A 144179-nucleotide genomic window follows, 5' to 3' on the forward strand; every position below is an offset into this window, starting at 1 on the left:
TCTTTGCATGCTTCCGACTCGCTAATTCGAATGATGACGGAAGGGTAGCCTCTTCCGTTCCCCTTACGCAGGTGAGAACAGCCGATCCACTCTGCGGGACACCGACCAATGGGAGCACGCCATTTCGGCGCGCATGAGCACTGGGTCCACGCCGTGGCGGCTCGGGTATAAACCCAGTCGAGGGCGTCCTTGAGCCTCAATCGCGTCCTGCAGTCCGCTGTCTTCCCACAAGACGAAAGACGTTGTATACTGATTCCACTCGTTCGTGAGACGGAAACTCTGACACACGAAGATGAGGGAGATAGTACACATCCAGGCGGGCCAATGTGGAAACCAAATCGGCGCCAAGGTGAGTGCGAAACTGCAGTAGTACAGCGGCGCTGTCTCCTTGGTTCATCCTAATACATGCCACGTTCTTCTGCAGATAGCGTAGAGAACAGCCATCCGCTACGGACTTCATGTTGTTGCATTCAACCATACAAAACGCCGCTCCCTCTTAGCGTGTCTCGATGGCGAATGAGACCATTCCTCTACTTTAGCTTTGTTACGTCCTCCTCCAGACCCCCCGCCCCCCATCCCATCAATGTCGTCTTCTTCATTCCTTCAGCAACTTGTGAAATCTAACAACGGGATCGTACGAACTTCCGCTCACCGATCTGCTTCATAGTGACAGCCTGTGTAGGGCGCGACTTGAATATATGTATATAGCAAGAAGCAACTCCCAATTGTTTTCGAGAATATCGAGTTTGAACATTTTACGCTTGCTTACGTACTTCGTACGGTCGCTGGCAACTAAGGATTTTGCGGCAAAGGGAGTAAGCACTTCGCCGGCCACTGTGGTCGAGCGGTTCTAGGCGCTTCAGACCGGAACCGCGCTTCTGCTATGGTCGCATGTTCGAATCCTGCCTCGGGGATGGATGTGTGTGATGTCCTTAGATTAGTTAGGTTTAAGTAGTTCTAAGTCTAAGGGACTGATGACGTCAGATGTTAAGTCCCATAGTGGTTCGAGCCATTTGAACTATTTTTTTTTTAATTTTATTTATCTATCTATTTATTTATTTATTTTTTGTGTAAGCACTTAGTTTCGTAAGCGCGAGTTCCGTTGATCGAATCTCGCTTCGGTACTCCTCGTAATTCTGACAACAGATATCCGTCGTCCGCAGCAAAATTGTGTGATGACGGAGAACTACGTAAGAGAGTAACCCAAGAGTGTATTACAACAGACACGTTGAAAAATCAATGCACATGCAGAGATTCGACGTTCATTACAAGTGATGTACGTCAAAATAATTATTCATTTACATGTTTCTGTGGTCAATATCGTCCTCATTCGTACAGTGCTCCATATGTTACACATTGTACTTCCTACACATGTTTATGGAAATGGAAATGAGCGTGCCGGCCGGTGTGGCCGAGCGGTTCTAGGCGCTTCAGTCCGGAACCGCGCGACCATGCCTCGGGCATGGATGTGTGTGATGTCCTTAGGTTAGTTAGGTTTAAGTAGTTCCACGTTCTAGGGGACTGATGAACTCAGTTGTTAAGTCCCATAGTGCTCAGTGCCATTTGGACCATTTTGAAATGAGCGTTTGCGTCATTGGCCGGGAGGCCCCTTGCGGGGCAGATGCGGCCACCTTGGTGCAGGTCTTATTACATTCGACGCCACATTGGTCGACATGCGCGCTGGATGGGTATGAAATGATGATGAAGACAACACAACACCCAGTTCCTGAGCGGAGAAAATTCCCCGACCCAGTCAGGAATCGATACTCGGGCCCGGAGGACGGCTATCCGTCACGCTGACCACTCAGCTATCGGGGTGGATACACATGTTGATGAAACAATGTAAATAAAATGGCTATACTGATTTGATTGAAAGGTATTATGTATCCTTTTTTTTCAGGCTCACTGTGAAATTTTTTTTCTCTTTTTTTTCGGGATAAAGATTATGGAAACAATAAATGAGTCATTGAATAATGAAATTGTGCGCAGTGGTAATAAGTAGGTGGGAAGAGAAAAACAAAAAACTGCAGGCAGGGGTGATTGACTATGCAACTCGCACTCCTGAAACTAAACCCTTAACAAGCTCGTTTGCGAGCTTCTTGAGTACTAACGACGATGCAAAATATACAGGGTGTTACAAAAAGGTACGGCCAAACTTTCAGGAAACATTCCTCACACACAAAGAAAGAAAATATGTTATGTGGACATGTGACCGGAAACACTTACTTTCCATGTTAGAGCTCATTTTGTTACTTCTCTTCAAATCACATTTATCATGGAATGAATCCCTCCGCTAGTGAGGATACATGCATCAACCCTCTGTCGCATAGAATCCCTGATGCGCTGATGCAGCCCTGGAGAATGGCGTATTGTATCACAGCCGTCCACAATACGAACACGAAGAGTCTCAACATTTGGTACCGGGGTTGCGTAGACAAGAGCTTTCAAATGCCCCCATAAATGAAAGTCAAGAGGGTTGAGGTCAGGAGAGCGTGGATGCCATGGAATTGGTCCGCCTCTACCAATCCATCGGTCACCGAATCTGTTGTTGAGAAGCGTACGAACACTTCGACTGAAATGTGCAGGAGCTCCATCGTGCATGAACCACATGTTGTGTCGTACTTGGAATGGCACATGTTCTAGCAGCACAAGTAGAGTACCCCGTATGAAATCATGGCGGTGAATCGAGGAAGTACAGTACATACTGACAAAACTAAAATGAGCTCTAACATGGAAATTAAGCGTTTCCGGACACATATCCACATATCTTTTCTTTATTTGTGTGTGAGGAATGTTTCCTGAAAGTTTGGCCGTACCTTTTTGTAACACCCTGTATATACAAATTAGCATAAAATTTTGAAACTCGATTTTCTCGTAAAATATTGCGAGTTGCGCCTGCCTATTTACTTGTATTGTAGCCGTGCTCTACACAAGCTGTGAATATGAAACAAATCGGTGACGGGTCCCTTGGTTAGCACGCTTCTCACCTACCTGTACCTCCTACTCCCACCGCCCTCCATGCGAAGCCATTGAAAAGCACTTTTCAGTGGCGCAAAGCATTGGCTTAAATGGGTGCCTTTTGACGCGCAGCGCCACAGCGCTTCAGTGGCGAACTATTGACGCCGGTGAGGGAATATTGCTTTCAAAAGCAGCCTTCACACGCCGCCACTTGGAGGCGCTGTTGATCAGCCAAGCAGCGTGTCGCCGCATATGAACAACCGGCACGTGACGTCAGCGCAGCAGTAGAAGTAGCAGTAGCAGTAGCGGCACCATCAAAGCTGCTCATAGCAACAGCTGCTGAAGTAGTCAGTGGCGGCGTTCCGTGCCGCGCCATTTGAAGGCTCTGGCGCTGCAGAGAAGCACTTCAAATGGTTCAAATGCCTCTAAGCACTTTGGGACTTATGTCTGAGGTCAGCAGTCCCCTGGAACTTAACAAGCGGAGGCCACGACGTTTGGAACGCTGATTTAATGCAAACTTCGTACACTCGTAGTACTCCACGATGACAACAAAATGTGTAAGCAGTAGCGCGTACTTCTCAAGCGTTACTGAGAAAATCGCAAGGTAATATCGGTCGTCAAATATATACCTGTGCGTGGCCATTTTTACCATGAAGCGCCGGCAGCAGAGTGGATGTTCGGTCAGAGGGTTAGCTGCCCTCTGTAATAAAAAAACTGAGTTAGTGGATCAACGACGAACTAAAACGGGTGTCTTGCGGCGTCTGCCCCGAAAAGATACCACGAACGAAAACGAACAAAATGAGACCAAAAAAAAGTGGTTAGCGTTAAAGCCCCGTTATCGCAGGGTCGCTGGATAGAGTCCCGCTCATCAGTTTTTTTTTATTTCTAACACAGTAATTTTCTTTACATTTATATTACAACTGATGTAATGGGAAAAACACCTGTAATCGGATTAACTTTTATTAAATTTACCATGTCATTTGGCAGTCTACAAACTTTTATTATCACAAATAATATAATATTCATAACTACTGACTAATAAACGGCCAAACGCATAAAGTGATACTGAAAATAACTGCTTGTCCGTGATTTGAGAAATCCCTTATACCTGGTAGGAGCCTGAAACTAATTATTACCTCCAAGTTTTGACCGGCACAGACGGCTTTCGAAAAATGTACAATTAATCGTCGCTTTCGACATTACGAGAACAATTTGCGGGATGGTATTTTTCGTAAAAGCATGAGAAACAAAGTTAAACGGCACCAGCTGCATTGAATAAATGCTATGTTTCCGCACACGCAAGGTTTTCCGTGTAAAAACAAACCTCGTTAACATTTTCAAAAACCTCTCTTTCAGCCGATAATTTGGGAGCAAACCATGCATAACGCAGCATTTCCATAAATATCGGCACTGATCATTGGTCATGCAGTATCGAGTGTATTTTAACAGCGTCTTCACGAGAAGCAATTTCTCGTTCTCTTTCGATTAAATACGAACAATTTTGATGACACAGACAAGCATACATATTCAGTATCACTTTATGCGTTTGATCGTTTACCAGTCAGTAGTTATGAATATTATATTGTTTGTGATGATAAAAAATTGTAGACTGCCAAATAACGTTGTAAATTTAACAAACCTTCATCCGATTACACGTATTTTCCCATTACATCAATTGCAATATAATTAGTAAAGAAAATGACTGTTAGATAAAAAGAAAAAACTGACGAGCGGGACTCGATCCAGCGACCCAGCGATTACGGGGCTTCAACGCTAACCACTTTTTTTACCACTTTTTTTTATTCCACAAAAACAGTAACAAAAATTGCTACAATGAAATGACATAAATAAGGTGACAAATAATTGCAGCCATAAATTACAGCATTCAAAGAATGAATCTTTAGCAGTAGCACAATTTAGCACCTTCACTGTGACCTTCAACTGGTGGCAGTTCAGCATGCACATTTTCTTCTTCTGCAGCCTGGGGTTCCTCATCATCATTTCCCAGACCCAAATTAATCATTCAGTAAATCCTTTATGTGTGTTCCTTCCAGGGTAAATTCCGTGGACAAAAGAGCGGTCCCGAACAGCAACACCGCAAAATCATTCTTCACTGCCTTGATATTTTTGTCAGTTCCAGTCTTCTAAACGCATCCATAGGGAGTTCAAGATCTCACTCGGCTGCCGGCGCTTCATGTTAAAAATGGCCACGCACAGGTATATATTTGACAACCGAAATTATCTTACGATTTTCTCAATAACGCTTAAGAAGTACCCGCTACTGTTTACACATTTTGTTGTCCTAATGTAGTACTACGAGTGTACGAAGTTCGTAGTAAATCCGCGTTCCAAACATCGTGGCCTCCCCTTGTTAGAACTACTGTAAGTAGGCTGTTTAGGTTTTTATATTGGTAACGCCACGTAGCGCTCTGTATGAAAATCACTGGCTGTGCTGTGTGCAGTCTGTGGCTGGTTGGCGTTGTTGTAATATTCGCTATTGTAGTGTTGGGTAGTTGGATGTGAACAGCGCATAGCGTTGCGCAGTTGGAGGTGAGCCGCCAGCAGTGGTGGATGTGGGGGAAGAGATGGCGCACTTTTGAGAGCGGATGATATGGGCGTGTGTCCATCAGAGACAGTAAATTCGTAAGACTGCATGTCATGAACTTTTGAACACTGTTAAGGTAAATACATTGTTTGTTGTCTATCAAAATATTTCATTTGCTAAGTATGCCTATCAGTAGTTAGTGCCTTCAGTAGTTAGAATCTTTTATTTAGCTGGCAGTATTGGCGCTCGCTGTATTGCAGTAGTTCGAGTAACGAAGATTTTTGTGAGGTAAGTGATTCATGAAAGGTATAGGTTATTGTTAGTCACGGCCATTCTTTTGTAGGGATTATTGAAAGTCAGATTGCGTTGTGCTGAAAATATTCTGTGTCACTCTATTGATGATCTGAATAAGTAAAGAGAGAAATGTCTGAGTACGTTCAGTTTTGCTCAGCTGTTTGAAAATCAAATAACGTAAGGGGTTTATCAGCACAATCATTCATGAATTTTTCTAAGGGGAGGTTTCACTACTTAAACCTAACTAACCTAAGGACATCACACACATCCATGCCCAAGGCAGGATTCGGACCTGCGACCGCAGCGGCAGCACGGTTCCGGACTGAAGGAGAAGCACTTCTCGGTGTCGTCGTATGAAGGGGCCCTAATAGGCTTTACTTCTGATTGCACAGAGGAATAGGGACACGACAGTATAACTTGGAGCAGGGATGTCCATTCCTAGGCCCGCAGACCGCGGGCGGCCCAGATCAAGTATCAGTGCGGCCCCAGAAGCTGGCATCCATCACACGAACGTTTTTCTTTTTTTTTCTCTTCTTTTTTTTAAAAAAAGAAAAGAAATGCCATAAAATTCCGTTTGTGTAAGGTACGGTAAATTGATTATTTTCAGTCTGAAATTCCCGTCATACGACGCTGTTCTTTGTTCTTAACATTGCCGCTTACGCTATACTGAACCCTCAGTCTCGTTCTTATAATCGGCCAATTCGTCAGACGCGTTGATCTGTTATCTTACGGCTACTTCAGTTGCAACTACGAAACCAGAGATGTAGGGACGTATAAGGTACCTAATTTGTGGAAATACAAGGCAGTTCTCTGTTACTTCTGCAGTAGAAGTTAGAAATTTTCATGTGGATTGCAATTACTGCCAATGTTTGCTCTCTGATAGTACTGTAATTCTGTCAGTATCGTAATTCAAATGTCACAATTATTCCACGATTTGTAATTACTTTTACCACGCGTGCGAAATAAAAAAAAAACAGCGACAAACTTTAGGGGCAGGTTCCTTATACCAAAAAAAGAAGGTAAGTCTGGTAAACAATGGCTCTAAAACGCATACCAGTACCTCAAGAGATATGAGGTCGGTACTATGAAACAAATCTTCTCTACTGCAAGCTCTTAGCTTTTCATATTTTGGGAGCAGGTAGTACTGACCAAAACAAGAAAAAATGTCCAGTAAACAGGCTCTTTAAGATGCATACCTTATGCGCTATGAGTACTTGTTCAGCAGAAGAGACATGTTTTACACTAGCGAAGATGAACGAGAGCCCATGTTAATTGGACATTTTTTCTTATTTCTGTATAAGGAACCTGTCCCTAAAGTTATTCGGCGTTTTTGAGGACGCCATGCATATAAAATTACTAATCAAATTTCAGGAATATAATATCAAATTAATTCCAGCTTGTTTTTTAGAATAAAGCATCGTAAACAGTTAATAATTACCTACATGTGTTAATTATACATTCTCATCGGACACAACCCTTTTTTGCCTCAACATGTATTGTTAGTGCTAGGTGCATTATGTGCGACCTGAAATACTCGTTTTCTTCCGATGTGGTCCAGGTAAGTTAAAAGGTTGGACACCCCTACGTGGAGTGTACATTGTACATACAACGCCATTTTATTCCCGGATAGCTATTACTGGAATAGCGTTCCCATCCATTTAAGTTGGGATAACGGTAGAGCACAATGGATATTCTCGCATATGTAATTTCCATATTTATTAGTCACCGTCTGCAGAAATAGCGTCTTCAACATGGGCGACAAGCGTTCCAGGTCGCAAATCTACTAGCCTGAATTATACTCTGAAGCTAGTAGATGCTAAAATGAGTTTAAGAGCGTAGCACAAAACGCGAAAACTGCTGAGGTCTCATGCAGTGAAAATGTTAATGCAAAATATGTATTTAAATAAGCTTGTAAGATACCTGTATGTATAAAACAGCGATCTGTCTTACAATTAGTTAAAAGGTAGATTTATTGTTTGACCAATAAGAGACCTTTCTAATAAACTATGGAAAAAGTAAGCAACAACTGTTGTTGTTTAAATGTACACAGATATACAGTCTCTTTCAAATAATATCGTCTTTCGAAAAATTTCGAAAGGTTGTGGAACCAAACATGACAAAACTGTAAGTAGTATCTTTAGACAATAGGTAGTTGGGGTTAGAAAGGCGTTGTTTCTCTCGTTCATTTCTTTTTCTTAATGCAGGGCTTCCCAACGTGTGGTCCGCGGACCCCTTAGGGGTCCGCCGGCTCTTTCTAAGGGGTCCGCGGCCATCCTTCACCAAATCGTGTAAAATAATGAGTAAAATTATTGAATAAAAATGTGAAAATCAAATTCATCACTATTTTTTTTTTCGTGTGAAAAACATGTGTAATTTTACTTCAGGTCGTATTCCCAAGCAGACTTTGCGGTTCCTAAGTGAGAGCGCATTCACAGTTTAGTGTCGGAGAATGTGGCTTCTCTGATCGACTGTTTCGCAACAATATGGAGGTCATTTGTGCGATGGCTCACGGCGGTAGATGCGCTGAAACCTTTTACGCATGCGCCGAGGGAGCTTTGTCGACCAATCACAGCGCTCACTGGCATCTATGCTTGCTTTGTCAATGCTTTTCATAAGTCGATTTTTGACCTTCAAGTTGTTTTCATTCTAAACCAAAGACTATTGATACTTTGGGGGGGGGGGGGGGGGGGGGGAGGGGGTCATTGGGCACATGGAGCTAGCATTAAGAAACTTTCAGTTCCCATGGGTTTAAAGTTACTGTGCTCTTGACTGACTAGGGGTCCACCATGGATTTTCAACTGAAAAAGGGTCCACCAGCTGAAAAGGTTGGGAAGCCCTGTCTTAATGTATGAAGTCCCATCATGTGTGGGCACAAACTCCACACATATAAAATGGTAAGAGTTTCAGGTGTGCTAGAACTTATAGGAGGTAAGGCTTGACTTGTTTATTACTCGCTTTTTGTTTATATATTCATAGCTTATTGGTCATCCATTTCTCAGAATTATCAATGCACATCCGATCATTATAATGTTTACTACTTTTTCTATATATTCACTTATGTAAATGTTTTTCTTGATAACTGTGTTTATTTCCCAAAACTTGTGAATAGAGTTTAAGACATGTTAGGAAACGACCAACCAGCCAAAGTTGTAAATTTCACTTTACTTATTCACTCAATGACTCGTTTCGGTCCACGACCCATCGTAACAGATATTCAAAATGGTATTTTCGAAAACGCAAAAACCATGACAAAAATGAGCAAAGAAGCAGTTACGCCGTGTAATGACCTACAATTATTTCAGTACGCTGGAAGTTCGTCAACGATCAACCAGTTGTAAGAGTAAGAAACCACTGGATTATTTGATGATGTGTTTGGTACACTCCCTATTTTAATATGAGCATAGTAGGTCGCAATCCTCAGTCGTCATACCATTACAAGCAACATCATAACTGTCATGAATGGTGCTCTAGTCAAAGACCAACACATTAAGCATATTCCCCCCCACGTATTCGAAATAATGCACCGTCGTTGAACTGTGTTATTGCATTTTTCTTCTGTACAATCTAGATTTTACGGCTTTTACACCATTATCGAGAGCAGTGTTAAAAGTTCTTAAACCGTTAACACGTCATATCTGGTAAAGTCAACCAAAGTATGTAAACAAGATTAGCAAATGCCTTTATGATGTGGCTATTAAGGTGATGGATGTTTCTATGCCGCAAACAATTTAAGGCACCCAACAATGTTCTCGCCAAATCAGTACTAACGCAAAATTAAGCAGTTTGAATCTGTGGCGGAGACTTGATTTTTGTTTCGAATTAGATCAAAATATTCTGTGTCTCATTTACATTCTAATTTATTTTAAATTGTTAACTGGTTGCGGATTTGCAGTCCCGAAACTGCTCATCGTCTGATTGACTTTTATAAAGTTAATACTAGTAACAAAATGCTCTTGAAGGGCTGTTCGTTCATTTCTGCAAACATGTTAATATTTACGAGACAGCTGATTTACGAAGACAATCATGCATCAGATTTATTACACAGTTACATAAAATCTCAGAGAAAACACATGCGGGAGGACCGCAGTGAAAATTCTGTTGTAGATTTCTCTTGAATCTCTCCAAAGGAAAGCCGGTGTAACTGTTTACACAAAGTCAACACCAGACCCACACTCTTTTTTCGTGCGGTCGCAACGATACTTAAATCTAACAGGTACGAAATCTATGGGACTTAAAGGGCAAGTACGTTGTACAAATATGAAATATTTTCATACTTGTTCGTTCATTTCTGCAAACATGTTAATATTTACGAGACAGCTGATTTACGAAGACAATCATGCATCAGATTTATTACACAGTTACATAAAATCTCAGAGAAAACACATGCGGGAGGACCGCAGTGAAAATTCTGTTGTAGATTTCTCTTGAATCTCTCCAAAGGAAAGCCGGTGTAACTGTTTACACAAAGTCAACACCAGACCCACACTCTTTTTTCGTGCGGTCGCAACGATACTTAAATCTAACAGGTACGAAATCTATGGGACTTAAAGGGCAAGTACGTTGTACAAATATGAAATATTTTCATACTTATAGATCAGCTACAATCGATATTCAACAATAATTTAACAACTCGGAAAGAATGTAATCAGTCTGCCCATTCCTGGGGCTCCACTGTTTCCGATTCAGCTGGTGAATTTTTCGGTCAAACCTATCCCGAAACATAAATATAACTTGGAAATATTTTCATAGAAATTGCGAGGACAGAATTTGTTACCTGTTTAGTGGTAAATGTAGACGTCTTTGTAAGTAGGCTGTTTAGGTTTTTATATTGGTAACGCCACGTAACGCTCTGTACGAAAATCACTGGCTGTGCTGTGTGCAGTCTGTGGCTGATTGGCATTGTTGTAATATTCGCTACTGTAGTGCTAGGCAGTTGGATGTGAACAGCGCGTAGCGTTGCGCAGTTGGAGGTGAACCGCGAGCAGTGATGGATGTGGGGAGAGAGATAGCAGAGTTTTGAGAGCGGATGATCTGGACGTGTGTCCATCAGAGACAGTAAATTTGTAAGACTGGATGTCATGAATTGATATATATATATAGGGTGAGTCACCTAACATTACCGCTTGATATATTTCGTAAACCACATCAAATACTGACGAATCGATTCCACAGACCGAACGTGAGGAGAGAGGCTTGTGTAATTGGTTAATACAAACCATAAAAAATGCACGAAAGTATGTTTTTTTTAACACAAACCTACGTTTTTTAAATGGAACCCCGTTAGGTTTGTCAGCACATCTGAACATATAAACAAATACGTAATCAGTGCCGTCTTTTGCATTGTAAAATGTTAATTACATCCGGAGATATTATAACCTAAAGTTGAATTACGTAGGGATCCAGAGGGAACGGTGATGGACCTTAGGTACAGAAGAGACTAGAACAGCACATTACGTCCACATGCTAACACCTTATTATTGGTCTTTTTCACTGAAGCACATGTACATTACCATGAGGGGTGAGGTACACGTTCGACGGGTGTTTCATAGGACGTGGAGGACGCATAAATTGGCCAGCCCGTTCTCCTTATCTTACAGCTCTGGACTTCTTTCTGTGGGGTACGTTAAAGGAGAATGTGTACCGTGATGTGTCTACAACCCTAGAGGATATGAAACAACGTATTGTGGCAGCCTGCGCCGACATTACACCAGATGTACTGCGGCGTGTACGACATTCATTACGCCAGAGATTGCAATTGTGTGCAGTAAATGATGGCCACCACATTGAACATCTATTGGCCTGACATGTCGGGACACACTCTATTCCACTCCGTAACTGAAAACGGAAACCACGTGTGTACGTGTACCTCACCCCTCATGGTAATGTACATGTGCGTCAGTGAAAAAGACCAATAAAAAGGTGTTAGCATGTAGACGTAATGTGCTGTTCCAGTCTCTTCTGTACCTAAAGTCCATCACCGTTCCCTTTGGATCCCTACGTAATTCGGTGCTCTCCGATACACACGATCGAACAGCGGAGGAGTGGTACTCAAGCGTCAACTTTAGGTTCAATATCTCCGGATGCAATTAACATTTTACAATGCAACAAACGGCACTAATTACGTATTTGTTTATATGTTCAGTTGTGCTAACAAAACTAACGGGGTTCCATTTAAAAAAACGTAGGTTTGTGTTAAAAAACATACTTCCGTGCATTTTTTTATGGTTTGTATTAACCAATTACACTAGCCTCTCTCCTCACGTTCGGCCTGTGGAATCGATTCGTCAGTATTTGATGTGGTTTACGAAATATATCCAGCGGTAACGTTAGGTGACTCACCCTGTGTATATACACACACACACATATATATATATATATATATATATATATATATATATATATATATATACGTAATGACTTTTGAACACTATTAAGGTAAATACATTGTTTGTTCTTTATCAAAATCTTTAATTTGCTAACTATGCCTATCAGTAGTTAGTGACTTAAGTAGTTAGAATCTTCTGGCAGTATTGGCGCTCGCTGTATTGCAGTAGTTTGAGTAACGAAGATTTTTGTGAGGTAAGTGATTCATGAAAGGTGTAGGTTATTGTTAGTCAGGGCCATTCTTTTGTTGGGATTATTAAAAGTCTGATTGCATTGCGCTAAAAATATTGTCTGTCAGTTTAGTGTTGATCAGAATAAGTAAAGAGAGTAATGTCTGAGTACGTTCAGTTTTGCTCAGCTGTTTGAAAAGCAAGTAATGGAAGAGGTTTATCAGTACAGTCATTCATAAATTTTTCTAAGGGGACGTGTTTCATCTTGTAATACGATCTTCGATTTTGGGTTATGTGGGTTATGTTTTTCGTGAAACTTCCTGGCAGATTAAAACTGTGTGCCGGACCGAGACTCGAACTCGGGACCTTTACCTTTCGCGGACAGGTGCTCCACCTTCTGAGCTACCCAAGCACGACTCACGCCCCGTCCTCACAGCTTTACTTCTGCCAGTACCACGCCTCCTACCTTCCAAACTTTACAGAAGCTCTCCTGCGAACTTTGCAGAACTAGCACCCCTGAAAGAATGGAGATGGGGATGGGGGATGTTTCCAGAATGAGATTTTCACTCTGCAGCGGAGTGTGCGCTGATACGAAACTTCCTGGCAGATTAAAACTGTGTGCGAGGTACTGGCAGAAGTAAGTGAGGACGGGGCGTGAGTCGTGCTTGGGTAGCTCAGTGGTAGAGCACTTACCCGCGAAAGGCAAACGTGTCGAGTTCGAGTCTCGGTCCTGCGATATATCAAGCTTAGTATTCGTGTTAGTTTCTAGGATATATGGCTCCGTGTTGTACTAGATGAGACACAAACTGCAAGTATTATTGGTTTCCCCACTTCAGTTAATCGTTACCTCTAACATCAAACGTCACTTCCAATTCATTCCGTCTTTGGGTTATCGGAAAATGATGTCTCCCATCGTATGTGTACATTACTTGTTGCTCTGTGTGCGGATATGGAGTACTCTTTCCCCTCAGTAACAACTCCTGTTTGGCTGAGGAGCTTCACTTTACTCGCACACAGCTTTCGAGAGTGCTAATTAAGTAAGGTCCTCTAGCAAGCCAACCGGTAATTCTGAAATATAATATTAATAAATTAACTGTTGAATGAGAGGGTCGTCACTAGCTGAATTTAATGTCAAGGACTGATCAGTAAAGTTGCGCACCTATTATGGCATTATGACGGTGGTTCTACAGTGAGATACAATAAAAACTTCGTGACTCATGAACAAAATGTATATTTATTACTTCGAGACTACAGAAAACGTAGCAAAGTGCTCTGCTAACAAGCGGTTCTAGGTGCTTCAGTCTGAAACCGCGCGACCGCTACGGTCGCAGGTTCGAATCCTGCATCGGGTATGGATGTGTGTGATGTCCTTTGGTTACTTAGGTTAAAGTACTTCTAAGTTCTAGGGGACTGGTGACCTCAGATGTTAAGTCCCATAGTACTTAGATCCATTTGAGCTCTGCTAAAATTATCCAAATAAGTTCATATTGACTCCTGTAACGAAATATATAGTGGCAAAAACATCGAATGAGTGTTAGGTTCGTGCATAAATTCGTATTGATTTTGTTTCGTATGTTGGTATTCCAGTTTCTCTAGGTTTATTTACAGATTGCCACTTTTTTATTTGTACTTCTGTTGCTATTTGAGTTTACATATTGTCATATTGCCATTTGGAGATAGTGAGTGTAGTTGTGAATGCTAGAAAATGGAGTGGCAAGTGGAGAAATCGGAACATTTCCGACCCATTCTTCGGTTTGAGGGGTGGCAGCAGATTATTCGGCCAGAAACGTTTGCGCCATGTATCAGGATAATGGACAGAACACGTCAAGAAAATGTTTTCCTCGTTTTAAGGAGGATCGTTTTGATATTAAATCGTTTTGCCATTAAAGACTCTCCACGTTCAGGAAGACCTTTGGGGTTTGATGGAGATCGTTTAAACACTTTCATCCACAATGATCTACGTCACTGTACTCGAGGGCTTGAAAATGTGATGAGCTGTGATCACTGCACCATGGTGCGACATTTGCATGCAGTGGGGAAGGTTCAAAACTCGGGTGTATGAGTACCGCACGGTGTAAGACAAAATAACAAAAATCAGCAGGTGGCCGTATGTGCATCTCTGCTTACTCGCCATCAGTTGGCTTCTGAACAACACCGACCATTTCTATCAAGTGTCGTAGTGTCTTTATGCTAAGATAAGGAAGAGACAGGAATTGCTGAGCCCAAACAAAGCGGCGATCCCCGTTGTAAGACCTGCACTCGTCCACAAAAGATAATGCTAAAAATTTGGTGGAACAGTGACGGTGTGGTTTTCCCCGAGGTGTAACCATAACTGCTGACATTCACAACTGAGACGTCTTGCAGATGCAGTCCAAGAACAACGACCAGGAAGACTGCGTGACATAATGCTCTCCAAGCATTAATCCCAGTTTGGGGGTCTGCTGTTATGGTTAAAATTACGTGGCATGTTAATTTTAAGGGGTGGCCAGATGCCCTCCCTGTCGCACCCCGTACCTTCAGGGACGGAAGCAGTGTACCCCAGCTGTCTGCACCTCGTGTAAGCCATGGGATAGTGCGAACGTTTTCAAATATCTGCGAGTAGTGCAACTGAGGCGGAACGTGGGGATCAGCCCGGTATTCACCTAGCGGGATGTGGAAAACCGCCTAAAAACAACCTCCAGGTTGGCCGGCACACCGGCCCTCGTCGTTAGTCCGCCGGGCGGATTCGAACCAGGGCCGGCGAGCCAATCCCAGTCCAGGAAGCAACGCGTTAGCGCTCTCGGCTACCCTGGCGGATCGCTTGAAGAAATGCTACTCCACGACAAGGCCCGCCCACAATCTGCTAGTCTGACAAAAATCAGTGTAGAGTGGTTCGGCTCTGAAGTTATTCAGCACCCACCTTATTCACCTGAGCTTACACAGATTTTGAGCTCTTCCGCACTTAATCAAACAACCTTCAAGGAACTTCTTTCCGGGTGAAAATGCGCTGCGAACATAGTACGACGAGTTCTTCGCCTCAAAACCAGATGCGTTCTACAATCGCGGAATCGTTGGCAGACTGTTGTAAACAGTGAATGACAATATGTTAATGCTGACTAAAGTCACTGTTATGAGCATCTGTTATGCTTACTAAACTAATGGAAAACCGCTACGAAGTTATGCTCGAGCACAATAATTTACATGCTATCAAAGACCATTAGGATACGTAAGTATTGGCTTTGTAATATTTTTCATGGAGGAACGGTAGCACACATGGATGAGTAACTACGACAAGTAATGGTAGTTACTCATCCTTGTGTGGTACCGCAGTTTCATGAAACATATTACGTAGCTGAGACGCAGCAATCATCTGTCAAGCTGCAGTCAAGGGTGAAGTACTTGTCGCATTGGTTTTGGTAGCCTTATTGCTCTAAACTGCTAGATTTGGGAATGAGGAAACAGCTAATCGCCATATTCCCCGCCATAAGCCAGGGCTCTTCCTCTTGTTACAAAACAATAACATTTTATTATTTTTAGCTCGAGAACTCTATAGCTGTCTTTGTTTTGCATTTTCGTACTACAGTAAATAACTTTCTGTGCTAATTATTTGTTATTTTAGGACTTGCAATTTCATGCCATGTTCCAGTAACATGGTTGCCCTCTCTCTCTCTTTGGAAACCCCCATCCCCTCAACTGTGGTGGGCGGGAGAAATTACTTGCCAGTCCCGCAACGGCTTTCTACAGAAAAACATTTCTGGAATGCGCTTCCTGGGGTGGGCCGGAAATTGTTCCCGCCTTGCTGATCCTATAGCTGTTTATGTATACCGCAAGCACATGCCGTGATCTCATTATCTCGCGAAACCCGTTCTTCACGAAGAATTATCAGTGTATCACTCTAGCGAAGTGTGCACTTAGACTCTTACTGTGTACTTAACACTAATAAGAAACCACAAGCAGACCACAATCAGCATTTACAAGTACGTCTCAACATGAAGTTCGAATGAGCTACTCCAGTACCAAATAAGATGCTAGAGATGACTACCAACTTTAGGGTACAACGACATAATTCGCTGACACCTTAAACAAGACGAAAGTTCTCTTAGTACACTCCGTTAGGTAATACAAGGGCTACGACAGCTGGCAGCACTGTCGCTATTGTTGGAGTCACAAACAATGGCGGTCGCTTTTAGGCTTGTTCTGAGCACATACGTCACGCATTCTCCGAAAGCCAACGGGCGTCATGTAACATTGTGAGCACTCTGCTGTTAATGCCGTAACTAATACGAACATTAAACGTGATCGTAGCGAGTTATTTAGTGAATCTCTATTCTATTTGTTGTGAGCTGTCATCTCTGATAGTGGTTGTATGTGACAAATTCTACAGAAGCAGGCGAGAGACATAATTTGCAGCATATACGCTTTCTTCGAGCGAAGCACTCGCATGCGCTTACCGCAACTGTCGTTTGGAATCGTCAGTAATGCAATACGCGTTTATGCATCGACGCGTGCGAACCGTCATCGCCGGCCGGGGTGGCCGAGCGGTTGTAGGCACTTCAGTCTACGGTCGCAGGTTCGAATCCTGCCTCGGGCATGGTTGTGTGTGATGTCCTTAGGTTAATTAGGTTTAAGTAGTTCCAAGTTCTAAGGGATGGTTGTGTGCATGGTTCTAGGCGCTTCAGTTTGGAACCGCGTGACCGCTACGGTCGCAGGTTCGAATCCTGCCTCGGGCATGGTTGTGTGTAATGTCCTTAGGTTAGTTAGGTTTAAGTAGTTCCAAGTTCTAAGGGATGGTTGTGTGCATGGTTCTAGGCGCTTCAGTTTGGAACCGCGTGACCGCTACGGTCGCAGGTTCGAATCCTGCCTCGGGCATGGTTGTGTGTGATGTCCTTAGGTTAGTTAGGTTTAAGTAGTTCTAAGTTGTAGGGGCCTGATGACCTCAGATGTTAAGTCCCATAGTGCTCAGAGCCATTTGAACCATTTGAACCGCCATCGTTCGTGGATGATACTATAGTATTCGCTGTGGAAACGCAGTGGGCCACCGAGTGGCGTGGCGGGGAGTGTGGTCACAGACCTTCCCCTCCCAGTCTTCTGCCCCGCAATAGCCAGGTCTACGAAGTCTAATTATACCGCATTATTCATTGCAGCATTTATCCTGGCAGCGTTCTACTGAATTTCCCGATTAAATAGTTCAAATGGCTCTGAGCACTATGGGACTCAACATCTGAGGTCAGCAGGCCCCTAGAACTTAGAACTACTTAAACCTAACTAACCTAAGGACATCACACACAACCATGCCCGAGGCAGGATTCGAACCTGCGACCGTAGCGGTCGCGCGGTTCCAAACTGAAGCGCCTAAAACCGCACGGCCACACCGGCCGGCTCTCGATTAAATGTTTCCTCTCATGTACTAGCACTGTTCACCTCTTTACACAAACGCACACCAAAGATTTTCAACACTGACAACGTACAGGAAAATGTACAAATATTACATGTACAATAACGGATAAAGACGTTAATTTTATTTTTCGTACTGGAGAACACATCACACAGGCTTAACTTTCTTCACTGCACCTGTCCTCATCGTCTGATAAAGAAATTACAATATTTTGTACGGAATATTATCTTACGCCTTCTTCTATGTTCGACCTTGTAATCTCTTTCCATACGTGGTTCACGATGTTCTTCCAATTTTCTGGCGTTGTTCATTTCCAGTCTCTCCGTGCCTCACACCGTGAAGATTGTATTTCGCTACGCGAAATCTGCTATTATTTTACCCTAGACAAGTTCGATTGATTTGTGATGGCACTAGTACGGTGGAAGACGTGTAACTATGTGGCCGTGGTTGTCTGCTAACGTATCAATTACATAGTGCACCTTCTGTGGCATATATTACTTCACTGATTCCACAAGTTACGCTTCTCACATGTTCTGTTCAAAGCCTCCTTTATTATTTTTCAATCAAGTATCAGTTTTTCTTCCCTTGCAGTAGCCGTTGGTGCTCTATTTAATTGTACAGAATGGTACGACGCGTTTTCCATTACAAAAACACTACGAGAAATAGCATTTGGTAGCAAACGAGTAGCTAATTAGTCTTTAAATGTATCTGCATTCATTTCCTCGTGGTAATCGATTTCTCTTCTCTGAACCAGCATGAACACTAGTTAGTCGCCTTCCCTTACCAGATGGTACACTCATAGTTTCGTGGCGCATGTCGTCTGTCCACGTGACGGATCGTGCATGACGCACATTGAGCCATGTTTCGTCAATACATATTACATTCAACGGATTCACTCCTAGCAACTCAAGCAGGAGACGACATCTTCATGCCACAATGCCTCCGCGTTCCATTAGTGCCTTTCTTCCTGAGAATTTTCTACACCGGAAACCATTTTTTTAAACATTGAAGTGACTTGTCGTTTTGCCTGTGAACAGACCACTGTCCGATAGTGACGCCATCAGCTCTGTAGGTGTCGGGTATTCCTTTCTGCTGTAGTATGCGTATATATGTTGCCTGGTAGCACTATCGTCGAAATAGTCTGTTCCAGTTACACGACACGATCTCGTCCATGAGTTTGCAGGTGTCACAATAACAGAGCTTTCAGCTGAATTGGCATCCTCTTAGTAATTTATGACCCTCTCCACTGTCGCTGTACAGATGTTCAAATGGTTCAAATGACTCTGAGCACTACGGGACTTAACATCTGTGGTCGCCAGGCCCATAGAACTTAGAACTATTTAAACCTAACTAACCTAAGGACATCACCCACATCCATGCCCGAGGCAGGATTCGAACCTGCGAACGTAGAGGTCGCGCGGTTCCAGACTGAAGCGCCTAGAACCGCTCGGCCACAACGGCCGGCACAGATCTTCAATGTTTCTGCCACCCTGTCAGTCATTGTACTCACTAGGGTTAGAGTCTCACCATTGCCCCTTTCACTTTCAAAGTAAACATGTAATGTTATGTAAATTGGTGTTTTTGAGATTTCAGCGTAGTTCGTATTCCATAAGCCTCTTCTCTCCACTACAGGAAGCCATTTTCCACACACACTGTAAGAAACTCACAGAATTAGTGGACTGCACACGTTCTCACGCAAATTTGGGTGAAGCACGCGGAACCGCTGACTGAAAGCAGGGGTCGCCTAGCAGTAAGGCAACACCGGGCTGCCGGCCGGAGTGGCCGAGCGCTTCAGTGTGGAATCCTGCCTCGGGCATGGATGTGTGTGTTGTCCTTAGGTTAGTTAGGTTTAAGTAGTTCTAAGTTCTAGGGGACTGATGACCTCAGATGTTGAGTCCCATACTGCTCAGAACCATTTGAACCAAACACCGGGCCGTTGGCGCGGTAACGTAAACAAAATCTCATGATTCGCGTCTTCGACGAGCAAAGCAAGAGCGCCAAGGCCACTTCAAATGGCATAGTTCTTCTCTCGCTGGACGGAGTACAGCATACATAGGCAGTTATCTTCTCGAAAATAAAACAGGTATCTTTATGTAGTGTTACGCTCCTGCTGTTCAATCTGTTCATCGAAGAAGCAAATATGGAAATAAAATAAAAATACAGTAGTGGAATTAAAATTCAAAGTGAAAGGACAACAGTGTTTCGATTCGATGATGATATGGCTATCCTCGGTGAACGTGAAGAATAATTACATGATCTGCTTAATGGAATGAAAAGTCTAATAAGTACAGTGTATGGATTGAAATAATTCGAAGAAAGATGAACGTAATGAGAAGTAGCAGAAATGAGAGCAGCGAGAAACTTAACATTAGGATTGGCATTCATGGCCAAGAGAAGGCTATTAGTACCAAACATTGGCCTTAATTTGAGGAAGAAATTTTCTGGAATGTATTTTTGGGGCACAGCATTGTGTGGTAGTGAAACTTGAACTGTGGGAAAACCGGAACAGGAGAGAGTCGAAGCATTTGAGATGTGGTGTTACAGACGAGTGTTGAAAATCAGATGGACTGGTAAGATAAGGCATGAGAAGGCTCTGCGCAGAATCGGAAAGAAAAAGAATATGTGGAAAAGACTCACAAAGAGAAGGGACAGGATGATAGGACATCTTTTAAGACATCAGGGAATGACTTCCATGGTACTAGAGGGAGCTGTAGAGGATAAAAACTGTAGAAGAACACAGAGATTGGAATACATCCAGCAAATAACTGATGACGTAGGTAGCAAGTGCTACTCTGAGATGAAGAGGTTGGCACAGGAGAGGATTTCGCGGCGGGCCACGTCAAACCAGTTAGAAGACCGATGACTCAAACAAAAAAAAAAAAAAAAAAGAAAAAAACAAAAAAAATTATCTCACCCTGAAGAATTGCCCAAAATGTTTGTCAACAGGTATCTTGTCATTGCCACCATAAATGTTCCCTAAATGGTATCCACATTCAGTCTTCAAAACCAGCTCTACTATTACCAGTGTGTAGATATACCCATTGCTCCTAGGAAAAGTCTCTTACAAGTCCAAAGCCATTGCCACTAAATATCTAATGCATTTCGAAATTATTTTGTAGATTGGGGGTGTAGCAGACATTGTCCAGACTTTAGTTCTTTGACATGCCATACTGGAGCAAACGGTTCAAATGGCTCTGAGCACTATAGGACTTAACATCTGATGTCTTCAGTCCCCTAGAATATAGAACTACTTAAACCTAACTAACCTAAGCACACCACACACATCCATGCCCGAAACAGGATTGGAACCTGCGACCGTAGCAGTTGCGCGGTTCCGGACTGAAGCGCCTAGAACCGCTCGGCGACCACAGCCGGCCATACTGGAGCACAAATACGTCCTTGTTCACCGCACCATATTTTAAAATGACAATTTTACTGCAAGTGTACCAAGCATTTATTTGCTCCAAAATGAGCTTATCTGATCTGAGCATAACAGGTAAGTTTGTTTACAGTTACATTATGCACGCATATCTTCCATCGCCCTTGCCCATGATTATGCCTGTGAAATAGGATTTCATTACACATCAAATACAGTTGTCTTAGGCAGTTACAGCCTCCAACTTTGGATCGGTCGAATATGTTTTGCCCCACAGAATCTTGTCTCTTCCTCCACGAGGTTGTCAGATGAGATTCCACAAGAAATTTTCGTAGGGAACACGCCATCTATGTACAGTAGCCTTACTTTATACCCATAGTACTGTAAGTGCAGTACCCCTTCTTCCACAACCAGTAGCTTTGATAGGGAATCCACAATCACATTCTCCGTGTCTTGATGATGGTGAACTGAAACAGCGAGCTTCTGGAAGGTCATTACCCATCACATTAGGTGTCCATGAGTGCGTTTGGCTTTCATCAAGAATTCAGCGCCTTATGATCATTCTGTAACTGTAGGTGTGCGACCTAGAAAGAAAAACTGGAACTTTTGAAACTCCGGACTTCAAGATCAGGTGGAGAATAATTCCTCCAGCTCTTATTGAGCATCTGAATCTCGAATGCTGTTATCTTGTGTTCCCATCCATTTGCGTATTTTTCTACGTCATACAGTAGAGCAACGTTTCCGCAACAGAAACGGTCAGTCGCAAGATCAAATGGTGGAGTAAGATTAGGATGAGCTAAAAGTCTTGCATTTACCAACTATTCCCTGAACCTGTCTACCTCATATTCGCATTGCTTCCATCATTCCCGAGATATATTCTTCCTTGTAACCGCTAAAATCAGTGGCGCCCTGGATGATTCCTCCTATAGAATTCTACCAATTTATAATATTAGGTGCCAAGATCATTTGATATGAAATAGTTCATTTCATGACCAGTTTCGACAGCAACTAGCTGCAATCGTCAGATTCTCAGATCTGCCACAAATACAATCACGCATCAGTCTTGTCATCATACTGGGAAGTGGGATACGATATGTCTTAGTGAAGGAAGGTAGCTTGGGTTCCACTTTAAACTCTTATTCTAACTGTGTAATTTCATCCAGATGTAGCATAAACACATGGTAGTAGTGGTACAGCTACTGGCTTTACTATTTTCTTTTCGCCTGGAGTGGTATCTCCATTAGTTCCACGATATCTGCTTCCGTTTCCTGGCCTGATTCATTTATGAGACTGCTATGAATCACTGCCTCTTCTGCTACCAATTCTGCTCTTGCATTTTCTATTATCGAGTACTGTTTTTCGTATGTTGCACACACGTTTAGTACTTCGGAATTCATTGCACAGTCGGACAACACCCTCTCTCCCTCTCTTTTAGTGCCAGTTTCACCTGTTTCCCATCAGATATAGCCTTGCATAGCTGCTTCTCTACATCTATTTGCAGTTCTGCACTTCTTAGCCTGTCTCACCGCAGTAGAATTGGTATGCGTACCTGCGGAAAAACAATCATGTTGTGTCTAAACACGCTGTTTCCCATCGTAAACTCCAGCCAGAAGTTAACGTCGAAGGTTTACTTCTCTTTCCGAATGGAATGTTTTTCCAATTAAAGTTTTCCGTTTCAAATATATCAGAAACTGAATGTGAAAACTATTTCATTTATAAAAAGTAATCCGGACACTTTTGCGCATCTGTTTATTTATTTCTTTTGCTGTCCATCTAATATTTGTCTGCAACTATCCTAAATTGTGCAATTCGACCTATATACTAACAATAGTATTTGCTTCAGCTAAGACTTCCTGGCTAAGAAGTCATGGTCGATTTACAAACCTATTTGTCGCTTCTTGCTGGTTTTTCTCAGAGAACGTCTTCCCAAACAGGGGATGGGACATTAATAAATAGTTTTATACATGACCACAGCTCATCTTCCCAGTAGTTTTAACTGACGTAACTTGAGAAATTTTATTTCGATTGATTTCTGATATCGCTCTTACATTTTTTAATTCATTTCGTTTCTCGATGCCTGTTTGCTCAAGGGGCAAACATGTTCTCAGAAACACGGAGGTTGTTCTGATATTTACCACTAATATTATTCATCCTTCATTTTCATAGTTCAGGGATCTGCAAGCTTCTTGTAAGGCTATTCATAAAAGTTCCAGTGATAGTGACCACTTTGTCAGGTTCCTTTCTCAGTTTTGAATCTCGCTCTATGCTGATTCCGTCACGTGAAATCTGCTGTATTGACGTACATATTGTTCAGTACAGTAACGTACGCTGAATAAGTAAATTGTTTGTAGAGGACGGTCAGTATGTATTTTCTTCATTATTCCTGTGCAGGAATTTTTAGCATATTGCAGCCCCGTCAGCAACTGTGATTGACTAATATTTTGAAGAATCACCCTCAGTTGTGCAAATTTTCTGATCTTTACCAGGATTCGGCTAAATTAATCTAGCCTTCTTCAGAAGCATAAAATTACTATAACATGCCAGAGTAAGGCACAGTCAACATTAAAATTAAAACCTATAGTACCGTGGTACCATGTCGAATTCTTCAAAATATTAAAATATTAATTTGGAAAGAGTTGTAGTAATGGTCTAATAGAACTTCCTGACATTGAAACTGTGTGCTAGTGCGTGAATCGAACCCGGGACCTTACCCTTTGCATGCGACGCTCATACCGACTGCTCCGTCCAGCCACGACTCTGGATCCCTCCTCAAAGCTTTGTTATCACACTACGTCTGTTTTCCTTTCGAAATTTCACATTTCACCCGCGTACCTTACTTCTCTAACACTCCTGAAAGACGTTACATTCCTGAGAAATAGCTTAGTGATAGGTCACGATGAAACAATCGGGAAACCATCCCCTAGGCTGTGGCTAAGCCGTTTCCCCGCAACGTATTTCTTTTCAGGAGTGCTAGTCCCACAAGGACTGCAGAACAGATTTTGTTAAGTTTGGAAATAGAGCTATGAGGACGAGTCGTGAGTTGCTCCGTAATAACCTGGTCGGTAAGAGCGTTACACTCGATAAGCGATTTTCAAGATTCAAGTTCCGATCCGGCAAACTGTTTGAGCTGCCAGGAATTTCTCATAACAGTGTATACTCCGCTGCAGAGTGAAAGATTAATTCTAAATGTCCAATGCTTTGCAAGGATGATCCCTTCGCGTTCAGTTAGTTACTTTTGCAGACACAGTGTGGTGGGGCGCTTGACTCTAGCTTCGTTGTCATTATGTATTGTCCACCATGCAGCAGGGCTTGTGTGTTACTCGGGTAGGTAACATTACAATAGCAGCCCACAAGTTATCTGGCGTCTGCATTTCATTTGTTCACATTTCCAGCTGTCCGAAAACTCTTAGTTCATAGTGTGAGGTAACGAGGAAGTACCTCCTGAAACCACGTAACTCATTTGTCACGAAAAAGTCAGTGTATTCAAATTTTCCTTACATAATACGCACAAAGCCTAATACTTCAGCAAAACTGTTCCCTGCCGTTAGCACCGTACCACAGTTCGGAGTCAATATGCTATTCACAGCTCTACAAACTCTGTGTCTGCTCGACATAAGCTCGCCTTAAAAGCGGAGAGCTCAATGCCTCACTCGCCACGCGGATTTCAATACTAGTGGGTTACAAAAGCTCGCGAAACCGGAACGGACGAGGCAAATGCTTGTCTAATGTTCACACAAAAGTTAATTTCTATACAATGCGAATGAAGTACGATTCGCATTCAAGTTTGGAGCTATCGTTACACACACACAGGCTCGTATTTAGGACTCATGGCGCACCTGAAAAAAAAAAAAAAAAATCTGCTGCTAACCCCCAAAACCCTTCCGCCAGACTTGAAATACAGATAATATTATAGTTTGTCAAGTATGTGGGTACGTTTTTTGTCTGTGCAATACTTAACTATGAGTTTGCAAACCTAAAACAGTGCTTTTATGAGTATTACAAATGCAGAAACTTAATATAGCGTCGTACAAGGAATTTAAATGTAAATTCTATAATCCAGCTTTCATTACAATTACTCAGAAATAATACAGACAACTTACATTACACTTAGGAAGGTATCTGGGACAAAACAGGTATTATTTAACTAATGATGGGTTTTTTTCCTTGCCCTGTCACTTGCAAACAAGTTTACAATTTCTTCACAGTCCAGTTTCACTGTCATGTCTGATTCAATAGCAAGGACATCAAGGTAGCTAAGACGATCCTGTTTTATGATGCCCTTGAATAATTATTTGTACGTCTTACAGCAGAAAATTATCTTACTCTTGAGCAAGCCGAAGCGGGAGTACTCAAGTATATTTGTGAAGCTGTGTTCTCTAACTTGCTACCTTTAAGCATCTGTCACGGTTTTGGAAGAAAGTATGACTTTTTCATTCTTTTCGACAGGCTTGTAGCTTTCGAAATCTAAACATTCAGCTACATATGCTGAGTGTTCAAGATCTTGGCATGGAAACTGATCAGAACTACTGATATATATCACTTCTTCACTGTGAGCCGGAGATCCAAATTTTAGGAACTTGTTTCATGCCAATGGTTTTGCGCAGTTTTCCGCAAATATTGCCACCCCGTAAAAACTTCAGATCTGGAGCAGTTGCCCAGTTTGCTCCCACCCGTCCCCACCCCTACTTACGGTCATGCACACACGAATACATTTCGAGTCTCCGACAGACTGATATTTGCACCGTGACCGACTGCAATACACTGTGCGGACATCGAGCGAACCACTCGGAGCCGGCCGGTGTGGCCGAGCGGTTCTAGGCACTACAGTCTGGAACCGCGAGACCGCTACGGTCGCAGGCTCGAATCCTGCCTCGGGAATAGATGTGTGTGATGTCCTTTGGTTAGTTAGGTTTAAGTAGTTCTAAGTTCTAGGGGACTGATGACCTCAGAAGATAAGTCCCATAGTGCTCAGAGCCATTTTTGAACCACTCGGTTTTAGATGGTCAGTGCATCTAACTACATACTTGGAATGCACCCTCCTTGCCAAATTACATTTTAAGTGTGGTGCCACCGCCAGACACCACACTTGCTAGGTGGTAGCCTTTAAATCGGCCGCGGTCCGGTAGTATACGTAGGACCCGCATGTCGCCACTATCAGTGATTGCAGACCGAGCGCCGCCACACGGCAGGTCTAGAGAGACTTCCTAGCACTCGCCCAGTTGTACAACCGACTTTGCTAGCGATGGTTCACTGACAAAATACGCTCTCATTTGCCGAGACGATAGTTAGCATAGCCTTCAGCTACGTCATTTGCTACGACCTAGCAAGGCGCCGTTACCAGTTACTATTGACACTGAGTCATGTAGTCAAGAGCGACGCTCATCATTAATGGATTAAAGTTAAGTATTCCACCAGCTACGTCCGTTTTTCTAAATTCTAATTTCCTTGTCCTGTTCCAGACCTCACGCCAGCCTGGGTGAGCTAAAACGCGTGCCTTTCGGCTTCCTCTTGTAACCCGGTGTTGGCTCTCCTGCCAACCGACAACATTAAGTATCTATCGCACTCGGTACTGTATCTACTTTCTATTTTTCCTGCAATAGATAAATGATTGAGGAACATCCTGTTTAAATTTCGATTCTCTATTCCAGTAAATGTAGCTTGCACGATTTTTAAGTAGAATATTTCGGGTAGACATTCTCCTCTCAAGTGCGCTTTCTGTCATCGCTGTACCCTTTATTAGCACTTTGATTTCTTTGGAACTTTGTACATCTCTATCACTTCAAAGCCAGAATATTGTGCTGTAGTACCTAGAACTTAATGCTGAAGAGTGGATAATCTGTTACACTCTACTAAATTCTGTATTTTTAATTCATAGCTTCTTTGATAATATTAAAAATGACGGTATAAAAACTTCCACTCACTGTTTTTGTGGTATACACATTGAAAGGAGGCTACACTGAGCCACAGCGCCAGAGATTGCGCCAAAGAGTATTATTCAGCCGCCTCCACTGGCTGTTCTTGTCGAGAAGTTGTGGTGGAGAGTGCTTATCGAGATGTGGCAGTAGTGAGTCGGTGTTGTGATGTTGTAGTAGGGAGTGCTTGTTCCATGTTTTATGCAGTTGTTTGATGGGCTAGACAGCAGATGTTGTTCGAATGGAGATATTGTAATGATTAGAGTGCTTTTCGTCAATATATATGAAGGTAAAAAAATTCCCTTTTATTTTTATTATTTCAATGTTTTAAATAATGCGTCATTACAGGTTCAGTCAACAAAGCATCTGGCTTGTGTTCTTGTATTAGAGTGTAATTCTGGTTTTCTTGCGCAATTATAGTATTTATATTTTTTAATTACTTCAGTATAAATGATATTTAAAATTTCTTGTCTTATTGAAGAAGAACCGTGCCAGATGTGTACGTTGAATCACACTTCCACACACAGAACAGTTACACTTGTGCTTTGGTTTTGTACGTTTTATAGTTGCTGGGGACTTAATTAATTAATTGTGTTAACGGAAATTTTCTTTCATTCTTTGTTGTTGTTCTATGCAGTCAGATTGCGTACTAAAACTAGTCAGGGCCAACCGTTTACGACACTTCGTAATTGGACATACAACTACTAAAAATTAAAAGTATTTGAATTTCATTCCATATTTATATAATTAAGCCCCCATGCAATATCTAGTATAATTATTTCAAGTCTGTAGATTCAAATTTGAGTGGATGTGACATTTCGAAAAAACCTTGATCATTTGCGAAGTATTTAATTCCACAGAAAAATGTACGCAACCGTTTTACACAGGATGTTCGAAAATTCCATTACAGACTTCAACGACTTGTAGATGGGAGTGAGTACACAATATTTTGAACAGAAAACCATGTCCGGAAAGGTACCGTTTCAGTTTTACGACGGTTTACATTCAGAGGTGTAACTCATCCACTTCTGGTTGAGAAAATGAATTAGGTGTTACGTAGTGAAATTGTTACGCAACATTTCGAAAGGTAACATAACGAAACATCTATTTATCACACAAGCACATTTGTTTGTAATAACAATTGAAAATTACATGTTACATTATTCCAGAACAAAAAAGAACCCAACATACTGTACGTATAGAATAGTACTGGTGCATTACAACATCAGGCGATCGCCTTATGTCTTACACGTCGTCCTGTCTACCCTACTGCGTACCGGAACAAGCTGCTGCGAGACTTTCCTCTTTCTCTGAGCAGACGTGGAAGCGTTACACATCTGAATTGAAGCCGTCTTGGAACGGAAACGGTACGTTTCCGGACGTGGGTGCCTATTCAGAATATTGTCACGTAGAAGAAGGTGTAATTAGATGAATGACGAACACTAACTTCACTTAACGAAGGTTTATTCAGCACTTGCACATACAAGAGGGAGGAACGAGCTGCCTCCAGCCAGAAAAACATACAGCATATATACGGCTACAAAACACTCCTATCCAATGATTCTTGACATTCGTAGATATTTCTAGTATGTACTCGAACCGAATATAGAAATTAAAATTGTACAGTCCATATGAGTTTTGAACTCACGACACTCCATGCAACAGTGTACCATCGCAACCACTACATCACAGTGCTATTCAGCGCCATCTGCGACAGTATTATATACTCACTCCCTTCTACAAACCATAGAAGTTTGTAACAGAACTTTCCGAACACATTGTACGAAACTTCATATGCTATTAAAATGTCACCTTAGCATTTTCAAACTCATCGGACGTGAAACTCGTGTAAAAAATCGATTTTTCTGGAAACTAGTTGCCTGAAGATGCTCAAACATGATATTAATTACGAGGTTCTGAACCATTTTGGTAAACTAAATCAACTGACGTCAGAGTAGGAATTTTCTTCGGGAGGCTGTTGCACAAAAATATGGCTACGCGCAGATACCAGTCCGCGTACTCGTCTCAAAAGAGTACAGCAAAGGAAGGGTTGTGATTGAAACATCCTGGCCGAGCCGGCCGAAGTGGCCGAGCGGTTAAAGGCGCTATAGTCTGGAACCGCACGACCGCGACGGTCGCAGGTTCGAATCCTGCCTCGGGCATGGATGTGTGTGATGTCCTTAGGTTAGTTAGGTTTAAGTAGTTCTAAGTTCTAGGGGACTTATGACCACAGCAGTTGAGTCCCATAGTGCTCAGAGCCATTTGAACCATCTGAACCATCCTGGCCGATTACAACTGTGTGCCGGACCGAAACTCGAACTCGGGACCTTTGCCTATCGCGGGCAAGTGCTCTACCATCCGCGCTACCCAAGCACGAGTCACGCCCCGTCCTCGCAGCTTTACTTCTGCGAGTACCTCGTCTCCTACCTTCCAAACTTTGCAGAAGCTCTCCTGCGAACCTTGTAGAACTTGCACTCCTGAAAGAAAGGATATTGCGGAAACGTGGCTTAGCCACAGCCTGGGGGATGTTTCCAGAATGAGATTTTCACTCTGCAGCGGAGTGTGCGCTGATATGAAACTTCCTGGCAGATTAAAACTGTGGGCCGGACCGAGACTCCAACTCGAGACATTTGCCTTCCGCAGGCAAGAGCTCTACCACCAAGTTCGAGTCTCGGTCCGGCACACAGTTTTAATCTGCCAGGAAGTTTCATATCAGCGCACACTCCGCTGCAGAGTGAAAATCTCATCGAGGTTTGTGATTGTCCCGCTCTCGCACCTGCCGACAGCTGTCCATCGTGCTAGCTTCCCCCGTGGCAGGTGTTTTAAAGAGAAACTTGTCTCGCTGTTTCAGTTCTGGGAAATCATCTCCGACGAGCACGGCATCGATGCGACGGGCGCCTACCACGGCGACTCTGACCTGCAACTGGACCGGATAAACGTGTACTACAACGACGCGTCGGGCGGCAAGTACGTGCCGCGCGCCATCCTGGTGGACCTGGAGCCGGGCACCATGGACTCTGTGCGCTCCGGACCGTTCGGCCAGATCTTCCGGCCGGACAACTTCGTGTTCGGCCAGAGTGGCGCCGGCAACAACTGGGCTAAGGGCCACTACACTGAGGGCGCAGAACTCGTGGACTCGGTGCTGGACGTCGTGCGCAAGGAGGCCGAGAGCTGCGACTGCCTCCAGGGGTGAGTACTCCGTGGCGGCGCCTCTTCCAAATCTGGTGACATCGAGGCCGTACCGAGATCTCGCACTTTGGGGATCGGGGTGATAACGACTCACGATATTTTCGCGGTGAATGACGAAATACACTATGCAACAAAATGAAAAGCCGATTTTCTTGCCGGCAGTTGGTGCCGAGCGGTTCTAGGCGCATCAGTCTGAAGCCGCGCGACCGCTACGGTCGCAGGTTCGAATCCTGCCTCGGGCATGGTGGTGTGTGATGTCCTTAGGTTAGTTAGGTTTAAGTTGTTCTAAGTTCTAGGGGACTGATGACCGCAGATGTTAAGTCCCGTAGTGTTCAGAGCCATTTGCACCGATTTTCTTCTTTTTTTCTAAATCTTGCCATTTTCTGCCATTGTGATGCAGAACGAAATATGGTTGGGAGGTGCTTACAAACTACCTCGGTAGTACTTGGATACTGATGAGAAAACCAGCGGCTGTATCCGAACCCAAGTCGTTTATTCTCTGTAAAACATGCTACCAGTTTCGACACCAAATGGTGTCATCTTCAGGCCCCTGCACATGGAAACACACACAACATCACATTTTTTATTGTGTAATTTTACGATGTGATTTGTCCCGTTTTGGTTATGAACTATGGTTTACGTTGTCTGTGCTCTCACACTCTTTAGTCCTGTTATGTATGTTTCCATATGCAGGGGCCTGAAGACGATACCACTTGGTGTCGAAACTGGTACCATGTCTTACAAAGAATAAACGACGTTGGATTGAAATACAACCGCAGGTTTTGTTATCATTATCGTGTCCGGCTGCAGTCCTTTTCTTGATGGATTTCCAGAGCATCTCTGTAGTGGTGCAAGGGTGTGACACCCAGCGACGTCACCCACACGCTCGGCGACTGTTCAAAAAGCAAGGTGTCGACACACGTAAAAAATATGCCAGTACTCTGAAGTTCATGTACGGTGTAAGGTGGGTTAGTGTTCTCACATTGGCACCAACAATTCTGCCCAACGCCACCATCTACGTATCACGATGTGGAACGGTCTTCTAATGACTCGCATCTCACCCATTTCTTGACACTGTAATATAGCAGGATTTTGTGTTACCATAGGTGCAGTAAAGTATGAATCTGTGAGCGCCTCTGGTACGGTAGCTGTAGGAGATCCGTTCGTTTTTTTAGAAAGCAGCTTACGCACCTATGTCAGTCGCCACCTGTAGCACTGACAGACTGCCAGTAACATTTACCAATATTTACAGTCCCTATAAATCTAAGTGAACTACATTACTTATTCTCCGATTTTGTTCAAACTTTATACACTGCTATTTCTTACTGCTGAAATGATACCGTCGAAATTTCATTGCCTTATTTATCATAGTTTAGAAGATAGAAAATTTTATCTAAAATCACAAAAAAACCATTCTGGTATTTCAAAACTGATCTAGTAACGGTTAATATATTAACTTTCAACACCATATGGAGCTATTACGAAAAATTCAGCTCCTGAAAATCAATAAATTCGAATATTTCATTTTATAACATTTGCAGTTTTTATTTGATGGAATAGTGGAACCTTTTAAAATTTATATTCAGTTATACATTTTTACATGAGTCCGTGGGTGTAATTGAGAAACTGAATTAGGGACATATGAAAACTCGAAATTTTTTGTTTTGTAAAGGTCTATGTGAAATCCAAGTAGTGGGAAAAATTTCTGGGAAGAACCACGAGTCATATGACATATGTCTGAGTGAGCATGCTTTTCTAACAGGCAGCCAAAAAAGAAGCTAGTAACGTAATAAGTTTGTTATTTAATTTGGGAATTATTCGGTTTATAATTAAATCTAGTGTAATAAATTGAAGTTTTGCTTACGTAAGATTGCTTTCTAAATTGCGACTGGATAAGAGAGGATTTTGCCGCGAGAATAATCTAGAAATAATGTTCTGATTGGTCATTCAGATCAACAGCAAATCAGAACTGACAGCTTCCGGCACGAAGAGAGGGATGCCATCTGTACGAAGACATGGCATAGGGAAGTCGCTTTCGAACCGTTGTACTGTACGCATCATGTTAGATCGCTTTTGGCAAATAATGTGTAAAATGGAGAATTAGAGACGTAAATTCGGTTCGGTCATCGCAAACAGAAAGCGAATTGAGTAGGAAGCATTTTAGTGAATGTTTGTTAACATTATGTGCTTCCGTGTGAAAGATACCCGAGTGTGAAATATTCTAGTGAACTAAGAAAATTCGTGATGGCGGGTTGCGCATTCGTGACGGAATAGTATGACGGGCACTTCTGTAAGGAAAGGCTACTGAATCTACCGATTGTTTAACTCGCGTATAGTTGTGGTTCAGTGACTATATAGATCGTAATATTCAGGTCGAACTTTCTGGTTGCTTTCGTGTGGCTATGTGTAGCACATCTTTATAACTGTGAACGCGCAGAGAAAATATTAGTGCAAACGTAAATACAGATGTGATAGCCATTTCCTGATTCTTAGTGGCAATAAATAGCGAACAGAACTTTAAACACCTCGCTACAAGAAGGTAGAACCCGGACCCTCGATGTTTACCATGAACTCATTTTTAACTAGAGTTCTGAGGCCTCTCTTTGGTAGGTATTAGGTGGTGATTTCTTTAACGTTGCTTTGCACCAGCTGGCTGGTACCTGCTACGACAGAGTGAAGGGAAAACGAGCACAGAAGAAGCTTGTCGAGGTAAGTGGATTGAAGAGTGTGAACGTGATAAGAATGCGAAGTCTCGAAACCCACCTTGTCGCAACGCCTTTGGCACGCAGGTCAGATTCTAGATGCACACAATCGAAATCAGGCGGCGTTCTTACGGGTGCTCCAGGAAAACTTTTCGGATGGTGCGAGAACTCCTCAGGAGGTGTAACAAAGGACAAGAACTAAACAACCTCTTGTTTTCACACATTTCGCGGTAGGAAACGTTAGTTAGCAATGTGATATGCAACCGGACGACGTAGTTGACGACCTTTGAGACTACTGACACCCCTCCGAGGATTCAACCCTTCAAACCTTCTGAGTCGTGCGTGGTTCGTGTTCCCGTCATCATGTATTTTACACCCTGTTTTTAACGTACTTCCACCTCACTACGTTAGTTTAAATTACTACTGGCACTGAGTTGCTGCCTCGCCTGACCGTGACCAGCGCTAGCAGCGCGCATCGATATAGCCCCTCTCCTAGTATGTTTGCTCGACTGCTATTACATCCCGGTCGTTGTCTGTTGTAGTCAGTTTGTATTGCGAGTTCGGGTCTGCCAGTCAGTTGGAACGCGTCTGGAGCGCAGTCCGGACTTGCCAGCAGGGGAGTTGCAATGCGGCACTACTGCAGTCGGACTGGAGCAGTGAGGTCTGCGTCGACATGGCTCACCCGACTATTGCCGCCATGCATCACTTGAGCCGGGCCACAGTCTTGGTGGATCGTCGGTCGGTCGTCCTACCGGACGATGCGTTTTGGCTTTCCGATCGTTCATGAGTCGGCTGTGTGTGTGTGTATCGACTCCCGATTTGCCTTCGTGCGTGCTTAGTTACTGTTTGGTATCGTTCAGGCCTGTGTGCAAGTGCTTTTCAGGTTGTGTGTGTAGTTGGCGTTATTTCCACTGACGACTATTTTAAATGTTGTCGGCATTCTGCGAGGAGTCGGTCGGTTGCTGCGGACCAGGGAAGTTATAACCGCGCGGTGCATTCGACTGGGTCCGCTGGCGGTCCCTGCGCAGTGTCGGAGCGTGTGTGGAGCTATCCGATCGCCGCTACGAGCTTCGTGGTTCACGGACCCAGGACGTCAAAGTTGAGTAGTGGTTTCAAGTACCCAAGTTGTGTGGTTCGTTTCGGTGGTTTGCTGTTGGGGGAGGTTTTCCTGTGAGCAACACCGAGTGTTTGGATTGCTGAAATTCAGCCGGCATGCGGTGAAATTAACTATATTGGTTGACTACAATTCAAGTGCACCAGCGGAATTTTCTGCCTTCTGGCCGTTAGTGTTCTGGCTACCTGCCCTGGCCACCAACGTAATTTCAGGCAGTGTCCTTTCCTTACCTGTTGTCGCCGTCCAACACGGTGTGTAATTTTGACAGCTTAATAATGTGGATAATCACGCCTGTAAAATTTTGTGTTTGAATTCTCATGTACCGATTGGTGGCAAGCAACTCGTTTGTCGGTCTGTCCGTGGCTGTCCCTTGGCTGGGTTCTGACGGATCAAATGTAGTTGGACTCACCACCTGTCTCACCTAAGTGAACGAGGGCAGACCGACCCGCTGGAGGCTTCTGAGTGCTGTTGTCTTTGCTGTCTTTCTCATCGGTGTTCAATTGTCTGTTTATAATCTATCATAGTCAATGATAAAGGAAAAATTCTTGGTTTTACTGTGTTTTATGTAATTAAGTTTGAATTCCGACAAGTGGATATTTGCTGAAAGGTTATTTCCGTTGTGTTGTCTTTTCTTTTAATCCAGTTTCGGCTACTTAAAATTTAAGGCTTATGGTTATATTTTTTTTTAATTTTGGAAAATTATTTGTGGGCTTTCAGCCTTGGAACCTTACTCTTAAAATTACCTTTAGAGCTTAAAATTTCGGCTTGGAACCTTATTCTTCAAATTACCTTTAGAGCTTAAAATCGCGGCTTGGAACCTTATTCTTCAAATTACCATTCGAGCTTAAACATTGCAGCCTCCCGCCTTTGAAAGGTTATGGTAATTTATTTTAAAATCTTGAAAATTTTATTGTGGGCTTTCAGCGGATTGTATTGCATCTTGTTTATGTTTGTCTATCCACCCGTGCCTTGAGGTTTTCAGCCTAGCTGTACCGTATATATTTTAATTATTTTATTTGCAATTTTAACTGCATTTTATCTTGTTGCCTTTTAAGATTTCTTGTGCGGAGGCCTTCAGCCGTGAAAGAATTGCATTTTTTTTAAACTCGTAGTTGTAAGGGTTGGGCTATGGCCGGTTGCTTGTAAATGTGTTATTAAATTACAATAAATTATAATTTTAAGGTGAAACTGACCCCAACCTTATTTGGCCCTTTCCACAATCCTAATCACCTGTTCTGCCCAGCGTGTTTACCGGGCGTCTCACCTTCTCTAAGGACGTCATGGGGTTCAACCGCATTGAACGTGAGTTCACAGTGTGAAGCACCTAGGACCATTCAAAACCGTTTGACGAAATCTGAACGTGATTCGAAGCAGAAAAGGGTGGGTTTCTTCTTTTCTTTTCACCTAGGCTTTTTCGCGTTCGGCTTTCATATGTGCAAGCTGTCATGTGCCAATAACACGCACGTGAATAAAGCGGCAATCGGTCCCTCAGTCTGGAAAAGCCCTCCATGGCACCTGTGCACCTTTCCTGGATATTTTATTAAATATCTCTGAACAGAGACGCCAGTGCAACGATCACTACATGCCGCGCTGGCCGGTTAGGTAGCGCTCTCGAAACTAGCACCTACTGGCCGCATGCGATATCTGAGGGATTCCTGCTCCCGATCATGTTCAAATTTCGGTGGATGGTTTTGAACCGTCCCTTGTGGTTCCATCTCGGATACCACACCAAAAATTGCGTTCACGCTACACTCCAGTGAGGTTAGTAGTGTCAAAAGTTGTCCTGTGTCAAATGGCACTGCAAACTGTCACTTTCGACCACGAAATATGTGACATGAACGCCCCTAGGAAAGAGGTGGCTTCATTCACGTCCCGTATGACACCCCCTGAATCGTTTTCTTATCGATCTGTTACGTCCTAAATGTTTCCCTAGGTCACCCGTAGGAAAAGCGTGAAATTTGAACGCTGGGCGTCGCAGTTCTTACCTCTGTTGCAGAGGCGTCAAGGCAAGGGATGAGGTGTGGGTCATAAAGTCAGACATTTTCTAACAGTGGTAGGAGATAATGCCACTAACAATATACTAGAAATCCTGTTTGGTGAAGAATGAGTGTCGGAATGTAGATGCATTTGGTCACGTTGTATGTTTTTCATAAATAACTAAAACACTGTAGTTCCAGTGAAAACAGCGAGAGAAGATGAAAATGTAGCACGTGGTTTATGAAGGCCCACATAGATCATTTTCGGTTGCACAAAACGACAAAAAATGGTTCAAATGGCTCTGAGCACTATGGGACTTAACAGCGGAGGTCATCAGTCCCCTAGAACTTAGAACTACTTAAACCTAACTAACCTAAGGACACCACACACATCCATGCCCGAGGCAGGATTCGAACCTGCGACCGTAGCGCTCGCGCAGTTCCAGACTGAAGCGCCTAGAACCGCTCGGCCACCGCGGCTGGCTGCACAAAACGACGTCGGTGACGGCAGCTGAATCATCCTGTGTGTACAGTATGAAGGGGGAAAGGTTTCAGCAAAAATCTAGAAAAATTCTTAATCGATTAACTTCAAATATGTGTGTATGTGTGTGTTGTACATAAAGGGGAAATGGTGACTGCCAAATTCTCGAGAAGTTCTTCACCGATGTAGTTAAAATTACACTCTAATACATATACAGACAGCCATAGGCTACACTTTTTTTAAAAATATCAGTGCATAGGTTTCCAGTGGGAAATGACGGCGTTTCACGTGCTTTCCCGCAGTCAGTTTTAGCCACAATAGCGGCGCATTTAAACATCAGACAAATAATTCTCATACACAAATCCCAATTTACTCCACAACTTTGCCTAATATTAGTTTCTTTGCTTCTCTTGTAAAACTTTTGTTTGTGGACTAATAGTGTTTTGAAGAGTTACTCCTCAATTGTTTATTTCATACGCATGCTTTCTTTTTATATATAATTTTAAACATAAGACGTGTACACAACTATGTTTTTTTTCCTGCTGTCGGTTTCAATGGAAAACAGTAAAGATGTATTTATGACTAACCAGCATACGATTAGAACACTACTATGGGACCTGAATTGTACGAAATTTGTAATTTTACCCATTAGCAGACTGAAACTATGCGAATTAATGTCTCTTATCTCTCAAATGCAGCGGCACGGGAGGTCTGAGGTACACCGTATAAGATTTATAGATTCTTCTAGCTACTTCAATTCTCAATAAGGGATAAGCTGGCGATAACAACAAAAAAGCTCATGACAGAGAAAGAGGAGGAGACGGACAGTGGCAGTAGGGTGCGGGGAATGTATGTAGAGAGGGGAAGGAAGAAGATGGACAAAAAGAAGGAAGAGGAAGATGTAGACAGACACAGGGAGAAGATGGACAGAGAAAAGGGGTTCGAGGTGATAGACAGTGAGAGCTGAAGGATGAGGAGATGCACAAAGACAGGGGGGAAGGGGAGATGGACAGAAAGGAGGAAAAAGATATTATGACGTATATCCAATTTCCATACATATTCAGCAATTGCAAACATTGCCGGGTTCGCTAGTAGAGTTTATAGTAGCCATGGCAAAATTCATAACAGATGTTCTTTACAAAACTGTACGGCATATTGTACACGCTGATGGGAACTAGAAGTACCGTATAAGTTCTGAGAGATCAACATCTACTTGCTCGTGAAAATACATACATGGGAAAACACAGCAAGTAATACTGAGAATTCAGTACAAACCAGTTTTTCGGTACATCCTACGTGTGTTGTTTTCTTCCAAATTGTCAAATGATGTCGAATACATGTGTTTTTCTCTGTCAGCACGCCTCACGTTTTCAGTGTCGAAACAATTCTCATTAGACTTTTATCTTTCTACGTTCTTATTTAAGCGCAATGAAAACTTTTTCTTTGTTCAGGCAATGTAAAACCTGAATATTTTCGCTTTCATAGAGTCTTCCTTAGTGGGAGAACGCGCAGGAAAAATTAAAAGTCCTCATAAAAACGTCACAGTGTTTCACGAAAACAAAACAAGCAATAAAACAAAGTTTGACACTGTACAAAAGGAAAAAAATACCGACACTATAACATGCGGGGGCGAGCGAGAGCGGGTGAACTTCCGATTGTGGCAAATATTCCTCCCTGGGAATCTTTGACATTCCGGTTCGTTCGGACAACGGTCTCTGTGTGTGCCATATGAAGTGTATTGTGGAACGTTTTGATATTCATTTCAGTGACGCAGTAGTAATTACTTTGCGGATATCCGCACCTATATTTGTCTTTTTCTTTTACAAAGCAAGGACTATTGCGGAAATTCAAAGGCCAGTATCACTGCTGAAAAATATGTTTTCACCTACTTATATCACATCGACAGATGTACATCGTTGTGTGAATTAGTACCACATGTCGCCTTTATTTGTACTGGAAAAGCTGCAAAGAATGTTACAACAAAGTGCAGAGATACTCGCAAATTGTCGATGCTTTATGCAGCGACTGGAGAAACGACTCTCAAAATAAATGTAACAAGTTGTACGTAAATAGACGCAATGCTTCATTACTGGTCGCATACACGATTGGCTATAAATCGTCGAGAACAGTAACAAACATAAGTCATTTAGGAGTATACTTCTGAAGCTATCCAAAGTGGAATGAGCACAGTAAATTAGATGTATGAAAAGTAGATAGCTGACAGATTTACATCAAGACTCCTCAGGAAATGTAGTTTCCTTACGAAAGACGAAGCTCACGCTCAAGCTGAACATCAGGGGAGACTGGAATTAAAATTCGAAAAGATTAGGTTCCAGGAAAAGCCAGTGAAACATATAAGTCTTTCCCGCATACATCCCAGTCCGCCTCCGTGACTGCCATTCTGAGGACCAGGGTTCGACTTTCGGTACTGTCAGAAATTTCTTTTCGGTGGGAGGACTGCACTAAGCGTCGTGATGCCATTTAAGTAGTGATGTCATAAAAATTAGTGACATCAGGTCTGCTACCCCGACGACGACCGGGAAAGCGATTTTCTTACACCCACCGGTCCATACCGCATCCAATAGATGCTATTGATAGCGGATGACACGGTGGTCGATTGATCGCGATTGTTCCATTTGTTTCCAGGACGACTCTGCTTTCCTTCACGTATAAATCTCGCCCAAATGACCGCAACGGGAAGACCGGAGTTATAACAGTTCACATGGGGACTTAGCGGCGGTCATTCCTCTCACGCACTATCGTAAATGTATCAGGAAAGGAGCAAAGAGTTGTGGATGACGTATCCCCCGCCTGACGCAGTAAATTAGCTTTCCAAGGAGATGTATTTGATTATGATAGGCCTATACTTTTTCATTTTATGGAAAGTAAATGACACGGCCTGTCAAAACAACTTACACATTTCTTATCAAAATACGCCTTAATCGAAAGTAAACAAACTCGATATTCGCTAGACGAAGAATGAGATGAGCTGAACTTTCATGTGATTGACATTTAGGTATAACGATCGGTTATTTTCCAGAACAGCTCCAAAGCCAAGCACACGAACTTTTAGCAGATGAAGATAATTAATAGCAGTTGCGGTATTACCTTCAGAGCGCCAGCAAGCTGAAAGTGCTTCGGGGGTTCAATAAATTTCAATATTCACAAATTCGGATAAAAAAAATGGGGGATCAGAACAGCGTATCGCTAATATACTCAGACGGCTAATTATGGGTGAAGTTATGCTGAATCTTATGCCACTTGGAATAAAGGAAATCCACGCTGTCTTCTTCGGGCCAGTACTGTATCGCACATGCATCATAGCTCTAAGTTAGTTGTGATCTTCATAGAAAGATTGGATTGATTAGTTATTTAAAAAAAATACGTGTCATTTTTTGCAAAAAAGGAAAACGTAAAGCCTAGCATCTGGCCTTTTCAAATTAATACAAACTGTTTTAATACACCGCACGACAAATAAACTGAAGTACCCAGAAGACGTGGTAAGACGCCAATGTAACTTCGTACACGTGCATCAGAGTAAGAAGATGAAACACCTACAGCTGTCCTTAGGGTGCCTTTTATTTGTATGGTTACCAGCTTCGGTGCTTCATTGCAACATTATTCAGGCTTTACCTGATTCAAAAGGGAATAATACCATGCATCAGTGGCCAACATAACCAGTTTACGCAGACTGCCTGTAACTGTGATGTTGGCTACTGATATAACGCATATACGGACGGTGTTAATCACTTTAGCATCAGCTAAGGCCTGAAGGTGGTACACTGAAACGGCGAAACTGGTAGGCATACAATAAATGGCATCATAAGGATGGCTGTAGGTGTTTCATCTACATGATACTCGCAAACCACCTAATGGTGAGTGGCGGAGGGTACTTTCGATACCACTATCTTATCCCTCCAACCCTGTTCCACTCGTGAATAGTGCGTGGGAAGAATGACTGTCGGTAAGCCTCTGTGTTGGCTCTAATTTCTCCAGTTTTTTTTTCCTCGTGGTCAGGTAATATATGAAGTAATGTGTTGTTCGACTCCTCCTGAAAAGTGCTATCCCGAGATTTCAGTAGTGAATGTCTCCGTGATACACAACTCCTCTCTTGTAACGTCTGCCAGTGGAGTTAGTTTATCATCTCCGTAACACTCTCTCGCCAGCTAAACGATCTCGTGACGAAACGGGCCGCTCTTCGTTGGATCCTCTCTATCTCCTCTATCAGTCCTACCTGATAGAAATCCCAGATAGATGAACAGTACTCAAGAATCGGGCGAACAAGCTCCTTATAAGCCACTTATTTCGTGAGTGAGTTACATTTCCTTAAGATTATTCCGATGAATCTAAGTCGGGTGTATGCTTTTCCCATTATCTATTTTATGTGGTCATTCCAGTTACGATCGCTCTGCATAGTTACGCCTAGATATTTTAGGGCAGACGCTGTCTCCAGGTGTTCGTCACCGATAGTGTAGCTGTACAGTAGCGGGTTTCTTTTCCTATGTATGCGCAATACGTTACATTTATTTACGTTCAGAGTCAAATGCCAGAGCCTGCACCATTCATCAATTCTCTGCAGGTCGTACTGCAAAATCTTACTATCTTCTGGCGTTGCTACTTTGGTATAGACCACTGCATCATCTGAGAATTGCCTTAAAGAGCTTTCGACGCTTTCTACTAGATCGTCGATACACAGGGTGGTCCATTGATAGTGACCGGACCAAATATCTCACGAAATAAGCTTCAAACGAAAAAGCTCCAAAGAAAGAAATTCGTCTAGCTTGAAGGGGGAAACCAGATGGCGCTACGGTTGGCTCGCTAGATGGCGATGCCATAGGTCAAACGGATATCAACTGCCTGCGTTTTTTTTAAATACGAACCCCCATTTTTTATTACATATTCGTGTAGTACGTAAAGAAATATGAATGTATGCTACATCAACATCGATTGCACCCGTACCATATTTCTACGCACCAAGACTTGCATGGCGACGACTTTGAACGTCGTGTACAGTTCTGCCACTGGACACAAGAGGAATTACGGGACGATGACAAATTTCTTGCACGCGTTCTATTTAGCGACGAAGCGTCATTCAGCAACAGCGGTAACGTAAACCGGCATAATATGCACTATTGGGCAACGGAAAATCCACGATGGCTGCGACAAGTGGAACATCAGCGACCTTGGTGGGTTAATGTATGGTGCGGCATTATGGGAGGAAGGATAATTGGCCCCCATTTTATCGATGGCAATCTAAATGGTGCAATGTATGCTGATTTCCTACGTAATGTTCTACCGATGTTACTACAAGATGTTTCACTGCATGACAGAATGACGATGTACTGCCAACATGATGGATGTCCGGCACATAGCTCCTCTGGTACTTCGGATATGACCTTTTTATCTGTCGATTTAGGTCCGTTAAGAGCGATGTGTTGAGTTCTATCTGCAAGAAAGCCTTGAATCCAATCGCAAGTCTGCTCCGATACTCCGTAAGCTCATTTTTTTTCATTAAACGGCAGTGCGGGGCGGTGTCACATGTCTTACTGAAATCAAGGAACACGGCATCAGCCTGAGCGCCGTTGTCCACTGCGCTGTGGATCTCATGGAGGAACAGAGCGAGCTGTGTTTCGCAGGATCTCTGTTTGCGGAATTCATGTTGAATTTTATATACGAGATGTTCGTTTTCCAAAAACATCACAGTTCTTGAGCATAAAACATGTTCCATAGTTGTACAACAGATCGACGTCGACGATATAGTTCCATAATTGTGTGGATCTGTATTGCGGCCTTTCTTAAAAACCGGAATAACCTGTGCTTTTTTCCAGTCGTTAAGTACCTCTCGTTGCTCAAGCGATATCCGATGAATTACTGCTACAAGGGGAGGAAGTTCTTTGGCGTAATGTTTATAGAATATAGTAGTTATCTGATCTGGTCCTGACGCCTTTCCACTACCAAGCGATGGTAGCTGTTTTTCAGTTCCGCGATAGGTTATCTCAATATCTGCCATTTCGACGTTCGTACGACCGTTGAAAGGAGGGAAAGTGTTACGATCTTCCGCTGTGAAACAAATTCGGAAGACCGAATTCAGTATTTCGGCCTTCTCTCTGTTCTTCCGTTTCGGTGCCGGTGTGGTCGCTGAGACAATGAATAGAGGATTTTGACCCACTTACTGATTTTACATACGACCAAAATCTCTTTAGGTTTTTACTCAGGTCAGTAAAAATCATTGAACCCTTCTCTCATTGCGCTGCTTACGCTCATTTTCACTTCGTTCAACTTTTGTTTCTTACGTAAGTGAATGACTAAGGTCCCCCTGACCTCCGACCACAAGAATGGACATACAAAACCGTGCATTAGTGTTTTTTGTTTATAACGTTACCAGGTGTGGTAGTTTTCAGGTGTGGTAGATTATATGAAGAGCGTAAACATCGTCGGGAGTTAAGTGATCACTGGAGGGACAAAAAATGCTCAAATGTGTTGAATTCATAAGGGACCAAACTGCTGATGTCGTCGGTCCCAAGACTTACACACTCCTTAAACTAACTTATGCTAAGAACAACTCACATACACCCATGCCCGACGGAGGACTCGAACCTCCGGGGGGAGGAGCCGCGCAATCCGTGACATGGCGCCTCAAACCGCACGGCCACTCCGCGCGGCTACTGGAAGGACAGGGAGGTGTCGCGTGTTCGTGTGAGACAGCGTTATCAGAATCTAACACAGTTTGCGAGGGGCCTCACTGGTGTCACCATTTGGCCACCTTAAAATAATAGTAACATCTCGTTTCCTTCTCTTTCACTTGCGAACTCAGAATATTGCCATGTCTTTTTTATGAATGGCGATTTGAAGTTGTTCCAGTAAGTCGAGCCATCTCCCGTTCTTTTCCTGCGCAAGATTTTTACGTCTCCTTCTATTCCCCTATTTCGTTTACATGGATCGCAACAGCTGTTCTTCCTGTTGTGAGCTTGGGGTTGATCTGCTATTCTGTTATTCTGCGCAACGGATTAATCTGAGATGTACCCTTTACCCTACGGCTTCTGCAAGATGCTATTTCCACCCCCACACTACTACAGAAGTCGGACAGGCGCTCCTAACATTCTAAAGAGAAATGCCTGAAAAACTTTCAGTAATAAATATCTCCTGGTTTCGTCCGCTGTAAGAAAATGACACAAAAATTCACAAAATTTCTTACGTAACTAGTGGGGTACTTGGGTAGTTAGTGTAAGAAAAACATGAAACTAACGAAAATTATTACTTATTTTGCAAAAATTTTGAGAAATCACAATGGCACTTTTAGTTGTGAATTGAACAAGTTATATCCTGGCTCTTTTCGAAATGTAAAGATACCTCTCTAGGATAGGATTCGCTAACGAAATTTCTAGACAAAGTTTAAGATTGTTATTGACTTGGCAGAATGGCTGAGAGGCGCACCTACTCAACTTGAATAATTATCCAATTATCCTTTAGAATGTTGCTAGGTACGGTCAAGGCTGTCGCATGTGAAATGCAGTGAAGTGTACTGTTGTGGAGGAAATATGGGGCTCGCAATAGCTGTAGCGCACAATACCGTAAGCTATCATGACTGCTGTCTGCGGCGCTCGCTGTTGACAAATAAGATCTCGTTGTATCTGGATTGACCTTCGCCAATCAAACTCTCCCTACGCCTTGATGAAGTCAAGGATTCCTATTCGCCCCTAGTCTAACTATTGGCGTGATACACCGGTCAGATAACCAGTCCACCGCGATGGCACTCAAAAATTCCCTCGCAGGCGTTTAACTATAACTCTGTCCGTTCACACCACAGAATAAGCGTGTCGGCCAACACAGTGAACAACGCTTAATCGCAAGGACTCAATATAGAGTCGCACGTGAAGGGGTATATCTTTCAGTCTCTTCCATTACTCCTTCAGCTCAAGGCGCCAGAAATGTCGTCTGCCAATCAACACTGCTCTTCTAAAACGGGAGAATGACGTTTCTTTTAAGGCGACCAATCCGGAAATCTGTAGTATTGGCGCCTGGCGTTTGCTGTCTCCCTGTGAAAATCTCTGAAACTGTGTGCTATGTGTAAAGAATGCGTAGGTTGGACGCTCCCACACAATGTAGCGGAATTTGCTTTTAAGCCGAACATGGGGTCGATCCCCCTTTCACTCGAGCACATGCTGTCTGTTCCACGGGTGGCTGAGGTTCACTCGTCGTCTGAAGGGACCGGCCTCCCGGTGTGTGGTCTGCCTCTCTCGAACTAAAAGCTCCTGTGACCGTCGTGTCTGAAATGTATGTGTGTACGCCATCCTCGAATATTTCAACCCCGGCGCGCACTTGTTATTTGCATATCGTTACCATGAATTCATACAACACTGACATTATCTTATCGAGTTCGGGTTCAAATGAAGCGTCTTGATGTGCGGAATATGATTGTGAGGGCGGAATATGTAAGCAATGAAGATCAGGAGACCACGACGTCTTTCACTGTCTGTTTGTTACACTCTGCATCACAGGATGGGGACTGAATTTTATAATATATATATATATATATATATATATATATATATATATATATATATATATATATATAGTCCTGGAAATTGAAATAAGAACACCGTGAATTCATTGTCCCAGGAAGGGGAAACTTCATTGACACATTCCTGGGGTCAGATATATCACATGATCACACTGACAGAACCACAGGCACATAGACACAGGCAACAGAGCATGCACAATGTCGGCACTAGTACAGTGTATATCCACCTTTCGCAGCAATGCAGGCTGCTATTCTCCCATGGAGACGATCGTAGAGATGCTGGATGTAGTCCTGTGGAACGGCTTGCCATGCCATTTCCACCTGGCGCCTCAGTTGGACCAGCGTTCGTGCTGGACGTGCAGACCGCGTGAGACGACGCTTCATCCAGTCCCAAACATGCTCAATGGGGGACAGATCCGGAGATCTTGCTGGCCAGGGTAGTTGACTTACACCTTCTAGGGCACGTTGGGTGGCACGGGATACATGCGGACGTGCATTGTCCTGTTGGAACAGCAAGTTCCCTTGCCGGTCTAGGAATGGTAGAACGATGGGTTCGATGATGGTTTGGATGTACCGTGCACTATTCAGTGTCCCCTCGACGATCACCAGTGGTGTACGGCCAGTGTAGGAGATCGCTCCCCACACCATGATGCCGGGTGTTGGCCCTGTGTGCCTCGGTCGTATGCAGTCCTGATTGTGGCGCTCACCTGCACGGCGCCAAACACGCATACGACCATCATTGGCACCAAGGCAGAAGCGACTCTCATCGTTGAAGACGACACGTCTCCATTCGTCCCTCCATTCACGCCTGTCGCGACACCACTGGAGGCGGGCTGCACGATGTTGGGGCGTGAGCGGAAGATGGCCTAACGGTGTGCGGGACCGTAGCCCAGCTTCATGGAGACGGTTGCGAATGGTCCTCGCCGATACCCCAGGAGCAACAGTGTCCCTAATTTGCTGGTAAGTGGCGGTGCGGTCCCCTACGGCACTGCGTAGGATCCTACGGTCTTGGCGTGCATCCGTGCGTCGCTGCGGTCCGGTCCCAGGTCGACGGGCACGTGCACCTTCCGCCGACCACTGGCGACAACATCGATGTACTGTGGAGACCTCACGCCCCACGTGTTGAGCAATTCGGCGGTACGTCCACCCGGTCTCCCGCATGCCCACTATACGCCCTCGCTCAAAGTCCGTCAACTGCACATACGGTTCACGTCCACGCTGTCGCGGCATGCTACCAGTGTTAAAGACTGCGATGGAGCTCCGTATGTCACGGCAAACTGGCTGACACTGACGGCGGCGGTGCACAAATGCTGCGCAGCTAGCGCCATTCGACGGCCAACACCGCGGTTCCTGGTGTGTCCGCTGTGCCGTGCGTGTGATCATTGCTTGTACAGCCCTCTCGCAGTGTCCGGAGCAAGTATGGTGGGTCTGACACACCGGTGTCAATGTGTTCTTTTTTCCATTTCCAGGAGTGTATATATATATATATATATATATATATATATATATATATATATATATATATATATATGGTGCTCGGCATCATGCGTTGTACATCATTTGTAACCGTTGTCGACAGTTATCTTCTGAATGATGTTTAGTTCCGCCTCTTTATCCTTCCCGCCCATTGACACATTGTCTGCTGTTTGTACAAAGCTATGGAAAGTAGCTTTTTTATAAACCTATGGATGGCGCAAATCACTCGAAATCAAAGCCTCATTTCTCGCCGGTTTCCTGTGAACGATAAATGTGTGCTTATATCCCTTCTTAGTAGTGGTCAAATTGAGGAACTGCAAACTGCTGTCAGTTTCTTACTCCACTGGAAACTCCATTTTTCTACGGGCGTCGTTCAAGTTGTTTACTATTTGTTCTGTTAGGATGGAGCATAAGTTCGCCGCCTTTTTATGTAAGTTTAACAAACACAACAAAGACGTCATTAATAACATATTCTCCTTCACTATTTACAACAGTATGTCGACGCTGGGGTGCCTTTCAGATTCCGCTAGTAGATATCACGAGGTTCTCAGGCAAAGAACTCGTAGAGGCATGTTCGGAGCGCATATTAATCCAGAAAGGAAGCTCCTTGAAGGTAGTTCGATAGTAAGGGGAAAAGGCGAGGATCTGAGAGCGCAATGTCAGTTGAATAACGTGGATGCGGAATGACTTCCGAATCCAACTCCTCTACAGTTTTTTTTTTCTGTCCGTCTAGCAGAATGCGGGCGTACATTATCGTATAGTAACATCACTTCACGCAGTCTTCCTGGTCGTTGTTCTCGGATTGCTACTGCAAGACGTCTCAGTTGTTGACAACAAATGTCAGCAGTCATGGCTACATCTCGGGGAAGCGATTCGTAGCACACTACACCGTCGCTTTTCCACCAAATGCATGGTATTATCTTTCGTGGATGCGCGCTTATCTTAGCACGCGAGTTGCTATTTGTATGGGCTCAGTCATTTCTTTCTTTTTCGTTATGTTAGCATAAGGACACCATCTCTCGTGACCAGTAACGATACAGGATAGGAATGGTCGGTGTAGTTCACGAGCCAATTGATGACGAGCATTCCGTTGACTTTAATGATTCTTGCTCTGAGCATGCAGTACCCATACACCCTACTTTTGAACGTCACACATTGCATGCAAGTGTCGCACGATGGTGGAATGATGACCGTTCATCACATTTATCAGTTCTTGAGTATAATGACGTGGATCCTTGTGGATTAATGCGTTTAAAAGATCTTCATCAGAGCCTGAATGTCTTCCTGAAAGTGGAGAGTCACTCATGTCAAAACGATCCTGCTTACGACGAGAAAACCATTTTCTTGCCGTGCTCTGTCGAGTGGCATTATCCGCATACACCACGCAGATGTTTTTTTTTTGTGTGTTGTTTCAGGGCGCAAAACATCTAAGGTCATAAGCGCTCAGTAAAGAACCAGAGAATGCTGGGACCGAGAGGGGAAAAACCGTTACGCGGTCCAATACAAAAGAAAAGAAAAAAACAAATCTAAAATATCAAGACGTTACGGAAGAGCAACTAAAAGACGTCTACAAGAAACCGGAATCACCAGGTAGAAATGAAATCTCTTTTGCGATATTACTGCTTTTTAAAAAACTTAAAACACGAGCCACAGCTCGCACATCATCTGCTAAAATGTCCTGCAAGGCGGGCGGCATCCCGCCCTTGAGACGTAAGTGGCCAAAATAGAGGCAGAGGATCAGGAAATGTCTGACTGTTAATGGCTGGCTACAGAAAGGACAGCTGGGTGCAGGTTTGGCACTCGACAAGTGGCGGTGACTAAAGCGGCAGTGCCCTATTCGCAAGCGAGCTAACATTACTTCCTCACGGCGAGACGGCTGGGAGGAAGTCGACCAGGCTGTTGCGAGAGGTTTGACTTCTCTGAGTTTGTTCCCATGAAGCGAGCACTAATCGTCATGCCAAAGTAACGTGATACGCTGATAGAGAAAAGTACAAGTATCTTGTGAGGGAACAGAGTAAGAGGCGGGCCGACCGAGATGGACGGTAGCCATGGTTGCAGTATCAGCAGCGTCATTCCCAAGCAAACCAACATGGCCTCCGCTGCCGTCACCTCTCTATTGAAATCAAACCGAAGAATATGTCAGTAATGTTCTGATTTCTCCACTCTGCATTCCATTTTCTAGTCTCCACAGCTCTAATCACCATTTCCAAACGAAAATGTGTAAAGTCAAATAGCAACAGGTAACTACAAATAAAAAATAATAATGCATAAATAAACGTATAGCAACAAACAAAACAAACACGCTACGAACTTATGCAACGGCCTAATATATCTTCCTCGGCAACAAGCAACAAAGTATCGCCTTTGTAACGGTTATTACAAACAGTTGTACCCATAATAGCTTGGTCAGTCATTAAAACTTTATCTTCTAGGTCTCTGATAAAAATGTCAAGTAAGGTCCCTGACCTGCTGGGCCCCAAGGCCAAACATCTGATTTGAATATAAAACTTATGATTAAACGTGAAATGATTAAAACTTATAATCAGCTGTAAGAGAACAATAAATTCTATGGTCTCTTGCCCTGAAATTTTCTGGTATTTAAGGGAATTTCTACAGGCACCGCGCGCCGCGAAATTTGAATCCCCGCTCCCGCTAGACATCATGGACGTCAAAGACCCCTGGAGGTCTCTGCACCATCGCGCCGTAAGCTGTGGCGGAGCGCGCCTCCTGGCCCGCATTTAGAGTGAGGGCGCCACAGTGGAACACGTGGTTGCAGCAGCCAATAGCGGCGTCCCCAATAGCCTACTTAAGCGCCTGCCTCTCTCTCAGCCTGTCCACTTTCACCTTCACCCTCTCCGTCGTCTACATCATCGCCATCGCCATCGCCATCGCCTTCGCCCTCACCATCTCGGGCGCCGACTCCAGCACCAGGACCTCCCCTTCCATGCCACCTTCTAGTTGCTCCTGTCTCCCACATCTCCTCCGCGCCGCCAAACGCCCCAGTGACACCCCTGCGCCCTCTGCACCTAAAAAGGCTCCACCTCGTTCCCCTTCCCCTGCCCAGGATGCCATGGATGTCTCCCCGCCTGTCCCTGCCCCCTCCTCTCCCGTCCTGATACCACACTTCTTGAGGCCCGGAACCTCACCCTCTTCATTCGCCAGCATTTTCCCCATGCTCTCATCCCCCTCCTCACTCCTCGCCCTGACCCAGTCCTCATCTCCTCCACCAGCCCTACCCTTCACACCGATATCCTTACCCACATCCCCGTCACCCGCTTTGGCCCTAATGCCTCCTCACCCCCGCCCCTTCCCCACCTCCCTCCCGCCAACCCCAACCCCTGCATCACCCGCCAACCCTCACCGCCATGATCACTCAGCTTAGTCCGACGATCACGGTGGAGGTGGTGTTCGCGGAGCTCAAGGCGCATCCCTATCTGGACGTGCGTGCAGTTTGCCGCATTCACAATTCTGCCGGCCCCACCCGCCTTATGAGGGTTTTTTCCGAACACGCCCCCTCCATAGACCATCTCCTGAAGGAGGGTGCCCTCCTCTTTAACCAACGTTACAAGGTCGCCCCCTCCCGTTTTCCTCCTCAATCCCTCCGCTGCCAGAGGTGTCTGCGGTACAACGCACACCCGCAAGGCCCCCACCTGCCTGCAATGTAAGCAAGCACACTACCTCCGGCAGTGCCCCAACCTCCTGTCCCCTCCCTCCTGTAACACCTGTAACCTCTCTCATCCTACGTACTCCCAAAAACGTAAGGCCCAACCCCCTCCTACCACTCCTGAACTCACCGTCCCTGTCCACCCTCTGGACGCCCCCACCCCTCCTGGCAATTCCCTTCGCCCACCCCCCCTACCGCTGAGGACATCATCAGATTCCTTACCATCATACTCCAAAATGTCCACCCTTTCCAGCGCCCCCACACCCTCCAGCAGATATCCCTCGCCGCCTGTTCCGTCTTCCACCTTAAAATGTATGCCACCTACTCACATGCCTTCCTCCTAAATGAAACCTTCCTCCAACCCCACCACACCATCCACACTTCGCCCTACCTCCTTCACTGAACTGATAATCCCATCCCGATTGCGCGTGGCGGAGTTGCCATTGGTCACCACTGCCAGATCCCGGTTTGGCTCCAACCTCTACTTCCTGACCCCACCGAACACCTGATCTTTAGTCTCTTCTTCCCCGGCCTTACCATCACCTGCGCCACCATCTATGTCCGCCCTAACGCTCGTATTCCTTTCGACTTCCTCTCCCACATTCACCTTACCTTCTCCTCCTACATGATCGCCGCCGACCGCAACATCCATAGTCGTTCTGCCGCCCAGTTACGGCAGTGGCATCGGTTCCTCTCCTCCCCCTTCCAGGCGACCTCGTCTCCATTCCCCAGCACTCCCGTCCTGAATCCAACTCCACTCCTGATGTCGTCCTCTCCTCCCCTAACCTCCTTGGCTGCATAATGGTGGATGTCATGGACCCCATTGGTAGCGACCATGTCCCCGTCCTCCTCACCATTTCAGACGGTCATCACCTCTGACCCGACCCTCGTAATGACCCTCCCCCAAAGTACGTCCATGATTACTCTTGTGCTGACTGGAATGCCTATCGGGATACCCTCTCCACCCATGTCGATAGCCATCCCTTCATCTATCACCACCCTGATGATATTACCCATGCTGCTTCCTTTCTCTAACAGACCTTACCTTAGGCCATGGAGGCCCACATCCCTACTGTCGCCATCCACCCCCACCGTCCTTCCTTACCCCCACAGGCCATCCTCCTCCTCTGTGAATCCCGCCGTCTCTACCATGCCTTTCTCCACACGCGTGACCCGGACACACTACGACGCCACCGGCAACTCCAGCGACACATCCGAAACTTGCTCGCAGCTAAGAAACGCCATGACTGGCGACAGACATGCACCCTTTTAAATGCTACCCTTCCTATAAACTCGTCCATGTTCTGGTCAGCCTTCTGTCACCTTACCGGAACTAAACCGTCCCCGTACTATCCTCTTCTCCATGATGATCACCCCTTCCCTGACACCCTTAGTAAGGCCAATCACTTTGGCTCCTACCTCTCCAATGTCTTTTCCATCCCCGACGATCCCCAGTTCGATTACTCCCTCTTCCCGGATGTCCGCGATCAAACTGACACCTCTGTCCCTCCCCTCGCACCTGGTTTCCAGTACTTGGACAACACTGCACACACAGAACTCAATGCCCCTACTACTACACAGGATCTCATTGCTACACTCCGCTCAAAACGCAGCACCACCTCTGGTCATGATCGTGTCACCTACCGCCACCTTCGTGAAGCTCCTGTCTCTTTCCTCTCCACCCTGGCCAGGCTCTACAATGTAGTCCTGTCCACCGGCTACTACCCCGACCGCCAGTCCTGATGTTCCCTAAACCCGATAAACCGCCGTCCGCCATCTCCTCCTACCGTCCCATCAGCCTTACCTCGGTCTTCAGCAAGGTCCTGGAATCCAACCCTACCCACTGCATCCACCAACATCTCCACCAGCACAGCCTCCTTCCCGTTACCCAGTGTGGCTTTCAGCCGTCCTTCTCTTCTGATGACCTTCTCCTTCACCTCCCTCATCTCCTTTCCAAACAGCTTAATTCCCCTCGCTCTGCTATCTTCCTCTCCCTGGACCTCGAACGTGCCTATGACTGCGTATGGCATTTCGGTCTCCTCTTCAAGCTCCAAAGCTCAGCCCTTCCCATTAAGTACGTCCGTCTGGTCGGTTCCTTTCTCTCCCAACGTCCTTCCTACGTCACCATCCATAACACGGATTCCTGCACCTTTTTTCCCTCTGTCGGTGTGCCCCAAGGCTCCGTCCTCTCCCCCTTCTGTACCTGTATACGGTGGACATGCCGCCGCCGGCACCCCCCGTCCACCTTCTCCAGTTTGCCGATGAGACCGCCTTCCTTGCCCTTTCCCCCACCCTGCAGTGTTCCCAACACCTTCTCCAATCCCATCTTGACCGGTTCACCGCTAGGTGCAACCAGTGGTTGCTTAAGGTCAATCCCTCCAAAATCCAGATGATCATTGTAGGCAAAACCACCCCTTCCTTCCGCCTCCTCGATTTCTATCTAACCATCTATGGCCGTCCTATCGCCCTCACCCCCACCTTTAATTACCTTGGCGTCGCCCTCGACCGTCGCCTCTCCTGGACCCCCCCTATCTCCAGACAATCCAAACCAAGGCACACTCCCGACTCCATCTCCTCAAGCTCCTTTCCGGCCATACGTGGGGTCTGGACCGCTCCACCGTACTCCACCATACTCCACACCTATAAATCGCTCATCCGCCCTGTCCTCTGTTATGCCCATCCTGCCTGGATCTCTGTTCCCCCTCGCTTTTACAAATCCCTTCAGATCTTTGAACGCCCTGATCTCCACCTCGCCTATCGTATCTGTCACCCCTCCCCTACGCAGATCCTGTACGACCTCATTCCGTTCCCCCACCTCCTCCTTCTCCTCGAATGGATACGGATCCTCTGCACCTCCTGTAAACTCGATCCTCCTCACCCACTTGTCTCACCCATCCTCTCCCACCCCCGCCCACTGCCGCACCTGCATTCCCACGTCCCACCTACTCTCCATCTCTCTAGCCTCCTTACCCTCTCCCAAGGTGGCTTCTGCCAGCTCCCCCTCCATGATGATGCCCTCCTTCCCTCCATCTTCCCCTCCTATCAACTTTGATCCTCCCCTCCCACTTCCCGTCTTTTTTTCCTTTGGGCACCCTCCCTCCCTTCTCTCTCATTTTCCCTCCATCCCCCCTTCCTCCACATCTCTTCCCCTTGGCTTCCCCTACCCCCCTCCACCCTTCCTTCCTCCCCCTATCCTCCTGCCCTTGGCATCTCTGCTCTCCCGTCTCCCTCTCCCACCCCCCTCCTCCTCTCTTGGCAGGTCCCCGGACTCGTACACACTCAGTGGACATTCGCGCGCTGCAGATCATCGCCATCAGTGTCTCATGTGTGTGCCTTTGTGTTTGTGTTTAGTGTTCTTTCGCCGTCACGCCACCACTGTTCACCTGTGCCATTGCCGTCGTCCGTGTTTTGTGCGCCGTGTCAACAGGCTTTAGTGGTTTTTCTTGTCCGTGTGAACGGCTTCGTGTATATTGCTTTCTGTGTCGACGGTTTTTGCCTGCTATTTGTATTGTATTATCTGTACTTCCTTTATGTCATATATTGTACCACTCGCGGCTGAAGAGCAGTGTACTATGCTGCTGACAGCCCACCTTTGTACAAGGTGTTTAAAATAACAAATAAGGAAAAAAATTTAAGCTCAGCCTGCGCACTCCACCTCGCCTTCCGTATACGTCTCCCATCCCCCACGCAGATCCTCTATGACTTCATTCCATTACCGCATCTGCTCCTGTTCCTCGAACATATCCACATACTCTACACCTCCCGCCACCTTGATCCCCCTCACCCCCTGGTTGCTCCTCTCCTATCCCGTCCCTGCCCCCTGCCATGCCTTCACTGTTATGTCCCCCCTACCCCCCACCTCTACACCCTTCATCTCCTTTCCCAAGGAGATTTCCATCAACTCCCCCTCCTGGATGATGCCCTCTCTCCCTCCATCTATCCCTCCTATCAACTCTGATCCCCACCCCCCTCCTTTCCTCCATCCTTTCTTTGGGCTCCCTCTTCTCCCCCTTCCATCCTGTTTTCTCCCCACCAAACCTCTCCCTACCTCCCTTCTCCCCCCCCCTGAGTCCTTTTGTATTCCCCTCCTCTGCGTTACCCACTCCCTGTCGCCTATGCCCAGCACCCCCCAACCCTCTTATGGGTCCTCATTCTCCATCGGCTCCTTTCCCGCCCCCCCCCCCCCCCCGCCTTCGCTTTTCCTCTCCTTCCCCCCTTTTTTATCTTTCCATCACCTGTCCAGTTTCCCCCCACCTGCTCTCGGCTGTGGTACGTCACATTTGCCAACTTTTTAGTGCAGTGATTCAGTGACTCTTCAGTGTCATCTTTCTCGTGTTGCGAACGGAAACCATACTGTCGCTAGGTGCGAATTTTATATCTTTTGCGCACAGAAACCAGACTGTCCCCGTGTTTTTTAATTGTCTGTCTATTGTTTTACCTGTCTGCTTCGTATGTATTTTATCATCCCTCTGTTCTTTGTTTTAAGTTTCACGATATTTTTTTCGCCATGTTACTCTTTAAGTCTCCGATTTTATCGTCTGTTTTTATTATTTTTTCTCTTCAACTTTTTAACAAAGTCTGTAGGCTGAAGAACGGCATACTAAGCTGCTGCCAGCCCGCCCGCTTCGGGGGGAATTGAAATTCAATAAAGAAAAAAAAAAAAAGCTCAGCCTGCCAGTCTAACCTTGCGTACGTCTCAGGACACGTTGCCTCGCTTTAGACAGCGCATTTATTTTCGTCTTTTGTTTACGAGTGAACGTGGTTGTCTAGTCAGGTTTTCTTGACTCTGTTGTTTCGTTCTTGTTGTTGTCGTAAGGTCCTTCGTTGGTCGTGTCCGTCCTCTGCCGTTGTGTTGTTGTTCGCGGGCCGCTCCGCGGGTCCCGCCGCGTTTCCCGTCACTGCAACCCCACGACTGTTCCGGTCGCCGTTACAACAGCTTTCTTTACTGGAACAATGAAGTGCAGATTCTTAACATCCAGTGAAACCAAACTGGAGGAGATGCTGCCCATTATTACTGCTAAAACATTACTAACCTTACCTCATATCCTTGAAATGGACCTGTGTTACATCTGTTGTGGTGGTCACACTGCCTGCAGGTTCCAGCTGACGCACTCCCTGGGCGGCGGCACCGGCTCCGGGATGGGCACGCTGCTAATCTCCAAGATCCGCGAGGAGTACCCTGACCGCATCATGAACACCTATTCAGTGGTGCCATCACCCAAGGTGTCTGACACCGTGGTCGAGCCCTACAATGCCACGCTCTCCGTGCACCAGCTGGTCGAGAACACCGACGAGACCTTCTGCATCGACAACGAGGCTCTCTACGACATCTGCTTCCGTACGCTGAAGCTCGCTACACCCACGTACGGCGACCTCAATCACCTCGTGTCGCTCACCATGTCCGGCGTGACCACCTGCCTCAGGTACGTGCGATGCCGTTTCTCTCGCGCTCCTAGCGATATTGGCGCCTCTCCAAACAAGTGAAAGGTGTTTAGATAGCAGTTACTGAGAGGCTGTGGCCGGGTTCGTCACATCTTTGGGTAACCGGGAAGGTAAGCCAATAAAAGCTCTGTGGTACAGTATAACCAAAATCCTGTCTTCAAATAACTTTTGTTTCAATAGATAGTCTACCTTCTCAATACGTTAACAGAATAAAAATCCGCTTCAGTTTACTGTAATGTCTTATTTACTACACGACAGGTTTCGAATCCTAAAGCTTCATCTTCAGGTGGCAACGAATAATTATAGTAACAAAAAAAGGTTCGCGGTCGAGCCAGTCAGTCATGCATAGTATAACCAATAACCGTGCCTCCCGCCTCAGTTACGTGTCTTGGGGTCGAGATTCTATGGAGGCACCTGAATATGCAGCTTTAGGCTTAGAAACCGGTCGTGAAATAAATAGTAAATTATGGTGACCTGATGCGTATTTTTATTCTATAATATGCCCAGTGACTTTGTAGCTGTCGTCTTCTTATTTTTCGTCACAATCCCCTTGAAATAGCCGACCATCACGATCACTCAACGCACACTTTCGTGAACGTTATGACTTAGCGGATGATGTTTTCCACTTTACCGTATAAATCTTCTACATCTTGCCTCTTGAAACACCATACATTTTGGCTACCTTCGTTACGGTAACATCCACCACACGACCACCAAAGATTTGCAAACGTATGAATTCACTAAGCTCCGATATAATGCACTCACAACTACACAGATCACTTTTCTAATGACGAATGATACTTGCAACATATTGAGGACATTTCACAGGTGCTGTTTATGGTCAAATAAAACAGCGCCACCTGCGGAGTTGGCTATAATTTGCATTTATGTTCAAGCCTGTGTTTCTTGCGGAGTCTCAATATTTTTGCATTATGATGATGAAATAATGGATTCATCAAACGTGTACTTATTAGTCTGCAGTATTCTTTGCATCCCATTTGATTATCACACTTCTCCAATTTCCCATGCACTTTGAATGTCACCGAGTCGCTTCGCTGATGCGATGATGTACTCGAGCCACCAGCTTTCGCTTCCATACTCCAGAACCTCTGCCAACGTCACGAGTAGGAGTGTTTATATTTTTAAAAATATCCGGAATCCGATATATCGATATTTAAAAAGTTTACACGATCAGCATGCGATATATCAAAAGAAACTATCGGTACATAATTAAGGAACATATTGACCTACCCACCTACAAAAGTATCGAGATCCCAAAAAACAAAATTTTTCATTGAAATACTTAAGCAATTTAAACAAATAAATACATCCTTCAAACGTTGAATATTGAAAGGTGCTGCACATTTTAAATATAAGGCTTTAGATTCGTACATTTAAGTATTGATTTGTTATGAGATATTCTGCACATGAACAAGGTAGCTGCCTGCTTATGCCCCTTATTGTTAGCAAAGTGGTTATCCCAAAGCGCGAACGTGTATCGTTTAAGAGGTGTCCGATGGGTGCGTCGTTCGGTTTCGTCACATATCGGATTTGTCTGGAACAGTTCGTGCCTACTTCCCAGTTTTTACATTGCTGCAAACGCCAGCCACCTAGCAGTTGAAGTGTCAAACTTGCGTGGTGAAGTTAAACGTTGCGATTTTTGTTGATAGTACAAATCTTGCCATTTAAATTATGGTCACCTTTTCGAGTAACTATTTGTGAAGATTTCCGATGTCCAGAAGTAGCACACTAGTGGCGTTAAAAATCGTTTCTTAATGCAAATGGTGCGAATTTTTGTCCACATCGGAAATGTTGTTATTCCATTCACACTGCCAGCCCCCCCCCCCCCCCCCAAAGTGCAATCGGACTTCTTCTTTGTGCCACCTGCCACCTATACTTGCTTCACGCAGTCAAAGAGAAACACTGGACGTGATAGGAGCTCAAAAAGTAGGAAGATCCATTCACACAGGCAAAGTAAAATTATGTTCTAATACAATATATATATAAAGGAAGTCGTGTTAGTTACACCATTTATACCTCAAGAACGGCTGGACCGATTTGGCTGAAAATTGGTGGAGAGGTAGCTTAGAACCAGGAGACGGACATAGGATACTCTTCATCCCGTTCGAACGCTATAACATATAAAACGTGGTATAACAAAACCGCATCTGGCATGGAATAACAAAACGCAAATGATAGCTAAACGTCTACGATTAAGTATCAGTATATACCATTAATTAAAAATTTTAAGAAATAATTTGTATTTACTTTGAATCATCATTTACAATGCCGCGATCAAGACGATCGAATATCGGTAATGGTCGATTACCTGTCGAAGAATCGAGCGGATTGATTTCACTTCCTCATAATTTCTGTAACTTTGTCTCATCGAAAGACGAATTTATCAACAAGGTATCCCCAAACACCATCACTAACTACAAGAGTAATGAATGGTTGAGTGAGCGAGCAATTTTAGCGGCTAAGAATAAAGATGAAGACGACCTAAACTACATAATTTAGAATGCGATCATTGGTAAAATGCATTCATTCAAATCTATTGACTGTGTAACAAATGAAGATGAAGCCACCAACTATCCAACTGAATTTTTAAACTCCTTGGATGTGCCTGGCTTACCACCGCAAAATGTACGCTTAAAAGTTGGCTCAGTAGCAATCATGCTTCGAAACATAAACCAACCAAAACTGTGCAACGATACTCGTTTGGTGGTAAGTAAATTGATGAACAATGTTATTTACGCGACGATACTCAAAGGAAAATTCGAAGGTGAGGAAGTTCTCATTCCGAGGATCACGGTTATCCCAACCGATATGCCGTTTGAGTTTAAAAAGACTTCAATTACCGATCCGTTTTGCATTCGCCATGACCATTAACAAATCACAAGGACAATCCTTGAAATTTTGTGGTTTAAATCTGGAATATCCATGTTTTTGACATGGTCAGTTATATGTGGCATGTTCACGGGTCGGAAGACCATCTACGTTGTTTGTTCTTGCGCCTGATAATAAAACAAAAAATGTCGTGTGTCATAAGGTACTTAATTGAAGAGTGGAAGCTATGCACCAAAAAAACATAAAGAATAAAGTGATCATTAAAATAGTTAATTTTTTATTTGTATTTCCTAAAAAAATAGAACTTAACATCCAAAATCTGATAATTTATTGGCTTTAAGGCGGAACAGAGTTCGCCGGGTCAGCTAGTATAATATAAAATAAAAATGTCGTCAGCCGATATTGCCATTTCGATATCGATATATCTGGGAGAAAATGTAGCCGATATACAGGGTGTTACAAAAAGGTACGGCCAAACTTTCAGGAAACATTCCTCACATACAAATAAAGAAAATATGTTATGTGGACATGGGTCCGGAAACGCTTAATTTCCATGTTAGAGCTCATTTTAGTTTCGTCAGTATGTACTGTACTTCCTCGATTCACCGCCATGAGTTCATACGGGATACTCTACCTGTGCTGCTAGAACATGTGCCTTTACAAGTACGACACAACATGTGGTTCATACACGATGGAGCTCCTGCACATTTCGGTCGAAGTGTTCGTACGCTTCTCAACAACAGATTCGGTGTCCGATGGATTGGTAGAGGCGGACCAATTCCATGGCCTCCACGCTCTCCTGACCTCAACCCTCTTGACTTTCATTTATGGGGGCATTTTAAAGCTCTTGTCTAAGCAACCCCGGTACCAAATGTAGAGACTCTTCGTGCTCGTATTGTGGACGGCTGTGGTACAATACGCCATTCTCCAGGGCTGCATCAGCGCATCAGGGATTCCATGCGACGGAGGGTTGATGCATGTATCCTCGCTAACGGAGGACATTTTGAAAATTTCCTGTAACAAAGTGTTTGAAGTCACGCTGGTACGTTCTGTTGCTGTGTTTCCATTCCATGATTAATGTGATTTGAAGAGAAGTAGTAAAATGAGCTCTAAAATGGAGAGTAAGCGTTTACGGGCACATGTCCACATAACATATTTTCTTTCTTTGTGTGTGAGGAATGTTTCTTGAAATTTTGGCCGTACCTTTTTGTAGCACCCTGTATATAAATACTTTCTGGAAAGAATATAGATATATTTTATCAACGGTCCTAGTCACGAGTAACGAGCGATATCTACGCTAGTGCTGCCCAACCTGTAGTGGGTCGAGCCCACGGTGACGGTCCGCCTGTTGCCGCAGGTTCCCCGGGCAGCTCAATGCGGACCTGCGCAAGCTGGCGGTGAACATGGTGCCGTTCCCGCGGCTGCACTTCTTCATGCCGGGCTTCGCGCCGCTGACGTCACGCGGCTCGCAGCAGTACCGCGCGCTCAGCGTGCCCGAGCTGACGCAGCAGATGTTCGACGCCAAGAACATGATGGCCGCCTGCGATCCCAGGCACGGCCGCTACCTCACCGTCGCCGCCGTCTTCCGCGGCCGCATGTCCATGAAGGAGGTCGACGAGCAGATGCTCAACATCCAGAACAAGAACAGCAGCTACTACGTCGAGTGGATTCCCAACAACGTGAAGACCGCCGTCTGCGACATCCCACCCCGCGGACTCGAGATGTCCGCCACCTTCATCGGTAACTCCACCGCCATCCAGGAGCTATTCAAGCGGATCTCTGAGCAGTTCACCGCTATGTTCCGCAGGAAGGCTTTCCTCCACTGGTACGTAATTCTCAGTCACGCTGTTCCCAAATAAATATGAATGAAATAAAGAACATGTAGTGTCTAGAACATTTTCCTTGTTCTTACAGCTTAGTGAAAAATTATGGGACAATGCCATTTCGATATTGATATATCGGGGGGAAAATATAGCCGATATGTATAAATACTTTCTGAAAAGAATTTAGATGTTTCGATATTTTATCAACGGCCCTAGTCACGAGTAACTAACGATATTTTTGCAAGTGCTGATATTAGTAGCCCATTACAAACAGTATTGTAAGGTGCTTAAAAATGTTATTAGGAAGGCAAAGAGTATGTGGTATGCAAATAGAATAGCTAATTCACAGGATAAAATTAAAACGATATGGTCAGTTGTGAAGGAAGTGTCTGGTCAGCAGCACAAGGTCGACGATATAAAGTCAATTCGCAGTAAAAATATTTCTGTTACTGATAAATCAGGTATATGTACAGTATTTAACAACCATTTTCTGAACATTGCTGGTGAATTAAATAAAAATTTAGTTTCTACAGGAGATCATATAACTTTATTGGCGAATGCCTTTCCGAGATTGATGTCTGAAATACTCCTCTGTGATACAGACAAGAGGGAGATTGAGACAATAATCAAATCACTGAAGACTAAGGACTCTCATGGTTATGATGGAGTGTCTAGTAGAGTATTAAAGTACTGTGCTGCAGATGTTAGCCCTGTATTTAGCTATATTTGTAATTTTTCCTATAGGAATGGTCAGTTTCCTGAAAGATTTAAGTACTCAGTAGTAAAGCCGCTTTATAAAAAGGGAGAAAGGTATAATGTAAATAATTTTAGACCTATTTCTTTTCCATCAGTGTTTGCTAAAGTTATCGGAAAGGCTGTGTATGTAAGGATAATTGGTCATTTTATATCAAACGATTTGCTATCAAATGTACAGTACGGCTTTAGAAGTCGTTTAACAACTGAAAATGCTATATTCTCTTTTCTGTGTGAGGTACTAGATGGGCTAAACAAAGAGTTTCGAAGGTTTCGCGTATTTTTTATTTAACTAATGCATATGATTGTGTTGATCACAAAATTTTGCTCCAGAAGTTGGATCATTACAGAATATGGAGAGTAGCTCACAATTGGTTCACCTCTTTAGCAACAGGCAGCAAAAGGTCATTATTCACAGTGTTGATAACGGCTGTGATGTGGAATCTGAGTGGGGTACTGTCAAGGGGGAGGGGGGGGGTGCCCCAGGGATCAGTGTTGGGGCCACTCCTGTTCATTATTTATATAAATGATATGATCTCTAGTATTACGGGTAACTCTAAAATATTTCTGATTGCTAGCTTGGTAGTAAAGTATGTTGTGTGCAACATTGGCTCGGTTTCAAATAGTGCAGTACATCATCTCAGTTCATGGCTTATAGAAAATAAACTAACATTAAATCACAGTAAGACTCAGTTTTTACAGTTTCTAACACACAATTCAACAAAACCTGACGTTTTAATTTCACAGAACGGGCATATGATTAGTGAAACTGGACAGTTCAAATTTCTAGGTGTTCAGATAGATAGTAAGCTGTCGTGGAAAGCCCACGTTCAGGATCTTGTTCAAAGACTTAATACTGCCACTTTTACTATTCGAACGGTATCAGAAGTGAGTGATACTTTAGTCAACTGTGCTTATTTTCATTCGCTTATGTCGTATGGTATTATATTTTGGGGTAACTCTTCCCATTCTATAAGGATATTTTTGTCTCAGAAACGGGCCGTTCGGGCAGTAAGTGGTGTGAGTTCACGAACCTCTTGTCGACCTCTGTTCATGAGTCTGGGTAATTTGACATTAGCCTCTCAATATGTATATTCCTTATTGTCGTTTCTTGTTACCTACATTAGTTTATTCCCAAGAATAACCAGCTTTCACTCGGTTAATACTCAACAGAAATCAAACCTGCATTTGGATCGGACTTCCTTAACTCTTCTGCAGAAAGGTGTACAGTATACTGCTGCATCCATTTTCAATAAGCTGCCACTCTAATTCAAAAATCTTTGCAGTAATACACGCGCTTTCAAATCGAAACTGAAGAGTTTCCTCATGGGTCACTCTTTCTATTCTGTCAAAGAGTTCCTTTAAAAATTATGCTGATTCTTACTGTACTGCTGATAGCATTTACTTAAACTTATGGACTGACTTTTTTCAGGTTCATGAACATTTATTTTTATCTGTTATTGCTTTTATGTTGTAATTTCATGTACTGACACGTTCCATGACCTTGGAGATTTGCTCCTCAATTTGGTCCTATGGAACTTGATGTGTAAATAAATAAATAAAATAAATAAATGTCAGAAAGTTTCCGAAATATACACGGCGGTGTGGAAAGTCGTGGGGAGCGATACAGATGACAGTATTATTGCGTATACAAGAATAAAAGAGCAGTGGACTGGCAGACCTGACATTTGTGCTCAGGTCATTCATTTGAAAGGGTTTCCGACGAAGTAAAGAAGAAAGTGCATTGGCGGAGCCGTTATTTGTACTCAGGTGAGTCATGGGGAGAGATTTCCGACGTGATCATGGCTGCACAACAAGAATTGACAGACTTTGAATGCGGAATGGTAGTTGGAGCTAGACACGTTAAACATTCCATTTCTGAAATTGTTAGGGAATTCAATATTTCGAGAGCCACAATGTCAAGAGTGTGTCGAGAATACCAAATTCCGGGGGTTACTTCTCATCACCTACAACGTAGTGGCCGACGGTCGCCACTTAACAACCGACAGCAGCGTTTGCGAAGATTTGTCAGTGCTAAAGACAAGCAACATTGCTTGAAATCAGTGGGACGTACGACGGTACGGCAGCGCGCCGAAATTTGGCTTTAATGGCCAAATTGCGATTGCTTTTGCTAACAGCACGGCTTCCCTTGGAGCGGCTCTCCTAGGTTCGTGACCAAATCGGCTGAACCCTAGACGACTAAAAAACCGTGACGTGGTCAGATCAGTCCAAGCTTAAGTTGGTATGAGCCGATGGTAGGCTTGTGATATGGAGCTGTTCCACAACGCCATGGATCCAAGCTGGCACTTACGGTGGCTCCATAATGTTGTGGCTGTGTTTAGATGGAACGGACTGGGTCCTCTGGTCCAACCGATTCCATCACTGACTGGAAATGGCTATTTTCGGCTACGCGGAGACCTTTTGCAGCCAATCATGGACTTCATCTTCCCAAATAATGATGGCATTTTTATTTCACCGGACCACAGTTGTTCGCGATTGGTCTAAAGAACATTCTGGACAATTCGAGCCAGTCCATTGGCCAACAAGATCCCCTGAGGTGAATCCCATCGAACATTTATAAGACATAATCGAGGGGTCAGTTCGGAAACAAAATCCTACACTGCTACATTTTCGCAATTATAGACGGCTATAGAAGCAGCATGGCTCGGTATTTCCGCTGGGGACTTCCAATGGCCTGTTGAGTCCATACTACCTGAGGTTCTGCACTACGTTGGGCAAAAGCAGGTCCAACACGATATTAGGAGGTATCCCATGGCTTTTGTCACCCCAGCGTAATAGACCGGTGAGCAGAATTTAAGGACAGAGGTAACTTTCGCATGAGGTGACACAGCCAAGTAACATAGCGCGATAAAACTTTAATTATACATAGGAAAAACTGCTATATTATATGCGCACATAGGGAAGCAGTAGCGAATCACAACAGCGTTGTGTCACAGTGTTCGACAGTGTTCCTGAGTGCAGTATGTGTTCTTACCTCTTCTCGTATGAGAGCACGTCAAGCATTGTAGAATACTCTGCTCAACATAGCAGAATGGTTGTCAGGCAAAAGACAAAGACAAGATATAGATGTCATTCCACTGCCATCCCGCAACATCGTGGAACACTCATAGCGCTGGGATAACTTCGGAATTCACAATTTTAATCATGCCTTTACTATCCGATTACCGCTACTTGCTAGTTCACGTATAGGCGCGTGCACTTAAGGTCAACGAAGGCCAACGAACGACAGAGATTGCAGTCGGCAAAACGTTGGTCGCCCATGCATTGGCGTTCGGCTTCTCATCAACACCAAACGAAGGGGCTGGGCAAAGGGATTCAGCCCTATAGAATCGCGGTTGGCTCTGATAAGTTGCCAACGAATCTCCCGATTCTTTATTGTTGTAAAGTAGCATTTTGATTACAATTTCACCGGCCGACATTATGAGAGAAGATGCAGATTTAGCAGTCGTCGCATTTTGGTGCAAGAAACTGATCATCAGAAACAGAAGAATAAGAAATAACGCTGGTGAATGACTTCTCTTTTTAAAACTAAGGAGCAGTGTGCTGGGATAAAATTAATGTCTACCTCAAAGTTGAATTGGAATGTGGACTATATCATATTTTTTTCCTCCTGAGGGTTATTTGTTTTCAATTGCTACTGAAATGTGTTTCTCCTAAAGTTTCCACAGATACATCTCTTTTAGGAGAGCAGTAGCTGTAGCAGGAAGTTAATAGTCACGTCCAGTTTTGTTTGTTTCTCTTTGTTGATCAAGCGAAAAGATGTCAACAAAGGCTCCATTTTCTCTTGCACATCGTGAACATTTCTTTCTAACAGCTCACTTATTTCTCTCCATACTTCTGATGTTTTCAGTTTGTTTCTATAACTGCAGTTCATAGGGGCCCATAAACAATACCGTTCACGATTGAACTACCAGCTTTCTCATATTCCATTCCATACTCCGGTATTTTTAAACAAAATAAATACACGTTCTTAGCGAGAGGAGGCACTGCGTGCAGGGGAAACAGCGACTGTTTAAATGAGGACTCTCACGACAGCAATAAGTCGCACTGAGCAATCAATCAATCAGTCGTGTGACTAGGGTCTCCCGTAGGGTAGACCGATTGCCGGGTGCAAGTCTTTCGACATGCGCGTCGATGGGGATGAAATGATGATTAGGATAACACAACACCCAGTCCCTGAGCGGAGAAAATCTCCGACCCAGCCGGGAATCGATACCGGGCCCTTAGGATTGACATTCTGTCGCGCTGACCACTCAGCTACCGGGGGCGGACAATAAGTCGCACTAAGTATGTTCCATTGACTGGTTTCGCTCTTTAATTTAACATTCAACTACTGCACTATACACTGCAAATTCCAGAGTTTCTGATGACGATGTTGTTATATAGCGAAACCAGTTAATAAAACACACCAAGTGCTAATTATGATTGTCCTGAAAAACGTAAAAACACACCCGTTCTAGAGACACAACATATGGTATTCAACCAAAGAACATTCGACACGTCTTCCACACTGGATGAGGGATCCCAAAGCCAACCAACCGCCAGCGCTTTCGCATCGTTGACTCCTATTTGCCACTCGTACACACTTAGCGAATCTCGGCTAACGAAGCGGATGGCTACCGTTCGTTGATCTTCGTTGGCTTCGTGTGTACTCGCCTAATGTCACTAGTCGCTGTAGTGTTGCCACATAGGCTGCCGCTCTGTTTAAGGTGACTCGCAAACATTGCTGATCACGTCACATGTGATGAAATGTTGTTGACCCTTGTGAGCAAACTCAAAACAGAAAAATGTCGGTTTCACCACTAAAAGCGGACTGTAATTTGTCATTTCATTGGTTACCTGAAACTATCCTCGCACTGCCACCATGAGCTTACGCAATACCAACCGATAAGCAGTTCTGGTTAGCAGTTTCTTACAGTAGAATTGCGCTATACCAAAACTACAGTTCGATAGTTTTAGAACACTACATAAATAACATAGTAAATGGTATGATTACCGGTAGTATTGGTAGCACTGGCAGAGAAAAAAAGGTAAATGAATGTGTGTGAGAGAAAATGAGAGTCGACGATTTCTCTTTGCTTTCTGTTGGTTTGATTGTTTATTTTGCACATAATTATAACTGCAATACACTCACTGTTAGTCCACTGTGTATTTTTTATTCTTACAGAATATAAATTACATTGTGTAGGTAATAAAATAACAATAAAACTTCCGCACTTTCATATAACCAAAGTAATTACTTTTGACGCAAGTACAGTTTATATTAATTTTAAAAATCAACAGCCTCAGTTGCACAGATTACCTAGATTTACCGAGGTTTCAGTTGCGATAACCCAATCTTCTCCAGAATAAAAGTAAGTACCGTTTGTCCATAGTGGACATCCTCACGCTAAAACAACAAATCAATAAATTATCGTCAGGATGTAAAAACTTATCTGAAACTGCCTGGGCCCCACTTCGCGACCGCGATGCGGTAGCCACGAAAGCTGTACTGGAACTGACCGTAGCGTCGTGAGGTCCGCCTAGGCGGATACAATACCTTGCGCCTGCGCATAAGCTGTGTGAAGGGTACTTGCTGGGACGAGACGCGAACCTAACTCCTGACCATGAATTTGCTAGTAAAGTGAAATAAAAGAAAGGTATAGTGAAGAAAAGGGTGTATATGTTATCCTGTGCAGAACGTACTTAGATCGACTGTCTTAACCTTTATGAAGTATTTGTTGGTCATGATATGAGGACTACATCGCGTGCTTACAACGTGTGGCCTGTCTACGAAAATTTTGTGCTTAAGCACGAAGTTTAATTACCTTAAGGAACTTAGGTGTGGGAAGGATAATATAAAGCCAACATCTTCATTATTATGACTAGGTCTAAAAATTATTTTAGATGTAAATGTTAAACATTTGCTTAGCTATGGTTACAACGCATGAACATCCTATTGACTTAGCACACAAATGGTCGAGAATGAACATATGAACAAGTCAACAACTAATGAGTAACATCCGGCAATACGGGCCATATAATATAGATGGACATTATTCAAGGTTAGTATATTTGACCTGAAATGGTCAAAATAAACTAATGCAAGTGCCTGATTGAGCTTCATGACGAAGTTACGGTTATGAGTTACAGAAAATACTAAAGTAGGGGATAATGTGGCGGCAATGGGGTACTCAATTTTCTTCATATATATATATATATATATATATATATATATATATATATATATATATATATATATATATATGTTGTTATTTTGTAAATAGTAAAAGGTTATTCATCACGATTGAGCCGGCTATTGTGTCCGACCGGTTCTAGGCGCTTCAGTCTGGAACCGCGCGACCGCTACGGTCTCAGGTTCGAATCTTGCTTCGGACATGGATATGTGCGATGTGCTTAGGTTAGTTAGGTTAAGTAGTTCTAAGTTCTAGGGGTCTGAAGACCTCATATGTTAAGTCCCATAGTGCTATGAGTCATCATGATTGAAGGCAAGAGTTTCTTGTTATTATTGATAAATGCGGAAGTTGTTCATGAATAACACAAATAAGTTTCATATCAGCTTGACGGATTCATAAAGCCATGTTGGATATTTTTTTGCTTTTTCTTATTTTACCTTTTTTGAGCAAATTGCGTTCTCTACCACTAAATGATAAATCTATAGTGCTTTCTTTAATCTTATAACAACATTCGTCTGTTTCACTTTACAAATCAATCATTTGCTAATAAAAGCTGAATGAAACGTTGACTATCTCAGTTTTGCTATAAATACAGTTTATTCTTAAGTAACAAACGAGGATAACTTCTAGGACCAAAATATTCGGTTGGTTACCCGGGCCTTTGTACATCCTCAATCAGTTTCTAGACTGTTCACCACTTCCGGTTTTTAGAGGAAACTAGTAAGACAATGATCAAATACGTAAACAAAGCAATCGTTATGAGGTAACGCCCAACAAGTATGCAACACACCTAACATACAGATAACACAGACACGACCTTAAGCGACCAAAGCCACTAGAAAAACTGTCGTACGCTTCGCTTACTTATGGTAGTCTACGGTAGTCTACGATAATTTTACATGTGTAGGTACTACTAAGTCTGTGGTCCAGGTATGCCGGGACGGTAAATCAGCGTGTTTGGCCAGAGGGCTCTGTAATAAAATACTGAGTTAATGGATCAACATCGAACTGAAACGAGTATCTTTCGACGTCCGCCCCGAGCAGATACAACGAACTAAAACGAATAAAATCAGATTTTTTTTTTTAAAAAAAAGTGTTGCGTCTTTGATTAACAATCAAAATGCCCCCGGTCCCGGGTTCGAATGCAGCCACTGTTTAAATTTTGATTAATAATCAGCATTGGCTGTCGATGACTTCCGGCACAAGGAGAAATCCTCATCCTGCCAACGGCCTTGTCAAAGAGGGCGCAGGAGCGCGATACTGCACCTGAATCAGTCTGATATCCGCAGCGCTGAAACGAGGACGTTCTGTTTACGTCCCATTCGCGCGGTCGCGAGTGCCCGTAGTTGTTTACTACTTCGTCGCCACTAGTTTAGAGTCCATCACTACTGACATAACATGGCACATTCATAGAGACAAACCGCCATCAAGATCAGTTTTCAACCCGATCATGCACGGCCGCAAGCTTGTTAAATGGTACGTTTTCTACGTGACGACTTTAAAATTGATCCGCAGGTCATCATTGGTATCCATCTAACACGAGCAGTGTTGTCTACTTCAAGTTAGTAAGTGGCGAGGTGTGCAACAGAATCGTACACGCACATGCGAACGATCTCAAATTTAAACATTCTTACGGCCCTATTGGGGCAGTCTCTATCGATCAAACGGGGCTTGGCCTCCGTACGACACGAGTCTTCCAACTCCCGTTCGAAGTACCACCGGACGTAGTCACCGCGGCTTTCCAGCCCGTGGTCAGCAACATGGCCGGAAAATAGACCACCTTTACAACGTACTCGGTTCTCAACCAGGTTTGACAGATCAAAATTGAACTGACAAAACATGTACCATCCTAACTTGTCATCGGCGGACGTAAGGCGATTATTGTGTATGGCGGACAGCCACGCACTTGCTCCGGTTGTAGCCAAGAAGGACACGTCAGGTCGGATTGTCTCCGACTATGGCTTGCTCAAATCCAGACAGGTGAATCTATGACTCCTTCTAAGGTGAAGACCGTTCCTCTCAATTATGCAGGTTTTGCACGGGCGGCCACCCTTTCCAATACTGACCACATTCATCCGACAGCCGCCCCCGATAGCGAGGCCACGATGGATTCTGCAGTACCGGATCCAGCCACTACAACGGCGCCCCCTCCTGAGAACTATCACCTACCGACCATGCAAGAAAGCACGAATGACCCACGTGTTGTGCCGACAGCGGATTTTCTTCCAGACACTGAAGAGATCCACCCACATTCGGATACAGAAACACATGTCCGTAAAAAGCATTCCCCCCGGAAACATAAGAGACGGCGACGTGCCCCATCCGACGAGTGCTTGCAGCGAACGTCTGACATGGACTGTGGACAATCCGGCGACGGTACCGGCGGTGCTGATGCGGCAATAACACCCCATCCAAAAGATCGCCTTAGTGACAGTTTCAGTCCCTCCGACCCCACAGAAGAGCAGGATCACATGCAGACTGCCGCTGCCGATTGCCAGCCAGTAGCGCCGAAGGAGTTTGCGACAACAAGTGTGGAGAAGCCGCCCATGGAAATTAAACGTCGCTCACCTGTCGTATCCGGATAGCCGCCAAGTCGTTGAGGATACTTAGTATTCGTGTGAAAATCGCCTCCGTGTACATCCCATGACGATCCCCTGGTGGTCAGACTGCGCCAAACCGGCAATGAGGCGAACTTTGGTAACCTACGGTCGCGAGCACGCTGCTTGACGTAGACATACACTCGATTTTTACTTCAGAGCACTGCGAGACTACGATGCTATGACGCCGTCTCCGGAACGACAAACTGCGGTCCGCCGTACTAAGGCTCAGATCATCACTAATAGGAGACGCCATCTAGACGGGGTTGGTCATCCGCTAGAGGACGCAGGATAGGATAGCGAGCGGACGCCCGTCTATGTTCCACGTACGACGCCAAAGAGCGCTGATACGCTTCATCGACACGGAGGACGGCCATCGCCTCACCACGCAACAAGACATAAGGATAGCGTGCTACGATCATTATTCCCAGCTCTGTTTAGCTGAGACTCCTGATCCAACAGCACTGGAGGACGTATGTCAGACGATATACGGGACTGTCACCCCGGCGATGGAAGCGGCCTTGTTGGAAGACATTAAGAAAGAAGAAGTGATCGACGCCATTAGAAAAGGAGCTGCAAACAAGTCTCCGGTTGCTGATGGCCTACCCTTGGAATTTTACCGGACTTTTCAATATCTATTAGCCACCCGATGGACGGAATTCTGTCGCTAACTACTATCCTCAGAAGTACTGCTTCCTGGGGCCCTTGTAGAAGGGATCATTATTCTGATTCACAAACCATCGGGTGGCTCATGGATGCATGACAACCGCCCGCTGACGATATTGAACTGCGACTTTAATATTTTTTCTCGACTGTTGGCGGCACGGATACACCAGACATTACAACACGTCATCTCACCTGATGAAACGTCATTAACAGGCGACAATAATAATCAAACAGCACTCAGTGAATATCGTAACTTTATCCCACTAGCGATGGCATGTCGTCTGAAGGGTGCGCTGGCGGCAATCGCTTTCAGTCAAACTTTCGATCGCGTGGACCACGACTATTTGGAAGCGGTCCTCCAACATATGCGATACCCACAGCCATTTGTCACTGTCGTCATGCGACTACTCCGTGGTGCAACATCCAAGGTGATCGCCAACAGCCGACCTACGCAGCCCCTCACCATTTCTCGATCGATACGCCAAGGCTGCCCTCTGTCCACTTTAGTTTACGCTGTGGCCATGGAATGACTCCTATGCGGCCTGCGCCAACGACTAACGTGTATGACGTTACGAGGCCACACTTTCCGATGTAAGGCATACGCTGACGACCTTGTCATTGTCATCCGCAACGGTGGTGACACAACCAGCGCACTGAACTGGATAGCTACAAATAGCATGGCCACTGGTAGTCGTATCAACGTCGCAAAATCAGTGGCGATGAACATGGGGGCCGGACTGCCTGAGGACAGCGTCACCCCCTTACAGCTCAGCGATGCTTTGAAATGCCTCGGTATTGATATACGACGAACCGCTGCTCACAACTTCTAGAAATGTTCGGACTAGGATAGCCAACAACCGCCAACGAGCACTGGACATCATCCGACTGAGGACACTTTAGACTTTTGGAACTATTTGCAGGGACGACGTTGCAAGGTCCTCCGTAAACTAAAGTATCGACAGTATTTTTCCAATTACTTGTGGACTGCGTTCCACGACCCTCCACGCAGCTGGATCATCACGGGTAAGAGAAGCTAAAATTACAAGACGATGATAGAACACTACACGGTACAACGTTGGCAGCTACCTTGGTCATTGTGAGAAGTCATACCAGGATGATAAAGCCGATGGGGAGTTCCGTCGTGACCTCTCGCACTGTGTAGCAGTATTTGCCCAATTTCCCCTTTTACCCCAAGTGCGAAAGGTTCTTCGCAGTTTTTGTTTACCATCCGGTGCAGGATGTAGTACCGGTTAATGGCTTATTGAATGGCTTCCTTCGCCTCATACTTTGTTCTCTTTCTTTTTGCCCCTTGCTGCAAATATGTTTTCAGGTATGTGCCTCCCCAAGTCGGCGCAACGAGTGTACTTATTCGTTTTGGTTCCTTACTGTTTAAAAAATAAAAGAAATAAATAAAAATAAAACCATTACAACCCTTGTATTGCATCCCCAGAAATGGGAGGGAGGTAGCATTAAAAAAACTGGCGTCGAATAAAAAGACTTCAACCAGGCGGCCGAATTCGCCAGAAGGGGGATCCTCGCCACAAATGCCATATGCACATTTCATTAGTCTACAGGAGATAATTATAGGAAAAAAACACGTATTTTATAACTATTACTAAAGACTTTAATCGACGAAATCTTATTAAATGACATTTAATTACAAAAAAGGGGGAAGAATCAGCAGTGATCAACGGCATGAGGATGTAGAAGGCAATGGAAACCACTGCATTAAAGACAAGTAACGTTTATTCAAAGAACATGTGGCCTGTAATTGATAAAGTGTCATGATGATCTCTCCATTGGCAAAAGATTACTGAATAGTCCCCCATTCGTATCTCCGGGTGTAAACTGCCAAGGGGGAGGTTACCATGAGAAACAGATTGAATAATCAACGAAAGGATAACGTTCTTCGAGTCGGGACTTGCACTGTCAGAAGCTTGAACGTGGTAGGGAAACTAGAAAATCTGAAAAGGGAATTGCAAAGACTCAATCTAGATATAGTAGTGGTCAGTGAAGTGAAATGGAAAGAAGACAACGATTTGTGGTCAGATGACTATAGGGTAATATCAACGGCAGCAGAAAATGGTATAACGGGAGTAGGATTCGTTATGAATAGGAAGGTAGGGCAGAGAGTGCGTTACCAACACCGTCAACTATAGTTCAGGTATACATGCCGACGTCTCAAGCTGAAGATGAAGAAATAGAGAAAGCATTTGAGGATATTGAAAGGGTAATACAGTACGTAAGAGGAGATGAAAATCTAATAAGCATGGGGGACTTCAATGCAGTGGTAGGGCAAGGAGTAGAAGAAAATGTTACAGGAGAATACGGGTTTGGGAGAAGGAAGACTAACTGAATTCTGTAATAAATTTCAGCTAGCAATAGCAAATACTCTGGTCAAGAATCAAAAGAGGCGGAGGTATGCTTGAAAAGGCTGGGTGATGCGGAAAGGTTTCAGTTCGATTACATCATGCTCAGACAGAGATTCCGAAAACAGATACTGGATTGTGAGGCGTACTCAGGAGCTGATATAGACTCAGACCACAATATAATAGTCATGAAGAGCAGGCTTAATTTCAAGAGATAAGTCAGGAAGAATCAATACACAAAGAAATGGGATACGGAAGTACTAAGGAATGACAAGATACGTTTGAAATCCTGTAAGACTACAGATACAGCAATAAATAATAGTCCAGTAGGCAGTACAGCTGAAGAGGAATGGACATCTTTAAAAACGGCCATCACAAAAGTTGGAAGAAAAACATAGGTACAAAGAAGATAACTATGAAGATATCATGGGTAACAGAAGAAGTACTTCAAGTGATCGATGGAAGGAGGAAGTGCGGGAAACTCAGGAATGCTGTAATACAAGTCGCTGAGGAATGAAATAAATAGGAAGTGCGAGGAAGCTAAGACGAAATGGTTACATGAAAAATGTGAAGAAATCGAAAAGGAAATGATTGTCGGAAGGACTGTCTCAGCATACAGGAAAGACAAAACAACCATCGGTGACATTAAAAGAAAGGTGCAACGGGTATTCCACTGTTAAATGCAGAGGAGAGAACATATAGATGGAAAGAAAACACTGAAAGCCTTTACGACGGGGAAGATTGTCTGATGTGATAGAAGAAGAAACAGGAGTCGATTTAGAAGAGATAGGGGATCCAGTATTAGAATCAGAATTTAAAGGAGCTTTGCGCGACTTAAGATCAAATAAGGCAGAAGGGGTAGATAACATTCCATCATAATTTCTAAAACCATTGGGGGAAGTGGCAACAAAACCAATATTCACGTCGGTGTGTAGAATGTCTGGGTCTGGCGACATACCATCTGACTTTCGGAAAAGCATCATCCACACAATTCTGAAGACTGCAAGAGCTGACAAGTGCCCGAGAACTATCGCACAATCAGCTTAACAGTTCATGCATCCAAGTTGCTGAAAGGAATAATATACAGAATAATGGAAAAGAAGATTTAGGATATGTTAGATGACGGCCAGTTTGGCTTTTGGAAAGGTTAGAGGCACGAGAGAGGCAATTCTGACTTTGCGGTTAATAATGAAAGAAAGACTAAAGAAAAATCAAGATACGTTCATAGAATTTGTCGCCTGGAAAACGTTTGACATTGTAAAATGGTGCAAGATGTTCGAAATTCTGCGAAAAATGGGGGTAATATACAATATGTACAAGAGCCAAGAGGGAATAATAAGAGTGGACGACCAAGAACGAAGTGCTCGGATTAAAAAGTTTGTAAGACAGGGATGTAGTCTTTCGCCCGTACTGTTCAGACTGTACATCGAGGAAGCAGTGATTGAAATAAAAGAGAGGTTCAGGAGTGGAATTAAAATTCAAGGTGATAGGGCATCAATGATACGATTCGCTGATGACATTGCTATTCGGAATGAAAGTGAAGAAGAATATAATGATGTGCTGAATGTAATGAGCAACCTAATGAATATAGATTGAGAGTAAACCGATAACATACGAAGGTAAAGAGAAGTAGCAGAAATGAGAATAGCGAGAAACTTAACAACAGGATTGATGGTCACGAAGTAGGTGAAGTTAAGGAATTTTGGTACAGAGGCAGCAAACTAACCAATGACGGGTGGAGCAAGAAGGACAGCAAATGCAGACTAGCAATGGCGAAAAGGGTATTCCTGGCCAAGAGACGTTTACTTGTATCAAACATTGGCCTTAATTTGAGGAAGAAATTTCTGAGAATGTACGTCTGGTGTACAGCATTGTATGGTAGTGAAAAGTGGACTTTGGGAAAACCGGAATAGAAGAGAATCCAAGCATTTTAGATATGGCGCTACAGACGTATGTTAAAAATTAGATGGACTGATAAGTTAAGGAATGAGGAGGTTCTGCGCAGAAAGGAATATGTTGAAAACATTAATAAGGAGGAGGGACAGGCTTATTGGACATCTGTTGAGACTCCAGGGAATGACTTCCATGGCACTAGAGGGAGCAGTAGATGGCAAAAACTGTAGAGGAAGACAGAGATTGGAATAGATTCAGCAAATAATTGAGGATATAGGATGCAAGTGTTACTCTGAGATGAAGAGGTTGGCACAGGAGACGAATTCGTGGCGGGCCGCATCAAACCAGAAGAGTGATGATCCAAAAAGAAAGTGACAGTTATAGATGAAACAGGGAGATTCGAAACTAAGAAAGAATGATAGAAACACAAAAATAACAGCAAATACAGCTGTCAGTACGAATATGAAAATGATGTGACAAAGATTGAGAAAAAAAATTTAATTTAAACCAATAAATTCAATAAAGTTGATAGATATTTGGAAATAAAAATGGATCATCATCTGTCGAGATTTGAAGCTAGCCCGCATCTCGTGGTCGTGCGGTAGCGTTCTCGCTTCCCACGCCCGGGTTCCCGGGTTCGATTCCCGGCGGGGTCAGGGATTTTCTCTGCCTCGTGATGGCTGGGTGTTGTGTGCTGTCCTTAGGTTAGTTAGGGTTAAGTAGTTCTAAGTTCTAGGGGACTGATGACCATAGATGTTAAGTTCCATAGTGCTCCGAGCCATTTGAAGCTATCACCTTCGCGTCCACACTATAAGTTACCCACTACTCTATAGCACCGCATAAAATAGAAGTTTGGTATTTATTCGTCTACAGATTTAGTCTCAACGATGATCTGCTGCTTTTAGGAAGTTCGGTCTCATGCAATGTCTTATGGACTTTGTCTATTGTAGGTCTATCAAAACTGAATATGTGACGCAGAATCGCGTCTTGTGCTAAATGGTACAGCAGTATTTGGCTTGTGACGTGTATCAGTCGTTCGTGTTTCGTTACCATAATGTATGTGTTGTTTTAGTGTGATTATCATGTCTGATGAAATGTGAAACATAAAGGTCAGATAGAGAATATAGTATCGAAAGACGTCAAGAAAGAAGGGCAGACAGGGAATTGCAAGTGAACTGACAATTTCTTGTGTCAATTAGGCAGTGGCAACAGTTCGGAGTGCCGCTGAATGCTCTGATAGAAGAGAACCAACTGAATAATATGTGCCATGCGTGGTAATGCTTTCTCCTTTTGCAGTGGTCATTCACCCGTAAAGAACTTTTGTTGACCTCTCTTGTTCACGTTCTCCCTGTAACATTCCATAACTCATTGTGCAACTATTTATTCACCGTCTGACCTGAAGCAACGAAATCTTTTGTGAACAATTTGGACGTGTATCGTCATGCTGAGTTTCCTGTCGTTTGTACGCCACTCATGTGGGCATTTTCTCTTCTTTCCTCACTGAAAGGTCTGACTTAATGCTACTCGTGATTGATCTAGCTATCTTGGATTACTTGGAAAAGCACTCTTCCAATGTGGTGATTGCTGCTTCGTTTCAGGGTCATAGCCATAAACCAAGTGAGACTATGTAGTGCTGGATTTGGATTCAGTGGGGTTCGGGATGGATCGTGAGCAAACGTGGGCTTCATTTTAAATAACCTTTACTGGCAACAACATATTATAACTTTAAATCTTAAGCGTCCTTAGCAGAAATCCTTGACAGTCTCTCTCTCTCTCTCTCTCTCTCTCTCTCTCTCTCTATATATATATATATATATATATATATATATATATATATATAAAGAGTTCTGCCTAAGAATAATTCTTAAAATCGATACAGCACAATATAATAGCAATTCCACTGTTGAATGCAGAGGAGGGAGCGGATAGGTAGAAAGAATACATTGAAAGCCTCTATGATGGGGAAGATTTGTCTGCTGTGATAGAAAAAGAAACAGGAGTCGATTTGGAAGAGATAGGGGATCCAGTATTAGAATCAAAATTTAAAGGAACTTTGGACGACTTAAGATAAAATAAGGCAGAAGGGATAGATAACATTCCATCATAATTTCTAATATAATTGGGGGAAGTGGCCACAAAACGAATATTCACGTTGGTGTGTAGCATGTATGATTATGGCGACATACCATCTGACTTTCGGAAAAGCATAATCCACATAATTGTGAAGACTGCAAGAGCTGACAAGTGCGAAGGTTATCGCACAATCATCTTAACAGCTCATGCTTCCAAGTTGTTTACAAGAATAATATACAGAAGAATGGACAAGAGAATGCACTAGATGACGATCAGTTTGGCTTTATGAACAGTAAAGACAAAGGAGAGGCAATTCTGACGTTGCAGTTAATAATGAAAGAAAGACTAAACAAAAATCAAGATCCCTCCATAGGATTTGTCGACCTGGAAAAAGCTTTTGAAAATGTAAACTGGTGCAAGATGTTCGAAGTTCAGAAAAAAGAAGGGGTAAGCTATAGGGAGATAGGTCATATAGAATTTGTACGACAGCCAAGAGGGAATAATAAGATTGAATGACCAAGAACGAAGTGCTCGGATTAAAAAGGGTGTATGACAAGAATGTAGCCTTTAGTCCTTACTATTCCATCTGTACATCGAGGAAGTAATGAGTGAAACCAAATAAAGGATCAGGAGTGAAATTTAAATTCAAGGTGAAAGGATATCAGTGATACGATTCGCTGATGACATTGCTATCCAGAGTGAAAGTGAAGAAGAATTACATGATCTGCTGAACGGAACGAACAGTCTAATGAGTACGGAGTGTGGATTGAGAGTAAATCGATGAAAGACGAAGTTAATGAGAAGTAGCAGAAATGAGAAAAGCGAGAAACTTAATATTAGGATTGATGGTCACGAAATAGATGAAGTTAAGGAATTCTGCTCCATAAGCAGCAAAATAAACATTGACGGAGGAGCAAGAAGGACATCAAAAGCACATTAGCAATGGCAATGGCGAAGAGAAGTCTACTAATATCGAATATCGGTCTTGATTTGAGGAAGAAATTTCTGAGGATGTAAGTCTGGAGTACAGCATTGTATGGTAGTGAAACATAGACTGTGGGAAAACCTGAACAGAAGAGAATCGAAGCATTTTAGATGTGATGCTACAGATGAATGTTGAAAATCAGGTGGACTGATAAGGTAAGGAATGAGGAGGTTCTGCGCAGAACTGGAGGGGAAACTAGTATGTGGAAAACACTGATAAGAAGAAGGAATAGGATGATTGGACATCTGTTAAGACTTCAGGGAATGACTTCCATGGTACCAGAGGGAACTGTAGAGGACAAAAACTGTAGAGGAAGACAGAGGTTGGAATATATCCACCAAATAACTGTGGACGTAGGTTGCAAGTGTTAATCTGAGATGAAGAGGTTAGCACAGGAGAGGAATTCATGGCGGGCCGCATCAAACCAGTCAGAAGACTCACGACAAAAAGAAAGGATGCTTATTCGAAGCAGATACAATATCCTTAAACAATAATCTTACTGGGTCCTGTGACATACAAATGGGACACCACCGAAGAACAGATACCACACTATCAGGCCGAGCTGTTTTATAAGCGGACTCCCTGAAAGATCCCCCGAGAGGTGGGAGACACTCTACCACCATCAGTCTCCACCACCTATCCTACTAATAATTTGGACAACGCTACTATACAGCTGCTTGCAATGACAGACTCAAGCCTGCTACATGAACACAATAACACAATCCAGTAAAACTTCATCTATATTTATACTCCGCAAGCTGTGTTACGAGGTATGGCGGAAGGTACTTCGTGTACTACTGTCACTACCTCCATTTTCTGTCCCAGTCGCGTGTGGTTCATGGGAAGAACGACTGATTGCAAGCGTCCATGTTCGAATCTCCCTAATTTTATTTTCATGGTCTTTTCGAGAGGTATGCGTAGGACAGAACAATATATTGGTTGACTTTTCTAAAAACGTAGGCTCTCAGTGTAGTAGACCATACTGTGATGCACAAGGCCTCTTGTCAAGCGTCTTCCACTGGCTGAGTCTCTGTGCCGCTTTCCTGATTACTAAATGAACCTGTAACGAAACGCAGTCCTCCTCCATCTCGTAAGGTTCCCGCTGGCGAGCAATATTAGAGTACTGGTCGCACGAGTGGGTAATTTGGCCTTATTTTGAAAGCCAAAATCTGCCTGTGAAACCACCCTCTCAGACTATAGTAAACATCCGTGACCATCTCCTCCTGCCGCTCTGTCCTTCCCCCTGTACATCTGGAACTCCTCTCTCTGTTCGTCTGTCCCTTCCCCCTCTTTTCACCTCTCCTTCACCCTATCCATTCCCTCCTTCCCTCTTTCTTTGTCCTTCTCCTCCATCACTCTGTTAATCTCCTCCTTCCCCTTCTCCATCTCTTCCTTCTCACCCAACTGTTCACTCCGCTCCCCGCTGTCTCCCCTTATCTCTCTCTATTCATCTCCTCTCCCCTCTCTATGAGCAACTTTTCTCTTCCACATCTCTGTTCATTTCCTCCTCCTCCACTCTCTATCTCCTCCACCCGTTACCTATGTCCATCTCCTCCTTGCCCCTCCTTGTCTGTCCAACTCCTTCACCCTTCTTTGCTCTTCAAGTTATCACCTTCTCCCAAAAGGAAGTTACTGGTTTTTACCTCCGTAATATGTCTTTCCAAATAGTAAGTAATATGTGCACCAAATTTGCTTGAAATCGATCCAGGAATATAGGATGTGCTTTTTTACATGTGGCTTTGCCTGCATACGCACATGGCACGTATATTTCACACTTTTTTGAGTTATCGATGTTCTGACTAGTTTGATGCGGCCTGCCAAGAGTTCTCTACTGTGACAACCTTCTCGTTCAGAGTACCGCTTGTAACTTAAGTCCTCAATTATTTGCTGGATGTATTCCAGTCTCTGTCATCCTTTACAATTTTTACCCTTTACAGATCCCTCTAATACCATGGTAGTTATTCAGTGATGTCTTAGCAGCCTGCCTCTTTTTCTTGTCAGTTTTTTTCACAAATTCCTTTCCTCGCCGATCCTGCGGATTACCTACTAATTTCTTACCTTATCAATCCACCTGATTTTTAACACTCTTCTGCAGCACTACATCTCGAACGCACTGATTCTCTTCTGTCCCGGTTTTCTCACAGTCCACGTTTTACTGCTACGCTACATTCTCATATGGAACATATTCCACAAATGTTTGTACACATACTTCGCCCTGCAGTTCCGTTTTCACGCTGCTCAGTGTTTATGAAGACATATCTCTTCAACTATGTGTCGTAAAATGCTATATTTTTCTAGCTACATTGAGCAACAACTGTGTATATTTTCTCCGAAAAGTGTTGCAAAAAATTGGTTCAAAAGGCTCAGAGCACTATGCGACTTAACTTCTGAGGTCATCAGTCCCCTAGAACTTAGAACTACTTAAACCTAACTAACCTAAGTACATCACACACATCCATTCCCGAGGCAGGATTCGAACCTGCGACCGTAGCGGTCTCGCGGTTCCAGACTGTAGTGCCTAGAACCGCTCGGCCACACCGGCCGGCTCCGAGTGGTTCGCTCGATGTCCGCACAGTGTGTTGCAGTCGGTCACGGTGCAAATATCAGTCTGTCGGAGACTCGAAATGTATTCGTGTGTGCATGACCGTAAGTAGGGGTGGGGACGGGTGGGAGCAAACTGGGCAACTGCTCCAGATCTGAAGTTTTTATGGGGCGCCAATATTTGCGGAAAACTGCGCAAAACCATTGGCATGAAACAAGTTCCTAAAATTTGTATCTCCGGCTCACAGTGAAGAAGTGATATATATCAGTAGTTCTGGTCAGTTTCCATGCCAAGATCTTGAACACTCAGCATATGTAGCTCGGCTCGGCTCCAGACTGTAGCGCCCAGAACCGCACGGCCACTCCGGCCGGCAAAAGTGTTGCGAATAGAACTGAAGAGATAATAAATTAAAACGCCATGCGTGATGTAGCTGTCTCTCACGCATGTCTGTATTTGACGACATATCACTTGAACTCCAAGTCATATATTGTATGTCGTACATCCGCTTGTACATGTGAATGTTGTCAGCAAAATGTGTCATGAATACAGCTAGTGGTAAAGAAGTAATAAATTAAAACGACATGCCTAATGTGGCACCTTTACTGCATGAAAAATGCAATAGTGGGAAGCGATAGTTGTTTTTACTTTCATCATTCTGAGGAGATTGTCAGCGAGTAAAAGTTTAATAAAGGTTTCAATTTATGTGCAAAGCTTGTTGCAGGTCACTACATACTCATTCTCAGATAGTGGATGAATATAGTCTGGCTATTTGTACACCATTAGCTGCCTTTTGATAGGTAGGTCGTTTTTGTCTCACAGCGATTCTTTCCAGACAGTAAGTGATATGTGTACGACGTTCGGTATGGTAGGAGATGAACATAAATACGTACTTATATACATGCATGCATACATACGCAAGTTGAGTACCTGGCATTGTCTGGGTGTGTATTTATTCCAGTATTCTATTAGTCCATCTCCCCCTTTCCCCCCTCTGTCCATTCCCACCACATCCTCTCTCTGTCCATCTCCTCCACCCATCAGTCTCTATCTATCAACTCCTGCCTTCCTGTTTGTCCACCTCCTCCTCCTCCTCCCCTCTTTTCTCCATCTGCTTCTTCCTCTTCCGTCTATCTCCTCCTCCCCCTTCTATTACCATCTTCTCCTGCTCCTCCGCCATTTGTCAATCTCCTGTTCACCCACTCTGTTCATTTTCCCCTTCCCTACCTCAGCCCATCTCCTCCTCCTCCTATCTGTTCATGTCTCCTCCTTTACCCTCTGCCCATCTTCATAGCCCTCTCTACTCCCTCTGCGTTATAACACTTTCCGCAATAGGAGGCTGGCGGTTCTTACCCCTAAACTATTTCTTTGCAGAGAGTAAGCTATGAGTGCACCAGACTTGACTGAAATTGTTTCATGAGTTTAGAACCAGGTTTTTACCCGTGTCTTTGCCCGCACACGAACACGTCTAATATATTTCACACATATTTAAGATATTTCACTTCTATTTGTACATAAATTTTACCTGCATGTCTAGCGAATTTTGCCATGCAGTTTTATTTTCACGCATGGCTTAGTGTTCATGGCACCATATCTGTTGAACTACGTACATTCTCTTGAACTAGGTATATTCCGCGGCTTCTGTATGTACCGCCTGCGAAATGTGTTGCGAATAGAGATACAGTAGAAGGAAAAAAGCAAAAATTGAAACGTCATGTGTGATGCGGCAGTTTCTCACGCATCTCAGTGTTTATGAGGGTATATCTCCTGAACACAACTAAAAGCGGGGTTTGGACACCGTAGTTCCTGCCTGCACAGATTACTATGGCATCAAGACAATGAAACAATCTCTGCTTAATTGAATAAATTAAACCTGTCCTCAGTTGGAAGGGTGGTTTGAACATGATAGTCTTGCCTACACAAGTTCCTATTGGGAATGGTGTATCTTTCATTTCTTGTCCTATAAACTGGCTTACCCGCCCATGGTGGAACTTGAAATTTTTACATACTTACATATTATTGCCAGAGCTGGAATAAATGAAAAGTGGCACAACAGATTTTGAGATAAGAGAGTCCACACGTTTACATTTGTAGTCTGGACAAATGACACTTAGCCATTGGGCTATTTGGAAAATCAGATGGGAGAACTACAAAGCCAGTCTTGCACGAGTGCACGAATGTGCAGTACAGAAGTTATCAAAATTATTTGAAGTTCCTGCCAGAGTGACCTGTGTAGTACATCTGCAAATACACTACGCCACCGCTCTTTACGTGAGTAAGGACGATAAAGTCTGGAACAAACCTGTGGCTGGATCCTTGGCGTCACTGCAGGCAGAGTACAGCCCTTCTTTGCTGCGGCACTAGCAGAGGAAGGTTGGCGAGCCCAGCGGACCAGCGGCCATTACCCACGGTACTTTGTCCAGACTAAGCGCCTGAAACTCTTGCTTCCCGCGAAGCAGACCGGTACAGCGGGCCCCGGACCGTGTAGGGGTCAGCGTGGCCGGTCGTCCCGGAAAAACAGACGCTTCCCAGAGACCATCAGGAGGCGTCCACGGCGCCGCAAGAGGTCGCTACAGCCACGGACCTCTTTCCTTCCGCTCGACACGTGACTTCAAATAGAGCCAGCCATATCCATGCGCCAAGCAGTATTTAGGCTGGCGCAGGAGACTGGAGAGGCAGTTGTCGCCGAGCGAGTCCACTGGTGTCATCGTAGCCGCCGCGTCATTCTCCACCGCTGCCAGCGTACTGGAGCCATCGTCGCAGGCCCTCAACTCGACCTCGGACTCAGCTGACGGCAACGTGGACTCCGCGCCCCTCTTTACGAGACGCCCGGGGCTTGGTTTGGGGAAGTTGTGTGGTTACTACAGTCAGTTTATGTTTGGAAGAATCTCTGATTTAGTTATTGGTAGGCTTGGAGGATCAGTCCTACCTCACGAATATTGTTTTGTAAATTTTGAAGGAAGACTCTACTTTAAATAAAAACGCTATAACTCACGCTCTGAGATTTTTCTCTCCGCTGACGGCGGATATATTACCCGGGAAGGGTCGTCGATACTCATTTGATACCAGATTGAATGGACCTGTGGCCGTTCTGGGCGACTAGAATGAGGAAAAATCTCCACTTCCAGGACCGGACTCTGGAGATCGATCCGCTACACAATCACGACAGTGAGTTCTGATATCCTTCAGAAATCTTGTGTAGCAATCTCAATGCAGCCAAGAGATTCTTTGGTGTCCTTCTGAAGCACGTTAAGGACCAGTTCAGAAATAAGTTGAAAATGTGCAATCAAGATCGATGAACTACCCAGGTATCACGAGCTCTTGTGCTTAACGATCCGGAACTGATCTGCTCAAACAAGATCGTAAAAATTTGAGAAAGGTGAACACAGCCTCCCGCTTTGGCTCCATGTTTTGTGGTTGCATTAGTCAGCTGGTTCATTGGTGACGCCTACATGAGTACTACCCAACAGCCGGCCGGAGTGGCCGAGCGGTTCTAGGCGTTTCAGTCCCGAACCGCGCTGCTGCTACGGTCGCGGGTTCGAATCCTGCCTCGGTTATGGATGTGTGTGATGTCCTTAGGTTAGTTAGGTTCAAGTCGTTCTAAGTTCTAGGGGACTGATGGCCTCAGATGTTAGGGCCCATAGTGCTCAGAGCCATTTTACTACCCAACCGCGATGTAACTGCACTTGGCCTGCTGCAGCCGTTATTTGAAACACTTGGGTACGTCGCAGTGAGCAGGTACAGTACTAAGTCTTTTAAATATGAAATTCATCAAATATATTCTAATTAACACATATGTAACTGTCATTTTATGACAAATGTGTGTCTTCATATTTCTAATTGCACATCGGACACCTTGAATGACTAGAGCTAGGACGTTCATATTTAGAGGACATGTACATTCGTGTGTTGTACAGAAATGATTAGCTTTTCAGCCACCTCTGTTCAGCATGTGACCTGTTGCCTCGTACTGCAGGTACAGTGTCTGCCATGGACCTTGATAACTTGCTCCATGTGTGATGCCATCCTGTATGAGGTGCGAATTGAGTCCTGTGGTATAGCCATCCATGCTGCCTTCACCTGAGTCCAAAGTCCGTCTGTGGTGGTTGGCATTGGGTCACACCACACCACCTGTCGTTGCACTATATCCTACACATTTTCAGTTGGCAACAGATCTGGTGGTCTGACGGGCCAGGGCAAAAGTCTGACATCATGTGTCACCAAGACGGCACGTATTTGTGCAGCAACATGCGGTCGTGCATTGTCTTGTTGAAAAATGGCGTCTCGTCTGTTGTGCAATCATTCACGCAGGTCACACTGGTCACAGTGCCCTGGACAAACACCAATTGTGATTTGTGATTGTACACAATAGCACCCACCACCACGAGACCTGGAGTTGGCACTGTATGTCTTGAGTAAATGCAGTCACTATGATGCCACTTCCCCTTTCTGCAGCGAACGAGAGTGCGGCCATCATTTTTAAACAAACAGAACCCGGATTCGTCCGATTGTGTGTGCAAACATAAACACAGCCAAAGCCTTGCAGATAAACAAAAATTACGCGAAGCGAAATGTAGTGTGAGGAGGGCTATGCGAGAGGCGTTCAATGAATTCGAAAGTAAAGTTCTATGTACTGACTTGGCAGAAAATCCTAAGAGATTCTGGTCTTATGTCAAAGCGGTAGGTGGATCAAAACAAAATGTCCAGACACTCTGTGACCAAAATGGTACTGAAACAGAGGATGACAGACTAAAGGCCGAAATATTAAATGTCTTTTTCCAAAGCTGCTTCACAGAGGAAGACTGCACTGTAGTTCCTTCTCTAGATTGTCGCACAGATGGCAAAATGGTGGATATCGAAATAGAGGGATAGAGAAACAATTGACATCGCTCAAAAGAGGAAAGGCCGCTGGACCTGATGGGATACCAGTTCTATTTTACACAGAGTACGCGAAGGAACTTGCCCCCCTTCTTGCAGCGGTGTACCGTAGGTCTCTAGGAGAGCGTAGCGTTCCAAAGGATTGGGAAAGGGCACAGGTCATCCCCGTTTTCAAGAAGGGACGTCGAACACATGTGCAGAACTATAGACCTATATCTCTATCGTCCATCAGTTGTAGAATTTTGAAACACGTATTATGTTCGAGTATAATGACTTTCCTGGAGACTAGAAATCTACTCTGTAGGAATCAGCATGGGTTTCGAAAAAGACGGTCGTGTGAAACCCAGCTTGCGCTATTCGTCCACGAGACTCAGAGGGCCATAGACACGGGTTCCCAGGTAGATGCCGTGTTTCTTGACTTCCGCAAGGCATTCGATACAGTTCCCCACAGTCGTTTAATGAACAAAGTAAGAACATATGGCCTATCAGACCAATTGTGTGATTGGATTGAGGAGTTCCTAGATAACAGAACGCAGCATGTCATTCTCAATGGAGAGAAGTCTTCCGAAGTAAGAGTGATTTCAGGTGTGCCACAGGGGAGTGTCATGGGACCGTTGCTGTTCACAATATACATAAATGACCTTGTGGATGACAACGGAAGTTCACTGAGGCTTTTTGCAGATGATGCTGTGGTGTATGGAGAGGTTGTAACAATGGAAAATTGTACTGAAATGCAGAAGGATCTGCAGCGAATTGACGCATGGTGCAGGGAATGGCAATTGAATCTCAATGTAGACAAGTGTAATGTGCTGCGAATACATAGAAAGATAGATCCCTTATCATTTAGCTACAAAATAGCAGATCAGCAACTGGAAGCAGTTAATTCCATGAATTATTTGGGTGTACGCGTTAGGAGTGATTTAAAATGGAATGTTGATCGTCGGTAAAGCAGATGCCAGACTGAGATTCATTGGAAGAATCCTAAGGAAATGCAATCCTAAAACAAAGGAAGTAGGTTACAGTACGCTTGTTCGCCCACTGCTTGAATACTGCTCAGCGGTGTGGGATCCGTACCAGATAGGGTTGATAGAAGAGATAGAGAAGATCCAACGGAGAGCAGCGCGCTTCGTTACAGGATCATTTAGTAATTGCGAAAGCGTTACGGAGATGATAGATAAACTCCAGTGTAAGACTCTGCAGGAGAGACGCTCAGTAGTTCGGTACGGGCTTTTGTTGAAGTTTCGAGAACATACCTTCACCGAAGAGCCCAGCAGTATATTGCTCCCTCCCACGTATACCTCGCGAAGAGACCATGAGGATAATATCAGAGAGATTAGAGCCCACACAGAAGCATAAGGACAATCCTTCTTTCCACGAACAATACGAGTCTGGAATAGAAGGGAGAACCGATAGAAGTACTCAGGGTACCCTCCGCCACACACCGTCAGGTGGCTTGCGGAGTATGCATGTAGATGTAAAACACTATCCGATGCCGTTCCTGGCCCCAGTAACGTCGTTTCATACACCGTTGCCATCTAGCATGTTCCCTCACATTCTTCAAAAGCAAGCGGAGAAGTTTATGACGCACATGTCACCCATACCATAATAAATGTCAATGGGCTGTCAGCCCTTATAGTGTGCGACGTTTACACTGTTCCTTTGTTGTGCCAGAGCTGAGGAGGGCGCAGATCCGTCCTGCAATGCCATTCGGAAGAGGTGCACACATCCGTCGCACTGCCGAAACACTTCCTCCCGTACGTGCGACAATGTCCCAGATGGGTGCATAAGATTCTCTCACGCCAATAATGGGCACTCTTTCAAACCCACTGATTTGACGGTACAGTTCCCGCATACGTCGGCTAGGCATCCTGCACGTCTGCTCGGGTCACACTGATCTATTACCGTCGGTCGCTAGCGACAACGAGAGCAGAAGGCACAATTTAGCGGTAGGTGGTGTTGCGCTGCGTTATCGACATGGTTCAAATACTAATCATTTCTTCATAACACACTAATGTACATGTCTTGTGAGTATGAACGTCCTATCTCTAGTCGACAAGCCGTTCTGTTTTTTTGAACATGAGTGCCGTATATTCTTAATTTTCGCTACATTATAAGAGATTGTTAATAAAGATTATTCAAATAAAAAAATAGAAATAACAATTTTTTATCCTTATGTATTTAATACGTCTCATAAATGCTCGTAGAACCTTCACGTATCGGAAGGAACTCGAATCCAACCCCCCTCCTCTCCCCCAACGTGGCAAGCAAGCAAATCCCCCACACTGCCTATTTAGAAACTAAACTTAATTCAGAGTTGCTGGATGCCAAATCGCTGAGCGGTCTAACTTGCAGCGGTATTAATATTACTAAAAGGCGGATGGCTGCATATAGCCGCGATAATACAACGAAAGCACAACAGATGGCGCTAGTATCAAAGTTATGAACAAGACTAGTATTAAACTGATTAACCCATACTTGAAAGGAAGCATTAAATTAGATTAACATTAAAATTTAAAGAAAATTAAAATTATTGCAATACTATGATGCTACAGAAGAATGCTGAAGATTAGACGGGTAGATCACATAACTAATGAGGAGGTATTGAATAGAATTGGGGAGATGTGGAGTTTGTGGCACAACTTGACTACAAGAAGGGATCGGTTGGTAGGACAGGTTCTGAGGCATCAAGAGATCACCAATTTAGTATTGGAGGGCAGCGTGGAGGGTGAAAATCGTAGAGGGAGACCAAGAGATGAATACACAAAGCAGATTCAGAAGGATGTAGGCTGCAGTACGTACTGGGAGATGAAGCAGCTTGCACAGGATAGAGTAGCATGGACAGCTGCATCAAACCAGTCTCAGGACTAAAGACCACAACAACTATGATACTTCCTGTACGTACTAGGTATACATTACTTTGGTAGCGTCGGTAATATTGAAAGATAATCAGCAAGTACGGCATTGATACAGAAACAAACTGTCGCCGTGATTTTAATTGTGCCTGCCTAATTACTATGTGTTTTAATCAGTATCACCGACCTCTTGTCTTCGTCTTTTCACTTCACATCTTTTCGCCATGTTCCAGTTTTATACATTCACCGTTATATCGCTTGTTATCATTGTTTTGATATCTCTTCACTATGTTTTTAACTCTTCCGTAGGCTGCAGAGTGGCATATTACACTGATGCCAGCGTAATAAAGAAAAAAAATACGACATTGATAAAGCATGGAAAAGCAACGTTCATCAACAAGTACATAAAGAAACCAGCTGCAAAACCGAGTTAAACATTTACGGTTCATTAAAATTGTTAAAGAATTGGTTCAAATGGTTCTGAGCACTATGGGACTTAACATCTGATGTCATCAGTCCCCTAGACTTAGAACTACTTAAACCTAGCTAACCTAAGGACAGAACACACATCCGTGCCCGTGGCAGGATTCGAAACTGCGACAGTAACAGCAGCGCTGTTCCGGACTAAAGCGCCTAGAACCGCTCGGCCACAACGCCGGCTGTTAAAGAATTACATACGTCTTTGTGATGAGCGGAATGCTTTGACACGGAACTATCAAATGTAATTTCAAAAGCCACATAATTATCGCGAATGTTCACGCACAGCAATAATAATCTCAAAATTTGAGAGCCTGCTTAGTGGTCATGGAATTAAAACACATTAAATACCATGCAAAAGACATTAAATAGAAGGTCCAGAACGAATGGTAGACACTGAATAGGTCTAGGTTAGAATACAAGAATAATACGATAAAACAAATTATTTTAATAAAAGTGCTAAGTCAGTGGGGGACCTTATGACATGTGTCATTGAATCAGATAATGTCTGATTCCTGCTAACCAACTCTTCATTAAGAAGCGTACCACTATGTTCGCATGAGTTACTGTAATTTCGATTTCATCTAATAAGCTCAAATTTTTCCCTTTTGGCCCTTAAACATTACTTTCAAATTGCTTAGCGTCGGCGTCTGAAGGCAACTATCTTCTAGGTGCTCCGCAAATTCTGAGTGGTCTTTAACCTGACCCACTCCATTCAGTAAATGTTCACGAAATCTAGTCTTAAGCATTCTATCCGTTTGTGCTACGTATGAAGCAGCATATTCTCTGCATTTGCACTTGTACACACATGATCCAGCAAATTTATCTATTTATACGGCTGTTCACTGGGGATACAACGGTTCTGTAGGCTGTTGCCAGAAGTCTTTTTTTTCTGTATAGATTGTCGACTATAATCGTTGCGAACGGCAATTTGCTTAAGATTAGACACCTCTTTTTCTATGAATGGTGGGCTTAATTGTATTTCACTTATGTGGTGTACCATAGTCTTGCAAAGAGCTTACTTGTGGTGGAATGAGTAAAAGGGAGAAGCGTATATCACAGTCACTTGTGATTGGTTCTCAGTGCATGTCAAACCTAATACAACGTCATTGAGCTCACTTGTAAATCCAAGTATCTGAGTACTTTATTTCATGAGTGAATTTCAGTTTGGATGCAGCTTGTTAAAATCATCTACCAATACCTGATCCTCAGTCACCGACGCATTAAAAATAATAGAAATTTCGTCTACGTATTGACAGTAGAAGAGAACTTGCTGCGAACTACCCACGTTTTTACCGAAGTATTCACATTCTAAATGGATTACGAAGACGTCAACTGTAAAACCTGCTAGGCAATTGCCTATAACCACACCATCAGTTTAAACACGATATTGCCTATTGAAAGAGAAATATTTATGTGCCGTAATTACTGTGAGATGGAAATAATTTCATTGTACTCTTACAGCATATGCCGCCTGTATTTCAGATTTTCTCGTATGAGGGAGATAGTTTCAGTGATGGGAATGTTAGTTTACGTATTTTTAATGCCTAGTGACAGCAAAATGCAGTTATGTGGAAATGCACTATTACCGAGTGCAATGAGCAATTCCTTCCTTGCCGACCGCGGTGGCAACGCGGTTCTAGGCGCTGCAGTCCGGAACCGCGCGACTGCTGCGGTCGCAGGTTCGAATCCTGCCTCTGGCATGGATGTGTGTGATGTCCTTAGGTTAGTTAGGTTTAAGTAGTTCTAAGTTCTAGGGGACTCATGACCTAAGATGTTAAGTCCCATAATGCTCAGAGCCATTTTAACCATCTGAATTCCTTACTTCTGTGAATGAAGAAATTCTCTTCGAAAACAAACTTCTGACGCAGAAATTTCTGTATATATTTTGAGGTAGGTTCACTCGGCTAGCCTATGTCATTGGATATAGAACGTATCAGATAAACCAGTTTATGTCTTGATCTGGGCACTTAACGTGGAGGCTTTAGGGTTCATTACTTTCTGACTAGCAGTTACGCCACCGCAAAGTATGTTTAAGCACTCTTTAAGACATGTCTTTAGCTCTTTAGGTTATTATTCCGTTGGGTCACCCTCAATACGCTGAATGTTGTTTTCGGCGAAGAATGCTAGAACCTAGCCAACGTAGTCTCTTTTATAAATAACTACCCTTATCGGCGCGTAAAATTATTGGCCTCTTTTGACTTCAACTTATCACGGACGGTTCTGCGGATATGACCTTTGTTAATATACTTCTTACGAGAAGCTATTTCTATAAGCTCCCTAGCTTTACATGAGATATTGAACTTCTCATCTCTACTGCACGGAATAGCGTCTATAGGTATTTTCAAATGTGCGACTAACGATGTTGTCATTTTGCCGTCTAGTCTCGGTGTATACAAAGTTTTAAGCCTTTATCTAACAACCGCATATACTGTTCGTCAAAACCTATATTTCGCAAGTTTACCACTCTCAGCGAACAGAAAATGAGTGTCACCATGAATAGTTGTCTAGCATCCCAAACAACTAAGTTAATTACGTTCATTAAATAATGTAATAGGTGATAAGACGGAAATTTTACAGTTAAAAAGGAGGCATGGTAAGATAGGAGATTGAGGTTATCTTTTTCTTTACACAGACGCTTCACCTAGCTAGAAGTAACCAATTTACCACATTTCAACAAGTCTCCAATGTGACATTGATTCTTGCGTGTTCTCACTTGTGCATGGAGGTAAGCGGGAATTAAATTTTCTCAAAGACTATGTTGAGTGAACAGTATGACAATCGTCATCCTCATTAATTTAATTCACATTTCCTTAATAAAAATGCGACCAATTTGGAAGCCTAACGTGGCATTTCTTTGTAGTATTCACTCCACTCCATCGTTCGCTGACTAATGCAGCAACGGGTTTTCATGGTTATATTGAAAATAAAACAGTCACGTTTGCAAAGGTAATTTTATTGAAAAACAACGTCGTGGTTAGGCATCATCAGATTATCTACAAGGAAAAAGGAGGCTAATTAAATAACTATTCTACAAACATAATAAGGAATGGTTCTAAGCTCTGCCAATAAGTTAATTAAATCCGTAAACAACAGTCACGTAAATCTGTCAGATAAAATCCATTCCGCCAGCTACGAAAGCTCTATGTCAACCACATACACATAAAACCGATTTGATAAAAATCCGGTCGTCAGAATAACTAAATGGAACTGTGGGACTATAGACAAAAATTTCGAAACTCAATCCACAGCTACAAGGAAAACGAGTTCTGGAAAGTATCATAGAACGGCACGTAATTTGGATGACCCATATTCGCTCTTCAATACTGGTAATTTTCATTAGCTTTTAATTTTAATTTGATCGTTTTTCTAAAGTATATCACTTCCGTATTATCCTTGTCCAGCACGTATACTAGCGCCGACTGTTGTGCTTTCGTTGAATTATTGCGTCTATATGCAGCCATCCACCGGTTATATCGCTCAGCTGTTTTGCATCCAGGCCAATGTGATGTTACACGTGGTGCTAGACTGTGCTCTGCATGCTGCTTTCCTCTGATCAGTTTGTCAGACATCGTTTCCGTTATGGTCGTGAGCTGATTTCCGAAATTTTCTGTCTAGGTTCCCACATTTTCTGTCACACGTAGTTACCCTGACGAACTGACTTTCATCCAGACGGTTTTAGGTGTATATGGGTGAAATACGAGGGTCACTCCAAAAGAAATGCACACTATTTCCATTTAAAGTCTATCTTTTATTCCACATGTTTGAAAGTTTTACAGTGTGTAGATACATCCTTTAGGAACAATATTTTCATTTCTCCACATAATTTCCATCGCTCTCAATTACCTTACGCCATCTTGGAACCAGCACCTGTATACGCGCACGGCAAAGTTCTGGACCAACCTGTTGGAGCCACTGTTTGGCAGCGTGCACAAGGGAGTCATTATCCTCAAACCTTGTTCCACGAAAAGAGTCTTTCAATTTCCCTAAGAGATGTTAGTCACATGGAGCCAGGTCAGGACTGTATGGCGGGTGTTTCAGTTTTGTCCATCCGAGTTTTGTGATCGCTTCCATGGTTTTTTGACTGACATGTGGCCGTGCATTGTCATGCAACAGCAAAACATCCTGATTTTGCCGATGTGGTCGAAAACGACTCAGTGGAGCTTGAAGTTCCTTCAGTGTCGTCACATATGCATCAGAATTTATGGTGGTTCCACTTGGCTTGGTGTCCACAAGTAAGAGTCCTTCGGAATCAAATGGCTCTGAGCACTATGGGACTTAACATCTGAGGTCATCAGTCGCCTAGAACTTAGAACTACTTAAACCTAACTAACCTAAGGACATCACACACATCCATGCCCGAGGCAGAATTCGAACCTGCGACCGTAGCAGTCACGCGGTTCCGGACTGAAGCGCCTAGAACTGCACGGCCACCGCGGCCGTCCCTTCGGAATCGAAAACACCGTAGCCATAACTTTTTCAGCAAGTGTGGTTTTGAATTTTTTCTTTCTTGGGTGAATTTGCAAGACGCCACTCCATTGATTGCCTCTTCGTCTCTGGTGAAAAAGGATGGAGCCATGTTTCATCACCTGTCACAATTCTTCCAAGAAATTCATCTCCACCATTCTCGTACTGACCCAAATTTCGCTGCATACCGTTTATCTTGTTTCTTTGTGAGCACTTGTCAACATCCTGGGAACCCACCTGGCACAAACCTTTTTTTAACGCCAACACTTTCAGTATTCAGCAAACACTTCCTTCCCCTATCCCAACGTAGCGTGACAATTAGTTCACTGTGATGTGTCTGTCAGCAGTCACCAATTCGTTAACTCTCTGTACATTGTCTGGAGTGTGTGTAGTACGAGGCCTGCCGCTGCGAGGACAATCCTCAATATTGCCGTACCCGCTTTCATCACGTAACCTGCTTGCCCATCGACTAACTGTACTCCGAACGACAGCAGCATATCCATACACCTTTTTCAACCTCTTGTGGATGTTTCCCACTGTCTCGTTTTCACAGCACAGGAATTCTGTGACAGCACGTTGCTTCTGACGAATGTCAAGTGTAGCAGCTATCTTGAACACATGCTGTGACCGCGCCACTCACGGGAACGGGTTGAACCAAGTTTGAAAACAAGCGGGAAGGATGTATCTGCATACTGTACAACTTTCACAAATGCAGAATGAAAACTGTATTTTCACAAAAATAGTGTGTATTTCTTTTCGAGTGACCCTCGTAGATCTTGGGTGGCTGGCGCAATGAACTTCATTTGACAGTTTTACACGGGTGTTGTTTAGTTAAATTATTGACGCAACTCACAACCGTTCCTTCTCATGCTTATAGGACAGTTGTTTAAATAGCTCCTCATTTTCATTTTAGGTAATCTGATAACTCCTAAATTCGCCGAAACGCGTTATTTTAAAATACAAATACCTTTGCAACCGTAACTGTTTCAGTATCAGTATGACTATGAAAACCGTTGCATTATCAATTAGCCAACGATGGAGTAGAGTGAATATAAAAAACATCACAAAAATTCGATTGCCATGTGGTCTTGTAAAGCCACTATGTAACAGGAGTGACGTATTGTCAGAGGACAGTACATGTTATGGGTCTCCTAGGCACACTGTTCTTCTACGGTACCGATAGCAGGTGCAATGCAGGGACTCAGCTGGAAAATAGGAAACGTATTCCATAGCTGAAGTACAAAAGTCAGAACTGCACACAAATTTCGTAATAAAATTCAATGTAGCTCAAGGTTAGGTGTGAGGCATTGACATGGGGCACGGGCTTCTCGATTCAGCGTGTTTTCAGAGTGGCCTCCGGCTTCTTTCTGCACTTCCCCTGTCCTACATATTAAGTTTGTGCTAGCTTAGCGCCTGCTGCTTCGCTCGTGGTAAACTGTATACTCTACAAGGATCGTTTTGTTATCTTTTCCCTTTAATCGAATTTTTACACTGAAGCGCCAAAGAAACTGGAATACGCATGCGTATTCAGATACAGACGTATGTAAACAGGATGAATACGTCACTGCGATTGGGAAACGATATATGAGACAACAATTGTCTGGGGCAGTTGCTAGATCTCTTTTTGCTACTGCAACGGCAGGTTATCAAGATTTAAGTGAGTTTGAACGTGGTGTTATAACTGGCGCACGAGAGACACGACACAGCATCTCCGAGGTAGCAATGAAGTGCGGATTTCCCGTGCGACCATTTCAGTAGTGTATCTTGAACATCAGGAATCCGGTAAAACATCAAATCTCCGACATCGCTGCGGCCGGAGAAAGATCCTGCAGGAACGGGACTAACGACAACGGAAGAGAATCCTTCAGCGTGACAGAAGCGCAACCCTTCCGTAAACTGCTGCAGATTTAAGTGTTGGATCATCAAGAAGTTTCATCGTGCGAAACATTCAACGAAACATCATTGATATGGGCTATCAGAGACGAACACCCACTCGTGTATCCTTGAAGACTGCACGACACAAAGCTTTACGCCTCGCCTGGGTCCGTTAACACCGACATTTGACTGTTGATGACTGGAAACATGTTGCCTGGTCGGACGAGTCTCGTTTCAAATTGTACCGAGTGTATTAAAGTGTACGCGTAGTGAGATAACCTTATGAATCAATGTTACCTGAATGTCCACAGGGAACTGTTCGAGCTAGTGAAAGCTCTGTAAAGGTGTGGGACGTGTGCTGTCGGAGTGATATGGGACACCTGAAACGTTTAGAAACAACTCTGACAGGTGACACGTACGTAAGCATCCTGTCTGATCACCTGCATCCATTCATGTCTGACGGACTTGGGCAATTCCAGCAGGACAATGCGACATCCTACACCTCCATAATTGCTACAGTGTGACTCCAGGAACACTCTTATGAGTTTAAACACTTCCGCTGTCCACCAGACTCCCCAGACATGAACATTATTGGGCACATCTGGGATGCCTTGCAACATGCTGTTCAGAAGAGATGTCCATCCGTCGTACTGTTACGGATTTATAGACAGCCCTGCAGGATTCCTGATGTTAGTTCCCTCCAGCACTACTTCAGTCCATGCCATGTCGTGTTGAGGTACTTATGTGTGCTCGCGGGGCCGCTACACGATATAAGGCAGGGGTACCAGTTTCTTTGGATCTTCAGTGTATGTTAACAAATTGCAAAACCTTCTAAACAGTTCACTCTAATTCCACATAAGCATGTTTTTTTTTTCTAATTTACTTCTGAACAAAAAGCGATTCTGGCATCTGGAATTCAAGAATTTTGCTATACATCCCTTTAACGTTCTTGTGATGATACTTTCATAGAAACTTTCGCCTCCAGTATAACTTTCTTTATATCTAACAGAGAAGTGAAATAACAATTTCTATAGATTTAGCTTTACAAATTTTTAATGTAATGACATATTTGCCTAAAGATTTCATCCCCGATTTCATCCCCTTATGGGCTGAATTTCCAAAACCGGTGAACTCTGAATTTTTTATTATTTATAACAGAGAAACCAAGTACAAATTTTCATAATATTATCTTTGAAAATGCTTTAATATTGAAATGATTTCATAGAAATTCTCATCCCTTGCTTCACTCCTTTGGGAGGCCGAACTTACAAAAAGGCTGAAACACGTAATTTTTTTCCTGTTTTTTCGTTGTGGCTGAGACACGAAACACCAATTTTCGTACTTCTTGCTTCAAAACTGCCTTAATAGCTGCATGTTTTCAAAAAGCCTTTCATTCTCTATTTCACTCCTTAGGAGCGGAATTTCGAACAGTCCCGTCTTAAACATTGCCTACAATACAAGACCGATACCTTCTCCAAATTTCAAACTCTTGTACTTAGCGGTTTGAACTGGCCGGTGACGAGTCAGTAAATGAGACTGGTCTTATTTCATCACCCCTTAGGCGTTTAATTTCAAAAATTAGTGGAACAGGAATTTTTTTAAATTTCTGACTGAGACGCCGAATATCAGTTTTCACCGATTCAGCTTTAAAAATGCTTTCACAATGAAATATTTTCATAAAACTTTTAATCCCCTTAGGCGTCGAATTTCTAAAAACAACGAAATGCGTATTTTTTATTTCTAGCACAGATGTATTCATAATGAAACATTTCATAAAACACTACATCCCATATTTCAACCCATCAGTGGCTGAATTTTCAAAATCTCTGAAATGTGGTACTGTTTAGTTGTAACCGAGGAGTCAAATACCAGTTTTCATAGATTTAGCTTTAAAAATGCTCTAGTAGTTCTTTAACAGTGATTTATTTTCAAAAGAATATTCACCCACTGTTTTACCCCCTCAGAGGTTAAATTTCCAAAGATGCTGAAACATGCATTTCTTTATTTCTGGCGGAGAAACCAAATACCAAATTCCTTAGGGCTGGCTTCAGAATTGCCTTAACAGCGATATGTTTTCAAAATACGTTTCATCCCCTATACCATCCCCTTAGGTCTGGAGCATCGAAAAATCTCCATGACCTACGAGGTGATGTATATCGTCGAGGAATCGAATGATTGATGGAGCATTCCTGTTGAAAAATTTTGCCATGCATCTATGTAACTCTGAAATGTAGTTCTGCGTTCAGTAAAATTTACATGGTATGCCATATTAATGACGTACTTCCTGAAGTCCCCTTCACTTCTGCGTCCATAATTATAATTGACTAGTGGAATACAATCTTTAGGTTGCGATACATAGGCCTATACAGATGTGGTCGGACTTCCACTAGTCAAACATTAAAGTTTTATTAAAAGCTGCTTGGCAAATCAAACAAGAAAGTAAAACAAAGGACATATTTCGATACAAACGGAATAATTCATGATTTAGCAGAACTCTGCTTCTTTTAACATGTTTGGAAATAGAGGAACGCTAATGCTGTGAGCAATAACGTGTTGCTTCCTAATTTCAGGTACACTGGAGAGGGCATGGATGAAATGGAGTTCACTGAGGCGGAATCTAACATGAATGACCTTGTTAGTGAATACCAGCAGTACCAAGAGGCAACTGCTGATGATGATGCAGAATTTGATGAGGAGGAAGAAGCAGAGGTTGATGAGAATTAACTTAATCACAAGGCACAGAAAGGTAGCAGTCAACCACCATTCATGGTGAAGGTGAATTGTGACACAGGCGGCATTACTGCTAAGACTGCATCTCTCTTACAAACTCACTGATGTTGTGATACTATTGTCACATCACTTTATTGGTTATTTAAGAGTTTCATAACATGTTTTACTAGCATTGTCCTGGATTCTGCTCAGTAGAAGTAATTTTAAGGTTTTTCATCATAGTTTTTCACTTATATACAGTTATATACAATTATACATTTATAAAATTATATATTTATACACTTATGCATAAACTGTCCTGGATTCTACCCAGAGGAGGTAATTTTGAAGCTTTTTCTATCACATTTTATACATTTATATAATTACGAATTTATACAACGATTTATTCATACAGTTACGTAATAACCGCCCAGGATTCTATCCACAAGTAATTTTGAACCTTTTCAAACCATAAGTTATATATTTATATAATTTTGCATTTAAAAAATTGTGCATGAACTATCCTCGGCTGTACCCAGGAGAAGTAGTTTTGAAGAATTTTCAATCATAGTTTATAGCTTTATATATTTATACAATTACACATTTAAACAATTATGCATTAATTTTGTGAGGTATAAGTGCAAGGTAGAAGTGACAGTTTCAATTTCACAAAATCTGAAAACTGATTTTCTACTTTTAATGTAACGATTAAAGTCAGTATGTAGCAATTCAAAGGTGAACTTGTTATTTGACTACCTTAAAAAAATACGTTGGCACGAGTTATGTACCAAACTGTTTTATTTTGTTCTAACAATGGATTTTATAATGAAGCATAGAATAGTTGTACACAACAGTACAAAAATAGTGTTCTCTCAAAAGCCACAAAAATACTTCTATTAAAATAAAAATGGAAATTTAAAGAAATACCTAAAAGCATAATTCTCATTGAAACATGTCTTACAATCATAATATTATAAAATTGTACAGACCAACACACTGGAATGTAGTCACTAAAATACTGGAGCAACAAAGCAGTTTAAACTAAGTAACTGAACATTTAATTATGACATACAATGACATTATTTATAATCTAAGTGAGCGAAGCATTATATATAGGACATTGGGCCCAGAAAAGGAAAAATGGGTATAAAATTATTGTCTGACTGTCCTGCTGTTGGTGATCCAGAGAATATCTAAAGTTATTTAAGTGACTGCTGAGATAGTTTCTTTACAAAAGACTAAATGAAATTTTTGGCCTCCCTTTCTTCTTTAATTTGTGAGACTTGGCAATGTCTTGTGGTGAAATTAAGTTTAAAGAAAACCTGAAACAGAAATCGGTCAAATATTTTGAGAAATGTATTGTGTAAAAGTAAGAAATAAAACACATTAGAGAAACCTTTGATGTAAACCTGGATAATGATCGAAACATATTCAGCAAATAAAGTTTCTTTTCCACAAATGGAACAAATTTTGCATCTCCATGTTGGTGATTATTTTCGTGAAGTGTCATCGTTTTGGCTTTTATTAATCACTGTGACACAGATACACTCAGGTGAAAGGCCATCAGTTTCTGCATTGTCAACACAAACTTCTTTCCAGATATTTGTTTTGAGCCCACACTTACATTAGGTACTATTTGTGGTCATATTTTCAGCAGTTACTATGAGGGCTGTATTTGCCACGTATTATTTAAAACTGTCAGATTCGATTAATCACTCATAACAGCTGCTGTTTTTTCTTCTTTTCTTCATACAGGCAGTGAATATTTTATATATAGTGCATATGCACTCCCATGTTGAAATGTTCTACAGGGTTAATGTTGATATTTATTTGTGGACGTAAGTTGTCTATGCGAATGCACAATATATTTAAGTCCTTATCATCTTCTTGGAGACAGGTTACAGATCTATATGCGCTATAAGCATTCAATGCATAACCTTTATGCTGGATACAAATATGTTAGCGGGTAAAATTTTCTTAGCACTTCCACGCTGATATGTGCACCGGAATGAACTTAGTCAAACAATTCGAAAAGTATTTCTTTCACATACCGCTATACCATAAGGAAATGAGAAGAAGCAAAATTATAAATTTAACTGCTGCAAAAGGAATTTTCACCAAGCTTCGAATGATGCAAGAAAGCAATAGTCTACTAATAAAGTTGAGAAAGGTCGTCCTCAAAAATTTATTTCATGTATTCCAATTTCTGTCTTCCCCTACAGTTTTTACCCTCTATAGCACAAGTATACATGTTGACGTCGCAAGCCGAAGGTAAAGAGATAAAGGAAGTATATGAGGATACTGAACGGTTAATTCAGTTCGTAAAGGGAGATGAAAATCTAATAACCATGGGGAACTGGAATGTGGTTGACGGGCAAGGAGTACAAGAAAAGGTTACCACACAATATGGTCTCGATACTAGCAATGAAAGAGGGGGAAAACTAATTGAGTTCTGCATCAAATTTCAGCTAGTAATAGTGAATACCCTGTTCAAGAATCACAAGAGATGGAAGCATATTTGGAAAAATTCGAGAGATAAGGGAAAATTAAGTTTGATTTCATCATAGTCAGGCAGAGATTTAGAAATCAGGTAATTGATTGTAAGGCATATCCTGGAGCAGGTATAAAGTCAGAACTCAATTTAGTAGTGATAAAGTTCAAAAGCCTCGTGTGGAAGAGTCAATGCGCAAAGAAGTGGCGTATGGAGATGCTAAGGAATGAAAAGACGCGCTTGAAGTCTTATGAGGCTATAGATACTGCGATAGTGAATAGGTGAGTAGGAAGTTTGGTTGAAAAGAAATGGACATTTCGAAAAAGGGAAATCACAGAAGCTGGAAAGAAAAAAATAGATACAAAGAAGGTAACTGAAGAAACCATAGGTAACAGAAGGATTACATCAGCTGACCTACGAAAGAACGAAGTAAAAAAAAAAAAAAAAAAAAAAAAAAACATTCCGGAAAATTTAGGAATGTAGAAATACAATGAAATAAGAAGGAAGTGCGTGGAAGCTAAATCTGAATGACTGCGTGAGAAATGTGAAGATATCGAAAATGAAATGGTTGTCGGAAGGACTGACTCAGTGCACGGAAAAGTCAAAACAACCTCCGGTGATATTAAAAGCAAGGACCGGAACATTAAAAGTGCAATAGAAATTCCACTAATAAATGCAGAGGAGAGAGCAGATACGTGGGAAGACTACGTTGAAGGCCTCTGTGAGGGGTACGCTCACCTAATGAATTGACAGAACAAGAAACAGAAATCGATATAGAAGAGATAGGTGATCCAGTATTGAAATCAGAAATTGCAAGGGCTTTCGAACACTTAAAATCAAATAAGGCAGAAGGGATAGACAACATTGCATCAGCATTTCTAAAATCGTTGTGGGAGATGTCAACAAAACGACTATTCAAGTTGATCTGTTGAAGATATTAGTCTGGCAACATAGCATCAGACTTTCGGAAAAACATCATACACACTATACCGGAGATTGCACGAGCCGAGAAGTGCGGGAATTATGGCAAATCAGCTTAACAGGTGAAGCATCCAAGTTGCTGACATGGATAATATGCAAAAGAATAAAAACTAAATTTGAAAATGTTTCAGTTTGCCTTTAGGATAGGAAAAGGCCCCGGAGAGGCATTTCTGACGTTGCGGTTGGTAACGGAAGCAAGACTAAAGAAATGTCAAGATAGGTTCATAGGTTTTGTCGACCTGGGAAAACCGTTGACAATGTCAAGTGCTGCTAGATGTTCGAAATTCTGAGAAAAGTAGAGTAAGCTATAGGCAAAGACGCATAATAAACTACCTGTACAAGAACCTAGAGAAAACAATAAGATTTGAAGATAAAGAACGGAGTGCTCGAATCAAAAATGATACGAGAGAGGGATTTTATCTTTCGTCCCTACTGTTCAATCTATACATCGAAGAACCAATGATGGAAATAAAAGAAAGGAAAGGTTCAAGAGTGGAATTAAAATTCTGTGTGAAAGGATATCAATGGCTACATTCGCTGACAACGTTTCTCTCCTCAGTGAAAGTGAAGGAGAATTACACGATCTGTGGAAAAGAATGAACAATCTGGTCAGTACACAATATGGATTGAGGGTGAATCGAAGAAAGATGAAAGTAATGAGAAGTAGCAGAAATGAGAAAAGTGAGAAACTTAACATCAGGATTGGTGATCACGAAGTCGTTGAGGTTAAGAAATTCGGCTACATAGACAGCATAATAACCTACGACGGACGGAACAAGTAGGACATAAAAAGCAGGCTAGCACTGGCGGAAAGGGCATTCCTTACCAAGAGATGTCTACTAGCAGCAAACATAGGCCTTAACTTGAGAAAGACATTTCTGACATAATGTGTTTTGAGCGCAGTGGCCCATCGGGACTATACGACCGCCGTGTCATCCTTAGCTGAGGATGCTGATAGGAGGGGCGTGTGGTCAGCTCACCACTCTCCCGCCGGTCGTTTTATGGTTTTCTGTGACCGTAGCCGCTACTATTCGGTCAAGTAGCTCCTCAATTGGCTTCACGAGGCTGAGTGCACCCCGAAAAATGGCAACAGCACATGGCGACCCGGATGGTCACCCATCCAAGTGCCGGCCACGCCCGACAGCGCTTAACGTCGGTGATATGACGGGAACCGGTGTATCTACTGCGGCAAGGCCGTTGCCAGTGAAACATGGGCTGTGGGAAAATCGGAACAAAAGAGAATGGAAGCATTTAAGATGTGGTACTACAGAGGAATGTTGAAAATTGAGTGAGCCGGTAAAGCAAGGAATGAATAGGATCTCCGGAGAATCGGCGAGGAAAGCACTGACAAGAGGGAGAGGGAGCTGTAGAGGCTAAAAACTGTAGACGATATTGAAAAATATCCAGCAAATATTTGAGGAAGTAGATCGCTAGTGCTTTTCTGCGATGGAGAGGGTGTCACAGGAGATGAATTCGAGGCGGGCAGCATCAAACCAGTCACGACACGACTAAAAAAAAAAATGCTCCCTCTAGCGTCATGCAGGCTATTTCCCTGATGTCTTAGGAAGTCCTTCTATTTTCCCTGGTTTTCGATGTGTTCCTTTCTGTGCTGATTCTGCGGAGAAGCTCCTCATTCATTATCTTATCAGCACAGTTGCGATTTTTGAACAGAGGTTTCGCTATTTTTATCGGAAATTCATTGCTAAACTCAGATTTTTTCTCTCTCTTTCCCGTCAGCAAGCCCATACTCTCTCACAACCCTTGCCTGTATTTGTTGACCTACAGTCGCGTTCTACTCTCCCCAGATTTATTACATTTTATGTTCCCTTACATACTGAATTGCGCGTTCAGTATCTTCTGTACACGTTCTGTATCTCTTCGTATTCTGCTTGCGATGTTGGCATGTATACCTGAACCATCGCTGTCAGCGTTGGTTTCATGTGGAATGTGAGTAGATTATAACACAAACGATAAACTTTTCCTCAGAAACAGTGCAGATAAACAGCGGAAGAATCACACACTGGTTGGAGGCAGAAACTGACAGCTTTTTGGTGATTCCAAATGAAACAAAAATGTATCGCGTTTGAACCGTGAATTTACTTTCAAAACCTTTTCTTAAGAATTTACTAGCGATTCATCAAGAACATTAACACATTTAATCACACTATGTGAGCGTGGAAGTAGTTGCCAATGGTAACTGATGAAACAAATTAAATTTTTTTTAATAATTGGAAGTTTTATTCTAAAAGCCTGGGCTGAGAATTTGGCCGCTCCCTTTTAACACGGCCGTAGTTACGACCACTCGCAACAACCTCTGAAAGACTACATAGGTGCAAATCTGCAACACACCAGATTACTTTGAACTAAAAATTTTAACAGCTCACACAAACACATAAACTATGTACCCTGTAAGAGGGATGGAAATGCTACAAAACACCCACATTAAAAATTATTTGCCACCGAAAGTGCAACTTCTTTTTAAAGAACTCTTACGGTGGAAGGGTGGCAACTTGATATACTAAAATGAAGATTTAAATAAAATCCATGAAATGCAGTTTTACATAAAATGTGCCAACATTTATGTTACACATATATATGTTACACATATACCACATCGAAAGACGATAGGGAAGATAAAAACATATTTCAGGAATTCGGCCTTTACACCTTAAGCAATAAATTCGTTAACACCGAATCCGACAAACATGACAGAGGTAGCTATTAACTTACGGCAGACCGACAGACAGACACTAACTGCCTAACAAATGCGGACGAGAGACAGACGAGCAAGCTGGGGAGGAGAGACTGACCAAGAACGTAAGTAGAATTTAACAAGTAAATGAAACAACATATCACGAATCACTTAACTTTCAATAAACTGCGATGTCTGGCGAAGACCTGGCGCAGCACGACCAAAACGCTCTCCTGAACCGTCCACTGCCAGCCGCTTCAACGGAAGATAGACAGACACTGACTGTCCCACACTGAGCCGGCTGACCAACTGACCAGACTCGCCGAGACTCACAGACTGACCCAGCCTCACTCCGACTGACCAACTACTGAGTTTTTTTTTTCCTTTATTGAATTTCAATTCCCGGCAAAGGAGGCGGGCTGGCAGCAGCTTAGTATGCCGTTCTTCAGCCTACAGACTTTGTTAGAAAGATGAAGAGAATAAATAATAAAAACAGGCGATAAAATCGGAGACTTAAAGAGTAACATGGTGAAAAGAAATTGTGGAACTTAAAACAAAGAACAGAGGGATGATGACGCTAAGAAAATACATACAAAGCGGACAGGTAAAACAAGAGACAGACAATTAAAAAAACACGGCGACAATCTGGTTTCTGTTCGCAAAAGACATAAAATTCACACCCAGCGACAGCATGATTTCTGTTAGCAACACGAGAAAGACGAACAACACTGAACAGTCACTGGAACACTGCACTAAAAAGTTGGCAAATGTGACATACCACAGCCGAGAGCAGGTGGGGGGACATTGGACAGATGATGGGAAAATAAAAAAGGGGGGGAGCCGGGAAAGGAGCTGATGGAGGATGAGGACCCATAAGAGGGGTGGGGGGCGCTGGGCAGACGCGACAGGGAGTGGGGTAGGCAGAGGAGGAGAATACAAAAGGACTCGGGGGGGGGGGGGGCAGAAGGGAGGTAGGGAGAGGTTTAGTGGGGAGAAAACAGGACGGCAGGAGGGAAGAGGGAGCCCAGGGAAAGGACAGAGGAAAGGAGGGGGAGTGAGGATCAGAGTTGATAGGAGGGATAAATGGAGGGAGAGAGGGCATCATCCAGGAGGGGGAGTTGATGGAAGCCACCTTGGGAAAGGAGATGTAGGCTGTAGAAATGGAGGGTATGGGGGACACAACGGGGAAGACGTGGCAGGGGGTGGGGATGGGAGAGGAGAGGAGCAACTAGGGGGTGAGGGAGATCAAGGAGGCGGGAGGTGTAGAGAAAGAGGATATGTTCGAGGAATAGGAGCAGACGGGGGAAAAGAATGAGATCATAGAGGATCCACGTGGGGGATGGGAGGCGTATATGGAAGGCGAGGCGGAGTGCATGACGCTCAAGGATCTGGAGGGACTTATGTAATTTGGGGGGGCCAACTACTGAGCTGATACCGCCCCTTAAATGCACGTGAACAGGCAACCCTTCCCCTTTCCCACCAGAGGGAGACACCAAATCTGCGATTGCCACAGCGGTGCCACCGCTAGAAATGGAGGGCGACTGCTTCACACTACGCGCTGCGGCGCTTGTTCAAAACAGCAATTTTTACACCGGCTCAGTGTTCTGTATGAATGCATGGTTTCGCGGCCTCTGCGTACTGATATAATTCTCCCGAGCTACCAGCTGTGTCATGTGGTTTAAAATCCACGAGCATTCGGACGAGTACTCCTCGGACATTGTCTAGAGGTCACTGTCTTTTGGTTGCTGCTGTCGTGCTTATATAGCCGTACTGCCTCCTGTGACATCACTGGTGCTCGCTCCAACGCCATATACGGCAGTGTTTTTATTGGGTGCCCGCCACGGCCGCTTCATTGTTCCGATGGCCAGGCCCCAAGCAGTGCAGGCCGTCGTCTTTATTGAGGGTGACGTCTTTCAATTAATTTATTTATTTAAGAAATTTGTTTAAGAAAATTCTCCGCGTCTTATTTATTTTTGGTATTTCCAGTTATGATTTCCAGTGGTTTTAATTAGGTTTTAGCTTCAGTCTTTTAAAAGCTAAAGAATAAAAGTCTTTGGTTTTAAATACCACAGGAGAGCTGGATATATGTCCCGCAGCGTCGATCTCGCTGATACTCCTCGTCAGAACTGCTCCACCTGATCTCTCTAAAATATTTATTTCGCTACGTGCTGTGTTGTATGATGCGTATGGAATGATGTGTCCAATTATTTTATCAACGAAAAGTTTATCGCTTGTGAGACATTCTCCCGAAGAATATTGACCGTGAAAGGATGCAGGCTCTCGCGTCCGTCGGCCGTCGTAATTTAATTTGTTGTTTACTACAGAAATTCATTGCTAGCGGTGATTGTTGCCGACTTACGTGGTGGGCCTTAATCAAAACGGTATTTCATTCAATTTTGATTTAGAATTAAATGCTTTTGTGGAGTTCTCTTTTTTTTTTAACAATATTGATCTTAAATGAAAATTATTTCTTACGTTAATGAACGTTAGACTCGCTGAATCTTAAAACATGAACATATAAGTTGAACAGTGGAATAAACTGTTCATATTAATTTCCTCGGCTAGTCAGTTCACTTTAAAGCGAAAAATCTTTAGTTATTAATTACAATTGTGGCCCACACATGCGCGAGAGTATTTTTTCTTTCCTCCGTTAACCATTGCATTAGAGTCGGAGTCCTGGCTCTGGCTCTCGGCTGTTGTACTGAAAATAAGAATCTGAAAGCTACGTATTTTCTGCAGAGTCGGGCGGCTGTGGAGAAAAATGTATATTATGTTAATAACGGGCGAGTTTTCCGCTTCCGCTAATTTTTATAAGTTAATATCGCCACGTAATGGCGTCGTTGGCTGCATCGGCCGCTGCGATTGTTGAACTGTAAATTACTCGAATGCAGGTTAATTCAAAGGAAGGCGGACATGAAATCGGGATCACCTCTTACAAATTAAAAATGAACAACAATATTAAATCAATATATTACTGCTTAATTAGTACAAATATGCTTACATTTGCCAGCACTCGCAAGATGTCCGTCTACACGCAACCAAGCCAAAAGAAGTGAAGACGGATAAAAAATTAACAAAAGAGTGTATCTTGTCGTCTCTTTAGATCATTTTGTTATAGTTCTTTGCCTTCGAAACTCACACAGAGAAATTATTATCATACGGATACATGAGAAAAATATATATTATTCAATTTTTAAATCTCTTCTTTATAACTACCTTTTTTTTAAGTCTTTTCTTATTATTTCACTGGGGACGCTATAAGGCTCGCACCATCATGCCACACTGCTCCTCCGATAGATCTACGTCTCGTGATATCTAACGGATGTTTGTCAAATCTTTTATAATTTGATAATTACACACCTTGAATGCGTATTATTTTCTTGAATGTGTTTATTGCGACAAACTGAACGTTCACAATGGAGCTTAATAGCGTCGCACAAAGATAGTACAATCACTCCAACATAAAACACGTCCGATCTCTACCATCGCTTGACACACAGTCCTCCTATATACATCTTTGGTTACTTGTTACAGAGAGATCCGTCCCTAGCACGTAACGTCCAATTCTCGCAGGATGTTTATACAACTCTCGACATTAATAATTCACCGCAGCTAAATGCAAGTGTTTTATCATTTAGAAACACTTGTGGCTGGCTCTGATGAACACTACGGGATTTAGACATCTATGGTCATCAGTCCCTAGAACTTAGAACTACTTAAACCTAACTAACCTAAGTACACCACATAACACCCAGCCATCACGAGGCAGAGAAAATCCCTGACCCCGCCGGGAAGAGAAACACTTGTATCACTAATTTAATTATGTTGACCCCATTACTAAAAGATTTTGATGTGATTTATGTCTGTTCGAATTAGAGTTGGGCAACACGATTCTTTTTCCCGATTCGATTCCTACGATTCAATCTCACATTGCGAATCGATTCCTACGATTCGTTCACGATTCTTTCATGTTTCATTCTAGTCTGCGATGGCACGATTCTTACGGAATGCAAAAAGTTCTACATCTTACTCACAGATGGCAGGACGTGTCTGAAACTGTCAATGGGTTTAGAATCGAACTGTATTATGATAAGATATGCCAGATATAGTTTATTTATGAGTAAACATGCATATGACGTTGTAAGTGTGATTCCCGATTTATACGTGTAATGCCTTAATTGGTGAAAGGTTACGTTTGATTTGATTGCATCTATTGTTTTATTTCAGTATGCCAGGTAAGACGAGTCGATGTGTGCGAAAGGTGGTGCAAAATTACGTGGTATGCCAGTCTGGTTGTGTGGCTTGAACGTATCTAACTACAGACGTCTGTTTTATAGTAACAAAATCTAGCAGTGAGGCAGAGGTGGTTTGGCTCATATCATCCTATGTTTTTCTGTGCTAAGATGTCTTTCCAAGTCCACATCACCCTTGTAATCATAACGCAGCTGACAGCCCTCCCACACAGCAAATTTAGCGTAACTTTCATTTCTTCTAAATACAAAGCATAGGTATTTTGCTTTTAATTTGTCAGAGAACTTGCCGCTGTCACTACTATTTACGTGAGAAGACGACATACTTCTAAACAGTAGGATTCAATCGTATACAGCGACATTAATTCACTAAAATTTAATATGAATCTGAACACGATATCATTCGAAAACTCGAACTTGAAATTATTAATTAAAAAGCTTTTGTTTAAAGACGGTATTACATGGCGATCCAAGAAAGGTATTGGTTAGAGACCTATATTCTCTCTATATAGGCTCTGTAATATTGGTCTAGTGCGACAGTGTCAGCTTGGCTTTCACGAGTAATATTACGGCGCCGGCCGAAGTGGCCGTGCGGTTCTAGGCGCTGCAGTCTGGAACCGCGAGACCGCTACGGTCGCAGGTTCGAATCCTGCCTCGGGCATGGATGTGTGTGATGTCCTTAGGTTAGTTAGGTTTAACTAGTTCTAAGTTCTAGGGGACTAATGACCTCAGCAGTTGAGTCCCATTGTGCTCAGAGCCATTTGAATATTACGGCCCACGAACTTCGTTTGTTCGTTCCGAGCTTCCTTTGTTCACACGCATCCTCCACTTGACTGCCATCTGGCGGTCGTAATCATTCGGCACGACTCGGCATGATTCGAAAGTTGCCTTCGAAGCATAGTGTACTAAGAATCGATGAATCGTTGGAACTTGGAATCGTCACGACTCGGAAACATGCAATCGTTCTAACGATTCTTTTGAACGACGATTCGTCCGTATCACGATTCGATTCTTACGATTCCTTATTTAGAGTCGTTCAAATGAACGACTCATTCACGAATCGCCACAACTCTAGTTCGAATGGGATACGATCTCTGTTTTCTACAGCATGATGCACTACCGCCGATTTCTGAGTACCATCTCTCGTGTTCTACAGAGTGCTGTTCAGTTGTTCGCATATTGTGATCGACGTAAAACTGTCCACGCATACACTGACTTTTTTATATTCTTACCGTTCTGAGGGTTTAATAAAGACATTGTTTCCCTTCTGACATTAAGAAGAGATGGCAACTGAATAACGGGTCCAACCTCTATTTTTATTTTGAAAAGCTTCCCCACCGACACTTGTTTGTGTCATTCAATCTGGGTAGTTGCTAGATACAATGTTGTTGTTTGCTTACAGTGTGCTTTTGTATTCCTTGAGTCCATTGCTACTTGCTAGGCAGTTAGTGTGTGATAGTCCAAGCAATAGGTTGGGTGCGGACGGTGGCATTTACCAACTCAGGAAAATCCGACATGCTCATGGTGTATGGAGAGTGTTGGAAGAATGCAGTTCATCTTTGTATGGTGATGCGATAAGATATCCCAATAGACGTCAACCATGTCGGCAGTTTTATCAGCCTCTACAACCAGTTAAGTGAAGTGATAGTGTAACACCAAGACCACGTAACAGAAGGAAACAAGTGACGACCGAAGAGGGGGAAATTAATTTTCTTGCTATTGCTGCTGTTGATCCGCAAGTTAGCTCCCGCACAATCGCACGAAGGACTGCCTTTAGTCAGGCGAGTATCCTTCGCATTCTCCATCTACATAAATTCCATCTCTATCACATCCCCCTCCGTCAGGAGCTGAATGGAAAAGGTTATGAGAACGGTGTTAACTTCTGTACATGGGCATTAAGACACTATACTCCAGATGTACCATGTATCTTGTTTAGTGATGAAGCTAATTTACCAATAATAACCAGACGAACAGCGTAACACGCAATATTGGTCTGTTGACAATCCCCATTGGTTAGATGGGTGGAATGCCAGCGTCCACAGAGTGTAGACGTATGACAGGGGATAGTGAGCCATCAGATCACAGGCCCGTTTATCAGAGACAGAACACTGAACACGCACAAGTGGAACATCCTCAAGTCAATAGTACAGGAAGTATTACAGTATATCTTCACGAATTGTTTCCAAATCGTTGGACTGGACGTAGAAAACATGTACCTCAGCAGGCCCATTCCCCGGATTTGACGCAGTACACTGTTATCTGTGGGGAACGCTGAAAGACAGTGTCTACAAGGACATGCATGATATGCAACGAAGTATTACTGCAGCATGCTCGGCCATCTCCTCTGAAACGCTAGCATGTGTGCAACGGTCGTTCCATACCAGACTGTAAGCGTGTATTGCCGCTACTGGTAGTCGTTTTGAACACAGCGTGTGAAGGTCAATTGTCTCGTAACTGGTCAGAATCCAGGTAGCTAGTGTAAGCACTTGTGTCGTACTTTGGTCTGTATTACCACCGGTATTTTACATGTGTCGGTGTTGGAACTTTTCAAAATATGATATCTCGTAAACTAATCGCACTAGAACTGGGTAACTTTAAGTTTGTTAATGTCAGTAAGCACTGTTCCATTTAAAAAAGCGTGTGTTTGCACAAAAATAAACTTTTTAATTATTATTAAATATTATAACGTACAATTTGTCGACTGGCTAACAACGTGAGCCCATGACTACCGGTGCATTCTGTGTAAACGGCGCATCAGTAGCGCTTCCCATTTTCCGTAATATTGCGGTGAAAGTCTTAGGTGATTCAAAATTCTTGAGCTAACATCACGTATAACTACTTACTCCCGTTGAATTCATAATAGTGACTTCTCAAAAGACATAAATACATTGCTTTAGCAAATAGTTATGCAGTGCCACTTCTCTATTTGCTGAAATGAACAGTTAGCCAAATCCACAAATTATGCAAATAGTTAATAACCAAAGAAGGTTCTTGGAAAAGCCTCATATATGATAGTGTATAATGTTGTGTGCCTCTAGCATAGGTAGTGATTCCGTGGAATGAGAAATTTATGCAGAAACCGAGAAGCACAGAAGACAAAGTGAGTATACATTTTAACAGACCCAGTGAAAATCTTAGTAGATACTGACCTGATAAAACACTAAATGATCAGGAAGCTACTGGCTCAGAACTTTGTAGGTCTCGCCAAACGTAATTTTGGTGCTACTGACCAAACAGAACCTTACATAAAATAATTTTCAATACCATTCAATCAAAATATTCCAGGAAAGATCCTGACACATCAGTCAACAAATGTAAACTGTGTGTCGTGTTGTAATAATGAGCTACTAACATGAGTAGTCGAGTAAATTCTGATCCATTAAGTTGCACTGTATGACATGAACGCCCCTGTCTTCAACTAAAAACGCATTCTGACCAAAAATGTTTAATGAAATAGTCATTGACACTACCACACTTACTTAATATAAGTGCAACGATGAATATGCATCTTTTGGTTCAAAAAAAGTTCAAATGTGTGTGAAATCTTATGGGATTTAACTGATAAGGTCATCAGTCCCTAAGCTTACACACTACTTAACCTAAATTATCCTAAGGACCAACACACACACCCATGCCCGAGGGAGGACTCGAACCTCCGCCGGGACCAGCCGCACAGTCCATGACTGCAGCGGCTCGGCTAATCCCATGCGGCCACCTTTTGGTATTCTGAAAGCCAAAGTAATTACTCATCTAAATCCTGTGCAAAGAACTAGATGTCATGTATACTTTCAGCTTATAGCCAAAAGCAGTGCAATGGGGCCCCAAAGATCAGTCAAATGCTTCATTAAATCTGTAAGATCCTCACTTGGTTTAAGAACAAAATCTCTTTATCCCATTGAAAACAGAGAACCACTCACTATATCGTGTTCCGTGAAATATCTCACTATTATAGGAATACACAATGCAATGTTTTCCGAAGTCATCAACATTCTATCTCTGTCTGCCGCAATTTGATTCATGCGGAGTCGCTGTATTTATTATAAATGTGTTACAACAGCACTGTAGGATTCAATGATTTAAGTGATCGCACCATGACTGCCATTGATATCGAAAAGCCTCCATCAACAGGCTATCAAAAGATGGTGGAACAGCAGTGTTAACTATTTTACGTGGGGGTAGTAAAAAAATTACTTTGGTTGACCGAAAGAGGGTATTACGCAAACTGAATGTAGAGGAGCGAGAAAGGAAACTGAAAGAAAAGAACTGATGTTCTCAGCTGCATCGGGACTTTATAGGCCTGTCACCGACTGCGCGGGCACTCCAAACGGAGGTTCGAGTCCTCCCTCGGGCATGGGTGTGTGTGTTGTTCTTAGCATACGTTAGATTAAGCAGTGTGTAAGTCTAGGGACCGATGACCTAAGCAGTTTAGTCCCTTAGGACTCAACACAAGTTTGAATATTTTCAATTTTGGCCATTCTAGAGAATCAGCTATGACGAGTGAAAATGTCTGCCACGCTGGGACTCGAACCTGAGATCTCCTGCCTGCTGGACCCTTGCGTTAATCGCTTATTTTTCTAATTATGACAGTGACTTGGTTCTAACATGAAAATTCAGTAGAGTACAATTAAATGATCATGTGTACTAACTGTAAGTGGGAGAAAAAAATAATTATGATAACAGAATAATAAGTGAAAGAGAAAGGAAAAAAACCCGAGAACATACCTGACAAACTACTACCAAGCTCCCATGCTATGAATTATCAATCTTTTATTTAGTTTCATTTATATTTCATTAATTTTTCTGGAATTTTTATTTATTTTGTATTTTTTATAGTTTTTTTCAGTTTTTCTATATACTCTAAAAGCAGGAGGACAACGAAATCAGATAATTTACCGATCCCAAACTAAACATTCCGTCTAGAGAAAAATTCCAATTTGGTTGCAAGGATTGTATACGCTCATGTGCATATATACGTGATACAATAGAACTGTAGCGATACTGAAGTAAAACACAAAACAAAACGAGCAATGACACTGGGAGAGAACAAGCCGAAGCAAAACAGTTGGGAATATACATAACAAAGAAAACACCTATCATCAGAAATATGAAATTAACCAACACCTTGCCGACCTGTTGGCGAAGAGGTCTCGATATCGAGGCATTCGCAAGTATGCCGGATAAGCCGTGATCATGTACTGCCTGAAAGCCATGTGGTCTTCCCCCCTGTCTTCTACGACATAATGAACGAAGTGTCCCGGCAGCCACACTATGGTATGGGTTTTCGACCGTGGAAAGAAGAAAGAATCTGGGCGAAATATGATGGCCGTAGTGTATACAGTCTCAGAATATCGAATAAGGAAGGTCAAGTGTATCCTAACCCAAGACCAGTTTTCCATATGACCTCCACAAGTAAAATAAGTCGTATTGTATCTCCAGACTCACAACGACTGCATAAACCCGTGTCGCTAAGCCCAATACGGAAAAGCAGCTCATTCGCTGGAATCAAGTTATTCACTACCTTACACCACGAGGACGCTACGCCCATCGTCAAAATCGGAAGACTGATATTGAACCAAATTCTTGTCCAGGTTGTTTGCAGGGATTCTCTTTCAATGAGATTCGGGCAAGGTGCTCTTTCCATGGTGAGGACGGGTCTCCATAAACTGTCATCTCCTAAATAGCTCACTGCAAGATAGAAGTTACGAATGTTCTTTAACTTCTATTTTATGAGTATCTGGAGTTATCGTCAAAACAGTACGTGGAAAATTTGGCGCATGCATCTTCCTTCGTACGTCAACCATAGTCATCTGCCACCACCTCATACAGTAAGCGAAAGATGTCGTTTCCATAGAAAACCACCAGACAGCTGTTGTACTTTCTTCGCCATCATCTAGGGAAGCGGATATATTTGGGGCACTTAATAAGCTTTGCATGAGACATATGTATCCAGTATTCGGATTTTCTGGAGGAGAATAAGAGAACACCTCTCACGTTGCCGGCCGGTGTGGCCGAGCGGTTCTAGGCGCTACAGTCTGGAACCGCGGTACCGCTACGGTCGCAGGTTCGAATCCTGCCTCGGGCATGGATGTGTGTGCTGTCCTTAGGTTAGTTAGGTTTAAGTAGTTCTAAGTTCTAGGAGACTGATGACCTCAGAAGTTAAGTCCCATAGTGCTCAGAGCCATTTTAACCATTTGAACCACTCACGTTCTCGTATCGTTCCCTGAATTTTGTCCGTAAAAGACTTCCATTTGAGCGTCTCCATTTTGAGTGGACAACGATCAGTGATGATATGTAGAGACGTACGCCAAACCACTGCAGGAGGCCATGGTACCATCACGTCATCAAAACCTTGCAAAGTAAAAAACCTGCAATCACCTACATTAAGTAGTGCACCTGAACTCTGACAACAATAGTCGATTACTGGTTCAGTCGAGGCACCTCCGCAGGATTGCGGAGTAGAACTACCATGTCATCCGAAGAGCTATCGTCTCTATTGGAAAACACCCAATTTTCCAGCTGTGATGCCAGCATCCGAAGTTGGGGCTCTAGAGAAAACACAAAGTCATTCACTGTGGGATTTCTTGAGGCACTCCCCGACGGATGTTTACTGGGGGCATCAGTTGGCCATTAACAACCACCGAAGTTGAAATACCCGTAAACGGATTTGAGAGTATTTGCCGTGTGTCAACAGTAAAGCCAACTGTCTCAAGAATCCGAAGCAAATGGTAGTGATTAACATGGTCCAATATCTTATCAGTGTCTAGAAAAGCAAAGGCAGAAGGGAGGTACGTTCAGCTGTGATCGAAACCACGTCAAGACAATGGACTGTAGGAATTAGAATGGTGTGACCAGGTACGCAGCTTTGATGTCTTGCAACAATCGTCTCCATCAGAGCCGACATCCTACTATTAACTGCCCTCGCCACAGTCTTATAAACAAAGTTTAACAAAGTAATTGGGCGAATGCTATCAGGGGCCGCCGGACCAGGGCGTTACGGAATTAAAACAATTTTTCCCACTTTGAACGAGGTCGGCACTACTCTCCCTGTGACACTTCACTCAAAAGGGACGTAAAGGCAGCACCCAACAGCGGCCAGAAGCGCACGTAAAATTCCTTGGGAAGTCCATCGAGACCCGGGGACTTCTGAAAAGACGATCTCACAACAAGTTTCTCAACTTCCTCAGGCTGAAATGCAGCTATGAGCGTTTCATTATGTTCAGGTGTAATTGTCGTATCCAAAGTGCTGATTAGTGGGTCGTGAAACGTACCACTGGACTCATCGATGCCGTAGATGTCTACAAAGTATTGGTGTAAGACACGCACTATATCAGGTAGCGCCATTACGATACATCCATTATTTATCGCGAGAGAATGAATACAAGAGCGCCGGCGACGGATTTTATCCAGAAGCAAATGATATAAGGACGTCAGTTCTCGCGCCAATGAATGTGACTTGGATAGCATTTTCAAACGTTTCATTCATATCCTCTTCAAGGTCAACAATTTTGTCTTTTCCCTCCTAACATTCGCACTTCGCAAAGGGACGCGATACGCAACATCATAAAATTCACGCAGGATGGAATAGCAACATTCGTAAGTTTTTCGAATGTCTCACACTTTGGCAGCACAGGAAAGTATCAATGCTTGCCTGATCCTCGGATTTGCCAGTTGTGTCCATCAGGCAAGAATGGAAGAGTACTTCCTTGTGGGAGGGAGAGTTGTTCGCAGATGATGCTGTAATTTACCGTCTAGTAAGGTCATCCGAAGACCAGTATGAGTTGCAAAGCTATTTAGAAAAGATTGCTGTATGGTGTGACAGGTGGCAGTTGACGCTAAATAGTGTGAGGTGATCCACATGAGTTCCAAAAGAAATCCGTTGGAATTCGATTACTCGATAAATAGTACTATTCTCAAGGCTGGCAAGTCAACTAAGTACCTGCGTGTTAAAATTAGGAAGAATTTCAGTTGGAAAGACCACATAGATAATATTGTGGGGAAGGCGAGCCAAAGGTTGCGTTTCATTGGCAGGACACTTAGAAGATGCAACAAGTCCACTAAAGAGACAGCTTACACTACACTCGTTCGTCCTCTGTTAGAATATTGCTGCGCGGTGTGGGATCCTTACCACGTGGGATTGACGGAGGATATCGAAAGGGTGCAAAAAAGGGCAGCTCGTTTTGTATTATCACGTAGTAGGGGAGAGAGTGTGGCAGATATGATAAGTGAATTGGGATGGAAGTCATTACAGCAAAGACGTTTTTCGTCGCGACGAGATCTATTTACGAAATTTCAGTCACCAACTTTCTCTTCCGAATGTGAAAATATTTTGTTGAGCCCAACCTACATAGGTAGGAATGATCATCTAAATAAAATAAGAGAAATCAGAGCTCGAACAGAAAGGTTTAGGTATTCGTTTTTCCCGCGCTTTTCGGGAGTGGAATGGTAGAGATATAGTATGATTGTGGTTCGGTGAACCCTCTGCCAAGCACTTAAATGTTAATTGCAGAGTAGTCATGTAGATGTAGATGTAGAGTACGCATGTCGTCGAGAGAGGCATCAACTGTGTGAGCGACGTTTAAGATCCACGGAGTGCGATACAATTTGACTGATTGCTGTTCAAGAGAGAGAGTTGTAGCTACGGCGCTGTGATCCGTAAATGAAGCAGGAATGACTTCAACATTAAGCTATCGCGGAGGATGTCTGATAGGTAAAACCTATCTAATCTGCTATTAGGTGTCTCAGTAAAGTGGGTAAATGCAACTAGCGTCGGGTATTTACATATCCAGACGTCTTTCAGGCATAAGGAACGGACCAATTCATGTAATTCAGGAGAGAAATTAAAATTTGGAGATTGATCTACAGGAGGTAGCACACAGTTAAAATCACAACAGAACAGAATACTCCGAGGACAATTACATAACTGATAAACAATTTTCTCACGTTAACAGAATTTTCCGTCTGTTCTTCGTAGAACAACATTATATTAAATGAAAAGCACCAGTTTGCTTTTGTTCTGCGATATTACTTTTATTGTTAATCGGTTTTCGGTTTACAAGGCCATCTTCAGACATTTACTGAGTAAATGTCTCAAGATGGCCTTGTAAGCCGAAAACCGACTAACAATAAAAGTAATACTGTAGAACAAAAGAAAACTGGTGCTTTTCATTTATTAAACAATTTTCTCTTTATAAAAACGCGAAAGATCCACTGTGCGACCAGTGACAGGCGGGGCATATAAAAGAACCAAAGTAAGATTAAAAATTTGACAACTTATGCCCCTCCCAGAACCCAACACTTCCACCTCAGCAATACGAATCCCTTCGCGAAAGAATAAGGCAGTGCCCGTAGAATAGTCTGGTGCTATATTAAAGATAATACGAAAACCAGGTAAAGACAAATGCCTAAGTAACACCTCCTGCAAGAATACCATGTCCGTACATGAATCGTAAATGAACTGACTCTGCGAAGCCAATCGCAATGCTGATTCCACACGATTAACGTTTAAGGAAAGGAACGTGTGGGCTTGGGTCATTGGCTGCACTTATACAGGGATGTGCGGAACGTACCGAGCAGAATTATATAGACAGCAGAGCGTCTATGTCTATTGCGGAGACCACAGATGAATCAGACATCATGGGACCAGAACCCCCGTCATCGGAACATTTCTTTCTTAGATTTCTTACGTGCCACCGCACGGTCAGGTTCTATACGCCGTCACATGGCGGCCTCTGCAGAAGAAGGTGTGGGAGGGATCATAGGCATAGCTTTCTGCCCTTCAGAATAAGGGACATGTAATGCAGGTCCAGTCACTAAGGCGCAGCATTCTGTGGAACCACCAATGCAACAGGTGATACTTTGCCGCTAATTTTATTCTGCTCTGGAGTTGCTGTAGCTGGAAAATTCAGAAAACCATCGGCGGCTGAAGACGAAGGAGCAGGAGGACACTGCCACGTGTCAGACTGTAGATGGGGACCCCTCTCCCTCTCCACACACCGGCAACTGAGAAGGAGCCACTTCGCGAGCAGGAGGGATGCCAGAGGAAACTTCTTCGCCACTCACCGTACAACGGACGAGAGGTATCGTATTATTCTGAGGATCGGTAGACAAAATCGAAGCGGAGGAGTTTGGTGCAAAAGAAGGCACAGTCAAATACTCACCCTCACCATCGTGAGTGTGACTAGCTTATTTGTCGCTATTGTTGGTTCTATCCTGGGGGCGACAGGATTCTAATCCTGTCGCGGAGGTAAAGGAGGAAATTTATTTACACGATTATCAGAACTGTCTTTTCATTCATTATTATGCGAAGCAGAGGTAAGTCGACTTCGCGAGTGGAAGGAACAAGATCAGCAACCGTTGATTTGCGACGCTGCACGAATGACGGCTTTAATACAAACACTCTCCGCGTGGAATTAAACTGACCGCGCCCACTTTACGTAGGACGCAGGTTCCCTCTTGACACGATCGCGGCAACCACACACTTGTAATTGTGATGGAATGTTGCGTTTGACATGAATTTCCACGAAACTTATTCCACTGCAACACAGTCATCTGTGTTCAGTAGAACAACTTTCACGACGGATGTTTTCCACGATACCATAAGGAGTCAATATGTCTTTCTTGTCATCTGCCTCTGGGGGGGCTTGAACTCTCGAAGATTGGTTTAGTCAATTTCAAAGTCTGCGAGTAACGCCATACTAAAGGAATTGTCGCGAAGCTTGAACGGGACTTGAGAGTCATGTCCGGACAGTAACCTTTCAACGTGAAGTGGATCCATAAAGTTCACGTGAAACACGTTCTCGGCTGCGCCAAAATAAACGGTTTGGACCTGATCAGAGTTTACATGAAATGTATCGACAAGCCAATCATGGATTCCTAGAGACCAGAGCTGCACGTACCGGGTTGCTTTATTGAAAGTAAAGCTCACAGTATCTTTCGTAGAATACTCGTGGAAACCGTGGTAGCCATAGCGGAGCGGCCGACGCTGCTGGAAGAAGACGAACACAAACAGTAAGACGGAGAGGAGGCGGTACGACCCACCCGACACACAGACCAACATTAACGAGGAAAATTTCACACGAGCGACATTGCAGCAAGTGAGGTAAAGGAACCTCTCCGCTCGGCGCTCGAAGCGGACGCAGCGCTTACAGGAAATACGCGGACTATCTCGGCACACTCTACGGCCGACCCACACTCCCATCTAGCGCCTAATGTTAGACACCCGCTGGAGGTCTAAAGTCAATGTTCATCAGCACTGTAGGTTCATAGTCCCTCGAGGGAATCAATTATATTAATGCGTGGTGTCTCCTCTTTCGGACACGTCTGAAATAACAGACAGCACTCAATCACAACAACGAGCGAAATAATTTAAAGGAACGCTCTAAACAGCAAATTGTTCTCAAAAGAAAGTAAACAAATCGCAATGTTGTCAATGTACATAATCTGAAGGAGATGATGATAAGCTGCCGGCCGGGGTGGCCGAGCGGTTCTAGGCGCTACAGTCTGGAACCGCGCGACCGCTACGGTCGCAGGTTCGAATCCTGCCTCGGGCATGGATGTGTGTGATGTCCTTAGGATACTTAGGTTTAAGTAGTTCTACGTTCTACGGGACTATGGAACCACCAATGCAACAGGTGATACTTTGCCGCTAATTTTATTCTGCTCTGGAGTTACTGTAGCTGGAAAATTCAGAAAGCCATCGGCGGCTGAAGACGAAGGAGCAGAAGTTGAGTCCCATAGTGCTCAGAGCCATTTGAACCATTTGACGATAAGCTACAGTCAACAACATACCGGTTTGGAAAGACATTACTCCACTTTATAATCGGCTTCAGTTTCACTAAAAGTAAGCTAATTATAAGCCTTTGTGTTGCCACGTGCGCGGACACGATTTCCCAGTAAAAATCGCTGAAGGTTCTGATCACGGAATAATCGCAACGTAAGTGTGCGAATATTCAGAACGCACGATTGAAAGTAGAAGAAATAATCTATATAGACAGACTGGTCGTATCATGTTTCAGCTATATTCATTGGGAAACGTGAAATCGAAACACAGTCGACATTAAAGTTCTGAAAATACTCACCAGTTAAATTAAGAACCTATGCATTATGTGAAAACAAGAGTTTGCAGTGCAATAAGGGAACATAAGTCATAGGATGAAAAAGAAAATTGAGGAGGTGTTAGATGATGATCAGTTTGGCTTTAGAAAAGGTAAACGCACCCGAGAGGCAATTCTGATGTTGAGGTTGATGATGGAAGCAAAACTAAAGAAAAATCAAAACACGTTCACAGTATTTCGCGACATGGAAAAAGCGTTCGACTGTGTAAAATGGTGTTCGAAATTCTGAGAAAAATAGGGATAAGTTACAGGGAGAGGCGGGTAATATACAATATGCACAAGAGTCAAGAGGGAATAATGAGAGTGGACGACCAAGAACGAAGAGCTCGGATTAAAAAAGGTGTAAGGCATGGATGTAGTCTTTCGCCCCTACTGTTCGATCTGTACATCTACATCTACATCTACTTATATCCTCCACTAGGCACCAAGCGGTGTGTGGCGGAGGGCACAATTCGCGCCAAAGTCATATTTCCCCCTCTCTGTTCCACTCGCGGATTGCGCGAGGGAAAAACGACTGTCTGAACACCTCAGTACGAGCTCTTATTTCCCTTATGTTCGAGTGGTGATCATTGCGCGATTTGAAAGTTGGTGGTAATAATATATGCTCTACATCCTCGGTGAAGATAGGATTTCAGAATTTAGTGTGCAGCCCCTTCTGTTTAGTGCGCCGTCTATCTGCAAGAGTGTCCCACTTCAAACTTTCTATGAGATTTATAAAGGTCTCGAGATGGCTAAATGTACCAGTCACGAATCTTGCCGCTTTTCTTTGGACCTTCTCAATCTCTTTAACGAGACTCAACTGCTAAGGGTCTCACACAGACGAACAATACTCCAAGACTGGACGAACTAACGTATTGTAAGTTATTTCCTTTGTTGAAGGACTGCATCGTTTCAGGATTCTACCAATGAACCGCAATCTAGAGTTCGCCTTACCCGTTACTTGTGTAATCTGATCATTCCATTTGAGATCATTTCGAATAGTCACACCCAGATACTTGACGGACGTTACCGCTTCCAAACACTGGGCATTTATTTTGTGCTCGTACATTAACGGGGATTTTCGCCTTGTTATTCGCAAGAGGCTACACTTACTAGTATTGAGAGATAATTGCCAGTCTTTATACCACGCATTTATTTTCTGCAAATCCACATTGATTTGCTCACAACTTTCTTGTGATACTACTTTCCTGTAGACTACAGCATCATCGGCAAACAGTCCAAGGCCGCTGTCAGTACCATAAACCTGATCGTTTATGTAAATCGTAAAAATCAGAGGGTCTATTACGCTACCCTGGGGCACACCTGAAGTTACACTTGTTTCTGTTGAAGTCACCCCGTTCATCGAAGTAGCAATGATGGAAATAAAAGAAAGGTTCAGGAGAGAAATTAAAATTCCACGTGAAAGGATATCAGTGATACGATTCGCTGATGACATAACCAACCTGAGTGAAAGTGAAGAAGAATTACATGATTACTGAACGGAATGTAAAGTCTAATGAGTAAGGAATATGGATTGAGAGCAAATCGAAGAAAGATCAGAATAATGAGAAGCAGCAGAAATGAAACGTAACATCAGGACTGATGGTCACAAAGTAGATGATGTCATGGAATTCTGTTACTAGTAACAAACATATGCCTTGATTTGAGGAAGAAATTTCTGAGAATGTACGTCTGGAGCACAGAATTCTATGGTAGTGAAACATGGACTTTGGGAAAGCTGGAACAGAAGAGAATCGAAGCATTTGAGATGTGGTGCTACAGACGAATACTGAATATTAGGTGGACTGATAGGGAATGAGGAGGTTCTGCGCAGAATCGGAGAGGAAAGGAATATGAGCAAAAACTGTAGAGGAAGAGAGAGAAATTGGAATACATCCAGCAAATAATTGAGGATGTAAGTTGCCACAAGAGAGGCCGGGCCGCATCAAACCAGTCAGAAGACTGAGGACCTAAAAAAAAAAATAAGAAAAAAAATTGTCACAGGATCGAACTGTTTCCACCAAATTATTGATACTAACAAAATGTCCCAACCTATTTTCAGAAAACTGACAATGAAAATACCCTTAGTTACTTAATGCAGAACAACGGAGCAGCACACGCAACCACAGGCCGCACATTATGTACAGATGCTCGATCGTGTAGAAAGATGCAATCACCATCCCCCAATTGCTCTTCAACAGAGGGAAGCAAGAAGGTGCTTAAAACATCAATGTAGGCTTGGGCTGTGATAGTGCCACGCAAAACAACGAGGGGTGCAAGCCCCCTCCATGATAATCACGACCACACCATAATACCACCGTCTCCGAATTTTACTGTTGGCACTACACATGTTTGCAGACGACGTTGACCGGGCATTCGCCATACCCACACCCTGCCATGGGATCGCCACATTGTGTACCGTGATTCGTCACTCCACACAACTTTTTTCCGCTGTTCAATGGTCCAATGTTTACGCTCCTTACACCATGCGAGGCGTCATTTGGCATTTACCGGCGTGATGTGTGGCTTATTTGCAGCCGCTCGACCATGAAATCCAAGTTTTCTCACCTCCCGGCTAACTGTCATAGTATCCTGATGCAGTTTGGAATGCCTGTTTGATGGTTTGGTCTACCTATTACACATTACGACCCTCTTCAACTGTCGACGGTCTCTGTCAGTCAACAGACGAGGTCGACCTGTACGCTTTTGTGCTGTATTTGTCCCTTCACGTTTCCACTTTACTATCACATCGGAAACAGTGGACCTAGGGATGTTTAGAAGCGTGGAAATTTCGCGTACAGGCGTATGACACAAGTGATACCCAAACACCTGACCACGTTCGAAGTCCGTAAGATCCGCGGAGCGTCCATTCTGCTCTCGCACGATATATATGACTACTGAGGTCGCTGATATGAAGTACCTGGCAGTAGATGGCAGCACAATGCAACCTAATATGAAGAACGTATATATTTGGGGGTGGTCGGATACTTTTGATCACTTAGTGTACAAGCAACAGATTTGTGAAAGCGACAGGTGTTAGTTTCACACTTTTAGCGATCCACAACAAATGGCGATCGTTTCTAGAGTGAATTCATGCATTCTCAGTGAATGTAATAGCAAAGCTTATGAAAGAGTACCGTTACATAGCATTTTCACTTGTCTGAGATATGAAATGATTATGATTCTGTGGTATACTATTACTACGTGTAACAACCTGATGGCTGAAAATTAGTAACCACCATGCAGACATTATTTGCCTGATCTTCCATCTCATTTCAACTTTGTTTCATGAAATGTAACTTAAAGAGGATAACTTTCTTTTCGGCTACTGTTTGCCTAACCTTAGGTCAAAATGTGGTGGCGCCTTATGTTCGGCACTTTCAACCAAAACATGAATAAAGGAAATGATCCAGCTAGAAAGGCCCGAGCGACATTGCGCCACGCGCGTGCTACGTCGTCGGCTCCCGGTTTCTGACTGTATCTGACCTGTGTATGTCTCTGCCCCATTGCTGGGAAACTGGAGGACGCTTCCCTCAAAAGGGCACTTGATCAGCAGGAGGTGGGTATGTAGGAGCATGCGAGGCAAGCAGAAGGGAGAGCAGTTGCTGACCTCAGTGTGGAGGTTGATTACTTTTGAATACTTTATGGCACTGACAGTGATCAATATGTTACAAATATTTACTACTGAAAACAGTCTTGATCACAATTTATTTAGTACAGTGACCGGTTTCGACCACTACTATGGTCATCTTCAGACCTAAAAGTCGTATACAAAGCTTTAGTAAGAGGGCTACATACATTAAAGAAAATACATAAAGTTACAAAGCTATAAAGCGATGAGTTACCAATGAGTAAGAACCTCCTTCTGCTAGAGAATCACTACTGGAGAAACCAGTGCACGTTTCACTATACATAATGGAGGCTCCGCTCACTTGTGATGGTATGATGTCATTGCTATCAGTGAGTTATAAGTCGAATAACAATGTAAAATTTTTTAGTTAAGAGAACATTGTCAAGAAATAAAAATAAACACACACTAGACTTAGCTTATTTAACAGCTATTGTCAATTAAGAAGCGTTAAAAATATTTAAACAAGTAGGATAAATGAACTTCGTTTTGACAGAACACGAGCTGCCCTCTCAAGGCCTGTTAGTGAACCATTTGGAACCACTGGTTGCCATGGTGAAGTTGGACGCCTTTTAAAGATGAGGCTCCAGGCTTCTTTCCACTGAAGTTGTTATAAAGTCGATAGGCAAACTAGTGGTTGTCATGGTGAAGATAAATGCCAGTGCAAAGATGTGGCAACAGGCGTCTTTCTAACGAAGTTGTTGTGAAAGTGGAATGGCGAAGACTGTCACGTCAAACGATGTACTATTGAGGAGAAACATGTCTTTATTGAAACGATTTTCAATGAGTAGGCTGCAATAATCTTTAGCTGAGATGCTGCACAGATACGATACGAAGTAGTTGTGCATATTTATGAAATATTGTCTATGAAGTTTGTATGTAGATTGCATTTTTTTAATTACATGTGACAATTTTTAAAAAGGCATTGCTATTACTTAAAATGCATGCCAGTCTTATAAAAAAATAAAAATAATGAAAATGGAAAGAATTTAAAATTATAGTACTATGAGCCATAGTGTCAAAAATAAAAGGATATGAATTACCAATATGCAGTCTAAAAGCATATAAGCAAACATTCTAAAACAGATAGTCAGTCATAAAATAATGTTTGGTGAAATAAAATCACAAAGTAAAGATAAAATATTTCCTAAAAGTCTTAATAATTTTAAAAACGGACAGAAGAGTCAACATTCTAAAGCAGATCATCGAAAAGCTCGAAGAAATGTTTGTCTTTGAATTGAAGTTGTTCGTTTAAAACAGATAACGGGTTACTTTGGTGAAGTGAAAAGATTTCAGATTCTTCTAAAGTATTTGGCAGTAGTCCTTCTGGCACAATATGTAATATTTTCAAATTGTTGGAGATGCAACCCTCAGAATGATTGTATCCATCAAGGTGTTGACCAAATATTGATTTGGTACGTGCAGTACCAGTAGTATGTTCTTTAAAACGTGTTAGAAAGTTACAGCCAGTTTGGGCAATATACTGTTTCTCACAGTCATTACATAGTATTTTGTAAACACCTGACTTTTGGTATATATTTGATTCACCAATTGTGTCTTTCAGTTTCATCTGTAGTGGGTTATTGGTTATTAAGAAGTAGACCTATGCGTTAAAAAAAAAAAAAACTCACGAGATAGATAAGGATGGTTCGCAACTTTTAACTAAACAATAAAATAAACAATGACACAGAGAGAATCGAAGAATGCAACACTGAGCATCCCAGAGTGCACCACAGAGCATCCCAGAGTGCCCCAGAGAGCATCCCAGAGTGCCCCAGTGAGCTAAAACACCAAGAAGAATCGCTTCTCGGCTTTTCGCAAGATCAATGCGTAGCAGTCTACAAGTGATAATAAAACTAAGAAAACACCAAGAAGAATCGCTTCTCGGCTTTTGGCAAGATCAATGTGTAGTAGTGTATATTAAACAATAAAATAAATAAATTGTCAAGCTTGTATTCTTAAATAATTTATTTATTTTATCTGAAATAGGTCCCATGTATGTCATTTTTGTAAATCTCCTCTTGGAATTTATAACAGCATCTTTTATTTCTTGTAATTTTTGATACAATTTTTTATTTCTTGACAATGTTCTTTTAACTAAGAAATTTTACATTGTTATTCGACTTATAACTCATTGGTTAGTAATGACATCATACCACCAAGAGTGGGCGGAGCCTCCATTATATATAGTAAGACGTGCACTAGTTTCTCCAGTAGTGATTCTCTAGCAGAAGGAGGTTCTTGCTCATTGGTAACTCATCGTTTTATAGCATTATAACTTTATGTATTTTCTTTAATGTATGTAGCCCTCTGATTAAAGCTTTGTATACGACTTGTAGGTCTGAAGATGACCACAGTAGTGGTCGAAAGCGGTCACCGTACTAAATAAATTGTGATCAAGACTGTTTTTAATAGTAAAAGTCAGTGTGGAGGGTTGTAGGTCCGGTATTACCTAAGACGTGTGAGTACTCCGTTAGGCGGAACATAGCTGGAAGGCGGCGGCCTAGTTTGTGGAGTGTAAATGGTGCCATGTCGTCAGTCGATTTAACAGTCACCTGATCGGCTATTCGAGGAAGCTCGAGGAATCGTTGCGTGCTTATATTGTTCACTTTATGGTGAGCCGTTTTCTGTAATAGGCAGTAATTTTGTTCCTATCTGACGTGTGGCCCTTTGCATCCCGGTTGCTTTCGGATGTAGGTGGTGTTGGTGGTCGTTCTTCCGATATTCTGCTGTGACCGAAGGCTACCAGGCTGTGCTTAGCTGATATTCTAAGCACGTATTCGCAGTTTGTAGCGAACATAGATTTTAATTTGGATTTTGAGTCCTACGTACTATGCTACTTGGGAGTGTTGCTTAAATGATTATGTACGCTAGCACATCCTTATGGTTAATATTTTTCTGTTAGCTACTTGTCTGGCTTATTCAGTGCTTGACAGTCTTGTTTTATTTATTGGTGTTTTGCTTTTTACTAGAATAGTGTTTTTATTAAAAAAGTATGTATGTGTTACAGGACAGATTAGTCATTATTTAACACCTTATTTATTGAATTCCAGAGCGAACCCGGAAAGGTGTCTCATTGCATGCACCTGTTGATCTTTTAATTTTTGTCACATCTTTTTTGGTAATGTAAATTCCTCTTACAGGGTGTTCAAAAATGACCGGTATATTTGAAACGGCAATAAAAACTAAACGAGCAGCGATAGAAATACACCCTTTGTTGCAATATGCTTGGGACAACAGTACATTTTCAGGCGGACAAAATTTCGAAATTACAGTAGTTACAATTTTCAACAACAGATGGCGCTGCAAGTGATGTGAAAGATATAGAAGACAACACAGTCTGTGGGTGCGCCATTCTGTACGTCGTCTTTCTGCTGTAAGTGTGTACTGTTCACAACGTGCAAGTGTGCTGTAGACAACATGGTTTATTCCTTAGAACAGAGGATTTTTCTGGTGTTGGAATTCCACCGCCTAGAACACAGTGTTGTTGCAACAAGACGAAGTTTTCAACGGAGGTTTAATATAACCAAAGGACCGAAAAGTGATACAATAAAGGATCTGTTTGAAAAATTTCAACGGACTGGGAACGTGACGGATGAACGTGCTGGAAAGGTAGGGCGACCGTGTACGGCAACCACAGAGGGCAACGCGCAGCTAGTGCAGCAGGTGATCCAACAGCGGCCTCGGGTTTCCGTTCGCCGTGTTGCAGCTGCGGTCCAAATGACGCCAACGTCCACGTATCGTCTCATGCGCCAGAGTTTACACCTCTATCTATACAAAATTCAAACGCGGCAAACCCTCAGCGCCGCTACCATTGCTGCACGAGAGACATTCGCTAACGATATAGTACACAGGATTGATGACGGCGATATGCATGTGGGCAGCATTTGGTTTACTGACGAAGCTTATTTTTACCTGGAGGGCTTCGTCAATAAACAGAACTGGCGCATATGGGGAACCGAAAAGCCCCATGTTGCAGTCCCATCGTCCCTGCATCCTCAAAAAGTACTGGTCTGGGCCGCCATTTCTTCCAAAGGAATCATTGGCCCATTTTTCGTATCCGAAACGATTACTGCATCACGCTATCTGGACATTCTTCGTGAATTTATGGCGGTACAAACTCCTTAGACGACACTGCGAACACCTCGTGGTTTATGCAAGATGGTGCCCGGCCACATCGCATGGCCGACGTCTTTGATTTCCTGAATGAATATTTCGATGATCGTGTGATTGATTTGGGCTATCCGAAACATACAGGAGGCGGCGTGGATTGGCCTCCCTATTCGCCAGACATGAACCCCTGTGACTTGAAAGACCAGGTGTACCGCCAGAATCCAGAAACAATTGAACAGCTGAAGCAGTACATCTCATCTGCATGTGAAGCCATTCCGCCAGACACGTTGTCAAAGGTTTCGGGTAATTTCATTCAGATACTACGCCATATTATTGCTACGCATGGTGGATATGTGGAAAATATCGTACTATAGAGTTTCCCAGACCGCAGCGCCATCTGTTGTTGATAACTGTAACTACTGTAATTTCGAAAGTTTGTCTGCCTGAAAATGTACTGTTGTCCCAAGCATATTGCAACAAACGGTGTATTTCTATCGCTGCTCGTTTAGTTTTTATTGCCGTTTCAAATATACCGGTCATTTTTGAAACCACCTGTACATATTTGAAAAGCGTATCAGGTATTGTAAGACAACTGGCCAGCCGATTATAGCAGATCTGCATTATGTGTTATTAGTTACTTGTCGAATTAGTCACCTGTGTAATAATTACAATATGATCTGTTTGTATGCCATTTTTGCCCACTGCGCTTAGCCAGTTCTTTCTGTATTCGAGGAAATTGGTAAATTAAGTTCCGATCGGTCATGAAATGGAAACCAGGGTGAAAATCTAATAAAGCTTCGCACATATGTGTTCGACAGTGTCTCCAGTATCCCTGTCGGTCGCACCATTTCGCTCCTTTCAGTTCTGAGCGCATGGTGAGCACATAAAGATGCGTAGAAAATAGTGTGTCCCGCCAAGTCTGAGGTCCTGGTGAGAGATTTCACCTGATGTTATGCAGCCCACATTACAGAGCTGTCATACAGTTCCTACTTCGCGGCAATTCTCGGTCGAAGTCTGCAGGGGCACTGAAAACGCTCCTGCAGAGTTTTCGATGGGAAGTGTTTGATCACCCGCACTACAGCTTGTAAGTTTCTCCCTCTGCGTTTCATCTCTGCTCACATTAACTACGGTTATGAAGACAACAATTTCGCACAGACAACGAGCTATAGATGAGCGTAGAGTATTGGCGGGAAGTACAGGCGGCTGCCTTCTACGACGAGGGTATTGGAAAGTTGGTATAACGGTGCGACAGATGTCCCAGTTAAAGCGGCGACTAGAGAAGTAGCTGGAAGGTGGAGCCAACTGTCGCAAATAAAACATTTCTGGTTATCATTGCAGTTTCCATTTCGCGACTGATCAGAACTTACTTTCTCGACAAACCTTGTATTTGATCGGATACTGCCGTTGTTTGTTTGCCTGTAAACCCCTTAGAGTAACTGTTTGCCTAAATGTGGCGTTCTGTATTTCATTTCTATTTCATATCGGTCAGGGCACCTTTACATTTACAGTTACTTTTTCTTACGATTAGCTGCAGCTGATGCCTTCCAAATCCCTTTAAGTACATCTAACAAACACCATCTGGAGGTGGCTTTTGGTATAAGCTTGTTTCGACCGTTTGCAGCCGTCTCTATGTTATAGGCAATTTTCTGTTAAGCTCCCACGAACTTTACGCCTTGTATATGGTGTTTTCATCGGCCATCTCGCCGCAAGCCTCGCAGTGTTTACAGGTCTGATAGCCTGCCTGCCTGCAAAGGCGGGTTTGAAGATGTGCTTAAGGCCCCTTAAAATAATTATTAGCAGGCATCTTCCAGTCTTAACCATATTTTGTGTAAATCCTAAAGCACCTTCGCTCCTTGTAAAAATTGTTTGCGTGGCCGCCGGCCGTTGATTGTGTTATCCCGTGCTGACCCAAATGTTATTAAAGTGTTTTGAGCAGTGAAACTGGTCTTAAGGAGCGAGGCACACTGTTCCGTAAGGAAATTTGTATGTGAAATTTCATTACTTTGAACGTCCTCGACGTAGTAGGCATTTATCATTGGGCCCGTTTGTGCAAAGTATCACCTTGCACCCACGTATTTTAAAGATTGTATTTCCGGATGTGGTGAACCTAGGGTTTAACTGTCTTATTTACTGGTCATGACAGCTCCCATTACTAAGTGTATTTTACTATTGTAAAGAGTTCATTTTTTTATAATAAACTACTGTTTAATTATATACAGTTATAGGATAATTCTTATTTGTTGTTCAATCTCAATTGCACGTTTTAATTACATTTACATGTTCTCGAAGACTCAGGATCATCTTCATATCTAAGTAGTCCCATCAATAGCCCGTCTTGTCTATTCGGAAGCACTTATCAGAGTACTTTGATATGTGCTTCTGAACAGGCAAGTCGGATTACTGACGTAACTACTTAGATCTGAGACTGAAGAATAAATAAGAATTATCTGAAAAATCAATACAGTTCCGCTGGAGGTTCGAGTCCTCACTTCGGGCGTGTGTGTGTGTGTTGTCTTTAGCGTCAGTTAGTTTAAGTAGCGTGTAAGTCTAGGGACCGATGACCTTAGCAGTTTGGTGCCTTAGAAATTCACACACGTTTGAACATTTGCGAACTGTTCTGAGATGTCACTAAACCGCTACGGTCGCAGGTTCGAATCCTGCCTCCGGCATGGATGTTTGTGATGTCCTTAGGTTAGTTAGGTTTAACTAGTTCTAAGTTCTAGGGGACTAATGACCTCAGCAGTTGAGTCCCATAGTGCTCAGAGCCATTTGAACCATTTTTTTTGGTCACTAAACCCGTCCAAACATGTAAAAAACCATGCATGAGCAGCGGATGGAGGAGGTCCGACAGGCGATCAATTCCAGTCATTCCACCAGGAAGCAGGTACACTATTCGTGTTGTCTTTAGTTCACCCATGCCTAGACTGTCAATACCGCGGTTCGATCGCGTCCGCGTTGTTACTTTGTGCCAGGAAGGGCTCTCAACAAGGGAAGTTTCCAGGTGTCTCGGAATGAACCAAAGTGATGTTGTTCGGACGTGGAGGAGAAACAGGGAGACAGGAACTGTCGATGACATGCCTCGCTCAGGCCGCCCAAGGGCGAGTAGTGCAATGGATGACTGCTACAGACGGATTATATATGACTCGGAGGAACTCTGACAGCAACGCCACCACGTTGAATGATTCTATTCGTGCAGCCACAGGACGTCGTGTTACGACTCAAACTGTGCGCAGTAGGCTGCACGATGAGCAACTTCACTCCCGACGTCCATGCCGAGGTCCATCCTTGCAACCATGACACCATGCAGCGCGGTACAGATGATCCCAATTACATGCCGAATGGACAGCTCAGGATTGGCATCACGTTCTCTTCACCGATGAGTGTCGCATATTCTTCAACCAGACACCCGTCGGAGACGTGTTTGGAGGCAACCCGGTCAGGCTGAACGCCTTAGACACACTGTCCAGCGAGTGCAGCAAAGTGGAGATTACTTGATGTTTTGGGGTGAGATTATGTGAGGCCGACGTACGCCGCTGGTGGTCTCAGAAGGCGCCGTAACGGCTGTACGTTAAGTGAATGCCATCCTCCGACCGGTAGTGCAACCATATCGGCAGCATATTGGCGAGGCATTCGTCTTCATGGACAACAATTCGTGCCCTCATCGTACACATCTTGTGAATGACTTCCTTCAGGTTAACGACATCGCTCGACTTAAGTGGCCAGTATGTTCTCCAGACATAAACCCTATCGAACTTGCCTGGAATAGATTGAAAAGAGCTGTTTATGGACGACGTGACGCACCAACGACTCTGAGAGATCCAAGCAGAATCGCCGTTAAGGAGTGGTACAACCTGGACCAACAGTGCCTTTATGAACTTGTGGATAGCATGCCATGACGAATACAGGCGTGCATCAATGCTAGAGGACGTGCTACTGGGTGTTAGACGTACAGGTGTGTACAGCAATCTAGACCACCACCTCTGAAAGTATCGCTGTATGTTGGTACAACACACAACGTGTGGTTTTTATGAGCAATAACAAGGGCGGAAATGATGTCTATGTTGGTCTCTATTCCAGTTTTCTGTACAGGTTCCGGAACTGTCGGAACCGGGGGGATGCAAAACTTTTTTTGCTGTGTGTATAAAATTTTGTAAACTTAGCACCTCACTACTCTCCAACAATCTCCCTACCGCCTGAAACAGTAGCTATTATAAAAGCACAAAATACAGACACGAATTACAGATTTACGATGAGAATCTTGTGCATATTCAACATTACAAACCAAACATACATCGTCGATTGTCATACAACTTAGGGCGGAGGAACTGAATACACAACAGAATGAAACGCACGTACAAATGACTCAATAATCAGCTTGTCAGTAGTTGATAAATTCGCACCTTCTCCCAGTGTGCACCACTGCGTGTGAATATGTGTGAGTGAAAACTGGACGAGCGGAAGAATACAAAGTCATGACCTAACACAACTTAAATAGTAGCATAGAACTCGGCACAATAAAATAACTAAGAATTGGCTTACGGGTAATCTTGCACATCGTATAAATTATTCAGCGTCCTAACACCCCATCAAGAAAAATTAATTTCATCTTAATAGTATTCTCTGTCATACAAAGTTCCAAAACCGGACGTATTTTAACCCTCGAAGCACTATACACGAAAAGGAAAATGGCTGACTACTTTCGAACAAGAAAGTTACGCGGATGCTCTACAGTCAAGGGCCAAGAGATCACCAAAGACAAGGTTCCCAACGCAGTAATTATGCAAAGAGTTTAAGTACGGATCAAAATAGATATGTATTGAAGCTGGCTTGCTTAATGTCTTAGAGATAGTTGTATAGTAAGTATTGTAGATCTTGAAAAAAGACAAGTGGCGACACAATGAAAGAGCCAACATCACGAAGCGTTCAAAGTGAAGCACCCACAAGATGACGTGGGAACAAAATGAAACTTCACTGGTTGAAATAGCATGTAATCTTATTTCAGTGATGACAAAATCGATTCAAATTTACGAAAAACTTGACTGTGAGGACCTACTTACTATTATGACGACGCATCCCGTCTGGCTTGGATGCAAGCACTTATTCGGTTGGGAGAGCGTCGTGAAGCCGTCGTGTCCCCCTACTGCGGCAGTGTGGTCCACAACTGTAGTAACCGGGCCTATATATCCTGAACACTGACCCTAAAATGGAGTTGGCGTCCGAGATCTTCCCATACACGTTCTATCGGGAAGAGATATGGGGATGTTGGTGGTCATTGGATTACGTCAACATAACGAAGATAATTCAAAGAAACATGTGTCTTGCGTGGACTGGTATTGTCCTGTTCACAAATGGCACCGCGATACTGACACAAGAGGTAACTCGTCAAGACCCAGGGTATCCATGACATACTGCTGTACTCTCAGAGTTTCTCAATCACTCTCAGCGATGATCTGGAGTCATACGCGATGGCTCCCGATAGTGTGCCAGGTGTAACACAGCTGTGCCTCTCGGAACATTGGAAGATTGGGAGATGGATGGATCCCCAGGTCACCGACATGTTCTCCGACGATGATGGTCGGTGTAGTGCGGAACCGCACCTCATTGCTGAACACAGGTTTTTATACTGCTCCTCAGCATTCCATGCTTCCCGTAGCAGCGTCACTCCTAATGCAGTTTGTGTCGTGGTTTTACCGGCAATTTACGCGTGGGTCTGTTATTCACTGCTCAGCATCCTGATGGTCTCGTATCAGTGGTAACACATAATGGAGTCAATTATTTGTTCTTAATCCTTTATCTAGTATTGGGCGAAAGGTGCCCGACCGTGAAGTTTAATATCTTCTCTATTAGTAACTATACATTTCATTTTAGCCGCGTGGGATTAACCGAGCGGTCTAGAGCGCTGCTGTCATGGACTGTGCGGCTGGTCCCGGTGGAGGTTCGAGTCCTTCCTCGGGCATGGGTGTGTGTGTTTGTCCTTAGGATAATTTAGGTTAAGTAGTGTGTAAGCTTACGGACTGATGACCTTATCAGTTAATTCCCATAAGATTACACACACATTTGAACATTTTGAACATTCCATTTTCAAGACATTTTATGACTTTTCCTAGCTTGTCAAGTTAGTCATAATTTTGTAAAAAATTATAAAAATTGTCCTATCACTGTGTGTTAAAGTGTTTTTGCACGTCCCCTCTCGTACGAGCCTCGCAGGTCCGTGCGTTTAGACGCAGTTTTTCATCAACCAGATATCTGTCAGCAGAGACTTGTTATCTCATTTTCCATTGTTCACGCACGCTGTTATTCTTTCAGTGTTCAACAGTCCTCCCTGTGATCAGCACATGCTTATGTTGGTGTATTATTTCATAACAGTTTTCTGTTCTGCAAACTAAAATGTTACGCAGAAGAAGACTATCAGCTGAGAAGGTAAGGAAACTGTTGGAGCAGTCTTCTGTTTCTGAAAACAGACCTGGTGAAAGTAAATATTCCAGTTATGATGACATTGTTGTTGTTGTGGTCTTCAGTCCTGAGACTGGTTTGATCCAGCTCTCCACGCTACTCTACCCTGTGCAAGGTTCTTCATCTCCCAGTACCTACTGCAACCTACATCCTTCTGAATCTGTTTAGTGTATTCATCTCTTGTTCTCCCTCTACGATTTTTACCCTCCACGCTGCCTCCAATACTAAATTGGTGATCCCTTGATGCCTCAGAATATGCCCTACCAACCGATCTCTTCTTCTAGTCAAGTTGTGCCACAAATTTCCCTTCTCTCCAATTCTATTCAGTACCTCCTCATTAGTTATGTGATCTACCCATCTAATCTTCGGCATTCTTCTGTAGCACCACATTTCGAAAGCTTCTATTCTCTTCCTGTGCAAACTATTTATCGTCGATGTTTCACTTCCATACATGCCTACACTCCACACAAATACTTTCATAAACTTTCCTGACACTTAATTCTATACTCGATGATAACAAATTTCTCTTATTCAGAAACTCTTTCCTTGCCATTGCCAGTCTACATTTTACATCCTCTCTACTTCGACCATCATCAATTATTTTGCTCCCCAAATAGAAAAACTCATTTACTACTTTAAGCATCTCATTTTACTAATTTAATTCGACTACGTTCTATTGATGATGATGATGATAACGAGGTAGATATCGCTGAAAACGCAGAACTACTCGAAGTTGGTGATAATTGAGAAGGACAATTTAGTGCAAATTTTGTTGAGTACGAATGAAATATGGGCGACAGCTTGTCAAGCTGTAAATTCAGGTTCAAATGGCTCTAAGAACTTTTTGACTTAACATCTGAGGTCATCAGTCCTCTAAACTTAGAACTACTTAAAGCTAACTAACCTAACGACATCACACACATCCATGCCCGAGACAGGATTCGAACCTGCGACCGTAGCAGCAGCGCGGTTCCGGACTGAAGCGCCTAGAACCGCTCGGCCACGGAAATTCAGGTAGATGGAGCAAAAATGATGTACTGAAAGAAGACCAGGGACCTACAAGTTATTCGATTAGGAACTGTGATAATGATGAGTCTTGTTTTATGTTGTTCTTGTTGCGTACGCCTCACTGACAAAGTGCTATATGTGGAGCAACAGTGGAGGTCGAATCGTTTACGAGGACTGAGTGAATATAGATGTGCCTGAAATGAAAATGTTTCTTGGTATTCTGATCCTGACTGGAGTTTAAAAGTCAAGAAATGAAGATATCCGTCAGCTTTGGAGTACTGAGAATGGCCGACCAATGTTCAATGAAATTATATCTTGCAACCACTTCATGCTATTCTGAGGGTGTTGCGCTTTGACAATGCAACAGCCCGACGTGAACATAGGTCAAGTAACAAATTGGAACCAGTCAGAGAAGATTTTGAGATTCGGGAAATTATGTTTAGCTATCCCTACATTCCGGAATGGCGCATGGCTGTGAATGAACAATTGGTCACATTTCGAGGTCGCTGTCCATTTGACAATAAGCCCATCTAAACCTCATAGTAAGGAATTAAGATGTGGGCCATTTGCGACAGTGCAACAAGCTACTGCACGAAGGTGAATGTGTGTTTGGTGAAGAAGGAGGAAAGCAGAGCTGTGCGACTTGCAGAGAATGTTGTAACAAGCCTGGTGATTCAATTTGAAAGGTCTGGACGTAATTCCACCGGTGATAATTTTTTTATATGTCTCGATTTAGCTCGTAATTTGTTGTTAGAAGGTCTGCCACTTGACACACTATCTGAAAAAATAAAGGTGTATTACCTGCCCGATTTTATTACGCGTAAAGGACGTGAAGTATACGCTACATTATTTGGTTTTCAACCAGATCTGATGCTAGCTTCTTATGCACGTAAGAAAAACAAAGTTGTTACCGTCCTCAGCTCTCCCCATAACCAACCAACGGCGTCATCATCACAATTAAAGACGCCTGCAGTTATAATGTCATACAATTCCACAAACGGTGGCGTTGACACCATAAAACATAAGACACGATACTACAGTGTGGAAAGAAAACAAAGCGTTGGCTTTTGGTGATTTTCAAAAACACGATCTATGTAGGTATAATGAGTGCATACATAATTTGGATGATGTTGGCTACCTATAAAAATCAGAGACGTTGGATTTTCATCATCAATTTGAGGAAGCAAATAGCAGGTTAAAGAAGTCAATCAATTCATTAGTAGGCCCGGGTCCGGGAAGCGAAGTACAACCACAAATTAAGAAAACGAGAAGATGTGCATCATATTGTGTAGAGAAGAATGATTGTTAAACTCAAATTACATGTAGGCTCGGAACATTCTGTTATTTTCTGTAGAACCTGCGAGCGAGATTTCTACAGCTGCCGCCGCCTCTCGCATCCCTATCTCCGTCGTTCACGGTCATTCCAGTCTCTTTCCAGCATATCGCATGTCTACCGCGCTTTCTTCTTTGATGTGGAGTCCATTGCCACACACGTTTTGGCCACATTGTGTTTGGCATACGCTGTAAGTGAAGATACCAGAGTAAGCGATTCCTTTCTATGTAGTCTAGGATTGTGCTTTCGATATTCATAAACTCTCTGATCCCATCATTGCTACTATGATCAAGCTTCGAATATCCACAACTCCGTCTCCAGAAATCCATCTCGACAGCCAGCAGATGATCTTTCTGCCTCTGAGTTAGTTCCCACAACTCTGCACCATATGTTGTGATACTTTCAACAACTGTGTAGTAGATGATATGTTTTGTTCTGCACGTATGTTTGTGTTCCAGAGAATACTATTTAGTTGTTTTATGGTTCGCTTGCCCTGGCCAGTTTTGTTGTTCATATCATCCATACCTCTACCATTGTATGATAGTGTCACTCCCATGTACTTCAAATGCAAGATTTTAAAATGTAAACTTTAAATAAATGAAATTATTTTCAAAGTATACTTCTAAAGTCATTCGCATTATAAGCAGCAAAAACAGCGTCCATTTATGTCAATTTAAACAACACAGGCCTGTGATGACCGACTCGTAGGCAACGCTACGCAGATTTTCTGGTAAACAGAGGGTTAAATAGCAGGAGCGGATGTGACTGGGTTACGATATCTTTGGTGCACAATACGGCGATCTGTTTTGCGGGAGCCAAGGTAGCCCCTGAGGGCCTGCAACCCATATTACACCACAGGGGACGGGGTTGTCTATATCCAAGGCATACCAAAAGCACCATTGTAAACACCAGCTATTTATATGCAAGAGAATGGAAACAGACATTCCGAGCTCTACTTCCTGCAGGGAGAGCTCGAGCCATGGCCTGCAGGAAGTATCACTGCGCAAAACTTGATTGGCTGAAGACAGCTATTTAGGGGCTAGAACCAGTCCTGCGGATCAGTTCAATCCAGATGGCGACCTCGTGGGCTTCGACCGGATTACGTCTTTGTCTCTGAATTGGACTTTTACTAGTGTGTGTGTGTGTTACCACGAACCCTTGTGGAAAATTAGAAGTGAACTTTTGTTTGCGTCAATTAGCAGACTTTTACTGCCATCGTTATTGTTACTTTTCGTTTGTTGTTCAGTCATCAACCTTGTAAGTTTACATAAATAAAAGTTGTGTTTGTGAAACATTGCGAATTGTCAGTCACAACACGATCCTTCCCTGTGATGCCCAGACGTGGTTGATGGGAACCTTGACAACGAGTTTGCCGCCCCTCACTTTCTCATGCAGTCCAGCTTTCGGGCATTGTCATTTCTGAATGCCCTACAATTGTCAATACTGCTCCATTCCTCCATCTGGCCGAATGAAGACCCACAGTAAGTATGAAACATCTCCATGTCTTTCACATTCACCACTCAACATTTGAAGCTGTTCGTGACACTTATATACCCTACAAGTCTTGGTAAAAGCACTATACACGACCATTACTAACGCACTCTGGTAGCCGTTGTATCATAGAGGGTTCCAACTCTGAATCATTTATGTATGCGCCGACGGTAGGTATGAATACGCCCGAAAATGTCTTCTGGGTGCTTTCTTTGTCAAGCAGTGGGGATTTTCATTGTAGAACAATTCTTATGATGAAAGCTTGCTCCTTCAAAGAGCGCACTTGTTATTGACCTTCCTTGTGAAACGCTGCTGAACACACATTTTAAAGCGATATATATGTTTAATCCAGTCTGTAGTTCATTCTTATTCAAGTAGACCTTAATTTTGATCGCGGTTGGTCACCATCACAGCAATCAAGCATGACTCCAAGGTCAATTAACACTGCAGTACGAAAAGAACTGATGCTTAAGGGAACGGTGAGGATAGCTGGCTGAGATGGTACTGGTGGTCATTTCCAGGCACTCTCTTGTCTGCAGACCTCATTTCCATAGTATCTCCCTTTGTTAATTATCAGAAGCATTTCGTGAGCTTCTTCCGAGCGCTGCCTGTGAATTGTACTACTGGCCATTTAAATTGCTACACCAAGAAGAAATGCAGATGATAAACGAGTATTCATTGGACAAATATATTATACTACAACTGACATGTGATTACATTTTCGTGCAATTTGGGTGCATAGATCCTGAGAAATCAGTACTCAGAACATCCACCTCTGGCCGTAGTAACGGCCTTGATACGCCTGAGCGTTGAGTCAAACAGAGTTTGGATGGCGCGTACAGGTACAGCTGCCCGTGCATCTTCGATACCACAGTTCATCAAGAGTAGTGACTGGCGTATTTTGACGAGGCGCTCCTGTCTGTGGTGGAGCGTCAAGGGTAACCGCAGCCATGGTCTCCGAGCTGATAGTCCATGCTGCTGCAAACGTCGTCGAACTGTTCGTGCAGATGGTTGTTGTCTTGCAAACGTGCCCATCTGTTGACCCAGGCATCGAGACGTGGCTGCACAATCCGTTAGAGCCTTGCGGATAAGATGCCTGTCATCTCGACTGCTAGTGGTACGAGGCCGTTGGGATCCAGCACGGCGTTCCGTATTACCCTCCTGAACCCACCGATTCCATATTCTGCTAACAGTCATTGGATCTCGACGAACGCGAGCGACCGGCCGGAGTGGCCGTGCGGTTTTAGGCGCTACAGTCTGGAACCGATCACAGGTTCGAATCCTGCCTCGGGCATGGATGTGTGTGATGTCCTTAGGTTAGTTAGGTTTAATTAGTTCTAAGTTCTAGGGACTGATGACCTCAGAAGTTAAGTCGCATAGTGCTCAGAGCCATTTGAACCATTTGAACCAACGCGAGCAGCAATGTCGCGATACGATAAACCGGAATCGCGATAGGCTACAATACGACCTTTATCAAAGTCGGAAACGTGATGGTACGCATTTCTCCTCCTTACACGAGGCATCACAACAACGTTTCATCAGGAAACGCCGGTCAGCTGCTGTTTGTGTATGATAAAACGGTTGGAAACTTTCCTCATATCACCACGTTGTAGGTGTCACCACTGGCGCCAACCTTGTGTGAATGCTCTGAAAAGCTAATCATTTGCATATCACAGCATCTTCTTCCTGTCGGTTAAATTTCGTGTGTGTAGCACGTCATCTTCGTGGTGTAGCAATTTTAATGGCCAGTAGCGTATTTGAAGATCCAAAATTTCCATTTCCCGTCGTTACTGTGGGAACAGCTTTACACAGCAGGGAGCATGGGTTTTCTCGTGTTTGATGATCCTGGCACCGGAGGTGCGTAACATCCAGCTGCGGTACGAAAGCGAGTCAGCTCGGACGGAGCCGCTGTCGTAAAACACGGCAGATAGCGCGGGACGCGTTGCTGAGATAGCGGGCTTCACAGGCAGCTGGCCTCCCACGCCTCACCCCCAGTGGGTGGACCGCAGGCGAAGTACTGCTGGCTCTCGCACTCAGCTCGCCACATACAATTAGGTGCCTGGGAGATCTACGTCGGCCGGAGGCTAAAACTTGCTCACGTCACCGTTAACGCCGTCTTCACGACGTTTGAACTCTGAAACGTTAACCACATATTTAGTAGATAGTGACTTGAAAACGTTGTAAGGTGAATGCCGACAAATTTGAAGCTAGGGTAATGAAATGTGATCGGAATAACTCAAGTAAGCCAGTACTAAGAGAAGAACGAGAGGATGAAATATGGAAAGAATATAATGAAGATTAGTTGGTTGATTTGAGGGAGGGGACTAAACAACGAGGTCATCGGTCCCATCGGAGTAGGGAAGGACGGGGATGGAATTTGGTCAGGCCCTTTCAAAGGAACCATCCCGGCATTCTCCTGAAGACATTTAGGGAAATCACGGAAAACCTAAATCAAGATGCCCAGAAGCGGGTTTGAACCGTCGTCCTCCCGAATGCGAGTTCGGTGTGCTAACCACTGCGCCACCTCGCTTGGTAATGAAGGACTACGCGAAGAAAGTAGTCTTTAAAACAATATGATGTGAAGGATATTAGATGAAGTTGGGGCTAGACATATGATACTGCGAGAAGAATTTAACAGAGTACTGAAAGACTTAGGCGACCCTTTGACCCGTCCATTTTGGCGCGATGGTAGAGCAACCGTCTGCTGTGATTAACATTACATGAAAGTGCCAGCTTGGAGAATGTTCTTTATTACCTCCAAAGCGAAGCGTTTCACCCGGGTGGGGCATCGTTAGGTTACCTCGTGCGGTGTGGTTCATAATTCACAGCGGCGCAGAGTAAGAACACGCTCATAAACTGTAAACATTACCCCAGAACAAAGTGCCGTTCTCACAAAGTTTGTCTTCATTTCCCTATGGGCAAGAACAAAATTTTATGTTGAATAACTTAACTGTAAAACTGAGTTCACGCCTGCACAACCACCCAACCAAAACACCAATCCACCCAAATCCTACGCTATAGTAGAAATGCATTTACAGCTACGTACTCTTTTGTCCTTACACTAAAGTTACAAACTATTTTCTGCATCGGTTCTGTGTGTTTACCGTAGTAAATTTTTGCCGTAGTGACAAAGTCTCTCCAAATTTAGTGAAATGCAGTGTCACAGATTAGCCTTGAAATCTAGCAAATGACGTAAGGAAAGTGCGTTGTTACTGCAGGGCCTTTTACATGGTAAGCTATAGTATTCCTGTGCATTCAACCTACAGTAGTAGAAAGCCATGTCTCCGCAATATCCTTTCTTCCAGGAGTGCTAGTTCAGCAAGGTTCGCAGTAGAGCTTCTGTGAAGTTTGGAAGGTAGGAGACGAGGTACTGACAGAACTGAAGCTGTGAAGGCGGGTCTGGAGTCGTGCTTGGGTATCTCAGATGGTAGATCACTTGCCTGCGAAAGGCAAAGGTCCCGAGTTCGAGTCTCGGTCCGGCACACAGTTGTAACCTGCCAGAAAGTTTATATGAGCGCACACTCCGCTGCAGAGTCAAATATTCATTCCAGTCCCGTTACTGCTCGTACTTGTGATGCAACCGGTGACACGGAGCAGCACTGCCGGTAGCAGCTCTCTTAGCTCCCAGGAGCACTCTCCCTTGGACGAGATGTAACCGGAAGATAGGGACTCTACAATTCAGTTAAATGGGCTGACGGAGTGGAACCTCGGACGGCAGGTACGTTTATTTTCAGTTAATAGAATTTAAGAATCTGGCGGTGACGCAGTTAAGCTACTAGCACCCTTACAAATAAACCAAACATTAGGAGAAAAACGTAAGGTACCATAACTTCTCTTCTTCTGACGGTGAGTAATTTGTATTCTCATTCGTAAGTTAAAACTGATCAGAAGATTCTACAGTATTCGTGTATGAGATATACGAAGTGCGGCTATAAAATAAAGCGAGTATCGCTCTAAAACATTATATTTCAGAAACATACATACATAGTTATTGTTACCCTCCACATACAGCGCCCACATACAGAGCTCCATGCGAGTCTTCTATTGATTGAAACAGTGCTGGATCTCATTCTCTGTGAGCTCCTTAATGATACATGCTGCTTTTTCTTTCACTGATTCAACAGACCGAAATTTTGTTTCTTTCGATGCAGATTTGATCTTGATGAACAGGTAAAAGTACATGGTGCTAGGACAGGTGGATAAGGTGGAGGGTCTAACACTGGGGTGCTGTATGAAATGGTGAGAGCGGCAGGGAAATAGTAAGGTGCCAGGCCGCTTTACAAACATACCCTAAAAACAGATTCTTGTTGTTGTTGTTGTGGTCTTCAGTCCTGAGACTGGTTTGATTCAGCTCTCCATGCTACTCTATCCTGTACAAGCTTCTTCATCTCCCAGTACTTACTGCAACCTACATCCTTCTGAATCTGCTTAGTGTATTCATTTCTTGGTCTCCCTCTACAATTTTTACCTTCCACGCTACCCTCCAATGCTAAATTTGTGATCCCTTGATGCCTCAGAACATGTCCTACCAATCGGTCCCTTCTTCTTGTGAAGTTCTGCGACAAATTCCTCTTCTCCCCAATTCTATTCAATACCTCCTCATTAGTTATGTGATCTACCCATCTAATCTTTAGCATTCTTCTGTAGCACCACATTTCGAAAGCTTCTATTCTCTTCTTGTCCAAACTATTTATCGTCCATGTTTCACTTCCATACATGGCTACACTCCATACGAATACTTTCAGAAATGACTTCCTGACACTTAAATCAATACTGGATGTTAACAAATTTCTCTTCTTCAGAAACGCTTTCCTTGCCATTGCCAGCCTACATTTTATATCCTCTCTACTTCGACCATCATCAGTTATTTTGCTGCCCAAATAGCAAAACTCCTTTACTACTTTAAGTGTCTCATTTCCTAATGTAATTATTGTTAGTCTCTTCAAAACTTTGAACACTTGAACACTGCTGTTCATTATGTAACACCTATTTTCGAACCTTTTTGTATGTGTATCTATATTTCTATGTCAGTTTGTAGTGTTGGTTGTATAAAGTGTTATATTTGTCGTGGAAATTCTTTGTCTATATATACTTATTTCAGTTAAGTCAACTTTTGAACTCTTTTGTTAAAACTATGCTTGTTGATTTAAATAACTGATGGAATGATTGTTGTATAATGTACTGTTGGTCCATAGTTAGGGAACGTAGGGTTGAATGTAAAAGATGTGGGGACGCCCCACAACTACGGAAGGAGCCTGGCGGAGTGGAAAAGGTGTGGTTGGCGCAGAAGTGGCAACTCGACCTTTGTGACAGGTAAGGAGTCTGGGCTGAGCAGTGCTAAGATTACCATCTCGCTAGCAGTAGCGGATCATTGTGGATCATATTCTTGGAATTTTGAGGCCAGAAGAGCTTAAGAGCAGTATTTATGCGCCTCAGATGCTGCGTTTGGTGATACTATTATCATGGCATGGTTTTTGTCCCTATAAACATATAATTCCGACGCCATGAAGATCTGTAACAGGGCGAAGCTAACAGTACTGCCATGACTGCAGTGCCGCTTTGTTAACAGCCACAGCAAATTTCGCCACCAGTCTTCCACTAAATTGTATATATTTGGCACTCTGTAAGTGGACCAGGTATTTGTAAAATTTGGTTGATTTTAATAATAATCATGATGTTGCTAAAAACTCTACCTTACAAGCTGCGCGGGATTAGGCGAACGGTCTCAGGCGCTGCAGCCATGGACTGTGCGGCTGGTCGCGGTGGAGGTTCGAGTCCTCCCTCGGGCATGGGTGTGTGTGTTTGTCCTTAGGATAATTTAGGTTAAGTAGTGTGTAAGCTTGGGGACTGATGTCCTTAGCAGTTAAGTCCTATAAGATTTCACACACATTTGAACATTTTTTTCTACCTTACACCTGTCACTATCCCGAATCACGAACCTGGACAGGAATCCTGTCCTAGTGAATTCAGTTCCGAGGCCTAATTTATTATGGAAAGATTTATTTGGCAGCTACAAAAATAGTTGTGATTGCTTTCTAATATGCGGAGTTATAGTGTTTAAAGTTT

At 43.3% G+C, this 144179-nt stretch overlaps 1 protein-coding gene and 1 pseudogene across 1 annotated transcript; one reads left to right on the forward strand and one right to left on the reverse strand.

Moving 5' to 3' along the window:
• Positions 1-292: 292 nt before the first annotated feature.
• Positions 293-97761, forward strand: LOC124803124 (tubulin beta-1 chain-like). The gene is made up of 5 exons (XM_047264300.1): positions 293-349; positions 29865-30202; positions 55233-55559; positions 59786-60253; positions 97443-97761. Exons 1-5 carry the CDS (start codon positions 293-295, stop codon positions 97594-97596), a joined length of 1344 nt encoding a protein of 447 aa, XP_047120256.1. The 3' UTR covers positions 97597-97761.
• A 4376-nt stretch (positions 97762-102137) lies between these two features.
• Positions 102138-102255, reverse strand: LOC124803960 (annotated as a pseudogene).
• Positions 102256-144179: the final 41924 nt, after the last annotated feature.

Source organism: Schistocerca piceifrons, chromosome 6 (assembly GCF_021461385.2).
Source record: "Schistocerca piceifrons isolate TAMUIC-IGC-003096 chromosome 6, iqSchPice1.1, whole genome shotgun sequence".
NCBI lineage: Eukaryota > Metazoa > Arthropoda > Insecta > Orthoptera > Acrididae > Schistocerca > Schistocerca piceifrons.

Coding starts and splice junctions, on each gene's coding strand:
- LOC124803124 (XM_047264300.1), top strand. CDS start 293: ATGAGGGAGATAGTACACATCCAGGCGGGCCAATGTGGAAACCAAATC. Junction 30,203..55,232: donor AGCTGCGACTGCCTCCAGGG/GTGAGTACTCCG, acceptor CACTGCCTGCAG/GTTCCAGCTGACGCACTCCC. Junction 55,560..59,785: donor GGCGTGACCACCTGCCTCAG/GTACGTGCGATG, acceptor CTGTTGCCGCAG/GTTCCCCGGGCAGCTCAATG.